This window comes from Pseudophryne corroboree, chromosome 4 (genome assembly GCF_028390025.1).
Source record: "Pseudophryne corroboree isolate aPseCor3 chromosome 4, aPseCor3.hap2, whole genome shotgun sequence".
NCBI classification, from domain to species: Eukaryota; Metazoa; Chordata; class Amphibia; order Anura; family Myobatrachidae; genus Pseudophryne; species Pseudophryne corroboree.
In genome coordinates, this window is record NC_086447.1 from 868,303,080 (window position 1) to 868,447,258 (window position 144,179).

General features: G+C 46.7%; 1 protein-coding gene across 1 annotated transcript; it reads left to right on the forward strand.

The window, feature by feature from the left end:
- The first annotated feature begins 40,633 nt into the window (after window positions 1–40,633).
- On the forward strand, window positions 40,634–111,344 carry PTK7 (protein tyrosine kinase 7 (inactive)). Its single transcript, XM_063918746.1, has 20 exons — window positions 40,634–40,790; window positions 46,338–46,631; window positions 47,832–47,934; window positions 48,013–48,203; window positions 50,001–50,151; window positions 56,262–56,392; window positions 57,199–57,465; window positions 58,154–58,287; window positions 58,402–58,537; window positions 58,621–58,740; window positions 58,996–59,145; window positions 79,217–79,367; window positions 79,821–79,951; window positions 98,199–98,393; window positions 98,479–98,619; window positions 98,885–99,117; window positions 100,313–100,387; window positions 101,041–101,192; window positions 109,203–109,381; window positions 110,021–111,344. The coding sequence occupies exons 1-20, from the start codon at window positions 40,751–40,753 to the stop codon at window positions 110,179–110,181; spliced, it is 3,135 nt and encodes a 1,044-aa protein (XP_063774816.1). The 5' UTR covers window positions 40,634–40,750; the 3' UTR covers window positions 110,182–111,344.
- The last annotated feature ends 32,835 nt before the right edge of the window (window positions 111,345–144,179 follow it).

The window sequence follows — 144,179 nt, forward strand, 5'->3', positions numbered from 1 at the left end:
GGTTGGGGTGGGAGTGCTGCCATGGGTTGGGGTGGGAGGGCTTCTGCTGCCACAAACACTGAGATCACACACTTTAAAAAAGATTAACAGATATGTTGAATAAGACAAATGCAAACCCAAAAAACTAAATAACATTATTTTTTTTTTAAAAACGGGGTGTCAACTTACTGCAGGAGCATAAGACATATTTTCTGGGTTCAATTCCGGAACAATTTGAAATTGATACAAAAAAGGAAAAACACAAATTAAAAGTGTGAAACCTACATATTTTTTAATAATAAAAAAAACTAAAAAAAATACAGACACATAATAAGAGCATCAAAGACATCACAAACACCTAAGTATAAATTTCGAAAAATAGGTTAGACATCTAAAAAATAATCCAAAACAAAGTTAGCCCTTTAGTAGCTAGTACAGGCAAGACCAGCACTACTTTGCAGAACAATCCTGGGAAAAATTAGATTATTTATTATAAAGATGGCTGACAAACATAAGCAAAACACTTTGAACAAACACAAACAGGCACCAACACAGGCCAAGGGGACTTACCTGCTCCAAAGAAAAAAACTGGAAATTAGTGTTAGAGGTCACACTAATCTAATAAATCAAAAAGGGTTTAATTCACCCAAAATAAGACACCTACAAGAGACCAAAAATGACAGTAAGAACAACATAGAGACCATTAACACAAACAGGCACCAACACAGGCCAAGGGGACTTACCTGCTCCAAAGAAAAAAACTGGAAATTAGTGTTAGAGGTCACACTAATCTAATAAATCAAAAAGGGTTTAATTCACCCAAAATAAGACACCTACAAGAGACCAAAAATGACAGTAAGAACAACATAGAGACCATTAACACAAACAGGCACCAACACAGGCCAAGGGGACTTACCTGCTCCAAAGAAAAAAACTGGAAATTAGTGTTAGAGGTCACACTAATCTAATAAATCAAAAAGGGTTTAATTCACCCAAAATAAGACACCTACAAGAGACCAAAAATGACAGTAAGAACAACATAGAGACCATTAACACAAACAGGCACCAACACAGGCCAAGGGGACTTACCTGCTCCAAAGAAAAAAACTGGAAATTAGTGTTAGAGGTCACACTAATCTAATAAATCAAAAAGGGTTTAATTCACCCAAAATAAGACACCTACAAGAGACCAAAAATGACAGTAAGAACAACATAGAGACCATTAACACAAACAGGCACCAACACAGGCCAAGGGGACTTACCTGCTCCAAAGAAAAAAACTGGAAATTAGTGTTAGAGGTCACACTAATCTAATAAATCAAAAAGGGTTTAATTCACCCAAAATAAGACACCTACAAGAGACCAAAAATGACAGTAAGAACAACATTTTAACATTAGTCCACAAAACAGCAACACTGAAGCACAGGTTTAGTGTTAAAAATGTACAAGCAAAATATATATTAACAAAATTAAAAATTTAATAATCCAAAATTACAACAAAAAAAAAGAGGAAAATTTAACAAGACGAATGCACGAATACTCACAAACGGAATTTCGCAAAAAGTATGCAATACTGTCTATATGCTAAACGCGAACAAACGGACAAATGTATGCTTGACAATTACTCACTCTGAAAAGTACAATAGCACCTTCACGCACGGCCCAACAAACTCCAAACTGCAACTACTACAAACTCCAAACTACCAACACTCACAGCGTGCAAACTATGCCCTTAAATAAGCAGTGCAATCATTAGCAAGATTAACATACTGTACACCTGTGTGAATGAACGCGCCGCACGTAGGTATAAATAGGCACACACCTGGGCGTACACACGTCATCTCCAACATGGCTTCTCGTGAGGAATTAGCAGCAGAGATGGACCGCATTGCACAGCAGCAGATGGCATTGGTGAAAAAACGCCTAGAGTGCCAGAAACGGATGTTGGAATACGCCTCTGCGGATTCTGAACAGGCAGGACCTAGTACTCTGCAAATGTCAGCTTCTGAGCCCCAACAATTGAGTGGGGATACCCTGCCACACACACATACTGGCCAAACTGAGGAGGAATCAGCATTAGCCACACAAACACAACAGACAGAAGCTGCTAGTGAGGAGGAAGATGGTGAGGAGCAACAGGAAGAAACCTCACAGGCTACCTCCAGACGTAAGAAAAGACAGCCAGCATTCACTAAGAGGGAGTTGCGTGTCTTGGTCACGCAGGCCATGTCCAAAGTACATAGAGACCCCAAAAACATGGGTGCTGCTACAAAAGATCGCATCTGGAGGGACATCACACATTCTGTGAATGAAGTTGGCTCTGTCGTCAGAACATCGCAGGAAGTTAGACGACGGTAAGTGCATCTTGCCAGTCCTTTTTCTGTGCTAAGTTGACTTAAAAATGTAGTGACATGTGATGTTATGTATAGCAAACAGAAGCAGAACATGTGTCCTAGATATTTACATACACAAATAATAAGACTCTACTTTGCCCCTCTTTCACAATACATATGTAGGTGGGCCGACTTCAAATCCCGCCTGAAGGCAAAGAGGTCTGCGGAGTGGAATGCCTCAAGGGCTACAGGGGGAGGACCATCTGTCGCTGTGGAGTTTACAGACTTGGAGGAGATGGCGATGGCCTGTGTCAGTTATGAGGAGGGCCAAGGGGTGTCTAATATGGACACGGACCTGCCTGAGATCCTGACGGGACATGACTTGCCAGGTAAGTTTACACATGTATTTGTCTGCAATTTAAACTGTATTTATAAAATAAAATCTAATTTTTTTATTGTACTCTTTTCCCACACATTCTTCTATTTGCTTGCCACAAAACACAGCACAGGGGGATGATCAGTTTGAGTCACAGGAGGGTTATGTGGCTGAGGCTGAGGTGGAGGGACCTAGTGGGTCTGCCAGTGTGGGGCCACAAATCCCACCTCTGCAGGTTCCTACTGGCCCCCCCACCCAACCCTCTGCTATCCCGGAGATCCTGCTTGAAATCGCTAGGTATGGTGAGAGCCTAAATGCGTTTCGAAACGGGGTCCTTCGGGAGGTAAGCCAGATAGCTGTCCGGCTCACTGAGCACCGAACCAGTGTTGAGCAAGGTGTTGCTCAACTCTGCCAAGGTCTGGCAGAGATCAGGCAGGGCCAAGAACAACTTGCCTCCTCATTCCAAAGCCTTGCAAATAACATCTTGCAAGGGCTCCAGGCCATCGCTGTCTCCCTTGCCCACAGTGGCAGAGAGCCACCCACATCGGCTCCCTCCCCTGCCCCTGCCCAGGAAGAACAGCCCACTGGGCAGGCCCAACGAAGGTCGCTCCGCAGACCAAGCCAAGAAGAACAGCCTCAGGCGGGGAGAAAAAAAAGAAAGTGATGTCTCTCCAGATGGGCAGCACCCATGTTTTTCATGTTGCCTCTATGTTATTTTGGAGTTGGCTTGTGTGGCCAGAATGGATAACTCCCTCTTAGTGAAATGTATTATTTATGTTTGGAGGTATTGTAGCCTGTGAGTTTTTTGGTATAAACACCAGAGCCATCTTCCTCTTACTAGTGTGCTATGTATTGTTGTGTTTGTGTGGTGGATCCTAATTCTTTCTCAGTTGTGGCAAAATTTTTGTGTGGCAGGGTGTGTAATATGTTTTATTTTTGATTACAAATTATAATTTAGTCAGAAGCTGAATTTTGCAGAGTACTAAGTTCTGCTATATCATTTGTGTCAGTGCCATATGCTTGCTGCTTGGTCCATCTCTGCCTGTGAGACTCACGTGTAGCCATGTTGTTTTCATGTTGTGAAATCTTACTACAGTAATAAAAAAAATTTAATTAAAAATTGTGCAGTTTATTCAAGGTAATGCATTAGGTAAATCTTAGTTCCTGAAAAATTAGGTCAGCATATAGACACTTGTGGACCAATCTGCAATTTCTCCCAAAAATTGCATCATCCAACAAATACAGGTATGCTTTGCACCACACTTTAATGTCCATATTAAGTAAACTGACACAACACTTTTTAGATTTATCTATTGGTCAACAGGACATCATTTAAAACATTGTCAAATATTATAAACAAATATTAATGTTACATTTCTGACAAAATGAAAGTGTATGCTGCATTATGTGGGTGTCGGTTTCTTTAGCAAAAATGTTGCAGCTTTAAATTTAAATGTTTAATTATTTCACTTGTTTGTATTTGTTATTCTTACAAACATTAAAACAATTTTTAAAAATGTTTACACACCAACTTTAACACAAAAAACAACCTTATTTGGCAGTGTGTGTGATTTTAATGTGAGTAGAATAAACATGTAATGTTGGTTCAGACAATTGCTGTTTGCTAACTTTCATCTGCGCAGTAATTAGCAAGTAATTGGCCATCAGATGAATGTGCTCTCCAATTAACAGCTAATTACTGCATACACACTTGGTAACAGTACTTCGCAAATGTAGAGTAACTGCAGACCTACTCGGCTGCTGCGTGAAGGTTGCTACGGTTTCCTATGTTAGATTTAACAGCGACAAGGTATAATTGCGAAAAACACGCCCATTGCGAGTTGCATACTCCCACACTGTACGCCCACTTTCACGCCCATGTCGGAGCATTGCGAAGTCTCGCCTCCGCCACGCCTCCGCCACTCCTCGTTTTCGTTTGCCAGTTACGTGATGGTTTAAATTTCGCATTTTTGCACTAATGTCGTACGCATGTACTCGCGCATGCGTATTTACGCTTTTGCGCATGCGCAGACACTTAGTTTTCGTACATTTGCGATGCGATGAATCTCTGCGATCAACTCGGAATGAGGGCCCTTGTGCGGATTTGATGTACAACAAATTTTTGTGATCCGTGTAAATGGTAAACACATGTTTAGCCCCTTCTAAGAGGTATCTCCACTCTTCCAAGGCGGATTTAATTGCCAAAAGTTCCTGGTCTCCAATAGTGTAATTTCGTTCGGCCGGAGAGAATTTACGAGAATGGAAGCCACACGGATGTAATTTCTTATCAGAGGAGTACTGAGAGAGAACGGCCCCAACCCCGACTGAAGATGCGTCAACCTCTAGGAAGAAAGGTTCATCGAAATTTGGTTGTTGGAGAACAGGAGCAGACATGAAAGCTAACTTCAAGTGGGAAAAGGCCTCAATGGCTTCAGGAGGCCACAAACTCGGATTAGAGCCCTTTCTCGTCAAGGCAGTAATGGGCGCAACAATGGTGGAGAAACCTCTAACGAATTTCCTGTAGTAATTCGCAAAGCCCAGGAATCTTAGTATTGCTTTTAAAGAGAGAGGCTGAGTCCAGTCACGAATGGCAGAGAGCTTTTCCGGATCCATGCGAAGCTCCGTCCCCGAGATGATATAACCGAGGAACGAAATTGATGTTACTTCAAAGGTACATTTGGAAAGCTTAGCATAGAGATGATTCTCTCGTAAACGGTGGAGCACTTCTTTGACTTGAGTCCTGTGTTCAACAAGATTTTTGGAAAAAATCAGTATGTCGTCCAAATATACCACAACACTCTGATATAACATGTCTCGGAAGATTTCGTTGACGAATCCCTGGAAAACAGCAGGAGCATTACTAAGACCGAACGGCATCACCAGGTATTCATAATGCCCATCCCGGGTATTGAAGGCAGTCTTCCATTCATCCCCTTCTCGGATGCGTATAAGATTATAAGCTCCCCTCAAGTCGAGTTTGGAGAAAACGCGGGCGCCACGAACCCTATCAAATAACTCTGTGATTAGTGGCAAGGGGTATTTATTCTTGATAGTGATATCGTTTAAGCCGCTGTAGTCGATACATGGTCTCAACCCCCCGTCCTTCTTCTTCACGAAAAAGAAGCCCGCTCCAGCAGGGGAGGAAGAGGGGCGAATAAATCCCTTGAGCAGATTGGACTTAATCTATTCCGACATAGCTTGAGTCTCTGGAAGAGACAGGGGATAGGTGGCGTCTTTCCTGGGACAAGGTCAATAGGGCAGTCCCAAGGCCTATGAGGTGGTAACAGATCAGCTGCTTGTTCCAAAAACACATCCTTGTACCCTTGATACGCCTCCGGAATATGCTCTTCATCCGTCTTAGAAGAGACACGGAGCGGACAAACGGGAGTGAAACATTTAGCGTGACAAAAGGAACACCAAGACAGAATTTGAGAAGACTTCCAGTCAATGTGGGGATTATGAATTTTCAGCCAAGGCATTCCAAGGACCAGATCGTGATGCATTTCTGGAATCACCAAGAGTTCCAGACTTTCTTGATGTAGAGCCCCGACCTGCAGCTTAACTGGCTCTGTGCGCCACATTATGAGACCCTTGGAAATTCTAGTACCGTTGATAGCCGTCAACGAAATAGGCCGTTCGATAGGCCGTAACTTTAAATCCATGCTTTGGACACAGGAGGAAGAAACGAAGTTCCCCGCAGCTCTGGAATCCAACAGGGCTTCACAAGACTTGGAGGCTGAATCGGTGACTAAAGTTACAGGAAGCAAACAGTCCAAAATTGGAGAAGATTTTGTCGTAACCCCCAGCTTTACTCCTCCGGAACAAGCTAGGCGTGCCCGTTTCCCGGACGGGATTTACAAAACTTGAGGAAATGATCTGCGGCTCCACAGTAAAGGCAAAGTTTACCCTCACAACGACGCTGTCGTTCTTCCGGAGACAGTCGGGATCGGTTAATTTGCATGGGCTCGTCCGAGCTAGGCATAGCCACCGGTCTAGGAGTAGGATTCCGGAACCTGGAACGATCTGAACGGCTACGTTCTCTTCCACGCTCCTGCATCCGAAGATCCACCTTGACGCAAAGGGAAATCAACTCTTCTAATGGATCCGGCAGATCCCTTGTGACAAACTCATCTTTCAGCCGGTCGGAGAGACCGCTCCAGAAGGCAGCTCTCAGAGCGTCATTATTCCAGCGCAATTCAGAGGCAATGGTCTGGAAATGAACCACGTACTGACCCACGGAACGGGAGCCCTGACGAACACGGAGCAAGTCGGAAGAAGCAGTGGTCATCCTGCCGGGCTCGTCGAAGATTCTTCGAAAGGACGTGATGAAGTTGGTGTAGTTGGAAACCACGGGATCAGATCGTTCCCACAACGGAGACACCCAATCCAACGCTGACCCTTCAAGCAGGGAAATGATATACGCTACCTTAGAGCGATCCGTAGGGAAGTTATGAGAGAGCAGCTCGAAGTGCACCTCGCACTGATTTAAAAAACCACGGCAATTCTTTGGGTTCCCATTATAGCGGGAAGGAGTAGGAAGCTGAAGACGTGACCTGGTACCGGCCGGAGGTTGGACATTACAGGAAACAGCAACTGGAGCAGTTACGGGAGCTGGAGCCGGAATTGCGAAGGCTAAGGATGCTTGGATTTGATCCAATCGGCCAGACAATTCCTGGAGATATTGCATCACCTGACCCTGTGTCGCCTCTTGAGACTGAACTCGGGAAGCCAAACTTTGGATGGCGCTTGACTCTGTGTTCCGATTCCCCGGGTCCATGTGGCCTGAGTATACTATCACTGACCTGGTTTGGAAGTGTTGTGGACTCGGGGTTTCTTCCGGTGACCGGGAACAGGAACCGCTACTGGGTCGCAGTAGAGATGGCCGGATGTAGGTCTTCCTCATACAGGATTAGGACGGTAGGCAGGAGGCACGGGTGAATGCTTGAAGGTCTCCTGAAAGACAAGAGTTGTAAAGGTGCTGATGAATTGGTGGAGAGTACCAAAAGCTTACTGTGAGCGATGTTGGGGTGCTGGGGGCACTGAGGTGCTGGAGGCACCGAAATGCTAGAGTTAATGAGGTGTTTGAAGGTGCTGAGGCGCTTAGAGACGTTGAGATGCTTGGAGGCACAGTGGTGCTGGAGGCACGAAGGTGCTGGAGGCACAGAGGTGCTGGAGGCACAGAGGTGCCGAGTGCTGAGGCACGGAGGTGCTGAGTGCTGAGGCACGGAGATGCTGAGGCACGGAGGTGCTGAGTGCGGAGGCACGGAGGTGCTGAGGCACGGAGGTGCTGAGGCACGGAGACACTGGAGGCACGGAGGTGCTGAGTGCTGGGGCACGGAGGTGCTGAGGCACGGAGATGCTGAGGCACAGAGGTGCTGGGAAGCACGGAGATGCTGAGGCACGGAGGTGCTGGGAAGCACGGAGATGCTGAGGCACGGAGGTGCTAGGAAGCACGGAGGTGCTGGGAAGCACGGAGATGCTGAGGCACGGAGGTGCTGGGAAGCACGGAGATGCTGAGGCACGGAGAAACGGGAGCTCTGGAGATCACCACCACAGTCGCAGCAACGATGATACTCAGGCGCCGGAGCATTGCCCGGCGTCTGAATTTGAACTTCCCGCCAGGGCCTGATTGGTGGAGGTACCGATGACGTCACCCGCACCTCCCGTGGACGTCGAGCGCACACGCTGGCCGGACGGAGCGCTGGACGCCGGGAACCGCCAGCGAGGACGGCCGCACGGAGACCCAGCGCGCCCGGAGGGGTAAGTATGGAGACCGCGGCGGCGCTGTGACACAGGCAATGTCACAGCAGTGGCTCATGTGAACCGCCAAGGCGGGACAAAAAGCAGCCACAAGGATCCTTTGCTGGGCGGAAAATCATGTAAGCGCTCTGTCAGCTGTCTTCATTCCGGGAGTGGACAACTGGGAAGCAGACTTCCTCAGCAGACACGATCTCCATCCAGGAGAGTGGGGACTTCATCAAGAAGTCTTTGCAGAAGTAACACGTCTTTGGGGAACTCCTCAAATAGACATGATGGCGTCACGCATCAACAAAAAACTTCAGAGGTACTGCGCCAGGTCTCGGGACCCTCAGGCAATAGCAGTGGACGCTCTGGTAACACCGTGGGTGTTCAAATCGGTCTACGTGTTTCCTCCTCTTCCTCTCATCACAAAAGTGTTGAGGATCGTAAGACGAAGAAGAGTACGAACGATACTCGTTGTCCCAGACTGGCCTCGAAGGGCCTGGTACTCGGATCTACAAGAGATGCTCACAGGAGATCCCTGGCCTCTTCCTCTGAGGGAAGACCTGTTACAGCAGGGGCCCTGTGTATTTCAAGACTTACCGCGGTTATGTTTGACGGCATGGCGGTTGAACGCCGAATCCTAGCAAAAAAGGGGATTCTGGAAGAGGTCATCCCTACGTTAATAAAGGCTAGGAAGGAGGTGACGATAAAACATTACCACCGTATCTGGCGAAAGTATGTGTCTTGGTGTGAGACCAAGAATGCACCTACGGAAGATTTTCATCTGGGTCGTCTTCTCCACTTCCTACAGACAGGAGTGGATATGGGCCTGAAATTAGGCTCTGTTAAGGTACAGATTTCGGCCCTCTCGATTTTCTTTCAGAAGGAATTGGCCTCTCTTCCAGAAGTCCAGACGTTTGTAAAGGGAGTGCTGCACATCCAGCCCCCTTTTGTGCCTCCAGTGGCACCATGGGACCTGAACGTGGTGTTGCAGTTCCTAAAATCATACTGGTTTGAACCGCTTAACAAGGTTGAGTTGAAATTTCTTACCTGGAAGGTGGTCATGTTGTTGGCCTTAGCATCAGCAAGGCGAGTGTCAGAATTGGCGGCTTTGTCACACAAGAGCCCCTACTTGATTTTTCATGTGGATCGAGCTGAATTGAGGACACGTCCGCAATTTTTGCCTAAGGTGGTTTCTTCGTTCCATATGAATCAACCTATTGTGGTGCCTGTGGCTACAAGTGACCTGGAGGATTCCAGATCCCTGGACGTAGTCAGGGCCTTAAAAATTTATGTAGCCAGGAAGGCTAGAATTAGGAAAACAGAGGCTCTGTTTATCCTGTATGCGGCCAATAAGATTGGCGCTCCTGCTTCGAAGCAGACTATTGCTCGCTGGATCTGTAATACGATTCAGCAGGCTCACTCTACGGCTGGATTGCCGGTACCAAATTCGGTTAAGGCCCATTCCACTAGGAAGGTGGGATCTTCTTGGGCGGCTGCCCGAGGCGTCTCGGCTTTACAACTTTGCCGAGCGGCGACTTGGTCGGGGTCAAACACTTTTGCTAAATTCTACAAGTTTGATACCCTGGCTGATGAGGACCTAGCGTTTGCTCAGTCGGTGCTGCAGAGTCATACGCACTCTCCCGCCCGATTGGATGCTTTGGTATAAACCCCATGGTCCTTACGGAGTCCCCAGCATCCTCTAGGACGTAAGAGAAAATAAGATTTTAAACCTACCGGTAAATCTTTTTCTCCTAGTCCGTAGAGGATGCTGGGCGCCGTCCCAGTGCGGAAACTCTGCAAGACTTGTATATAGTTGTTGCTTACATAAGGGTTATGTTACAGTTGACATTGGTCTTGGACCGTTACTGTAGTTTGGCCCTCATTCCGAGTTGTTCGCTCGCAAGCTGCTTTTAGCAGCTTTGCACACGCTAAGCCGCCGCCTACTGGGAGTGAATCTTAGCTTATCAAAATTGCGAACGAAAGATTAGCAAAATTGCGAATAGACACTTCTTAGCAGTTTCTGAGTAGCTCCACACTTACTCGGCAACTGCGATCAGTTCAGTCAGTTTCGTTCCTGGTTTGACGTCACAAACACACCCAGCGTTCGGCCAGACACTCCTCCGTTTCTCCAGCCACTCCCGCGTTTTTCCCAGAAACGGTATAGTTTTTTCGCACACACCCATAAAACGGCCAGTTTCCGCCCAGAAACACCCACTTCCTGTCAATCACATTACGATCACCAGAACGAAGAAAAAACCTCGTAATGCCGTGAGTAAAATACCTAACTGCATAGCAAATTTACTTGGCGCAGTCGCACTGCGGACATTGCGCATGTGCATTAGCGACTAATCGCTCCGTTGCGAGAAAAAAATAACGAGCGAACAACTCGGAATGACCCCCTTTGTTCATACTGTTAACTGGTTATGTATGTTCCAGGTTACATGGTATGATTGGTGTGGGCTGGTATGAATCTTGCCCTTGGATTGCTAAATCCTGCCTTGTATTGTCCATCTCCTCTGGGCACAGTTCTCTAACTGAGGTCTGGAGGAGGGGCATAGAGGGAGGAGCCAGTGCACACCCATAGTCAAAGTTCTTTTTAGGTGCCCTATCTCCTGCGGAGCCCGTCTATAGCCCCCCCCATGTGCCAGGTACACATACACCCACCTCAGTGCCACATATGCTCCCTCCCAATCCCCCCCCCCCCCCCCGCGGTCCCCCCCTGTTTTGTGAAGGAGGGACACGGAGGAGGGCACAGCGCGCACCTCTCCTGTGTCCCTCCTGCATCTCCGGCGGGTCTAATAAAGGAAGTGCCGTTCGTGAGCCAATCAGAGCTCACGAACGGCACTTCCTTTATTAGACCCGCCGGAGACGCAGGAGGGACACGGGAGAGGCGCGCGATGTGCCCTCCGTGTCCCTCCTTACAGCAGGGAGGGTTAGTGACAACAGATTGACATGCGGACGCTCGTCCGCATGTCAATCTGTTCTAAATCAGTGGCGGCGCCCCCACAGCCCCTCGCCCCCAAGCCACCGCGAGGACTGCGGGGGCAGTAGTTACGCCACTGGAAAGGAGTCTTAAGAAAAGCAAACTACAATGGTTATAGAGATGGTGGCCAATCCCGGGGTCGGGGGGATACTGGGATTTTGGCCTATACTTGACCGGGATTAATCCCAGGATTGGAGCTTCCATTCTCGGGATTCGGGAAAATGCTTTTTTTAATGCTGGTTCAGCATACGGCTCAGACGCTGTCCGGCATCCCCTGCTCCCGGCTGTGCGACTGCGCAGTGTGACATGGTGATAGAGGTCACACTACTCACCACCGTGCATGCCTCGCTGCCAACCCCTAGAATGCCCACACCCGCCTCCTGCCGCCCATACTCACAGCCTGCTGGACCCGCCGCCTGCTGCCCGGACCCGCTGTCAGCACCACCGCCTGCCGCCCGGACCAGCTGACAGCTGGATCTGAGGAGGGTAAGTATTTCTTTATTTTTTTTAACCCTAGCCAATCCCAGGAATCCCGGGATTGGCTGTTTTTTTAATCCAGAGTCCCGGGATTGAAAAAGCGGCCCAGGATTGGCCTAGTTATAGAGAACGAGGTTGGTAAATAATAAAAAAAAAGGCTTTGGGTACAATAAGTTTCATCTACATTTTTGAGATTTTGTCGCATGTGGCATGTCACTGGATTGCACTTTATCACCATTTTATTCTGCGGGGGTTACATACATTATCCCGACGGGTGGGAAGTCGGCTGTCAATAACCCGACAGCGACATCCCATCGGCAAGAATGCAGGCAGCGCTCGCCATGCTGGTGGCTCGCTGCACTCGCCACAGGATCTATTCCCACTCTATGGGTGTCATGGACACCCACGAATAGGAAAAGCCCTGGTGCGCCAGGATTCCAGCTGCCGGCATTGTCGGCTGTTGGTATTTCAGGGTCGGTATCCTGAACGCTAGGATCTCGACAGCCGGCATTTTAACTGCTTCCCATTCTGCGGTGCTGTACAATAAGGGAAATATCGACTCTACCATGAAAACAATACATGAATATATAGTGATACAGAAGTTGGGAGGACTCCACTCATTACATATTACACTATGGGGCGGATTCATTGGTGTACACAGTGCATGCGCAGCTGCGATTTCGGACACAGCAGACTTGCGTATATATCCTAATGACTGAAACGCCGGCTTGTGTATAGAGAGCCACCACATCCGCCACCTACATACAACAGCGGGAACATCGGGAACATCAGACACACATCGAACTTTGAGCAACCCTATCTTGTTCCAGAATGGCTGACTAGGGAACGCCCAGAATAAAGTCCTGACACCCTCGCCATCTCCCCCAAACGCTGACCACCTGTCACTTTGTGCATAAATTCCTCTGTGTACGCCATTGCTAATCCATCGCCACACATGCACATTTGCAAAACATCACTCCACTATGGCCCTCATTCCGAGTTGATCGCTCGCTAGCTATTTTTTGCAGAGCAGCGATCAGATAGTCGCCGCCTCTAGGGGAGTGTATTTTCGCTTTGCAAGTGTGCGATCGCATGTGCAGCCGAGCGGGCCGAATTTTTTTTTTTGCAGTTTCTGAGTAGGTCTGAACTTACTCAGCCCTTGCGATCACTTCAGCCTGTCCGGTCCCGGAATTGACGTCAGACACCCGCCCTGCAAACGCCTGCATTTTCCCTACCACTCCCACACCCATAAATGCCCTCTTCCTGTCAATCTCCTTGCAATTGGTTGTGCGAATGGATTCGTCGCTAGAAGCATTGCACAGCAACGATGCTGTTTGTACCAGTACGACGCGCGTGCGTATTGCGGTGCATACGCATGCGCAGTAGTAACCTGATCACTGCGAAAATGGCAGCAAGCGATCAACTTGGAATGAGGGCCTATGTCTTCAATAGACAATGCGTTCAGCTTTGAAGCAGGCCCTATATCACCAACATATTTTGCAGAGCTGTACAACAATAAGACAGAATATACCTTGATACATGCACAGGAACATACAGTGATAAAGAACGGGATCCTGCTTACTACAGATTACACTATATCACCAACATATTCTGCAGCGTTGTACAGTAAGGAGACAGATAAGTAAGATCCCCTCGCTCTAATCTCGGTCCAACTTGTGTCTTAGAACTCTGCGCCCCTCCCGCTTCCCCGAGCTCCCCTGACATCTCCGGCTGCACTTAAATCTTCCACTGAAACTACAGATCGATCCGTTTCCTGGAACATAAGCGTTCGCTCCCCTGTGGATCCGTAGGAGGTCTCATTGGTTTCCTCCAGATCAATGCTAAAACCTTTTATATCCAGATATTACTGTTTGTTGTTAACAGGGTTTGTCCTCAGTGATCTTTACAATAAAATATTTTTAATGGACGGATGTCAAGAGAATACTTTTATTATTAAATTGTACAGAACACAATTTACTGTCTAGCTACAGCGGCCTCACTATTCAGACCAGGGGCTGGATGTAATGACGCATTAATTCTGTGGTCGCGCGGGATGCCAGACGAACGTGGATGTTTTTTTTTAAAGGGGCAGTGATTGCCCCTTTAAAAATATGTCCGAGTTTGGCCAGCACAGGCGTCATTACATCTGGTCCCTGGTCTGACCTGCAGATCAGAATTCCTCATCTGGGTGATCCCTATTGGTGAGTGTCAGCTGCTTGTTACAGCAATGGTCATTAGTCAAGGTGGGATATATATGATGGGTGTGCTTCATTGGTCGACAGTAACTAGATCGACAGTCATTAGGTCAACCACTATTGGTCGACAGTGACTAGGTCGACACATGAAATAGGTCAACACAGTCAATAGGCCCACATGGATAATGTCAACATGGAAAAAGGTCACCATGAGTTAAAAAAAATAATTGGTGTCGTTTTCTTTGTAAAGTGACGGGGACCCCCAATTAGTGCACCGTGTCCCCTCGCATGGCTCGCTTCGCTCGCTATGCTTCGGGCAAAGTGCCTCGCTCCGCTACTGCTGCGCTCGGCACAGGTTACTGTTCCCAATCGTAGTCCACATGGATCGTAAAGTATGACATTTTATATTTTTTTATTTTATTTTGTGTGAAAAACTCATGTCAACCTTTTTATGTGTTGACCTTTGCCATGTTGCCATAGTGACCACATCGATCTAATGCATGTCGACCATTAGTGGTCGACCTATTGAGTGACGACCTAAGTGTTGTCGACCTAAATACTGGATATCCATATGATATCCCGACAGACGGCATCCCGTCTGCCAGAATCCCCTGCAGCGAGTCCCCTTGCGGGCTCATTGCGCTCGCCACGCATCGGGCCTGGTGGCTCACACAGGTTCTGTTCCCACTCGGTTGGTGGCGTGGACCCACCAACCGAGTGGGAATACAGAGCGTGTGTCATTATTTCACTGGATGTCGGGATTCTGACTTCTGCCTCCTGAACGCCGGGATCCCGACTGCTGGTGTAATGACTGCATCCCGTCAGGGTTTCTCTCTCTACACAGTCGTTGCAGTGGCAAATATGTGATGTTGTAGTCTATAGGCTAAAGAGCCTAACCCTAGCTGAGTGTGGCATCAGGGGTGAAGCTGCGCTTTTTCAGAGCTTGGTAAATTTGGCAATTTCACAGTCCCCATAGAAACCCATGGGAACAGCTTTTGCAAAGGAAAAGAAAGATAACGAAGAAGGTAATATCTCCTGCGCTGCCCTCTTATTAAATGCCAGAGATACTGAATGCAGAAAATCCATTTACTACATAAAACCGTGGATACATTTGTTTGTCCACATCCATGAAAAAATAAGCCAGATTCTTCTCTGAAATAACCTGAAAGTGACAAAAGTAATTGGTATCAAGCATTGTTTAGTCCATATTTAATATAAAACTGAATATTTGAAGTAATAAAACAAATGAAAATGGAATGGACAAAAATGATGGGACCCGTAGCCTAATATTTTGTTGCACAACCTTTAGAGTCAATCACTGCTATCAAGCGATTTCTGTGACTCGCAATACGATCTCTGTACCTGGTAACAGGTAGTTTGGTCCGCTCTTCCTTAGCAACCTGCTCCAGCTGTCTCAGGTGTGATGGGTGCCTTCTCTAGAATGCAAGTTTCAGCTCTGTCCATGGATGTTGGATAGGATTCAGATCAGAGCTCATAGCGGCCACTTCAGAGTAGTCCAATATTTTGTTCTTATCCAATCTCGGTTGCTGTTAGCTGTGTGTTTTGCATTATTATGCTGTTAGAATGTAAGCTCTCACGAGCAGGGTCCTCTTCCCTCATGTGCCTTTATATCTCTTAATTAACCTATCTTTTTTTCAATACTTCCTTTGATGGCACCAAATGCCTCGGTTTTCTGCCACCCTGATACTTATGTCAGTGCTGTTTACTGACGCAGCTATGTTTATATACCCTGTACTTTGTCCTATATTGTGTTGAATTGTAAGTCACTGTCTTCATGTTTGGCTTATTTGTTTAATCTGTAATTGGGCGCTGCGGATCCCATGTGGCGCCATATAAACAAAGGATAATAATAATAATAGATGACCCATTACCTGCAACTGAGACACAGCTTTCTGACACTGGGTGGTATGTTTCACTCCAAAATGCCTTGATCGCCTTGAGATTTCATCATGCTCTGCACAGATTTAAGGCCCCCCGTCCCAGACGCAGCAAAGCAGACCCATAACATAACCAAACCTCCTCCATGTTTCACAGGAAATATACTGTTATTTTCTTTGAAAGATTAAATTTTTTGTCTGTGAGATAGAGCTGATGTGACTTGCCAAAAAAACTCTAGCTGTGACTCATCCGTCCAAATGACATAGGGGGTAATTCCGAGTTGATCACTTGCTAGCTAGTTTTAGCAGCCGTGCAAACGCTATGCCGCCGTCCACTGGGGAGTGTATTTTAGCTTAGCAGAAGTGCGAACGCCTGTGCAGCCGAGCTCTACAAAAACAGTTTGTGCAGTTTCGGAGTAGCTCTGAACCTATTCAGCGCTTGCGATCACTTCAGCCTATTCGTGTCCGGATTTGACGTCATACACCCGCTCAGCAAACGCCCAGCCACGCCTGCGTTTTTTCAGACACGCCTGCGTTTTTGCAAACACTCCCTGAAAACGGTCAGTTGAGACCCAGAAACGCCCCCTTCCTGTCAATCTTCTTGCGGCCGTCAGTGCGAAGAAAAACTTTGCTAGAACCTGAGCACAACCACAAAGGGCTTTGTACCCGTACGTCGCGCGTGCGCATTGCGGGGCATACGCATGCGAATAAATTACGTTTTTCACCTGATCGCTGCAATGCGAAAATCGGCAGCGAGTGATAAACTCGGAATGACCCCCATTATCCCAGAAGCATTGTGTCAATATGCATTGTAGCAGATTCCAGTCAGGATTTTTATGGGTTTTTTTTTCCTTCAAAAGTGGAATCCTCCATGGACAGCATCAGATGGTGCAATCAAACACTGACATACCTTGACCTTGGAGTTTAGCTTGTATTTATTTGGCTCTTTTCCTACCATTCTTACTATAATTCTGTTTAATTTGGGGTCGATTTTCATCTTGCGGCTCCATCCGAAGAGGTTGGCTACAGTCCCATGGATTTTAAACTTCTTAATAATAGTCAACCACAATAATATCAAAGAGGCTTGAAGATGGTTTTATAGTTTTTACTTTTAATATGTTTGTCTATAATTTTCTTTGCTCCTGCTTTCTCAGGTATATGTTCAAGTCTGGTGCACACAATGATTCCAAACAGCAGAGTGACTTATTTTCTCCATTTAAATAGGCTGAATGACTGATTAGAAGACGTGTGATGCTAATTCAAGACAGCAATTAATTTGAAATATAACTATAATCCAATTATTTATTATCATTTCTAAGGGGCACCAACAAACTTTTCTTGAATATTCATTTTAGAATACCTTTGGAGAATAAGGGCAGAATTCAATTCCTGTCGGATCCTTTCCGACGGAAAGGATCCGACAAATCAGTATTCAACTGAGCGGCCAAATCCGACTGTCGGATTTGGCTGCTCCCGACAACAAGTACCTGGGGAGGCTGAGGAGGCTGACGTAAGGCGGGCGGGTCATCTAATCACCCGTCCCCGCTCCTGGTCACATGCTGCGCTGCTGCTACTGTTCCGACAATGTCAAACCGACTTTTAAAAAAGCCGGATTGACATTGTCAGAATCGGGGCCAAAACCTGTTGGATTTAGCCGCGGAACATGTGGATCCGCGGCTCATCCGACAATCCACGTGTTTTCCGACAAGTCGGGAATGCTCGACTTGTCGGAAAAAATGGCTCAGCATTGAATAGGTCGGAACCCCTTCCGACCTAAATCTGTCGGAAGCTGCCATCTTTCCGACAAGACGGCATGTTTCGACACATATTGAATGCAGCCCTAAGCAGTAATGTATTTCAGTTGTTTGCTTTATTCTATGACGTAGCAAAGGCATGCAGGTATACTAGACAACAGCTTTTCATTTCACCAGTTTTCAGGAGGAATAAAGCATTGTTTCAGGCAGCAGTAAAGGTAAGTACACACCTGGCTAATATCGGCATGATGTTGCTTCCGACTGAATCGGAACAACATATCTATATGCCCGATTGCGCATTCCTGAGGGTCGCATGTGATAAAGCTAATTATTTATCTTATAACATTCACTATATATTGGTAAGAGACTCAATACGCAATGGGCGTACGGGGTACCGTAAGGGTACGTACTTAGCGTAGCAGACGCTAGGCCGTGGTCGAGACGCACGAGCGGCACGTTTGCTCACGGCTTACGCTGGGTATTGAGCACGCTATAGGCGGTCCGAGTACCGTAATGCTACGCTACTAGCTTAGCGGACGCTGTGCCCACAAGAGGAACACGAGCGGCGCAGACGCTCACAGGATGACACACAGTAAACCTTATATGCAACACAATGAAGGGATATACTTATACTGTAATGATATAACGCTTCTTAACCTTGTTAATATAAAAGCTGCTTGAGCGATTGAGACGCTCCGAATACCCTTAGCAATGTAATGATAAACACACAATACCTTGTAAGGTTCCAAAACCTTTATCTTGATGATTTTAGTATGTAAAAGGGGAAAACAGTTACAGCTTATACACTACAGCACTAACATAAAACACCTAAACAGAATAACTGAAATTATACAATATACAACAGTTTCTTAATCCTAAACAATAACAGAGAGAGAGAGAGAGTATGGCAAATACAAACAGAGAATAAGTTGGTTACAGAGAAAAACTTACACACCCCCAGTGTGCTGCGCAGTCCTGGAACCAGCTCTCTAGTTAGTCAATGATGAAAACCGTTGTGGAGAGTAGACTGAGCTGGCCCTGGCTGGCTGTTCTTATATACACTACATACCGTACACTACAAAGGGCCCTACAATCTCATTGTTCATTGGACACAGGAATCTGTCTTCACATTATAACAAAAGGTCATAGGTTGATTCAAACAGGTGGGCTGTGACTATTTCATACTGCTCAGGTGGGAGGGAATATCAGGATTCCCGCCGCATGGATAATGAACTGCAAATACAGTAAATGTCCATAAACTTCTTATAAACATAACTATTCGCAGGAGCGATTAATCTCTTTCAAACCAATACCGGAATGTTACTAATAATATACTCTACCATTGCATACTAAACACCACTGCTCAAAACCTGTCTGACCCTTCGTATCATGTAAAGAGGGATCTCTCTGTCCATGAACCAGTTACACTAAACAAACTTACTGATTTTATTAAGGGGACCATAACCTATAAAATACACTATTTAGATTAACTATGTAACGATCGAGTCGCCTGCCAGACGCACACAAACTCTACCGTAAATGCGCATATCACGCGCCTGAGCGCACGACCGTGGAGGCGCCGTCACGCAACTGCGAATATGCGCACGCACGGGAGAGAATGTGCACGTGCAGCGGGCAAGCGCATGGGGTTAGTACAAGGCATCATAGGTCGCTATATTTTTCGACTTTGACAGTCCACCCTTTGGCAGTCACCAATAACTGCCACTTCCTAAACAAAACAGAAAAATATATGTCATCATGTAAATACCTTTTTAAGATTGGGTAAAGGGAGGAGAGGAGAAGGTGGGAAAAGTATGACCTAGTGAGACAGTAAAAGCATGTGTGTATGAGATCCGTGTTTGAGGGGTCATGTATCATCGTGCCGTACGTGTTCTAAATCAAGCTTCGAGGTATTGCGAAGTATACATTTGAATCCTTCTTATCCCGTATCAAGGGTCTGTGGATGGGCTGTCAAACTCTACCGAGCTCTTTTTGGCTTTTGGTTGCAACAAATGGGGGAGCACATTTAGTTGATGATACATGAAGGGGGGGAACATGTGAATGCTAATATGTGAGAATCACCTGTCGACTATGTGAGATACTACCTGGAGGTTGTAGGGATGAAGATAAGAACAATCGTTATAAATGCAGTCGTAAACTATGTGAGTTTAAATAAACAGTCGCCGATTGAGGTCTTGTCTGATGTCTTGTCTGATGTACATGTTGTCTGATGTCTCTCTGTGCTTTTGTTGTAAATAGCGAGCAAAAGCTGTTCCATTGTCCATAAAATTACAGTCTCTAAAGTATTGGGCTTTCGTAAAAAGTTAAAGTCACTAGGGATATTGGGGGTCTGTGACATAGTTCATCAATGGTCTGTATAAAAGAGGTTGTCAAATTCTTCTTCCAAGCGGATGTCTTTGCACCTTGGAGGAAAACAAAGGAGAAACGGATCGTGGAATCACATTTTCATCATAACATTGTCTCTATCGTTGGGTCATAAATCAAATTAGTTGTTGTTATTACAGTGTCCTCGCTCCTCAGACTCATCACTCTGGTACTACCTTTACACTTCGTTAAAGCCCGAACGCATCTAAATATCAGACCAACCAATATGGCGACTCCCAGAATACACAAGAGAAATTTCCCTACATCCATTATAATACCTTGGGCCCATTCTCCTAAACCAGAGAACCAATTTCGTGGGTTCAACCATGACACCCAACTGGTCAGCTCATTACCCACAGCAGCGAGTGTGAGATTGTGTTTCCTTCGAAACTCCCACTTTAATTGCAAAATGTCATCCATCTTTTGGTCTATGACCTCGGCCGGGTCCTCAGTGCTGTTTGTAATATACGTGCAGCACTTTACTCCATATTGAGTTGCTAGGGTAACACAATACCCGCCTGTCACTGCTGTGAGGTAATTGAGAATCATCCTATGCTCAACCAGCTCTGTTTTGTAGTCTTGTAACTCTTTCCCAGTGTACCTGAACGTGTCGTCATACATTTCGGTGATATTGTCTAACAAGTTCGCTAGCGCAGATATATATCTATAGTTTATCACTCCTCTGGCGGTACGAGTGATATCTAACGCGAGTAGGAATTGAATCCCGGTGGATTCATGGATCAGATCAGAGGCCGGATGCTCTGTCCTCTCTATCAGGTGCCTTTTAACGACGTGCTCGTAATGAGTGTGAGTATAAGGAGCTTGGGCACCGCGGTGAATGTCTTTCATTTTGGTATGGGATACAGTCATTACTTCAGGCAGTACTTTTCCAATGTAACACAATCCCTCTGAGTTTAGGGCAAGCCACTTATACGCCTTTCTCCCGCATATGAAATATGCATCATCGGGGAGAACATATGGGACAGAGTGTGACATTACCATGTTACAAATTTTCCATGTGAAATCTCCTAACCCTAACTCTCCCATCTGTCTAGTACACGTATCAGTTTGTACGATATGTGCACAGTATCCTGGTGATACTTCTCCAACTCGCATGGTCCTACTTCCTAGAGTGTACCTATACCGGAAGTATTTTCCACTGTTGGCTATCTGGCGTATAAGCTCTGTGTCTATGGGCATTCTATCGGCTCTATATGAAAATGTCATGGTTTGATTACTCCATGACACTTCCCAATTTCCCGGCTTTCGGGGATTGGAAATGTTAAAGCATACTAAGGACTTATCCACATGATACTGGTGGAGCTTCAAACTAGGAGGACTAGAGATATTAAACCTCTTGTCCACCGGCCTCCCACCACTTAACTCAAGTACCTCTCCTACAGTTAAAGGGAATGGTACTAGTCCTGATTTGCTATGACCTTGAGGTACTTGAGAGCATACCCAACAGTCTGTCTGGTTTAACACTTTACCCACTAAGGAGTGATAGTCACTCAATGGATGCCGGTCCATGTGGACATTAAAACTGGACTGACATTTCTTGATGCACCCATCCTCAACTATATTGTCACAATGCCTACAGATGCAGTTCTCTTCAGCTAACAATCCTTCACAATTCCTTCTATTGTCAATGCTACCAGACCGTTTTCTGATACTCGCCTTTACTTGGTGATTATGTTGCTCTTGGAAAACTACGCCTCCATCCTGGTCATCAGAACCCATTCCAGATCCTTTCTCGACCTCCATGGTACTCTCACCGAAACAGACTGCTCTGGTCAACATCATGGTCAACAGGAAAATCCGGATCACAGTCTCTTGGGGCAAGTCCATCTTATAGGAGGAAAAGGAGAAAAATAAGAAGGGGGAAGGAGAATAGGAGGGAGATGGGAACTGGAGAAAATAACAAAAGGGAAAAAGAAATCTGGCTCGACAAACGCCTCCGGTCTTATTATTCTCAGCGCTCAGGTGTCGTCTCAACCTTCCCGGAACAGACACTCTAGTGATACAACCTCTACCGTCTGTTCTTTATCACGGGACCTCTCTGGGTCAGCAACCTTTTTACAATGAGATGAATGGACCCAAGTCTCTCTCTCGGCAATCTTCAATGCTGTCGTGCTGGTCAATAAGACTTGATATGGTCCTTCCCATCTGTCAATAAGGCAACCTGAGCGTAGAAAATTCCGTATCATTACATAATCCCCAGGTTCAATGTCATGACAATTACTGTCTGGCAAATCAGGAATCACCAACTTTAGATTATCATTCTGATTCCTCAATTGCTTACTCATCTTAACCAAATACTTTACAGTTACTTCATTGTTACATTTCAAATCATCCTGGGGGTTAATCATAACATGGGGTTGTCGACCAAACAGAATTTCAAAAGGAGACAGATTAAGAGGGGACCTGGGAGTGGTTCTGATGCTGTATAATACGATTGGCAAAGCTTCGGGCCACAACAATCCTGTTTCAGCCATTACCTTGCTTAATTTGTTTTTAATAGTGCTGTTTACTCTTTCCACTTTCGCACTCGCCTGGGGGCGGTACGGAGTGTGCAGCTTACTATTAATTCCCATCAACTTACACATTGCTTGAAAAACTTCACCTGTAAAATGGGTACCCCTATCACTCTCAATGATTCTAGGGATACCGTACCTACACACAAATTCCTGCACAATTTTCTTTGCAGTAAACACAGCGGTATTTGTGGCCACGGGAAATGCTTCAACCCAATTTGAGAACACGTCAATACAAACCAATACATACTTTAAATTTCTACAAGGTGGCAATTGTATGAAATCAATTTGTATTACCTGGAAAGGGCCATCTGTAGGAGGGATATGGGATGGCTCTGTTGGTATTGCCTTTCCGATATTCTTCCTCAAGCAGGTGAGACATGTCATCGCTCTGTTACCCGCATGGGAAGAAAATCCTGGGGCGCACCAATAAGCTCTTACCAACTTACACATTCCTTCTTTGCCTAGATGAGTCAGCCCATGTGTCGCTTCCGCTAGACTTGGAAGGTATGCTCTGGGTGCCACTGGCTTACCCTGTCCATCTGTCCAGAGTCCTGAGGACTCCTGGCCATATCCTTTTGACCTCCAAACTGCCTTTTCTTGTGGTGAACACAAATTTTGCATTTCATATAATTTCTGTGTGTTTACAGTATTAAATACCATCAGTTGTGTGCTGTCTGTCTTTATGGGGGTACTGGCTGCTGATTTAGCAGCTTCGTCTGCTCGGCTGTTACCAAGTGATACCGGGTCTTGGCTATACGTGTGAGCTTTACACTTGATAACAGCCACTCTGTCGGGTTCCTGTATCGCTGTTAGAAGTCTTTTGATGTGGGCTGCATGTGCTACGGGTGTGCCAGCTGCCGTCATGAAATTTCTGAGGCGCCATAGGGCCCCGAAATCATGGACTACTCCGAAGGCGTACCTAGAATCTGTGTAGATATTGGCTGACTTGCCTTTAGCCAACTCGCATGCTCTGGTTAGGGCAACCAGTTCAGCAACTTGTGCTGAGTGTGGTGGGCCTAGGGGTTCCGCTTCTATGGTACCTTGGTCATCTACGACTGCGTATCCAGTACACAAGTCTCCCGAGTCCGTCTGTCTGTGACAACTGCCGTCAGTGTAGAAAGTAAAATCTACATCTTCCAGTGGGTTGTCACTGATGTCAGGCCTTGCCGTGAAATTTTGGGTCAAATATTCCATACAATCATGTGTGTCATTTTCCTTACTAAATCCTCCTTCACCATCACTCTCATCCTCCACCCTTTGTGCCTGTCCAGGCACACCTGGGAGATATGTTGCAGGATTTAGTGCGCTGCATCTCTTTATGGTGATGTTTACCGGGGCCATTAATGCCAATTCCCATCTTGTAAACCGCGCTGATGAGACATGTCTGGTTTGGGAAGAATTCAGTAAGGCTGACACTGCATGTGGTGTATGAATTGTGAGGTTGTGTCCTAGCACTACATCTTCGCTTTTACTTACTAGCAATGCTATTGCTGCAACACTTCGCAAGCATGTGGGGAGGGATTGCGCTACCGTGTCTAGCTGAGCGCTATAGTAGGCTACCGGCCTGCTGGCATCACCATGCTTCTGGGTTAAGACTCCTGCCGCGCACCCAGCACTCTCTGTTCCGTACAGCTCAAAGGGTTTTCCATAATCTGGCATGCCTAATGCTGGTGCCTGCGTTAGGCACTGTTTAAGTCTCTCAAATGCCATCTCAGACTCGTCTGTGTGCGAAATCCGATCAGGTTTGTTTGATGAGACCATCTCCTGCAAAGGCAGGGCCAGTATAGAAAACCCTGGGATCCAGTTACGGCAATACCCACACATTCCTAAAAACGTTCTAATCTGTTGCTGGGTTTGTGGCAGGGTCATGTCACGAATTGCTTGAATTCTATCAGCGGTGAGGTGTCTCAGTCCTTGTGTCAGACAGTGTCCCAAATATTTTACCTTGGTCTGGCATAATTGTAACTTGTCTTTGGAAACCTTGTGTCCGGTGTCTGAAAGATGAAACAGGAGTTGTTTCGTATCTCTCAGGGACGATTCAAGTGAATCTGAACACAGCAGTAGGTCATCTACGTACTGTATTAATATTGATCCACTCTCAGGTTGAAAAGACTGTAAACAATCATGCAAGGCCTGTGAGAAAATACTTGGACTGTCAATGAAACCTTGTGGTAATCGAGTCCAGGTGTACTGAACTCCTCTGTATGTAAATGCGAATAAGTATTGACTGTCAGGGTGCAGAGGTACCGAGAAGAAAGCGGAGCAGAGGTCAATCACAGTGAAAAATTTGGCAGTGGGAGGGATTTGCAAAAGAATGACAGCTGGATTTGGCACTACGGGGAATTGACTCTCAACTATTTTGTTGATCCCTCTTAGATCCTGCACTAATCTGTAACCCCTCCCCCCACTCTTTTTAACAGGGAAGATGGGACTATTGGCAGTGCTGGACGTCCTTACCAGAATGCCCTGTTGTAGCAAGCGCTCTATTACAGGGTAAACTCCTAACTCCACCTCTGGCTTCAGATGGTATTGTGGGATTTTTGGAGCTATCCTACCATCTTTTACTTGTACAACTACTGGGGCTACGTTTGCCATTAATCCAGTGTCTTGTCCATCCTTGGTCCAAAGTGATTCCGGTATCTGGGAAATCATTTCCTCTACTTTGGATGGACACCTATTTACAATAACAGTGTGTGACATTAATCTTGTTGGGGAGTCTAGCATATCCTGCACTTCCTGAGCGTGGTTTTCGGGTATGTCCAAGAACACACCTTCAGGAGTACAATATATGACACATCCCATTTTGCACAGTAAATCTCTCCCTAGGAGATTAGTCGGAGCCGATGCAGCCAGCAGAAAAGAATGCTTGGTGTGCAAAGGCCCTATCGTAATCTCTGCAGGTTTGCTTAAAGGATAGTGTTGTACTACTCCTGTTACTCCCATGGCTGGAATTGTTTTACCAGTGGTTCTCATGCCCACGGTCGAATTTATCACTGACTTGGCCGCCCCCGTATCTACAAGGAAATTTAGAGATTTACCAGCTACATCAATTGTGACCTCGGGTTCACTTCCAAGGCTCGCAATTAATTTCACTGGCTACAGGTGTGGCCCCACCCCTATTGTATGTGGTGACCTCCCTGCATTGCGCTGGCAGCTATTACCTGTGAAGGGGGTAAATGGGAACTATCAGAGACTTGCCAGTCTCTTCTTGGGGGATACCTTTTTGTTTCCCCTGCGTGTGGCTCATAACTCCGTCTCTGCGGTCCTTGATCCCAATTTCGTGTGTCATGTCGTTGTCTAGGGGTTTGGTATGAGTTTTGTATATTTTTCACTCTACAGTCTCGTGCAAAATGTCCCTCTTTGTGACAATTATAACAAACTACCACATTTGACTTACCCACAGGGGTCTGAGACTTATGCTGAGTTGGCCTTGTGGTAAGGGCCTGTATACTTACGGCCATCAGCTTATCACTCTGCGACTCCCTGTGTCTGGTGATGTTCCAATCATGATCAATAGCGTCCTCTCTCAAAGTAGCCACCGACAAACCTCGCCAACAGGGTTGGGTGGTCTGTACCCTCGTCCTCAATACTTCCTTTAAACCATCCATTAACACAGATACTGCTACTTCTCTATGATTCACATTTGTCTTAATGTCTTCTATCCCTGTATACTTAGCCATTTCCTGCAGTGCCCGATGAAAATAATCAGCAGCTATTTCTCCCTCTTTTTGCTTGATGGAGAAAATTTTGTTCCATTTAGCAACAGCTGGGAAATATACTCCCAGCTGCAAATTAATTCTTTTCACATTATCTTGATTGTACTCCTCAGTAAGGGGTACCTCTTCATCTAGTCTACAGTCAGCTATAAATCTCGCTGAGTCGACATTGGAGGGTAAACATGCCCTCAGCAATGTCCGCCAATCTTTGTTATTGGTCTCCACAGTATTTCCTAGCTCTCTAATGTACTTCTGGCTTGCAACTAGATCTTTCCTAGGATCAGGGAATTCAGACACCATTGATCTTAATTCCGTTCGGGAAAAGGGGCAGTGCATGGCGATGTTTCTGACAGGAGTGACTCCTGAAGTGTCAGTTTTCCCATTTGGTACTGCAATTACCCTAACGGGATTAAGTTCAATAACATCATTCTGAGTAGATTCTACAACATGTGGTGTAATGGTTTCTGCATAGTGTACAGTGCCGTACTTACCAGTTGATACGACCTCACCTGTCCCTCCACTAGGGGCCTTTGATACTGCTCTTACTGGTTGGGCCGTGCCCACTGTTGTTTCTGCTATGGTGGCTGCTAGAGAGAGTGCCGATATTGTTGTGGGCTCATCCTCTTGGTCACAATCCTGGGGAAAGTTTAAAACAGGGTACAGCTTGCACGAGTTAGTATTAGCATCAACAATCTTAGTTACATTATTCTTAACACCTATACAGTTACTAAGTGCATGTTTATCATACACCAGTGTGCCATTCTCTGTAACCACTTTCTCTCCTGTTATGTATGGTGGTGGTGGTGCGGTGGCTATCAGTTTCCTGATAGGGTTAGATCCAGCCGCTTGAGCCAATCCTCTTTGTATTTCACCCTCCTGTTGCCATAATTGTAAATAATCATAATGTTTGATCCGTCTCTTTGCAGATTTAATGAGACATATCCTTCTCCTTAGATTTTGTAACACTTCGGGGCTAAAACTGCCTACCCGTGGGAACTTTTCCCCGTCATGCACAGTCATTCTTTCCCATTCATCGCACAAAACCTCTGTGTGTGAACCGTATTTCTCACACATGATATACCTTGCCGACCCTATTGGCCGGTTTACTAAATCAACCTGAACCAGGGTTGATCGCCCCCTACCTGAACAACTGGCCCCCATCTTTGCAGGTGTTGCTTTCACTACCTCTGACCTTCAAATCAGGGTCTTCAGCGAACCCTTACAAAAACCAAGATGTCCGGGGTAGGCCGACGGTGAAAGTTCAACCGAGTGCTTTCACACACTTCTCGCCCACGTTGGCCAGTACTTCAATCACTGACTCAGAGCTGCTGTACCCAACCTAGGGCCCCTATGAACCTTTATTTACTGGGGCGTTGTGGGAGTAGGTTACCCATCCCCAGCAAGTATCGGTTGTTAGAGAATTCCTGAGTGACCAGCGAACCTCTGTCACGAACCGGTCTCTCACCTTTGCGGGTTCTGGGGTTCATCCGTTGCCAGTGCGGTTGCTCGCGGTGCTGTGCGCCCGTGTGGGGACACGGCGTGATCAATGGCACAGGTAATGCAGAGTCTGGGAACTGTGAGTGCGGGGACCAAATGGCCTAAGGCACTGCGGTGTGTCTGCTGTATAGGAGGTGGCCATGTTGGAGACCAAATAGCTAATACTGAGCACTTGTGAAAACACCTGTGGGCAGGTGTAAGCCAATCCCGTGCTTGTGCTGCCTTTAAGTAGGCTGGGATTATGTCACTCTGGGCCAGTGCTTTGTTGTATCAAAGCTGTGCTCTAGCTCTGAACTCTCTCCGTGCATTCCTGTGTGATTCCCGTGGTCCAGATATCGCCTCCGTTCCCAGAGGTCCGTTTTGCAGCCTTCACTGCCAAAGATCTACCGGCTCTCCATTGTGCTATCAGTCAATTGCACACCTATTGGAAATACTTGGATTCCCAGTGTCCTGCATGAGGTTACCCTGTCTGTCTGCCTATCATACAAAGTCTGGAGGATTCCAATTCCCTCAGCTGTTCGTTTGTTCAACTCTGCATTTAACCCATTCATCACCTTGCCATCTACTACAGTTTCACAGTGATCTCCGGAACCCGCAAGTAACCCAATTCAGTACTTTTTCTATGTTGTCATTACAAGGATAATTCTTCACAGTCTCTCAGTTAACTCTTAAAACTCCATTGCAAATGCTTACAGTTAATTCTCCATGTCTGCATTTACCAGTTAAACACAATCTGCAATTCAGCATCAAAGCCTGTTTATATTTGGACAATTCAACATTTATTCTTCAGCTTGTTTTTGCATATGTTTCCATGAACATTTCTTTTATTTATTTCTGAGTTTTCTCTTGCATATTATTTCTGTCATTCCTGCAATACTTCAGTATAATGATGATTAACAACTAGTCATTTAACTCCTTACCGAATTGTTACTTTAATAAATATATGAAACGGAACTTCCTTCGTCCTCCCTGTTTTCTTCATACCCCAGCACCTACACCTGAGGTTGGTTCCAGGTTAACGGATTCACAAAAACACCCGGACCTGACAGTAAGCACTGGCCACATGGATCCGTCAAGTGACCAATTCGCAGGAGGCGGTGCTACGTCAAATATCCTTTCCCGTCTGGAAAACCAGGAGTCTATACAGACACAAATAGTGCAGTTTATGCAAACTATGGCAGACCGTTTAGAGACTCTTCATACAGCAATTAAAACGTCTCAAGTCCAGATTCCAACTCCGGTTGTCCCAGTTACCACTACAGCTTCTCCTGTGATGCTGCCTACGTCCCGCTTGCAGTTACCCTCTCCGAGTAAGTTTGACGGAACTCCAAAACTTTGCAGGGGATTCCTGAATCAATGCGAGATCCAGTTCGAACTGATGTCCGCCAGTTTCCCATCAGCTCGTTCTAAAGTCGCATATATTATTGCCCTCCTCTCCGGTCAGGCTCTGGAGTGGGCATCACCATTATGGGAGAGAGGTGATCCTATCCTCTCTAATTACAAAGAGTTTGTATCTTCTTTCCGGAGAATCTTTGACGAACCCGGCAGGACCACCTCAGCATCTTTGGAGATTCTCCGTCTACGTCAAGGTTTACGTCCTGTCAATCAATATATTGTTCAGTTTCGCACGTTGTCTTCAGAGTTAAACTGGAATGAGGAGGCCCTGATCGCCGCGTTTTGGAATGGACTTTCTGAGAGAATCAAGGACGATTTAACTATCCGGGATGTGCCAACTAAACTGGATGAATTGATTTCTCTCTGTAACAAACTTGACCTACGCTACAGGGAGCGATGTTTAGAGAAATCCAGGGCAGAGCGATCCAGTCCACGTTATCATCCTAGGCCTCGACAAGATTCTTCATCACAGTCTCCGGTAACGACAGACGAACCTATGCAGATTGGGCGCTCTCGCCTCACAGAAGAGGAACGACTTCGTCGTCGACAGGGTAACCTCTGCATGTACTGTGGGTCCTCTGAACACTTAGTTAAATTCTGCAAACTCCGACCGGGAAACTCTCGCTCCTAGCTTATTCAAGAGAGGTTAAGCTAGGAGTTACTCTAGAATCACGTTCTGGGGAAGAGCCGACTTTGTCTATTCAATTAGAAGTTCCAAGTTCTACAGTGAAAGTTTCAGCTCTCCTAGATTCTGGGGCAGCCGAGAACTTCATCTCCTCAGCCTTTGTCATGCGGTCTAAAGTTCAAACCATGCCTCTGGAAGCAGCAGTTGCCGTTACAGCAGTGGATGGAAGTCGAATTCCAGATGGTATAATTACTCATCGAACCGTATGTCTCAAGATGAAAGTTGGTGTGCTCCATTCCGAATACCTCTCCTTCTACGTGATTCCCAAAGCCTCTCAAGATGTGATACTTGGTTTACCTTGGCTGCAGAAACATAACCCTCAACTTAATTGGCAAACCATGGAAGTCCTTTCATGGGGTAAATCTTGTACCAAGGACTGTTTAGCCTCAATTGTACCTCTCCGGTCAATCAGCCTTCTCGACCTACCTCCGGTGTATCAATCCTTTGCGGATGTTTTCAGTAAACAAGCAGCAGACTCTCTACCTCCTCATCGCGAATGGGACTGCCCAATTGTCCTGATTCCGGGTAAAACACCTCCTAGGGGACGAATTTATCCGCTATCCATCCCAGAGACGCAAGCTATGTCTGATTATATACAAGAAAATCTAACCAAAGGATTTATCAGACCATCTTCTTCACCTGCAGGAGCCGGATTCTTTTTCGTTAAGAAGAAGGACGGTGGGTTACGACCATGCATAGATTACCGTGGACTCAATGAGATCACTGTGAAAAACAAGTATCCATTACCCTTAATTCCAGAATTATTTGACCGGGTAAAAGGAGCTACTGTGTTTACAAAACTGGATCTCCGAGGGGCCTACAATTTAATCCGCATCCGAGAAGGGGACGAGTGGAAAACTGCTTTTAATACCCGGGATGGGCATTACGAATACCTTGTAATGCCTTTCGGTCTTTGTAATGCACCTGCAGTTTTTCAAAGCTATGTGAATGAACTTTTTCGTGATCTTCTCTACAAGTGTCTAGTAGTGTACCTGGATGATATCCTAATATTCTCTAGGGATATAAAGTCTCACCGTCACCAAGTTAAAGAGGTACTGACACGTCTGAGGAAAAATCAACTTTATTGTAAGTTAGAGAAGTGCACTTTTGAAGTATCTTCCATACCGTTCCTTGGTTACATCATTTCTGGATCAGAGCTATGTATGGATCCCGGTAAGGTACAAGCTATCCGAGATTGGTCCACTCCTACAACTCTCAAGGGGATTCAGCGATTTCTCGGCTTTGCTAATTTCTATAGGAGATTCATTAAGAATTATTCTACGTTAGCTGCTCCCATCACAGCCCTAACTCGTAAGGGAGCAAATCCTACGAACTGGTCTTCAGAAGCAATCAAAGCCTTCTCTGATTTAAAGCAAGCCTTTGTGTCAGCCCCCATTCTTCGACAGCCTGATCTGAATCGTCCCTTTCTACTAGAGGTGGATGCATCTACAGAAGCAGTAGGAGCTGTGTTGTCACAAGTCTTTGAAGATAAAAAGGTCCATCCCTGCGGATATTTCTCCCGTAAGTTCCTCCCGGCAGAACGTAATTATGCAATCGGTGAGCAAGAGTTACTTGCCATCAAGTTGGCATTTGAGGAGTGGAGATACCTTCTAGAAGGAGCTCAACATCGCATTACAGTTTATACTGATCATAAGAATCTTCTGTATCTGCAGTCAGCTCAGTGTTTGAATCCACGACAAGCTCGATGGGCGCTTTTCTTCTCACGATTTGATTTCAAACTCACCTATCGTCCAGGGTCTCAGAACAAAAAGGCAGATGCCCTTTCCCGGTCCTTTGCTTCTTCTCAATTAAATGATGCTACCACGAATCAAGCCATTGTGAATCCTAGGTCCTTTTTAATGACTCGAACCTCTCCAGTTCCTCCGCCTGGCAAGACCTTTGTCGCCACAAGTCTTCGAAAACGGCTGCTTACCTGGGCTCACTCCTCTTCCTTCATGGGTCATCCTGGGGTTCTAAAGACTCTCAAGTTTATTCAACAGTCTTATTGGTGGCCACGTCTCAAAGCCGATGTCCAAGAGTTTATAGCAGCATGTCCTAAATGTGCCCAACATAAGAGTCCAAGAAGTTCTCCACCAGGTTTGTTACATCCACTAACCATACCCAAACAACCATGGACTCATATCTCAATGGATTTCGTGACCGATCTACCTCCATCAAAAGGGCGAAATACCATTTGGGTGATAGTGGATCGATTTTCGAAAATGGCACATTTCATTCCATTAACTGGGTTACCATCAGCCCCTTTACTAGCCAGATTGTTCATCTCTGAAATCTTCAAGTTGCATGGCCTTCCTCGAGAAATTGTTTCTGATCGGGGAACACAGTTTGTGGCCAAGTTTTGGAGGTCGCTTTGTTCATCTTTAAATGTCAAGTTGAACTTTTCTTCTGCATATCATCCTCAGACAGATGGACAAACTGAGAGAGTCAACCAAGACCTTGAAACATTTCTCCGGCTATATATATCGTCCTCACAGGATGACTGGGTTGACTACCTTCCATTGGCAGAATTTGCTCATAATAATCTCTTCCATTCATCTTCAGAATCTACGCCCTTTTATATTAACTTCGGCTTTCATCCTCGTGTGCCAGAGTTTCATCCATTGCCAGCCCTAGAGGTCCCAGCGGCAGATCAAGAGCTTCAACGTCTATCTAGCATCTGGAGTTGTGTACGTAAGTCCTTGGTCAAAACTTCCGCTCGTTATAAATCTTTTGCAGATAGAAAACGTAAAGCTGTACCGAATTACAAAGTGGGAGACCAAGTTTGGATTTCTACGCGCAATCTCAAGTTCAAAGTTCCTTCTAAGAAATTTGCTCCCAGGTTTATTGGTCCATTTCCCATTGTAAAGGTACTCAACCCTGTGTCATACAAAGTCAAGCTGCCACCGTCTTTGAGAATTCCTAACGCCTTTCATACATCTTTACTGAAGCCTTTGATTCTCAATAAGTTCCGTACTACCCAGTCCAAATCTCCTAAAGTTCACTCTTTGCAGAATGAGGAATTTGAAGTTAAAGAGATTGTGGACTCACGTTCCCGATATGGACGTTTACAGTTTCTGGTCGACTGGAAGGGTTACGGCCCGGAGGAGAGATCCTGGGTTTTCTCTGAAGATGTTCATGCTCCAAGACTGGTACAGAAATACTTCTCCAAAAATCCTGACAAGGTTCAAAGGTGTTCGGAGACCACCCGTAGAAGAGGGGGTACTGTCACGAACCGGTCTCTCACCTTTGCGGGTTCTGGGGTTCATCCGTTGCCAGTGCGGTTGCTCGCGGTGCTGTGCGCCCGTGTGGGGACACGGCGTGATCAATGGCACAGGTAATGCAGAGTCTGGGAACTGTGAGTGCGGGGACCAAATGGCCTAAGGCACTGCGGTGTGTCTGCTGTATAGGAGGTGGCCATGTTGGAGACCAAATAGCTAATACTGAGCACTTGTGAAAACACCTGTGGGCAGGTGTAAGCCAATCCCGTGCTTGTGCTGCCTTTAAGTAGGCTGGGATTATGTCACTCTGGGCCAGTGCTTTGTTGTATCAAAGCTGTGCTCTAGCTCTGAACTCTCTCCGTGCATTCCTGTGTGATTCCCGTGGTCCAGATATCGCCTCCGTTCCCAGAGGTCCGTTTTGCAGCCTTCACTGCCAAAGATCTACCGGCTCTCCATTGTGCTATCAGTCAATTGCACACCTATTGGAAATACTTGGATTCCCAGTGTCCTGCATGAGGTTACCCTGTCTGTCTGCCTATCATACAAAGTCTGGAGGATTCCAATTCCCTCAGCTGTTCGTTTGTTCAACTCTGCATTTAACCCATTCATCACCTTGCCATCTACTACAGTTTCACAGTGATCTCCGGAACCCGCAAGTAACCCAATTCAGTACTTTTTCTATGTTGTCATTACAAGGATAATTCTTCACAGTCTCTCAGTTAACTCTTAAAACTCCATTGCAAATGCTTACAGTTAATTCTCCATGTCTGCATTTACCAGTTAAACACAATCTGCAGTTCAGCATCAAAGCCTGTTTATATTTGGACAATTCAACATTTATTCTTCAGCTTGTTTTTGCATATGTTTCCATGAACATTTCTTTTATTTATTTCTGAGTTTTCTCTTGCATATTATTTCTGTCATTCCTGCAATACTTCAGTATAATGATGATTAACAACTAGTCATTTAACTCCTTACCGAATTGTTACTTAAATAAATATATGAAACGGAACTTCCTTCGTCCTCCCTGTTTTCTTCATACCCCAGCACCTACACCTGAGGTTGGTTCCAGGTTAACGGATTCACAAAAACACCCGGACCTGACAACCTCCCTTAAAATAAAATTTTTTACACAAATCACGTTAGAATGTACAAATAGCGTTTATGACCCCTCTAGCGTACGCAAATGGTACTCGGTCAAGTTACAAACTAATGCACACAATTACATGCGGTACAATCGTACTGCACATAAGCAACTAATCTTATGTGCGGAACGACCAACGGAATCGAAAATTACGGCTGCGAATTCCTTCAGCCAGAGCTTGATGGCCTATATGGGTACCGCACCAACCCTCCTGTGGTTGTGCTTCTTGACTCTATCTATAGCGGACTTCCTAGTCTGCTGTACCTAGACCTCCTGGTCTGTCTCTCTGGACCTCCTGGTCCGTGACCTCCTGGTCTGCTATACTCTAATGCTCTTATTTCAATATTTAACAAGGGATGCCTCCCAAGCCACCACGCGCCGTCACTTTCACGGATGTACCTCACGAGAACTCGACTTCTAGGTTCCAACCAAAAATGAGAAACTTATATATATATATGCACACACTCTTTCACCTCATATACTCTTTACTTTCGTTTCTGTACAGAAATCCCTTTCATTCAGTATCGCAGTCTAGTCCCGAAAGGAGTTACAACTAGAGAAGGATTATTTACGCTAAAATTTAGGACACTGAGATTGATTTGCGCTATTATCGCGTTGCTTCCGTATCGCCTACTAAAACAATACTATCGTGTGATTTGTATTACGTGGGCATACCCATATGCTCCGTTGCGTAATATACGCTACGTGTGTAAGCCCTTGCGTCGCGTACTCTTGTCCCGCCCTTTGTTAGGGACACGTGTACACAGGCCAGACACGTCCACAGTAACACAAGTAACACGTTTCTATCAATGCAAATGATATTTAACTGTAATCATTTACTGAACACCACACAGAACTTCCTTGTATCTTAGGCAAAGCCGTGTGCGTGTTTTCCAAATTACTCCCTTACGTATTAATTTTACTTTTAACTACCAATAGCAACAAATCTTTCTCAGCACGTTATCAATGATAAATGGCAAACAGGAAGGTGAGATGTGAAAATTACACAAATGAAAAATGCAGGTGTGTGCGTGTGTTGCATACGCAATGCGTATCAAACAGAAATAAAACAGTTTTAAATGACAATAGCGTACTGTTCTTACCTTCCGGTTCCGGATTCCACCAGCACTCCTACAGCGTAGTGATGCAGACGCTTATCTAGTCAGCACTACCGTATCCCTCACCACCAACACGGATACGAAGGGATACTGCCTTCCCGCCCTTTGCTGACAGATAAAGTCTGCTTGTGTTCGCTAGAGCGGATATGTGGAGGACGGACGAGCCGCCAATTGATAAAGCTAATTATTTATCTTATAACATTCACTATATATTGGTAAGAGACTCAATACGCAATGGGCGTACGGGGTACCGTAAGGGTACACACTTAGCGTAGCAGACGCTAGGCCGTGGTCGAGACGCACAAGCGGCACGTTCGCTCACGGCTTACGCTGGGTATCGAGCACGCTATAGGCGGTCCGAGTACCGTAATGCTACGCTACTAGCGTAGCGGACGCTGTGCCCACAAGAGGAACACGAGCGGCGCAGACGCTCACAGGATGACACTCAGTAAACCTTGTATGCAACACAATGAAGGGATATACTTATACTGTAATGATATAACGCTTCTTAACCTTGTTAATATAAAAGCTGCTTGAGCGATTGAGACGCTCCGAATACCCTTAGCAATGTAATGATAAACACACAATACCTTGTAAGGTTCCAAAACCTTTATCTAGATGATTTTAGTATGTAAAAGGGGAAAACAGTTACAGCTTATACACTACAGCACTAACATAAAACACCTAAACAGAATAACTGAAATTATACAATATACAACAGTTTCTTAATCCTAAACAATAACACAGAGAGAGAGAGTATGGCAAATACAAACAGAGAATAAGTTGGTTACAGAGAAAAACTTACACACCCCCAGTGTGCTGCGCAGTCCTGGAACCAGCTCTCTAGTTAGTCAATGATGAAAACCGTTGTGGAGAGTAGACTGAGCTGGCCCTGGCTGGCTGTTCTTATATACACTACATACCGTACACTACAAAGGGCCCTACAATCTCATTGTTCATTGGACACAGGAATCTGTCTTCACATTGTAACAAAAGGTCATAGGTTGATTCAAACAGGTGAGCTGTGACTATTTCATACTGCTCAGGTGGGAGGGAATCTCAGGATTCCCGCCGCATGGATAATGAACTGCAAATACAGTAAATGTCCATAAACTTCTTATAAACATAACTATTCGCAGGAGCGATTAATCTCTTTCAAACCAATACCGGAATGTTACTAATAATATACTCTAAATAATATATATTAGGCGCTAAGTTTGTACTATCAAATTTAAATAGTAATTGCAGCTCACACAAGGAGGATCTGGAAGTCCTCCTGAACAAAGGGAACTGTCCCTATACACAAATTTAAAACGTATGAGCGCACAAATATTCAAAAGTGGTTAATTAGGCTGCTGATTTGGTAAATAAAATATATTTTTATTAAAAGAACAGCAAACTAAATAAACATTCATAGATATAAAAACATCATGCTGGAAATCGCAGAATAATTAGTATCATACTTATAATCACTGCATGAAATTCAATAGATACCCCCGCATTAGCCAATTGGACTTATAATTAATTTAAAGCATGCATGCTTAATTGGTTAGCTGGTTAGTTAGTTGGACCAGTAATCAGTCCCAGTATACAGTCCTGGTTGTTAGTAACTGTTAATCCCTCCAGGGATTTTGTTATATTGATGTTAATAATTAGTTTGGTTAGATAGACAGAAATGTCCCTGGGTATATATGTCAACACAGTCCTTTTAAGATAGTGAAACTTTCTTCTGGTGATATTTCTGTGCCAGTTTATTCCATATAATGTAATATTGAGAGATTTACATAACCACTTAGTAACCCGTCGTGGCACTCATAGGGGCACTGCTTACCCTCCACTCTGCGGCGGTATTGGTGTCCACGATTGGGTTGAGGCACTGTATAGCTGGAAAGTTTCCTATCTGGCTGAGGCGGTGACACGCTGCCTGCGTGTAGCTGGGAGCGCTTGGCCGCGTGTCGCGGCTTCCGGGTTGTGCAAAGCTTCCGGCTTACGATGCGCTCCAGCTGCGTTCCACTTGACGTCGTTAGGGTCACCTGACGCGTTTCTCCGCCTTTTGTGGGTGGCGGTTTCTTCAGAGGTTTTCAAAAACCTCTGAAGAAACCGCCACCCACAAAAGGCGGAGAAACGCGTCAGGTGACCCTAACGACGTCAAGTGGAACGCAGCTGGAGCGCATCGTAAGCCGGAAGCTTTGCACAACCCGGAAGCCGCGACACGCGGCCAAGCGCTCCCAGCTACACGCAGGCAGCGTGTCACCGCCTCAGCCAGATAGGAAACTTTCCAGCTATACAGTGCCTCAACCCAATCGTGGACACCAATACCGCCGCAGAGTGGAGGGTAAGCAGTGCCCCTATGAGTGCCACGACGGGTTACTAAGTGGTTATGTAAATCTCTCAATATTACATTATATGGAATAAACTGGCACAGAAATATCACCAGAAGAAAGTTTCACTATCTTAAAAGGACTGTGTTGACATATATACCCAGGGACATTTCTGTCTATCTAACCAAACTAATTATTAACATCAATATAACAAAATCCCTGGAGGGATTAACAGTTACTAACAACCAGGACTGTATACTGGGACTGATTACTGGTCCAACTAACTAACCAGCTAACCAATTAAGCATGCATGCTTTAAATTAATTATAAGTCCAATTGGCTAATGCGGGGGTATCTATTGAATTTCATGCAGTGATTATAAGTATGATACTAATTATTCTGCGATTTCCAGCATGATGTTTTTATATCTATGAATGTTTATTTAGTTTGCTGTTCTTTTAATAAAAATATATTTTATTTACCAAATCAGCAGCCTAATTAACCACTTTTGAATATTTGTGCGCTCATACGTTTTAAATTTTAATAATATACTCTACCGTTGCGTACTAAACACCACTGCTCAAAACCTGTCTGAACCTTTGTATCATGTAAAGAGGGATCTCTCTGTCCATGAACCAGTTACACTAAACAAACTTACTGATTTTATTAAGGGGACCATAACCTATAAAATACACTATTTAGATTAACTATGTAACGATCGAGTCGCCTGCCAGACGCACACAAACTCTACCGTAAATGCGCATATCACGCGCCTGAGCGCACGACCGTGGAGGCGCCGTTACGCAACTGCGAATATGCGCACGCACGGGAGAATGTGCACGTGCAGCGGGCAAGCGCATGGGGTTAGTACAAGGCATCATAGGTCGCTATATTTTTCGACTTTGACACATGCTATATCATCTGGGTGACCGGACTGCGCGGCCAACCAGAGATATCGTATGTGACCCAGTGCAGCGTAATGAAGGACAACAAACAGTGATTATTGCCGTCCTTCATTAAACCATTCTGATGTGTACCGTGGATATGATATATTGGCCGTCACATCTTCTGGGGGGATCAGTGTGAGATCCCGGCGCTCGAAATACCGACGCCGGGATCCCGATGTGGAAGAAACTGACAGGGGTGAGTAAGGGGTGTTCTCCCCTCTACCCGCAGCCTAACCCTAACCTCCTCCTTGGTGCCTAACCATAACCACCCCCCGAAGGTGCCTAAACCTAACCCCATGTCCCCGCTGCTTAAATCTAACTCCACGCCCCGCAGCCTAACCCTAACCCTCCATGGGGGGTGCCTAACCCTAACTCCCCTCCCTGCTGCCTAACTCCTACCCCCCCAGGATGCAGCCTAACCCTAAGCCTCACCCCCGCAGCCTAAACCTAACCTCTCTCCCCCACGCGGCTTACCTGTGGTGCGCCGCGGTCTGTTCTCGCTCGGGATCCCGGGTGTAGGTATTCCGGCGCCGGGATGGTGCACCCATTCTGGACGCCAGTGTCGGCATTCCGAATAGGGTTGGTATTCTGGCGTCGGTATTCTGACTGCCGGGATACCGACAGCTGGGATCCTGACTGTTTCCCCTTCTGGGTACACAACGTTCTGATTTCTGTAGCTGGCATCAAAGTATCAACAAATTTGTACACATCTGTATATCCCTTATGGGGAGATGTATAAAGCCTTGGAGAGAGATAAAATGGTAGAGGCGGCCAAAGCATTCTGTCATTTCATACGCTGTGCTAGTCTAGATGAGTGACAGAAGCTGACAAGAAGACTAATCTCCGTGCCGGAACAATACCGCTGTATACATGACTCTGCTGTTCACACGATATGTACGCAGTTCCAAAACTGTAAAACAAAATGTTTGTGCCTGGGGCAATAAGACAACTTGATGGCAGCCCCCCAAGCCCTCAATTAATAATGAAATGAAGCCAAAGTAATAATAACCTACTCTGTGGCTTGGTGTCCTATGCAGCTGGGCAGGTATGTGGAACATAGTGTCCTAATGGTGTCGGTAGAATGTATAAGAAGGAACCCGCCCGGGCAGAGGATTGCAGATGCTCGGAGACGGGTTTTGGGTTTGCCTGGTTGTTGCCCATGTCCTCTAACATATTCTCCCGTGTAACAGAGACGCTGAGACGCCTAGTGTATGATCTGGGAATGGGATCTGTACCGTTCTGTATGATGACTGGCAGAGTCAGTTTAAGAGGGGAGGGGGCCCATGTGCTGACTCTATGTGGGCCCCCTCCTCTCTGAGGCGCAGCAGACTCGGCGCATGCCCAGGTGTCCGAAAACATGGCGCCCGCAGTGTTCCTGGAGACTAATCTCGACTACGCATGTGGGGGTCTCTGAATACATGGCGCTCCCCCATGTTCCCGGAGACAAATTTGTTCTGCGCATGCACGAATCACAAGGAAAATGGCAGCCACTCCATTTTCTGAGTGATTTCTTCTGCAGAACGAGACTGCTGATAAATAAGTGATTAACCATGGCTGTCGTTGTGGCCCTCCTCAGACCCAGGGACCCATGTGCACCACACACTCGAATTATAAAAACACCTATGATGACTGGGGTGCTGAGTTAAACCTCAGTTTTACATGATGGAGCACAGCCCCATAATACCCCCATTTTTCCCACACTAAGCTCCTGAACAGTAATAACGACTGGTTGTGAGATATGATTGGCTGGATCAAATGCAGGGAGCTGACCCTACCCTGGTAATGACTGCAAGTGTGTGCAACACAGACGCGTCACGCTCCCTGCCAGTAGGATTGCGGGTCTCTCTGGCATCTGCCCACACTAGACATGGCCGCCGAGGGCGTACGACCATGACGCAATCAAGACGCGCTCCTGCCCGGGCTGAAGATGGCGGCCGTGCTGCAGGACACGCCCCGTTCTATCGAAGTGGATTGTGGGGAGAGCGGAGAGCGGAGTCCGGGCCCAGCAGCCGCCGGCATGTATTGAGGGCTGAGCGGAACGGAGACCATGAGCTGGAGCCTGATTGCCGCCCTGTCCCTGCTCAGCGGTCAGTTACACCGGGGGTGGCTGTACGGGTGCTGGGGTGGGGGCATATGGGTAGCGGTATCCCATTGGAGTGGAGGTTACTATGGGGGTACAGGGGTGGTTATAGTATGTGGGGTGGTATAGATTGGGGGATTGTGAGTGTGGGATTCCGGAAGGGGCGATGATATCGTGTGTGTGCTCATATGAGGGAAGGTGGTGGGGTATTAAAGTGTGTGTATATGTTTGTATGGATGTGTGTATGTATGTGGTAGAGGGAGTGAGATACTGAGGAGTGTGGTATTGGGGGTGGGGAGTGATAACTGGGGTGCATGGGGAGTTGTCTGTAATGTGTTGGGAGCACAGAGGGGTGATTGTGTTTGGGTACAAGGGGGAAGTGATAATGTGGTGGGGGGTGTTGCATGGGAAGTTTATATGTAGTTGTGATGGGTGGGGAGCGATAATGTGGTGATAGGGGTACAGGAGGTTAGACATAACATGGTTGGGGTACAGTGTGGGAGCGATGATGCGGTGGTGGGGTGATTACATCATGGGGTATAATGAGGGAGCGATAACAGTTTGATGGGGTACGGTGAGGGAGTAATAATTTCGGGGTGGGGGTGCTGTGAAGGAGCAATAATGTGATAGGGGTAAAGTGCGGTAGCAGTAACATGGTGGTGGGGGTACTGAGGTGGTAAAGCTGGGCTGTGTGTTGTGGGGATACTCTGGAGGGTGTATACAGTGGAGGTATATGGGAGGGTGGGACGGTACAGGGTTGAGTGCACATGTGTGGGTGTTATGTATGTGTTGTGTGTAAGTGTGGGCGGTAACATTACATGTGTGGAGGTGAGGTGGGTGGTCCTGTGTGTGCAGAGCTGTGGGGGGTGATAGTGCATTTGCTGAGGGTGGCACTGTGTGTGCGCGTGGGATTGATACGTGTGCAGAGGGATGCACTGCATGTATAGCTGTACAGGGGGTGATATTGTGTGTGGGTGGGGGGGGGGGGGGGGGATACCATGCAGTTACAGGGGTGTTTATATTGTGTATTTTTGTGTATGGGGGGAGTATTGTGGTTGGTGGTAAAGGGATATAATCCTGTGCTAATGTGTGATATTGAAACATGTATGTTGGGGAGACTGTGTACCATGTACTGTACTGTAATGTTATGTTGATGTATTGGGGGGATTGTGGGCCATGTAATGTTATGTTGATGTATTGGGGGGACTGTGGGCCATGTAAAGTAATTTCTGAGCTGCCGAGATTATGATAAAACATGTTGGACTGTAACATCTGTATCCTGTCGGTGTTGTATGGGGCATGGGGTTACTATTGTGCAGTGAATATGGGGATGAGGGCACATTGGTGTGGAGGATGAACATTTGAGTGTTTCTTTATGGTTGCAGAGATGGGGCAACAATATAGGGACTGGGGGTTCTCGGAGTAGCCATATTAGTCATGATACATACTGCGCTGATATATGGGACAGGGAATGTGGGGTACAGATGTGCTACCATACAACGAGTCTGGGCTTCCTTACATAGAAGCTGTATTGGTGGGCAGGTGATGTAGAGCAGTTGTTCGCAACCTCGGCCCTCAAGTACCCCCAACAGTTCATGTTTTCCAGGTCACTCAGCTGGTGCACAGGTGTATTCATTACTCACTGACACATTATAAAAGACCCACAGGTGGAGCAAATTATTTCACTTGCCATCCTGTGAGGGGACCTGGAAAACATGAACTGTTGGCGGTACTTGAGGACCGAGGTTGAGAACCACGGATGTAGAGTGTTTTGCAATGCGGGGTCTGGAAGCAGCAATAAGGATTTAGTGACCAGTTTGCCCCTGTATGTCGGGTGTACTGTCCTCTCTTGCTATGAGCTCTGCGTCTTTCTCACCCTCCGTCTGATGAGTTATCAAAAATCATACTTGAGATGAAAATAACATTGTACACAGAGCAGACGACCGGTTGGTAATCCCACTGCAGCCTCTGCCAACACACATCAGTAACGCTCAGTAAATGCAGAATGTAGAGAGTGTCGCCTTCTGCAAGTGAGTAGTATTGTCTACGTATAGTAGTATTCTATATATAAGAGAGACTTGGATTTTCAGGGTAAGCTGTCCTGGTGAAGGAAGAGAGGCGTACAGATGAAGGTTGTATCTAGGTTGGTCACATATCCCTGATCAGTCGCCGGCCGGTCAGAGCACCTCCCGCCATCAGTTTGCTAGTGCTGTATATACTCTGATAATCGTCTGGGAGATTTCACCTTCAAATCTCTTGCCCTAATGGACAAGTACTTCTTCTCTGGGCTATTTGCCACCACTAGTCTGCTTCCAGATTCTGGGGCAGCAGTCCTGCAATTTACCCCAACCAGAGCCCTTTCTCCCTGTGACCACCAGGGGACAGTGCAGCAACAGGAGTTATAGGGGTCTATTTACTAAGCCTTGAATGGAGGTAAAGTGGACGGAGATAAAGTACCAGCCAATCAGCTCCCAACTGTCATTTTTCAAACACAGCCTGTGACATGGCAGTTATGATCTGATTGGCTGGTACTTTATCTCCGTCCACTATATATCAATCTAAGGCTTAGGAGTCTGTTTACTATGGGGTGTATTCAATACCAGTCGGGTCCTTTCCAACGGAAACGATAGGCCAGTATTCAATTGGGCGGCCAAATCCGACTGTCGGATTTGGCCGCTCCCGACAACTGTCAGTACCTGGGGAGGCAGAGACGCCGCTCAAATCCTGTGCTGTGTACTCCGGCGGCCGGGGCTGCTGAGCGGCGGTGCTCTTCCGTGCAGCTGCTGCTGCCACGGCCGGGGCTGCTGAGCGGCGGTGTTCATCCGTGCAGCTGCTGCTGCCACTGCCGTGCTGCTGGGAGGCTGCCACTACTCACCCATTCCCGCTTCCCCATCTCATCTCCCCGGTTCTGACATTGTCAGAACAGGGGCCAAAACCTGTCGGATTTGCCGCGAAACACGTGAATCCACGTGTTTTCCGACAAGTCTGGAATAATCAGCCAGCATTGAATAGGTCTGAACCCCTTCCGACCTAAACCTGTCTGAAACTGACGTCTTTCCGACAAGATGGCAGCTTTCGCCACCTATTGAATACACCCCTTAGCCTTGGATGGAGATAAAGTACCAGGCAATCGGCTCCTAACTACCATGTCACAGGCTGGGTTTGAAAAATGACAGTTAGGAGCTGATTGGCTGGTACTTTATCTCCATACAAGGCTTATTAAAGAGTCCCCTAAGACCCCATAGTCCTGTTCAGCACTGAGTAGAAGGAACTCTGGATCTGCTGTCCCCTACACGGGTACCCCACATACTGTCCAACCCTCATTTTCCCTGACTCCTGGCCAGAGTAGAGTACGGGGACCCCAGGGTCAGCACTGGACCATGGGAATGACTTTCTTTTACTATTTGTAACTTGAATCATTGGCTTCCAGTGCTTTGCACATTCGGTGTGAGTTGAGGAATATAGCATCATTTAGTATAGCGTGAAGGAATTCCTGTGACAGGAAATCGGACACCACTTCTCTTGTTATTACGGTGTTATAATCTCCCTGTGCGGCTGCCAATGAGCTTGTTTAGTTTTATACTTGTAAAGCCTGATTGTGTCTCGCGTGCATTTGTTAGTTACGTTTTTACTAGCATTTATGGGTTGCATTAATGGAACCTTCATAAAGTGTCCTTAGTACTATGGTGACGGTGTGTCCTCCGGCTATGTCCTGTACTCCAGGTGCAGCTGTCTCCTGCATTGCCCACTCCGTGATTGTGGCGGAAGATAAATGTCCTGTGATTGTTTGAAACTGATTTTTTCTTCTTCTTTCTTTTACATGTGTGATTACTGGAGGGTTAACTAGCTAGAGACTGCTTTATACTGACTGTACTTACTGTAAGGCAGATTCTAGGTCTGTTCGTGAAACCAACCAAGCTGAAATGTCTCCCATATAAGAGATAAGAGTGGCTGCTGGATTATCTGCGTTCAGATGAGTCGCTGAGAACTGGGGAATTGTATTGCTGTAACTTTAGAACCGCCATGAGCTTGTGTCTTTGGCTGGCTGTGGCGCAGTGGGCCCTTGTCTCTGGGTGGCAGTGATTCCATCTTCCCTTTGTTGCTGGTTGGCTGTGGCAGGTGTGGTATGTTTGGTAGCTAAGACTTAGTTTGACAGTGTCTAGGTCAACCACTGTTGGTCGACAGGGACTAGGTTGACATGAAAAAATGTCGCCATGAGTTTTTTTTACTCTTTTTTTTTTTGGGGGGGGGGGCTCATTTTCTTCGTACAGTGACCGGGAACACCAATAAGTGCACCGTGTCCCCTCACATGGCTTGCTCACGGTGCTTCGGGCAAGGTGCCTCGCTCCATTACCGCTGCGCTCTGCACAGGTTACAATTCCCAATTGTAGTCCATGTGCATTGTAAAGTATGAAAAAGTTCTAAAAATTAAAAAAAAAAAATGTGAAAACTCATGTCGACTTAGAAACCATGTCGACCTAAAGACCGGTTCCCGGCTGTGGCATGGGGCTTTTCTCTTAAAATAATTGGTACTCCATGCTCCCTTCGACGGCACCAATTCCCTCTGATTTCTGCCGCCCCGATACTTATTTCAGCGTCGTCTGCTGACGCAGCCATGTTTATATACCCTGTACTTGTCCTATATTGTCTTAAACTGTAAGTCGCTGTTTTCTTGTTTATGCGCTCTGTAATTAGGCGCTGCGGATGCCTTCTGGCGCCGTGTGTCTCATGGTGGCCCCGTGTCTCTGAGTGACCGAGTCTCTGTATCGCTGTGGTCACATATCCCCCCCCCCCCCCCCCCCCCCGTGTCACTGGTTGGCCGTTCCTTACAGATCTTTTGTGGTGACCTGAATCTCTGGCAGAGAGAGGGTTAAGCTTTGCTGTGTATTGAAATAAGATACTTGTGGTTGCCCCCTCCCAATTGCATTCCTACCCTCTGCGCTGCCTGCACTCTCCCATAGCTGTGTGTACTTATACTTCTGTAATAAGTGAGCACTGTAAACTGGCCGCCATCCTGCTTTGTCTGGGAAGAGGGTTCATGTATCTGTGGGCTGGGCGATTACCACAATGCAGTGGAATTTGTGCGTTGCATTATTCTACCTGGTACATGAGAACACAAATGTAAAGAAATGGAACAAAGTTTGTTTTCTGCTGCAAATGGATGAGATGTCTGCACATTAGCACAGTCTGCTCTGTACAGGCCATGCATAATACGAAGGCTCAGTTTTTGTCTCGCCACACACCCGCGTCCAAGTTTTGCATTATAGCAGGGAGCAGATGTGCATTATGGGGCATAGGTTGTCCCGGTAATCTCTGCGGACAGATTTTATTCAGAAGCTAGGATGGACAGAGTAATATATCTGTACTCCATTAGACAAATATAGTGAAAATCCTATTGAGTTGTTTCCTTTTTTTGTGGTGTGATGACAGGGAGTCATCTTTGAGGGGATTGTAGGTTATGACGGAGTCTGTGTGTCGGGCACCCCATGCTACATAGAGTAAACTTTGAAACCAAGTTTTGGCGGTGATCTGATGACCACTTTTGTCTCCCCAGCTGTCGGCACAAGAGCCGCCATCGTGTTCACCAAACAGCCATCTTCCCAGGATGCATTGCATGGCCGCAGCGCCTTCCTGCGCTGTGAGGTGGAGGACCAAGCAGATGTGCAGTTTCGGTGGCTACACAACGGGATCCCGGTGAAGGACACGGAGCGGCGATACCATGAAGGCGGCAGTCTGACAATCACGTCCGTGGACAGGAGGCTGGATGGGGGAAACTTCCAGTGCGTGGCTCGGAATCCGAGTACTGGCGAAGAGGAGAAGAGTCTTAACGCCTCTTTCAATATTAAATGTGAGTACTGCCAGTGGACGGATGTGGTATCCCCCTTGTTTGGGCTCTTGAGACTCGCTCTTCGGTGTAGACTATCTTTCTGTGATACATGTTACGGCACACTTGGAAAGGGTTTATTTGGTGCCGCACTGAACTTATTGATATTGTCAAAAGGGCTTCTATTCTATGTGGCCCTTAGAAGACCAACGATATGTAGATAAGTGAGAGGTCCCTGAAAAGGGTATCAGTAGTATCTTTGTTTGGTGGTTCTCCCAGAGTCAGTAGTGCATATTGGTATGAAGGGAGAAGGAGAGAGAGACTGTGTTGGGCGCACACTTGATATCATGAAAACTATTTAAACTTAACTTTTAATTACGTCAAGTATAAAAGTTTATACACAGAGACAGAAAATTCAAAAGTTTTCACCGCCACATCCAGTGTAATGAGTTTTTGAGCTAATTTAAACAATTACGTTCTAAGAATTCGTTAGTCAAAACATGTACATTAGAATGCATCTGAGGTGAAAAATATTAAAACTGGAGTATCCGTGGATATCCAGAAAGAATATAGAAACAGAGCCACAAATAAAGTGATAGGAGCTGTAGTACTGTCCAATGTTTGGGCTTTCCTGGTATAGGTTAGTTAGCTCTGTGTGAGACTGAGAGCAAAATGTGATATGACCTAGGGTATTCCACTAAATAGACAGACAAAAAAAGCGATTACGATGTCATAAGTGGTGATTAAGGTCAAAGGTTGCTCCAACACTTCTGCTTTTTGTATTTTACGGGGAGTATGCTTACTGCACCGGATATTCCCTAGTGGTCTCCTTGATCAGGCTTCTCACTGCTTTGCTTCCAATTCATGGGGGGAGGGGGGGGGGGGGGTTCAATTGTTTGAAAAGTTAGTTGGGTGTTTGTTTTTTCTTGTCTGTTAGATAAGATAAAACAGACACCCAACCGACTTTTCAAACATTTGAATTCCCCCCTTAGAACGTAATTGTTTAAATTAGCTCAACAACACGTTACACTGGATGTGGAGGTGAAATCCTCTTAATTTTGTGTCTTTCTGTGTATAAACTTTTATAATTGACGTAATTAAAAGTTACGTTTTAATACATCTTAAGGTGCCTCTGTGGGTGAGAAGAGAGGCACAAGGGTAAATGACATGAAGGTGTGTGTGTGTGTCCCTTGTGAACCTGACTTTTTATTTTTATTTTTGCAGGGATAGAGAGCGGGGCAGTGTCCTTGCAGGATCCAGCCAGTGTCAGTGACATCCAGAACCTCTCACCAGTCACTCTGCGCTGTCACATAGATGGACATCCGCGGTAAGACTGAGATTCCTGAACACAGCTAATGCCCAGGGGCCACGTACTGTATATCGGACATCTTCTGCTTATTTACAGGCCCCTTTGTCAGTGGTTCAGAGACGCGGCAGCATTGACTGATAACGGACAGTCGTATTCTGTAAATAACAAAGAGCGAACACTAACTCTACACCGAGCGGGACCGGATGATAGCGGCGAGTATTACTGCTGTGCGCACAACGCTGCAGGAACAGTTTGCAGTAACCGGAACTTCACACTAAACATCATTGGTGAGATGCCTGTGGTTACAAATCTCCCCCAGTTTCCCCTCTGACTCTCCCCTTTGATCCCATTGTGTACATGAGATGTACAGCTGACGGCTCGGGTAATTCTGTCAGTTCAGGTGTGAAGGGTAAATGAATGTTCCCTGGAGTTGCAAGAACATTGTGCCCCCTAATCTGATAAGTGCCCCCTTTATTTGCAACTTTGGGTACTTGTACAGTAGACTGAAAACATTGAGTAAAGCAACTCCCCTTTCTGCAAAAGTGCACTGAGTTTGCTGTAATACCCATCTTGGCTCCTAGGTTCTGAACAGGTCTGGTCTTTATGGAACTGCAGTTAGGCTTCCAGATCCTAGGTCATAGCACATTATGGACCTCTTAATAACCCATGGATCTGATACCGGATTCCCCATCCTTTTGCTAAGCAGTTCTCAATGTCCTGGTCTAGAAGTATATGCTCAGTTGTGACAGGTTCCAGTTTGAATGGTCGACCATGCTATGGTCGAAAGTCATTAGGTCGACCACTTTTGGTGGACATTGTCATGGTCGACATGGACAAAAGGTCGACACGTGAAAATGGTTGATACATGAAAAGGTCGACATGAGTTTTTAACTTTTTTTTTTTGGGTGTCGTTTTCTGCGTAAAGTGACTGGGAACCCCAATTAGTGCACTGTGTCCCCTCGCATGGCGAGTGAACTTCAGGCAAGGTGCCTCGCTGCGCTAACACTGCGCTCGGCACAGGTTACCGTTCCCAATCGTAGTCCACGTGGTTTGTAAAGTATGGAAAAGTTCCACAGAAGAGGAAAAATGTGAAAAACTCATGTCTACCTTTCATGTGTCACACCATTTTCATGTGTCGACCATGTTAGTGTCGACCACTACTGGTTGACCTAATGACTGTCGACCATCCAAACTGATACCGTTGTAACAGATACCAGGACTGTAGTTAGTGACGCCCTCTGTTCACTCCTGGAATTGCGCGTTTATGGATATTGGGCTTCTTTTGGTTCTAGAATTACCTTTATCTTCTTCGATAGCATCTAAAACAACACACAGGCTGTGCAGCATAATGGTGTGTACACACAGGGCCAGATGTACTAAGCCTGAAAAGTGATAAATATCACAGTGATAAAGCACCAGCCAATCGGCTCCTAACTGTCATTTTTCAAACACGGCCTGTAACATGACAGTTAGGAGCCGATTGGCCGGTGCTTTATCACAGTGATATTTATCACTTTTCAGGCTTAGTACATCTCCCCCACAGTGAGATATTTTCTTACGATTTTGACTATATAGTCAAAATCGTAAGAAAAGTTGCGCAGTCTGCATCGCAAGAATAGATAGACTGTGCAGGCAAGTCAATTTTGACTGTCTCGTAGAAGAGATAGTCAAAATTGACACTTAGCCAAAATCGCACATAGTCCGTATCGCAAGCACATAATGAGTGTGCTTGTGATGCTGACTATGTGCCGACCTAGCCCCTGTCGCATAGTGAGAATCGGGCATAGCCTGAATCTCACCGTGTGTATGGGCCATAAGACGTATATGTGAAAGATTTCATACCATGCAGGGAGTTCAGTGCGAATGCTTGTGTCCTCTTACACTGTGAAGCAATAGGTAACATGTCTTCGCTTCTGCACTGGTTATTGTGTAATGTTTGCTATAGGGTATTGGTATTGCTGGAGGTTATTATCTGGCTGTCTGCAGGGTCCATCCTTTGAGCCATTGCAGGTGTCTTTACCAGTAAATCTGTGGCTGGAGGTTTCATTGTCTGCATTATGCTATATTCCATTTATTTCTTCCAGATGAGAGTTTTCCCCAAGCTGAAGTTATTCCGGAGGATCAGATTGTTAATAAGAGTGAAGACGCTTTATTTCACTGTAGATTCAGTGCCACCCCGCCCCCTGTTCTGGAGTGGTTCTTCAATGACAGCACCCCATTGACCAATAAGAATCGGTGAGTGGGATTAGAGAAAAGCTACAGACCAGCTGTGGTGTGGGGGGTGGAAAGATTTCAAAGTCAGTTACAGGTGGAATTTCTTAGGGCTATCTGTTCACTTATACAGGCTGAACCCACCCATTACAGTGCCTACCTTTTTCTTATACCCGGCTGGTGCCTCCCTCCCTTATTGGGGGTGATTCAATTGTTTTGTATGCCCCATCTCATATCTGAAATGACAGAAGATCGCAGGGCGCAATTCATTTTTTATGTATTTATTTACTTATCTCTAATCGCGCCTAGACAGGCCAGGTTTAGCCGCATAAAACTGCTAAACCCGGCTCAGCGCGCGCCTGAATGGAGCAACAATTGAATTGCTCCGTTGGGCACCACCTAGTTAAGGCTGCAGGGAGAAACACCTAAATCCCCCCGCCCCCCATTGTTCCTTCATACATCTGAACATTCCAGCAACACCCATAGTCTCAGTATTGCCTGCTAAGTGTTCGATCTGCCCCTTTCCCTGTGACATGGACAACATAAAGTTTTCTCTAACGTCCTAAGTGGATGCTGGGGACTCCGTCAGGACCATGGGGTTTAGCGGCTCCGCAGGAGACAGGGCACAATAATAAAAGCTTTAGGATCAGGTGGTGTGCACTGGCTCCTCCCCCTATGACCCTCCTCCAAGCCTCAGTTAGATCTTTGTGCCCGGCCGAGAAGGGTGCAATCTAGGTGGCTCTCCTGAGCTGCTTAGAATAAAAGTTTAAGTTAGGTTTTTTATTTTCAGTGAGTCCTGCTGGCAACAGGCTCACTGCTACGAGGGACTTAGGGGAGAGAAGTAAACTCACCTGCGTGCAGGATGGATTTGCTTCTTAGGCTACTGGACACCATTAGCTCCAGAGGGAGTCGGAACACAGGTCTCACCCTGGGGTTCGTCCCGGAGCCGTGCCGCCGACCCCCCTTGCAGATGCCGAAGTTGAAGAGGTCCAGAGGTCCAGAAACAGGCGGCAGAAGACTTTCAGTCTTCATAAGGTAGCGCACAGCACTGCAGCTGTGCGCCATTGTTGTCAGCACACTTCATACCAGCGGTCACTGAGGGTGCAGGGCGCTGGGGGGGGGCGCCCTGGGCAGCAATGTATTATACCTTTTTTATGGCTAAAATACATCACATATAGCCCTTGAGGCTATATGGATGTATTTAACCCCTGCCAGATCTCACAAACTCCGGGAGAAGAGCCCGCCGTTTTAGGGGGCGGGGCCTATTCTCCTCAGCACACGGCGCCATTTTCCTGCTCAGCTCTGCTGTGAGGAAGGCTCCCAGGCTCTCCCCTGCACTGCACTACAGAAACAGGGTTAAAACAGAGAGGGGGGGCACTTATTTGGCGATATGATTACATATGTGAAAATGCTATAAGGGAAAACACTTGTATAAGGGGTTGTCCCTGTATAATTATAGCGTTTTTGGCGTGTGCTGGCAAACTCTCCCTCTGTCTCCCCAAAGGGCTAGTGGGGTCCTGTCCTCTATCAGAGCATTCCCTGTGTGTGTGCTGTGTGTCGGTACGTGTGTGTCGACATGTAGGAGGACGATGTTGGTGAGGAGGCGGAGCAAATTGCCTGTATTGGTGATGTCACTCTCTAGGGAGTCGACACCGGAATGGATGGCTTATTTAGGAATTACGTGATAATGTCAACACGATGCAAGGTCGGTTGACGACATGAGACGGCCGGCAAACAAATTAGTACCTGTCCAGGCGTCTCAGACACCGTCAGGGGCTTGTAAAAATGCCCATTCATTTACCTCAGTTGGTCGACACAGACACGGACACTGACTTCAGTGTCGACGGTGAAGAAACAAACGTATTTTCCTTTAGGGCCACACGTTACATGTTAAGGGCAATGAAGGAGGTGTTACATATTTCTGATACTACAAGTACCACAAATAAGGGTATTATGTAGGGTGGGAATAATCTACTTGTAGTTTTTCCTGAATCAGATAAATTAAAGTGTGTGATGATACGTGGGTTTCCTCCGATAGAAAATTATTGGAGGTATACCTTTTCCCGCCAGAAGTGAGGGCGAGTTGGGAAACACACCTTAGGGTGGATAAGGCGCTCACACGCTTATAAAAACAAGTGGCGTTACCGTCTCCAGATACGGCCGCCCTCAAAGAGCCAGCTGATAGGAAGCTGAAAAATATCCTAAAAAGTATATACACACATACTGGTGTTATACTACGACCAGCAATCGCCTCAGCCTGGATGTGCAGCGCTGGGGGGGCTTGGTCGGATTTCCTGACTGAAAATATTGATACCCTTGACAGGAACAATATTTTATTGACTATAGAGCATTTTAAGGATGCATTTCTATATATGCGAGATGCGCAGAGGGATATTTGCATTCTGGCATCAAGAGTAGATGTGATGTCCATATCTGCCAGACGATGTTTATAGACACGACAGTGGTCAGGTGATGCAGATTCCAAACGGCACATGGAAGTATTGCCGTATAAAGGGGCGGTCCATCGGACCTGGTGGCCATGGCAACAGCTGGAAAATCCACTTTTGTTACCCCAAGTCACATCTCAGCAGAAAAGGACACAGTCTTTTCAGTCTCAGTCCTTTCGTACCCATAAAGGCAGGCGGGCAAAAGGCCAGTCATATCTGCCCAGGGTTAGAGGAAAGGGAAGAAGACTGCAGCAGGCAGCCCATTCCCAGGAACAGAAGTCCTCCACAGCTTCTGCCAAGTCCGCAGCATGACGCTGGGGCCATACAAGCGGACTCAGGTGCGGTGGGGGGTCATCTCAAGAGTTTCAGCACGCAGTGGGCTCACTCGCAAGTGGACTCCTGGATCCTACACGTAGTATCCCAGGTGTACATTGGAAATTCGAGACGTCTTCCCCTCACAAGTTCCTGAAGTCTGCTTTACCAACGTCTCCCTCCGACAGGGAGGCAGTATTGGAAAAAAATTCACAGGCTGTATTCCCAGCAGGTGATAATCAAAGTACCCCTCCTACAACAAGGGAAGGGGTATTATTCCACACTATATTGTGGTACTGAAGCCAAACGGCTCGGTGAGATCTAAAAGATTTGAACAATTACATACAAGGGTTCAAATCAAGATGGAGTCACTCAGAGCAGTGATAGCGAACCAGGACGATATGGTGTCACTGGATATCAGGGACGCTTACCTACATGTCCAAATTTTGCCCTTCTCACCAAGGGTATCTCAGGTTCGTGGTACAGAACTGTCACTATCAGTTCAGACGCTGCCGTTTGGATTGTCCACGGCACCCCGGGTCTTTACCATGGTAATGGCCGAAATGATGATTCTTCCTAAAAGAAATATGGACGCTTTCCTGATAAGGGCAAGGTCCAGAGAACAGTTGGCGGTCGGAGTAGCACTATCTCAAGTAGTTCTACGACAGCACGAGTGGATTCTAAATATTCCAAAATCGCAGCTTTTTCCGACGACACGTCTAATGTTCCTAGGAATGATTCTGGACACAGTCCAGAAAAGGATGTTTTCTCCCGGAGAAGAAGACCAGGGAGTTATCCGAGCTAGTCAGGAACCTCCTAAAACCAGGAAAAGTATCAGTGCATCATTGCACAAGGGTCCTGTGAAAAATGGTGGTTTCTTACAAAGCGATCCCATTCGGTAGATTTCACGCAAGAACCTTTCAGTGGAATCTGCTGGGAAAATGGTCCGGATCGCATCTTCAGATGCATCAGCGGACAACCCTGTCTCCAAGGACAAGGGTGTTTTCTTCTGCGGTGGCTGCAGAGTGCTCATCTATGAAAGGGCCGCAGATTCGACATTCAGGACTGGGTCCTGGTGACCACGGATGCCAGCCTGAGTGGCTGGGGAGCAGTCACACAAGGAAAAAATTTCCAGGGAGTGTGATCAAGTCTGGAGACTTCTCTCCACATAAATATACTGGAGTTAAGGGCAATTTACAAGGCTCTAAGCTTAGCAAGACCTCTGCTTCAAGGTCAGCCGGTATTGATCCAGTGGGACAACATCACGGCAGTCGCCCACGTAAACAGACAGGGCGGCACATGAAGCAGGAGGGAAATGGCAGAAACTGCAAGGATTCTTCGCTGGGCGAAAAATCATGTGATAACACTCTCAGCAGTGTTAATTCCGGGAATGGAAAACTGGGAAGCAAACTTCCTCAGCACGCATAACCTCCACCCGGGAGAGTGGGGACTTCAGAGGGAAGTCTTCCACATGATTGTAAACCGTTGGGAAAAACCAAAGGTGGACATGATGGCGTCCCGCCTGAACAAAAAACTAGACAAATATTGCGCCAGGTCAAGGGACCCTCAGGCAATAGCGGTGGACGCTCTGGTAACACTGTGGGTGTACCAGTCAGGGTATGTGTTCCCTCCTATGCATCTCATACCAAAAGTACTGAGAATCATAAGAAGGAGATGAGTAAGAACGATACTCGTGGTTCCGGATGGGTCAAGAAGGACTTGGTACCCGGAACTTCAAGAGATGCTCACGGAAGAACCGTGGCCTCTACCTTTAAGAAAGGACCTGCTCCAGCAGGGGCCTTGTCTGTTCCAAGACTTGCTGCGTTTGACGGCATGGCAGTTGAACGCCGGATCCTGAAAGGGCATTCCAGATGAAGTCATCCCTACCCTGGTCGAAGCCAGGAAGGATGTAACCGCAAAAACATTTTCACCGCATTTGGCGAAAATATGTTGCGTGGTGTGAGGCCAAGAAGGTCCCTACAGAGGAATTCCAACTGGGTCGTTTCCTACATTTCCTGAAAACAGGACTGTCTATGGGCCTAAAATTAGGGTCCATTAAGGTTCAAATTTCGACCCTGTCAAATTTCTTCCAGAAAGAACTGGCTTCAGTGCCTGAAGTTCAGACGTTTGTAAAAGGGGTACTGCATATACAGCCTCCTTTTGTGCCCCCAGTGGCACCTTGGGATCTCAATGTTGTTTTGAGTTTCCTAAAGTCACATTGGTGATCCACTCACCACTGTGGAATTAAAATATTTCACATGGAAGGTGAAGATTCTATTAGCCCTGGCTTCAGCCAGGCGTGTGTCAGAATGGGCGGCTTTATCATATAAAAGCCCTTACTTAATTTTTCATTCTGACAGGGCAGAATTGAGGACTCGTCTTCAATTTCTCCTTAAGGTGTTTTCTGTTTTTCACATGAACCAACCTATTGTGGTACCTGCGGCTACTAGGGACTTGGAGGACTCCAAGTTACTTGACGTTGTCAGGGCCCTGAAAATATATGTTTCCAGGACGACTGGAGTCAGAAAATCTGACTCGCTGTTTAGCCTGTATGCACCCAACAAGATGGGTGTTCCTGCTTCTAAGCAGACGATTGCTCGCTGGATTTGTAGTACAATTCAGCTTGCACATTCTGTGGCAGGCTTGCCACAGCCAAAATCAGTAAAAGCCCATTCCACAAGGAAGTGGGCTCATCTTGGGCGGCTGCCCGATGGGTCTCGGCTTTACAACTTTGCCGAGCTGCTACTTGGTCAGGGGCACACCCTGACTGAGGAGGACCTGGAGTTCTCTCATTCGGTGCTGCAGAGTCATCCGCACTCTCCCGCCCGTTTGGGAGCTTTGGTATAATCCCCATGGTCCTGACGGAGTCCCCAGCATCCACTTAGGACGTTAGAGAAAATAAGAATTTACTTACCGATAATTCTATTTCTCGTAGTCCGTAGTGGATGCTGGGCGCCCATCCCAAGTGCGGATTGTCTGCAATACTTGTACATAGTTATTGTTACAAAAATCGGGTTATTCTTGTTGTGAGCCATCTTTTCAGAGGCTCCTTCGTTGTTATCATACTGTTAACTGGGTTCAGATCACAGGTTGTACGGTGTGATTGGTGTGGCTGGTATGAGTCTTACCCGGGATTCAATATCCTTCCTTATTATGCACGCTCGTCCGGGCACAGTATCCTAACTGAGGCTTGGAGGAGGGTCATAGGGGGAGGAGCCAGTGCACACCACCTGATCCTAAAGCTTTTATTATTGTGCCCTGTCTCCTGCGGAGCCGCTAAACCCCATGGTCCTGACGGAGTCCCCAGCATCCACTACGGACTACGAGAAATAGAATTATCGGTAAGTAAATTCTTATTTTTTTCTCTTTTGGTAGCATCACAGTGTTCAGCAATGGCTCTCTACTGATCAGTTCTGTGAAACCGCGTAGTACTGGCACTTATAGCTGTGTGGGCACCGGACAGACAGGGAAGAAGGTGGTGCTCAAGGCCAAACTCAGCCTGGCTGGTAAGATCGCATTGATTTATTGTGCTAGTGTGATGTAATGTCCCCTGACCTGTATGATGGGATCGATTACCTACTATCCATGGACATAACTATGGTTGGGTGCAGTTGGGGCCCAGAGTATCAGAGGGGCCTGGACCCAGGTTATAAAATTGCATACCAGTCTTCCAGATTTACCTGCTAAGCAATTGGGTCTGATCCATTTCCCAACCTAAATTGTAAGATAATTTGAACTGGAGGGCACTGTAATGTATCATAATCTGATCTGCTCATTGTAATGTGGAGAGCAATATAATGTTACATAAGAACTGTGGCACAATATGAAATGGGAGGCACTATAGTGTGGCATAATATGAACTGGGGACACTATATGTATGTCATAATGTGAATTGGGTGATACCGTGTGGCATAATGTGGACTGGCAGCCCTACAGTGTGACATCATGTAGACTTGGCAACTACAATGGTTCATAAAATAAACTAGGGCACTACTATGGGGCATAATATTAACCAGGGCACTACCATGGGGCATAATATTAACCAGGGCACTACTATTGGGCGTAATATTAACCAGGGCACTACTAAGGTTCAGAGGTGTCTCTCAAGAAGCATTGGGACAGGGGCCCTTTCAGTATGTTGCTTTGGGGCCGACAAAGTTTTGGTTACACATCTGCTAATATCTGTCTCATTTAACAACATCCGTAGTGACTTAATGTAGCCTTATAACGCCACTTACCAGTTACTGCATGGTGTGCTGATGTCTCGTCTTGTTCTCCCTCGTATTCCCATTACTCCGTTATCTCCCTACAGATATAGAGGACATACACCCTCTAACTTCGCGGGTTCTAACTGCAGACACCATTCAGCGCATCTCATGTGAACAGCCACGGGGTCTGCCTCCACCTACTCTGTGGTGGACAAGGCATGGGCAACGTGTTCCCACACAGGACAGGGTTTACCAGGATGGTAATGAATTGGTTTTCAACCCTATAACAGAAAAGGACAGCGGCATTTACACCTGCCATGCTGCTAACATAGCCGGGGAGCGCAAGCAGGATGTGACAGTCACAGTGGCAAGTAAGAGCAACAACTCGCTACTAGTGTTTCTTTCTCGCCAACTCTCTGTACTCCCCCCTTTCCTTATCACACTCTCTCATGCCTGTCTGTTCCCTACTTCTTTCTCTGCTCCCACACCTTCTGGCCTTCACCTTTTACTCTGCCCCCTACCTCAAACCAACTCCTCGTTGCTTTCTGCCCCCACCTCCCCACTTTCAAAAGATGTGACCCCCCCCCCCCCCCCCCCACCCCAAGTAGTAGTTCCCTGGTGAGCATGCCCCTGTATTACAGAAATTATTTCCCCCATTCTGGCTTTATTAAACTCAGCTCACCATAATCTTTCAACTGATGTTTCTGTATTTCTTGTCTTGTCATCACAAGACCATATAAATGATTGATGTTGCATTGTGACCAGTCCAAAAAGTGGCCAAATATACTCGCCAGTGAAGGGGTTCTTTTCAGGACTTCGTCAAAGTCCACCTCCAAGCCTTATTCTGCTGTAGGGGACAAGAACTGGGACCCTGGGGGCCCAGCCATGCAATGATTGGCCATATGTGACTCCACAAGTAGAGTGCGGTCCTGCCGAGAGGACCACAAAAACTCCTTCCCCCTACTTGGACCTGGAGGATGAGAAGCATTGGATCCTTGTCAGCTACTCCCTGCCTTGCTGCAGCCATTTCTGAGTCTCCCTTCTTCTGACCTTTTGCAGCTGTTCCAGAATGGATTGAAAAGCCTCAGGACACTGGGATGGACGAAGGGAAGTCGGGGTTTCTCCACTGTCACAGCAAATCTTCTCTGGAGCCCAGTGTGACCTGGTATCGCAATGGCATCCCCATCTCCAAGGTTGGCAAACCTAGAACTGTCGCTGTCTTTATTCCTGTGTGACTTGTCTGTTGACCCTGCGTTTTCTGCCTGGCCTGTCTCTTCTGTGGTGATTAGATCTGCCCTCTCCCACAGGACTCGCGATTTCAGGTGTTCCAGAACGGGACTCTGAAGATAGTGACTGTAGAGGTGTATGACGGGACTGTGTACATGTGTGTGAGCAGCACCCCTGCCGGGAGCATAGAGGCTCAGGCCCGCGTCCATGTACAAGGTGAGAGCCGCTATATGGTGGGGAGGGGATGCGAACATTTCCTGTCACCTCTATTACTGATCTCTGGCTGAATTCTTTTACAGAGAACTTGAAGTTTACTCCACCCCCCCAGTCACAGCAGTGCATTGAGCTGGATAAAGAGGTTACTGTACATTGCTCTGCAACAGGCCGGGAAAAGCCCACAATACAGTGGGTGAAAGCAGGTCAGTTCCTCAATGATTCCGATGTGTCCCAGCATGCTCTGTGTGTCCATGTCATATATATATATATGCCACATGTCCCTGGTTAATCTTACACTTCATAGCTCCTGCCATGTACGATGTGGCCTCTTGTTCCTGTACTTCTCCAGCCATGCATGTAGTTGGCACTGAGTGCAGAGTGAGCGCTACTTGTTGCTGGTCACTGGGCCTGTGACTTTGTTGGAGACTATATCATGACACCTTGTTCTCCTCTGGCAGATGGAGGTAATTTACCTGCTCATGTGCATTCTGAAGCTGGGCTCTTGAACTTTCGCAGAGTGAGCCGAAGTGATGCTGGGAATTATACTTGTATTGCCTCCAACAGCCTGCAGGGGGAGATAAAAGCTTCTGTCAATCTCACAGTAGCAGGTGAGTCTGTAAGATTTGATGAAGGATCATACTAGGCCTTCCTAGTTTTTACTGTGTTGTGGACAATTGTTGCTAATCGGAGACTTCATTTAATTGAGATCTAAAAAAAAAAAGAAATAGCTTGAAATATATGAAGGTATTATGCAGACAGCCTATGTCCTCCCCCAGTGGAAATGGACAGACAGTACGGAAATAAGACCGTAGGAGCTTACATCTTGTAGAATTAAGCCCATGAGGGTGATGTGGGCCAGGGACCTAGGTTAACCATCGATGGTTACCCCAAATTTCCCATTTACGTGGGCAGAAAAGGAAAATATTCACTGTGAACGCGGGTATATAATATAAACTTATTAGCTTTTGTGCCATACAGGCGAATACACACGGCACCACATTAACTGCAGCACTAAATGGGACCCCCCCCACCCCGGATGTTTAAGGCAAAATAGGACGCACTTGTTTGTGCTGTTAAGCCAGACTACAGGGGTGCGTATGCATTCAAGATAGCAAATGTCTCTACATCACGATGTGGTCATTCCCTAGCCTGCTTTTTCTTTTTTTTATTATTATTTTTATTGGAGAAATGTCACACAAACCAGTACAGACAACAAAAGAAAGATATTGATGTTACAGAATAGTTCAAAATAAAGCTCCAGGTATCGCTTGGGATACAGAGAAAATAGTACATCAGCTATGAAAAAAACCTAAATAGAAAGAAAGATAAAAAGAGAAGAAAAAGAGGAGGAAGAAGAAAGAAGGGGGGTGGGTTACCAACATTAAAAGTTCTAGGAACTCGGTGTGAAAAATGCATAACGTGTGTGTATATATACAAACAAAATAACAATACAATCACATAAGAACATAGTGAATACGAGTCTGAAAAGATATGTGAGAGAGAAGTTTTAGAATAAGAGAACCATGGTTCCCAAATTTTGTCATATTTATCTGACCGATCATGTAAAGAGGAAGTAATTTTCTCCATCGCAGAAATATACCAAATTTTAGATAATACCATATTCAGAGGTGGAGAATTAAAGAGAATTCTTATAAAGTCTATACCAGATGGTATTTAGGAGCAGATGTATTAACCTGGATAAGGCATAAGGAAGTTATAAACCAGTGATATGTGCAAGGTGATAAAGGCACCAGCCAATCAGCTCCAATATGTAAATTAACAGTTAGGATCTGATTGGCTGGTGGCTTTATCACCTTGCACATATCACTAGTTTATCACTTCCTTATGCCTTCTCCAGGTTAATACATCTGCCCCTTAGTTCCTACGAAATTGGCAAAGATTTTCCCTGGGTCCTCTCCATTGTGCTGGAGAGATTGTGGTCAAATTGGAGACCATAAACACATTTGGTGGTCTTGCCCCAAAATCCGTCCTTTTTGGGAACAAATTGAAGCAAGCTATTTTTTTTTTTTATTTTTTTTCTTCTCAAGTGGTTATGGGTCCTTGGATGGCATTATTAGGGCTTCCATTATCCGATTTAAGTAATATTGCTAATAAGCTGCTTCTTCAAAATTTTATATGCTGCCAGACGTGCCATAGCTAAATGTTGGGGAAAAAAAACTATTTAAAGAGGAAATAGAAGACTGAGCAGCATTTTGTCTAATGATTTCCCATGAGTCCTCTTCAGGTGGGGGGCCTAAACCTTGTTCCCATTTACTCTCATGAGGGAGAATATCAACCGACTGTAGTGAGCTTAGTAAAGTATGGAGATAATACCTTGTCGTATAGGGCAATAGATACATAGTCTTTCGAAGGGGGTAAGTTGGCGAAAGATCATGGTCTTAGATAAAGAATTTAAAAAGGAGCGAAGTTGCAAATATTCCTAAAATATAGGACTAGGGATTCTATACTTGTCCCTGAGAACATCTAAAGAACGCCAGGCATTACCTTCGATAAAGTCAAAAACAAGTGTAGGTCGTGGATTCAAGTGAAACCATGAGTGTGTGGGCAGGGAGGAGCCAGGAGGGAAATCTGGATTATCCCATATAGAGGTGATGGGAGATGGGAATGTGGAAAGCTTATAGTGCCGAACACAGAAACACCACAAAGAACAAGTACATTTTGTAGTAGGAGCACAAGTTTGTACCTTCTGAGTAGGTTTAGTTGGCATTAAAAGGGATATCAAAGTGGATGTTTCGGCCAGCGAGAGTTCAATTTGTATCCAAGGTAAAAGAGGGGATTGAGAAAACTAAGTGAGAGCTTGGCTTAAGTGAGTTGCATGATAATATTTTTGTATATCCGGAAGGCTTCTACCTCCATCGACTGGGCTGCTAATCATAATAGAAGTCTTAATTCTAGGGGGTTTACGAGACCAAATAAATCTCAATATAAGTTTCTGCATTCGGCTTAAAGTCTCCGCAGGAATGCGCACCAGAATAGTTTGAATCAAATATAAAAGCCTGGGCAAGATATTCATTTTTACTGAAACAATACATCCAAGCCATGTTAGTATTTGCTTGTCCCAAGCCCGTAGATCGGATTCAATACAATTAAAGAGTCGGAAAGTTTTCAGAATATAGGGACCCCTAGGAATTTGTTAGAAAAATGCCCAAATATTTTATTTTCTTGGAGCGCCAGGAGAAACTAAAATTAGCAGCTAAGAGAGACCTAGTTTCCTCACTGAGATGCAGGGGCAGCGCTTCCGATTTAGCATAATTGATTCGGTAACCTGAAATAAAAGGAGTATGGGGACAGAGTTTGAAACAAATTCGGGATAGATGTATGAGGGGATGTTAGGGTTAATAAAACATCATCCGCAAACAATGATAGCTTGAACTCCGCATCACCAACTACTATACCCTTTATATTAGCGTTAGCCCTCACCATACACGCCAGAGGCTCGATTGTCATGGCGAATATTAATGGTGACAGGGGGCACCCCTGCCGGGTACCATTATCGATCTGGAATAGGCGAGAATCTTTACCATTTATTCGAACTCTTGCTGAAGGGTTAGAATATAGAGCTTGAATACCTTTTTAGTAGGCTTCCTCCCATGCCAAACCTACGCAGAGCAGCAAACCTAAAAGGCCATCAAATTTTATCAAAGGCCTTCTCCGCATCGAGCGAAAGAAAGATAGAAGGCAATTTAGCTTTATTAATCACATGAACCAGATTAATAGTTCTCCGAGTATTGTCTCTAGCTTGTCGGCCTGGGATGAAGCCCACCTGGTCAGCATGTATCAATTGAGGAAGAACTGAATTTAATCGCAGGGCTAAAATTTTGGCAAAAAGTTTAATATTGTTTAATAAGGAAATTGGGTGATAGCTGGAACACGAATTGGGATCCTTCCCAGCCTTATGGATCAGAACAATTCGAGCCTCTAGCATGCAGGGGGATAAAGGCCCTTCTTAAGAAAGCCATTAAAGAGTCTGCATAAGTGAGGCAATAAGATACCCTTGAATTTCTTAAAATACATAACAGATATACCGTCTGGCCCAGGGGCTTTTCCCGATTTCTGAAACTTGAGGGCATTCTCAAGCTCCTCGATTGTTATCTCCGAGCCCAAGTGGGAGACCACAGATTGGCTTAATTTAGGTAAATTGCACTTGTCTAGAAAAGATTCAATTCCGTCACAAAATTTCTTAGAAGATGAATCATTAGCATCCGCATTATACAATGATTCATAAAATTCTTCGAATTCTTTAAGAATTTTATCAGGATTATGGGTTAATGCCCCTTGTTTGGTACGAATCGATAAGATATTTTTAGAGGATATCTGAGCTCGTAATTTCCTGGCAAGGATTTTATCCGCTTTATCCCCTTTTTCATAATATATTTGATTAAGGCGTCTAAGGCATTTTTCAGTGCTATGAGATAATAACAGATTAAGTTCACCTCTAACTTTAAGTAACCGATCTAGATCAGTTTGGCTTAAAGACAACCTATGTACTTCTAAATTATGAAGCTGTTCTGTTAATTCTAAAATCTTTTGGGAGCGTTGTTTAGCAAGTCTAGCCGCAATCTGAATAAAATGACCCCTAAGGACCGCTTTATGCGCCTCCCATAAAGTAATATCGGATATGCCAGGGGTCTGATTTATACCAAAATAATCAGTGAGAATATGGGCAATCTGAGGTAATACATCACTATGTTGGAGAAGAGAGTCATTAAGGGACCAAGATGGGGGAGAAGAAATGCGAGATATACCAGAAATGAGTAAAGACCCAGGAGCATGGTCGGACCAAGTTATTGGGTGTATAAGAACCTTTCTTCTTCATCCACTAGTGGTATCACTGGAGTACTCTTGGGATATGGACAGGCGTTAGCAGGACATGCACTGAATATTTAAATTAGTATCTCTCCTCCCCTCCATACTCCCATAGTACCTCAGTGTTTTTTCGGTGTCTCCCAGGATAGACGCACACGTGGATTCCTCCACGATTTTGTTCTAATTTACTCAGCCGTCTGGATTTTCATCCGGGAGAATGGGCATTAAATCCAGAAGTGTTTCACATGTTGGTCCAGAGGTGGGGTTACCCACAGGTGGACCTGATTGGCATCTCGCCAAAATCATCAAACACCCCAGTATGTGTCCAGAACACGAGATCCAAAAGCAGTGGCAGTGGATGCTCTCACGATCGCGTGGTCTTACAGCCTCGTGTATCTGTTTCCACCGTTTCCGCTGATTCCTCTGTTGCTAAAGCAGATCAAACTGGAGTCCACCACAGTCATACTAGTGGCGCCTCATTGGCCACGGAGAACTTGGTTCTCGGATCTCCGCGGGCTACTCGCAGACTATCCTTGGCCGCTCCCGGTACGTCCGGACCTGTTACAACAGGGTCCGTTCCTTTACCCTGATTTAGCGGTGCTGCGTTTGACAGGGTGGCTGTTGCAACCGCCCTCTTGAGAAGAGAGGGTATTCCGGATCTGTTATACCAACCATGTTACGTGCTAGGAAGCCAGTTGCGGCAGCTCATTATCACAGGATTTGGCGTGCCTATATAGGTTGGTGGAGTTTTCGACATCGTCTCAAGTTATCCCGTCTTTTGCTATTTTTACAAACTGTGTTGGATGGAGGACTACGTTTATCTACACTACATGTGCAGGTCTCTGCCTTGTCAATTTACTTTCAAAGGCGTTTGGCTCTTTTGCCGACCGTACACACCTTCCTGCAAGGTGCCCTTAGAGTACAACCTCCATTTATACCACCTACAGCGCCATGGGACTTGAATCTGGTTTTAGATTTTTTACAGTCTTCGTATTTTGAACCCTTAACAAGTGGATGTTAAGTTTCACACTTGGAAAACAATTTTTCTCCTAGCCTTGGCTTCAGCAAGGCGTGTTTCAGAATTGGGTGCCTTGTCATGCAAACCACCGTATCTGATGTTTCATGATGATAGAGCGGAACTTCGGACGAATCCCGCTTTCCTACCAAAGGTAGTATCATCTTTTCACATCAATCAACCAATCTTCGTTCCTGTGTTTTCTATTTCGTCCTAGAGAATGTTGGGGACACCAAAAGAACCCTGGGGTATAGACTAGATCCGCAGGAGACATGGGAACTTTAAGACTTTCAAAGGGGCGTGACCTGGCTCCTCCCTCCATATCCCTCCCCAGACTCCGTTTAGAAAATGTGCCCTGCGAGACGGAGGCACTCGGGGGAGCTCTACTGAGTTTCTCTGAAAAGACTTATGTTAGGTTTTTTATTTTCAGGGATATCTGCTGGCTACAGACTCCCTGCTTCGTGGGATGGAGGGGAGAACAGTCTAGACCCACTTCTAATGAGTTTTAGGGCTCTGCTGCTGCTGACAGGATGCCTTCCGCACCTGAGGGGAGATGAACGCCGGGTGCTCTCGGATGCGCTCTCCCACAGCCTGCCGTCACCCCCTCTTCAAAGCCAGAAGTCAGAAGACAGGTAAGTATTAAGAAGAAAAGAAGACTTCTCTTCAGAATGATGGCATTTAGAGGTACCGCGCAGCACGGCACAGTGCACGCCAGGCTCCCATACAGTACACACCACTGGGTACAGGGCGCTTGGGGGGGCGGGGGGGCGGGCGCCCAGGGAAGCTTTTTTACCTCAGAAAACACTGGCAGAGAGGACATTAAGTGCCTGGGCACAGTCCAAAACCCCCGCCAATAAATATATATATATATAATATATGCAGGACGAAGCGCGCCATTATGGGGGCGGAGCTTCGTCCTCACTCTGCGCCATTTCCTCCTCCACACACAGCAGCGCTGGTCCTTCCTCACAAGCAGCAAGTACCAGGGGCATGAGAAAACGAGGGGGGGGGGTGCAGATTTAATAGATAAATATAGCGCTGCAGCTCTGGGACACTTGAGGGTGTTTTTCAGACCTGCATTTTGGCGTTGGGGTGTGAGCTGGCTTTTTCCCTTTGTTCCCTGACAGGCTTTGATTTGGGTGCTGTTTTCAGGGGACGACATGTCTGAGGCAGATTATTCCTCTCAGGGGGATAAATTTATTGGGGACACCAAATGGTTTGGGGTGACCCTGTCGGCACCGCCGACTGCTGATTGGTTGTCGACTTTGAATGCTTTAAATGCTAATGTTACTCTTTTAAACCAAAAGTTTGATCAGTCTGAATCTCAAATCCAGGTGTGGAAGAGATCAATGGAGGATGCTTTATTGCAGGCCCAGGGCCCTCCGGGGTCGCTCAAACGTGGTGTTGACCAATTAGTTGACACAGATACCGACACGGACTCTGAGGCCGATGTCGACTATGCTGATTCTAGATTAGATCCTAAATTAGCTAAGAGTATTCAGTATATGATTGTAGGTGTAAAAGACATATTACATATTGATGAGGACCCTATTACACCTGAAACAAGGGTCCTTATTTACAAGGAAAAGAGACGCTCAGTTGCTTTTCCTCCATGTTTTGAATTAAACAAACTCTTTGATGGCATTTGGAACAACCCTGATAAAAAATTTCTAATTCCTAATCGGATCAAGGTGGCATACCCCTTTCCCGCAGCCTTACTGATTTGGTATCGGCGGCCACCGCGGGTAAGTCAATTTATTTACCTTATGTTCCTGCGCAACAAAAGAAACCACACTATCAAATGCAGTCCTTTCGGCCCAACAAGTATATAAAGGGCCGAGGAAATTTCTTCCTTGCCACCAGAGGTAGAGGAAGGGGCAAGAGAACTCCCGCCTCCTCGAGTTCACAGGAGCAGAAGTCCTCCCCGGCTTCTGCCAAATCCACCGCATGACGCCGGGTCTCCCCTACAGGAGACCGCACCGGTGGGGGCACGTCTAAAGCTCTTCAGTCAGGTCTGGGTTCGCTCGGCCCTAGACCCTTGGGTGTTGCAAATCGTGACCCAAGGGTACAAACTAGAGTTTCAAGACGTTCCCCCTCGCCGTTTTTTCAAATCGACCTCACCAGCTTCGCTTCCAGACAGAGTTCTGGTCTGTGGCGCAATACAAAAATTGTGTCAAAATCAGGTCGTGGTCCCGGTTCCCCTGGCGCAGCTTTTATTCAAACCTGTTTGTAGTACCAAAGCCGGATGGCTCGGTAAGACCAATCCTCAACCTAAAATCTCTAAAAAAAAATTCCTGAAGAATTTCAAATTCAAGATGGAGTCTCTCAGAGCAGTGATCTCCAGTCTGGAGGAGGGGGAATTCATGGTATCATTGGACATAAAGGATGCATACCTTCATGTCCCCATCTATTCCCCTCATCAAAGGTACCTCAGGTTTGCACTCCAGGATACTTATTACCAGTTTCAGACGTTGCCGTTTGGCTTGTCCACGGCTCCGAGGATTTTCACAAAAGTCATGGTAGAGATGATGGTTCTCCTCCGCAAGCGTGGAGTTACAATTATCCCATGCTTGGACGATCTCCTGATAAAGGCGAGATCCAAAGACAAGTTGGTACAGGACATTGCACTGTCCCTATCGATTCTGCAACAGCACGGCTGGCTCTTAAACTTGCCGAAATCACAGTTAATCCCAACAACCCGGTTGGCGTTTTTAGGTATGATTCTGGACACAGTCCAGCAGAGAGTGTTCCTCCCTGTGGAGAAAGCTCTGAAATTCAGAATTTGGTAAAACTCATTCTGAAACCAACAACAGTCTCCATTCATCATTGCATTCGGTTGCTGGGGAAAATGGTGGCGGCATACGAGGCCCTCCAGTTTGGGAGGTTCCATGCCAGAGTGTTTCAGTGGGACCTGTTGGACAAGTGGTCCGGATCCCATCTTCATATGCACAGGAGAATAGTTCTATCTCCCAACACCAGAATTTCACTCCTGTGGTGGCTCCACAGCTCTCACCTCTTGGAGGGACGCAGGTTCGGGATCCAGGACTGGATCCTAGTGACCACGGATGCAAGTCTCCGAGGTTGGGGAGCAGTCACGCAAGGGGTGGCCTTTCAAGGAAGATGGTCAAGTCCAGAGACTCATCTTCACATAATTGTTCTGGAGCTAAGGGCCATTTACAACGGCCTTCTACAAGCGGAGCATCTGCTTGGAAGCTGGCCTGTCCTGATCCAATCGGACAATGTGACAGCAGTAGCATACATAAACCGCCAAGGCGGCACAAAGAGCAGGACAGCAATGGCGGAAGCCACAAAGATTCTCCACTGGGCAGAGACGCATACAAGCGCTCTGTCAGCAATATTCCTTCCGGGAGTGGACAACTGGGAAGCGGATTTCCTCAGCAGACACGATATACGTCCAGGAGAGTGGAGCCTCCATCAAGAGGTCTTCACACTGGTGACAAGTCTTTGGGGAGTTCCCTACATAGACATGATGGTGTCCCGCCTCAACAGAAAACTTCAGAAGTACTGTTCCAGGTCTAGGGACCCTCAGGCGGTGGCAGTGGATGCACTGACGTCACCGTGGGTGTTTCCGTCGGTGTACGTTTTCCCTCCGCTTCCTCTCATCCCAAAGGTTCTGAGAATTCTAAGGAAAACTCAGATTCCAGCGCTCTTTGTAGCTCCAGACTGGCCAAGGAGAATTTGGTGCCCGGATCTTCAGGCGTTACTGATCGAAGATCCCTGGCCTCTTCCTCTTCGCGAGGATCAGCTACGACTTACAGCGGCTACGTTTGACGGCATGGCGGTTGAACGCCAGATTTTAGCCCGAAAAGGTATTCCCGACGAAGTCATACCTACCCTGATCCTTGCTAGGAAGGGTGTGACGTCAAAGCACTATCACCGTATTTGGAGGAAATATATTTCCTGGTGCGAGTCCAAGAAAGCTCCTGTGGAGAAATTTGACCTTGGACAGTTTCTCCATTTTCTACAAAATGGAGTGGATGCGGGCCTTAAATTAGGCTCCATAAAGGTGCAGATTTCTGCCTTGTCAATTTTCTTTCAGAAACAATTGGCCTTACTTCCTGAGGTGCAGACCTTTGTAAAAGGGGTCCTGCACATCCAACCTCCCTTTGTGCCCCCCTGTGGCACCTTGGGATCTTAATGTGGTATTGTTATTCCTTCAATCACATTGGTTTGAACCTTTACGTAAAGTAGAATTGAAATTCCTCACTTGGAAGGTTGTCATTTTGTTGGCATTGGCATCCGCAAGGCGGGTATCTGAGTTAGCGGCCTTGTCTCAAAAGAGCCCTTATTTGATCTTCCATGAAGATAGAGCAGAGTTGAGAACTTGGCATCAATTTCTGCCAAAGGTGGTTTCCTCTTTTCATATTAACCAACCTATTGTGGTGCCAGTGGCTACTGGCGCTTTGGCTGAGGAAAAGTCTCTGGATGTGGTCAGAGCTTTGAAAATTTATGTCGCCAGAACGGCTCTCTGTTTGTCCTGTATGATCCCAATAAGATTGGGTGTCCTGCTTCCAAGCAGACCATTGCCCGCTAGATATGTCAAACTATTCAGCAGGCTCATTCCACGGCAGGTTTGCCGTTACTGAAATCGGTGAAGGCCCATTCCACTAGGAAGGTGGGCTCGTCCTGGGCGGCTGCCCGGGGTGTCTCGGCATTGCAACTTTGCAGAGCTGCTACTTGGTCGGGTCAAACACGTTTGCTAAGTTTTAAAAGTTTGATACCTTGGCCGATGAGGACCTTAAGTTTGGTCAATCGGTGCTGCAGAGTCATCCGCACTCTCCCGCCCGCTATAGAGCTTTGGTATAAACCCCATGGTTCTTTTGGTGTCCCCAACATCCTCTAGGACGTAATAGAAAATAGGATTTTAATACCTACCGGTAAATCCTTTTCTAAGAGTCCATAGAGGATGTTGGGCGCCCGTCCCAGTGCATACTGTATCCGCAGTTTAGTTCTGGTTACACACAGGTTGTGTTATGGTTTCTTCAGCTTGTTGGTGAATTTTGTTCATGTCCGTTGGCATGTGTTCAGTTGAATGCCATGTTATTCGCCATGTTTATGGCGTGAGCTGGTATACTGCTCACCTTGTTTGTTAATTCCTTTCCTCGAAATGTCTGTCTCTCCGGGCACAGTTCCAAACTGAGTCTGGGGAGGGATATGGAGGGAGGAGCCAGGTCACGCCCCTTTGAAAGTCTTAAAGTACCCATGTCTCCTGCAGATCCCGTCTATATCCCATGGTTCTTTTGGTGTCCCCAACATCCTCTACGGACTCATAGAAAAGGATTTACCGGTAGGTATTAAAATCCTATTATCAGAAGGTTCAGGAACTTAAGCTACTTTGGATGTGGTATGCGCACTACGCGTTTATGTAGCCCGAATGTCTACAGTTAGTAAAACGGATACATTGTTTGTTCTCTCTGATGCTGCCAAGATGGGTTGGCCAGCTTCCAAGCAGACCTTATCCAGATGAATTAAGCAGACTATACGTCCGGCTTATCTTCATGCCAGGCTACAGCCACCGGCATCCGTTTCGGCTCATTCCACACGTTCTGTGGGAACATCATGGGCAGCTGGTCGTGGGGCCTCTATGACGCAGCTTTACCAGGTGGCTACATGGTCATCAGTGCACACGTTTGTGCGCTTTTACAAGTTTGATACGTTTGCGGCATCAGCATCTAGCTTTGGCCGTCTAGTGTTACAGGTGCCAAACAGCTCTCCCGCCCAAGGGGGAAACTTTGGTACGTCCCAAGAGTACTCCAGTGACCCCTAGTGGATGAAGAAGAAAATAGGATTTTGGTACTTACCAGACAAATCCTTTTCTTTGAATCCACAGGGGGCACTGGACGCCCACCCAGAGCAGTTTTTGCCTTTATTGTGGTAAGTTCAGTGGATTTTATGGTAACACATATTCACTGACTTGTACAAATGTTCAGGTTATATCGATTGTGTCAACTGTTTAGTTGTCCGTTACGTTATGTGTCAACTTCATTGTTGTCCGTTATGTTATAATGTTATATGTAATTCTCCATTGTTAATCTTCTCTATCGCTCCTATTCGGCTCAGTAAAAAAACACTGAGGTACTATGGGAGTATGGAGGGGAGGAGAGTTACTAATTTAAATATTTAGTGCTTGTCTTGCTAACGCCCGTCCATATCCCAAGAGTACTCCAGTGCCCCCTGTGGATTCAAAGAAAAGGATTTATCTGGTAATTACCAAAATCCTATTTTTGGATTTTAGAGGATAAGGGGTATATGCAATTGTGGTCGAATTCCCGAAATTGTCGAATTTCGGGTCATTTTCGACAAAAAAAAAAAATTCCCCTATGCAATCCAGTGCTTTCCGACCAAAAAACGGACTTTCAAAATTCGACTTTTTGAAATTCGAATTTTTGCAAATTCGACTTTTCTGCAATGATACAAGTGCTGCAATTCGACCAAAGCATATTCAATTCAAGTTTTGAAATTCGACAGCAGTGCTTTTAGACAGCAAATTCGTCATTTTCAATCCGCCACACTTTGGAGGGTGAAAACAAATAAAAAAAATTTAAACATGTTTTTTTTGGTGTTTTTTTTTTGGGAATAGCAGATCTATTTATATTAGAAGGGATTAGGTACTTTTTTTTTTTTTTTTTGGGAGGCACAAATATTATTTATATATTTTTTAAAATATTATTATTTTTTTTTTTTTTATTTATGCTGGAAGGGTAAAATCATAAAAAAAAATGGCGTGGGGTCCCCCCTCCAAAGCATAACCAGCCTCGGGCTCATTGAGCTGGTCCTGGTTCTAAAAATGCGGGGGAAAAATTGACAGGGGATCCCCCGTATTTTTAAAACCAGCACCGGGCTCTGCGCCTGGTGCTGGTGCCAAAAATACGGGGGACAAAAAGAGTAGGGGTCCCCCGTATTTTTAACACCAGCATCGGGCTCCACTAGCTGGACAGATAATGCCACAGCCGGGGGTCACTTTTATGCCGTGCCCTGCGGCCGTGGCATTAAATATCCAACTAGTCACCCCTGGCCGGGGTACCCTGGGGGAGTGGGGACCCCTTCAATCAAGGGGTCCCCCCCCCCAGCCACCCAAGGGCCAGGGGTGAAGCCCGAGGCTGTCCCCCCCCATCCAATGGGCTGCGGATGGGGGGGCTGATAGCCTTTGTGATAATAAAAAGATATTGTTTTTTCCAATAGTACTACAAGTCCCAGCAAGCCTCCCCCGCAAGCTGGTACTTGGAGAACCACAAGTACCAGCATGCGGGAGAAAAACGGGCCCGCTGGTACCTGTAGTACTACTGGGAAAAAAATACCCAAATAAAAACAGGACACACACACCGTCGACAGTAAAACTTTATTTCATACGTCGACACACACATACTTACCTATGTTCACACGCCGACATCGGTCCTCTTCTCCATGTAGAATCCACGGATACCTGTAAAGAAAAGTTCAAAATACTCACCTCAACCATGGTCCAGAGATAAATCCACGGACTTGGCAAAATAAGAAAACGCAAATACCCGCACCAAAAACGGACTGAAAGGGGTCCCATGCTGACACATGGGACACCTTTCCACGAATGAGACCTGTCAGTGACAGCTGTCACTGACAGGTCTCTAAGCCAATCAGGAAGCGCAACTTCGTTGCGCTCACCTGATTGGCTGAGCGCTGTCTGCACTGTGACAGCGCATCGCACAGCTCCCTCCATTATATTCAATGGTGGGAACTTAGCGGCTAGCGGTGAGGTCACCCGCCGGTCAGCGGCTGACCGGCGGGTGACCCCACCGCTACCCGCAAAGTTCCCACCATTGAAAGTAATGGAGCGGCTTTGCGATGCGCTGTCACAGTACAGACAGCGGACAGCCAATCAGGTGAGCGCCACGGAAGTAGCGCTTCCTGATTGGCTGAAGGGACGTCAGTGACAGGAGTCACGTGATGTCCCGGCATTCGGGAGAAAGGGGTCTTATGTGAAAACATTGGACCCCTTTCTAGTCCGGTATGGATCGGTGTTCGGTTTGTTTTTTTGCCAAGAACGTGGATTTACCTCTGGACGTGGATGTACCTCTGGACGCTGGAAGGTGAGTATAATTTTTTCACAGGTACCCTCGGATCGTCGGCGACCGTGGCAGTCGGCGTGTCAACATAGGTAAGTATGTGTGTGTCGGCAGTATGTAATAAAGTTGTACAAGTCACGGTGTCTGTGTCCTGTTTTTATTTGGGTATTTTTTTTCCAGTAGTACTACAGGTACCAGCGGGCCCGTTTTTCTCCCGCATGCTGGTACTTGTGGTTCTCCAAGTACCAGCTTGCGGGGGAGGCTTGCTGGGACTTGTAGTACTAATGGAAAAAACAATATCTTTTTATTATCACAAAGGCTATCAGCCCCCCCATCCGCAGCCCATTGGATGGGGGGGGACAGCCTCGGGCTTCACCCCTGGCCCTTGGGTGGCTGGGGGGGGGGGGACCCCTTGATTGAAGGGGTCCCCACTCCCCCAGGGTACCCCGGCCAGGGGTGACTAGTTGGATATTTGATGCCACGGCCGCAGGGCACGGCATAAAAGTGACCCCCGGCTGTGGCATTATCTGTCCAGCTAGTGGAGCCCGATGCTGGTGTTAAAAATACGGGGGACCCCTACTCTTTTTGTCCCCCGTATTTTTGGCACCAGCATCAGGCGCAGAGCCCGGTGCTGGTTTTAAAAATACGGGGGATCCCTGGCCAATTTTTCCCCTGCATTTTTAGAACCAGGACCAGCTCAAAGAGCCCGAGGCTGGTTATGCTTTGGAGGGGGGACCCCACGCCATTTTTTTTTCGGGTTTTTCACGTTTTTTCCCGTTTTTTAAAATCGCGGCAAAATCCGCCAAATCGGCCGATTTTCGCCCGCGATTCTGGCGAATCCGTTTTTCATTGAATATGGTGAATCCCGGCAGGCACCTGCCGGGATTCACCTGGCGAATTTGGTCGAATTAAAAAACGGCGATAATTGCCGCGAATTCGACCGCAATTGCATATACCCCTAAGTCTCTACTAACCATAATCATGTAAATTCTCGTATAAAGGTTGTGTAAAGGGGAGAAAAAAGTATAATCTTTAGCTAAGGGATCGAGAACTCTCCAGGAATCGAACAACAAATGGTTTTTGAGTAAAGACAATAGAGCTTTAGAGTTTCGATTGCTAGCTTGAGACTGAGAAGAAGGTAGGGAATGATAGCGGTCTAATCTATGGTGAAGAATTGAATTAAAATCTCCTGCCATCAAGATATTGCCTTTCCTGTACTGGGCAGTTTTAGAATCCAAAGAGGCTTGATTAACATTTGGGGCATATACATTAATCAAAGTAACGGGAATACTATTAAGTTTGGCCACTATGATAAGGAATCTACCCCTTTTATCTTTAACAAGTTTATCCGACTCCCAGTGCAAATGAGCTGGGATCAGTATAGCAACACCACGTTTTTTATGATGATGGTCACATGCATGTGTAACTACCGGGTAACGTTTAGAACGTAATTCGGGATGTGAAGTGCCTCTGAAATGCGTCTCCTGTAGGAATACTAGGTCTCCCCCAGCTTGTTTCAGAAAGAGGAATAATTTGTTTTTGTTTTTGAGGGCTATTTAGACCCTTCACATTGTAGGTTATGACTTTAATCGACATATTAGTATATACAAGAGCAAGCTTAAGTCACCTCTAAAATCACATGTGGGACCCCTCCACCGAGGCTAAAGGAAGAAAAAGGTAGTAAGAAGGAGGAAAGCAAAAGGCAGTGGGAAAAAGAAAGAAAGAAGAAAGATAACACAATAAAAGAAAAAGTAATCTAAGCCAAAGACCCAATGCACTAACAGCACGGGTCCATGTGTTCGAGCACCCATATGGGGCAATTGAGGAGGAAGGAGCCTCCTCATGCTCAAAACCGACCATAACGGTCGAATGGAGGGCGTGGCGGTGAAGACCGTCACACAGTAAGGAGAATACGTAGGGTACATGAATAATATAAGTGTAAACTCAACTATAGAAGCTCAGCTCAGGTAGACATAGAACCTCTAAAATACAATCAACCATATGAAACCGTTATAAGCAATAACCCTAAAAGTTATCTGTAATAAGCTCAGCGAGGGCTACGTCTGCAGGAGATTTTAGCTGGTACTGTCGTCCAAAGACGGCGAGGTGCTCTCTGCGGCAGCGGAGATCCGGGGGGACGTTGGGTTCTTGACGCAGCTAGTGAGGGTGAAGGTGCACCTGTCACCGGGGGAGAGAGGTTGAGGTCCAAGAGAAGCTGGTGAGCCTCTTCCCTAGATCTTGCCAACCGCCTCTTCCCGTCATGTTGTACTATCAGGGCGAAGGGGTAACCCCATCTATAGCAGATTTGGGTATAGTCTTTCAGGTAGAAACGTCTTTTGAGAGTAATAGGAGATAAGTCTTGAAATACCAGCAGATTATACGTTTCAAATAGGCAAGAGTCCTTGTCGCGAGACGCAGCCAGAACTTTTTCTTTGGTCTTGAAATAATGGCACCTTAAAACAACATCTCTTGGTGGGGACGTAGGTGGAGGTTTTTGTCTCAAGAAGCGATGGGCCCTTTCCAGAAGAAAATGATCAGACGAAGTGTCAGATAGAAGATCTTGAAAAAAGCGAATTATGAAATCTTCCAATTGGGGGGGGTTCTACCGACTCAGGGATATTTTTAATACGTAAGTTATTACGTCTTGCACGATTATCTGTAGCCTCCTGCTGATCTTGGAGGAGATAGATGTCCTCCTGCATGACATAAACAGAACATTCCATCTCTTACTGGAAATGGATCACTTCATCCATTTTCTGTTCAACGACATTAGTGCATGCACCAAGATCAGAAATTTCTTACTTGAGACCCGATATAGCTTTGTGAATCTCTGAATGACAAGCTTGTTTCAGCGATTTCATCTCATGTAGAATAGAAGAAATACAGTCCTTCATAGAAAAATCTAAAACGCGCGTTTCTTCCTCAGATTTGGAGGCAGGAGCAGATTGAGAAGTAGGTATTTGTTTAGAAGAGCCAGGCGTCATTTTAGATCTAAACGTTGAAAGATCCGCAGGGGGAGCAGATTTTTTTTTATTTGGGCATGGTGTATAAAAGTCCCGGAAATACAGCACAAAGAATTACCGGAGTTGAGCGAAGACAGTCGGGGTCAAAATTCCATTAAGTTGCGAATAGAAACAAAAAGCGTGAAACCCCCAAGCTTGGACCCAGTAAGGTTAACTGATCATTCTTTAATATGACAGCATCAAATGAAACTGGAGCAAGTCTTAGGTGTAACAAGACTGAACGACCAGGAGATGGAGCACCAAGGCAGGATAATATAATAATGCAGGAGTGAAACAAATGGTGGTACCATATGATTAACTCAGAGCAGGAGAAGAGTATATCCAAATATAGCAGGTAGACACACAGCCACAGAATAGAGGAGATATATCTGTAAACAGGGTTGCGGTTCTGGTGTTAGGAAGGTGTCACTTTATCTTCACTGCAGCTAGACACCCTATGGCAGCTCACGAATTGCACAGCCAGGTATAAAAGAAATAGTGGTGGGGACACTACCCATTACCAGAGGGGCTAGCACAAACCTCAAGGCCCAGCAGGCACACACAGGGGTAAGTCGGGACAGGGCACCAGAGAAGCCCCGTGAGTTTCCCTGAGCTGCAGCCCTGGTGCACAGACTCACCACCACTGGTCCAGAACAGCTTGGAGGGAGCAGACAGGACGTAACCAGGAGGCATAGACGCGTTCAGCCAGCCACATGCAGCACGGGCCTGCCGCGATCCACTTCCAGTCCGGGCTCTGGCAGTAATCGAGATCCCAGCCTCCTCCCAGATGCAGGCCACAGCTCGTCGGATCCGTCGCGTAGGCCGGCCAGCGGCAGCAATACACCTCCCTCGAGCCTCCAGCCTAGACACTGCCCCCAACGGCAGCAGCGGAGAGCCCCGTGGCAGCAGCCGCAACCTCAGCCTGCGATGGCATGGTAGGCCACGACCGGATCCCGGGAGACGGGGCGTTTGTGGGGCCGGCAAGATGATCGGGGCGGGGGAGGGGACCAGCCGGACCCTGTGTGGTGAGACTGGGCCACGGGGAGAGTGATGGAGGCACTGAAACCACTGTCAAGTAGCGGAGCTGCAGGCATATGCAACCACTCCAGTCTGTAGGTAGGCCACGCCCGTATTTCAAGCTATTTCTACTATTTTATGATTCTAATACTTCCATGAATATGGACACGATTGATAAAATTGCCCTTTAGAAAACATCAATATCTATTATACAAGGAAGTTATATATTGGCGTGTAATTGTTTCTATCGGACTTATTTTGTGTTTATGATATATACATATTTCTAGTAATTAAATGACAAACCTGTAGGTGCATTATTTGGGTTGGGGTTGAAATGCTGGCTTTTGTGGTGCCGGTGTTCAGAATCCCAACATGAGAAGCCTTTCCCCAGTGGCCCCCTAAACCTAACCCTCCCTGGTGGTGCTTAAAACTAGTTCAGATGTTCAAGCTAGCACTCTTTTTACATAGGTCTGTTCTGCCCCTATATAAATATATATTTTTTTACATATAGACTGGCAGGGGTTGTTACACTGTCCAACATTGCATTCACTGCTGGGGTTGCGGTTGGTGGCTGATAAGGTGGCTCTCTACCCTGGTGCCTCCAAGTCTGGACTGGGATATTAAATATTAATGCATCAGTGGCTAGCTCTAGTCACAGGAAGCTATGCATCATCTAAAATTAGGTGTGAACATGATACACAGTAAGCTGGGGTTCCCAAATCTGTATGTTTCCTCAATGGGAAGGTTTCTCTGTTTGTACTAATAACTACACAGGGATCCGTGATGTGAATTTGCAGTGCTGATGGTCCAGTGACTTCTAGCCCATGTGTAAGCTGAATGCATAAGTAACATGGGGTATCTGGTCTTCAAAGCTACACTCAGTGTTGCGGTGCAGAGTAAATTGGGCGTACAGTACTCGAAGGCAGTGGCAGCATAAGCGCCAACTCGTCCGCATCAGCGTGTACTTGTACCTGCCCTATACTATGTGACATGCTTCCTAATAGGCATATGGTCTACACCGTATTTGTTCTCATAGCCAAAGCTCAGCAGATGTGCAGCCTTTCACTCGCATGTTCCACATTTCCGGTCATTTGTGTAGATTAATTCAGAACGCGTCTGATGCATTAATAAAAAGGTATTTTTGTTTCCCCCAGCACCCTGAATGATGATAGTAACCAGATTTAAATCCCACACATTATTAGAATTCAGAGATCTCTGTTACATATATTTGCGCAAATGTATGAATAAGCCCCAAAGCCGCGTCAAGGCCTCTCTGTATATTTGGGGACCCTAGCGCTATATCTAGGTGTAGGGTGTGGCACCCCAAAAATCATCATAAGCCAGAAAGCCCAGGGCAGCATACCAGTGAAAAAACTATAGTGTTAATAAATCAGTGTTAGGAAGCCAAAGCTATAAAGAAAGTGATACATCTCATTTTTGTAATTAAAATTGAGAAATAGTGTTAAAGAAATTGATAAGTGTTAATGGAATGTAAAGGTATGCCACACTAAAGCCATCCAGCTCAGCCAGTCCAGAGGCACCACACCCCACACCTCCATTACCCCAATCTGGGTCTATGGTTAACCAGGAAGAAGCCACATGATAATGGCTCTTTACTTAATAGCTAAGCTAAGAGCTACCTACCTTGGAGTAACCCCATAATGCTCCATATGGCATGTCAGGGTCTGCACCTCCTCCTAATGCAGGAACCTCTCTGCCTCTCACAACAGACATATATAGTGGTAGATGCTTAATGATATCATTCAGGTGCTTGCAAGAGAGGGGTATTTCTAAGTAAGAAAAAAAGCATTTTGTTTCCCCCAGCACCCTGAATGACATCAGTAACCAAATGTAAATCCTACACAATATTAGAATTCAGGGATCTTGGTTACATATATTTGCGCAAATGTATGAATGAGCCCCCAAACCGCATCAAGGCCTCTCTGTATATTGGGGGTCCCTAGCGCTAGATCTGGGTGCAGGTCTCTTCTTTTTTTTTTTTTTTTTCTACACTTCAAAACTAAGGGGCTGATTCAGAGGTGGACGCTAATGCACAGCTGCTGCTTCTTTGTATGCAGCTGCTGTGCAATATTATGCAAAGCTGCAGGAGGCATCTTGCATAAAAAAGATGCCCGGCGCAGGTTTCCCTTATCTGCTGCTGCGTCTCGGGAAACAGCATTGGATCAACTGTATCTGAGTAACCCTGAGTTTATTCAGGCTGTCCAGTGAAATCGCGCTGCTAGAGCTGGTGAACCTGCGTCCAAGGGTATAGCCACTGGCTTCAGCATGCCTAAAAAAACAAAAAAACAGGGCTGACATGTCCCAGTTTTCTGGAACGCTGCCGCTCTCAAATGTCAGTCATGCTGGGCTTTATGGGAAACTGCGAGCAACATTGCAGGACCTGACCTGCTCGTATACAGAGCCACTTTGCATATTAAATAACAGATTTACGTTAATATCAAATGCGCCCACCCTAAGTGTTCGGTCCTCCTGTTCCTGGTGGGTGAGACTGCAAGTCCTGCTGTTACGGAAACGCACATTCTTTCTCGCATTGATGAGTTGCAGCACAGCAGTGACCCCACCTTTTCCTTTCACATAGTGTGGCGTATGGGCAGAAATGAAGTAGGGCCTATTGCACATAGAAAGATCTATGTAAAGATAAAGAGGACATGTTTTAATAATGACATTTTATATAATAAGTGACGTCCCCTAAAGTGACACACTTCTTTTTTTTTTTTTTTTTCTTGTGATCAAGTCTCTATCAGCTTCAAGATTATCCCGGAGAACACAACGGTTTACCATGGGAACCCTGCGATCCTGCACTGCCAGGCTACCGGTGATCCCGTCCCGCGTATTCAGTGGAGAGGACCGGAGGGCATGTTGGATGGCACCAAGTCATATCCTAGGTAAGCTTCGTATTCAGGTGTAACATGTGCAGAGAGAGTTAGATTTGGGAGGGTTATATTGTTTCTGTGCAGGGTAAAGACTGGCTGCTTTATTTTTACATTGCAATTTAGATTTCAGTTTGAACACACCCCACTCAAATCTACCTCTCTTTGCACATGTTACATCTACCCCACCTGCAGTGCACATGGTTTTGCCCATTAGCTAACAAATTTGCTGCTGCGATCAGATCTGAATTAGCCCCTGTACCTGTATACTGTGTTTGAAGTAGACCCTGCTGATAGTATGTGGAGAGGCTGCTGGTGCTACAGCTATTGTTGGAAAAGAAATGTGCCCCTTTTTGCAGTTGGACAGGTGCGGTTTGTTATTTGTCTTTGTTGGCACCGCTATCATGGTTAATGCTTTGAGAACTTCATTAATCCATGGAAACAGCTCATATTCTGTTTTGTATTTAGGATTCAGATCATGCCGAATAGCTCCCTGGTTATCTACCATGTGTCCAGCAAGGATTCTGGGAAATACACCTGTATTGCTGGGAACGTGTGTAACAACATTGTGCACCGCGACACCTTCCTCTACGTTGTAGGTGAGATGAGGAGCCGGGTAACTGGCCCAGAAATTGTCACGCTTCATTGTCTTTGTACTGTGTGTTACTCTTCCGTTTTCCTACAAGTAGTCGGTGACGCATATTACTATATATAAAGGTGTAATCTGTAGCAAGCAGGAGAGGTTGTGACGGAGTCCACTGGCTACACACCTTTTATCTTGCGCGATGGTTTCAGAGCTGCCCCCGATTGGAGCAGAATAAGACACTTGTGTATTAAAGGTAAATATCAGCCATAGAAAAACCCAAAGGCTAAATATAGTATCAAGGGTACTATAATGGAAACTACTGAGGAGGAAAGGGATTTAGGAGTCACTATTTCAAGTGACTTGAAGGCAGGAAAGCAATGCAACAAAGCAATGTGAAAGGCAAGTCAGATGCTTGGTTGCATAGGGAGAGGAATCAGTAGCAGGAAAAGAGAAGTAATAATGCCACTGTATAGGTCATTGGTGCGGACTCATCTGGAATACTGTGTCCAGTTCTGGAGACCATATCTCCAGAAGGATATAAATACATTAGAGAGTGTACAAAGAAGGGCAACTAAAATGGTGCATGGCCTACATCACAAAACGTACCCGGAAAGGCTAATAGATCTTAACATGTATAGTTTGGAGGAGAGAAGGGAAAGGGGGGACATGATAGAAACTTTCAAATATACCAAGGGTCTTAACAAAGTTCAGGAGGGAAACATTCTTCAAAGGAAGAGAAGTATTAGAACTCAAGGACATACACTGAGACTGGAGGGGGGGAGGTTCAGGGGAAATTTAAGGAAAACTTACTTCACAAAAAGGGTAGTGGACAAGTGGAATAGCCTCCCAGCAGAGGTGGTAGAGGCTAAGACAGTAGAGCAATTTAAACATGCTTGGGATAGGCATATGAATATCCTTACAAAGAATTAAGATTCAAAAAGGGTTGAGATTGCCTAAAGGATAAAAAAAAAAAAGGGGCAGACTAGATGGGCCAAGTGGTTCTTATCTGCCGTCACATTCTATGTTTCTATGGGGTATATGCAATTGCGGTCGAATTCGCGGCAATTATCGCCGTTTTTTAATTCGACCAAATTCGCCAGGTGAATCCCGGCAGGTGCCTGCCGGGATTCACCATATTCAATGAAAAACGGATTCGCCAGAATCGCGGGCGAAAATCGGCCGATTTGGCGGATTTTGCCGCGATTTTAAAAAACGGGAAAAAAACGTGAAAAACCCGAAAAAAAAATGGCGTGGGGTCCCCCCTCCAAAGCATAACCAGCCTCGGGCTCTTTGAGCTGGTCCTGGTTCTAAAAATGCAGGGGAAAAATTGGCCAGGGATCCCCCGTATTTTTAAAACCAGCACCGGGCTCTGCGCCTGATGCTGGTGCCAAAAATACGGGGGACAAAAAGAGTAGGGGTCCCCCGTATTTTTAACACCAGCATCGGGCTCCACTAGCTGGACAGATAATGCCACAGCCGGGGGTCACTTTTATGCCGTGCCCTGCGGCCGTGGCATCAAATATCCAACTAGTCACCCCTGGCCGGGGTACCCTGGGGGAGTGGGGACCCCTTCAATCAAGGGGTCCCCCCCCCCCAGCCACCCAAGGGCCAGGGGTGAAGCCCGAGGCTGTCCCCCCCCCATCCAATGGGCTGCGGATGGGGGGGCTGATAGCCTTTGTGATAATAAAAAGATATTGTTTTTTCCATTAGTACTACAAGTCCCAGCAAGCCTCCCCCGCAAGCTGGTACTTGGAGAACTACAAGTACCAGCATGCGGGAGAAAACCGGGCCCGCTGGTACCTGTAGTACTACTGGAAAAAAAATACCCAAATAAAAACAGGACACAGACACCGTGACTTGTACAACTTTATTACATACTGCCGACACACACATACTTACCTATGTTGACACGCCGACTGCCACGGTCGCCGACGATCCGAGGGTACCTGTGAAAAAATTATACTCACCTTCCAGCGTCCAGAGGTACATCCACGTCCAGAGGTAAATCCACGTTCTTGGCAAAAAAACAAACCGAACACCGATCCATACCGGACTAGAAAGGGGTCCAATGTTTTCACATCAGACCCCTTTCTCCCGAATGCCGGGACATCACGTGACTCCTGTCACTGACGTCCCTTCAGCCAATCAGGAAGCGCTACTTCCGTGGCGCTCACCTGATTGGCTGTCCGCTGTCTGTACTGTGACAGCGCATCGCAAAGCTGCTCCATTACTTTCAATGGTGGGAACTTTGCGGGTAGCGGTGGGGTCACCCGCCGGTCAGCCGCTGACCGGCGGGTGACCTCACCGCTAGCCGCTAAGTTCCCACCATTGAATATAATGGAGGGAGCTGTGCGATGCGCTGTCACAGTGCAGACAGCGCTCAGCCAATCAGGTGAGCGCAACGAAGTTGCGCTTCCTGATTGGCTTAGAGACCTGTCAGTGACAGCTGTCACTGACAGGTCTCATTCGTGGAAAGGTGTCCCATGTGTCAGCATGGGACCCCTTTCAGTCCGTTTTTGGTGCGGGTATTTGCGTTTTCTTATTTTGCCAAGTCCGTGGATTTATCTCTGGACCATGGTTGAGGTGAGTATTTTGAACTTTTCTTTACAGGTATCCGTGGATTCTACATGGAGAAGAGGACCGATGTCGGCGTGTGAACATAGGTAAGTATGTGTGTGTCGACGTATGAAATAAAGTTTTACTGTCGACGGTGTGTGTGTCCTGTTTTTATTTGGGTATTTTTTTCCCAGTAGTACTACAGGTACCAGCGGGCCCGTTTTTCTCCCGCATGCTGGTACTTGTGGTTCTCCAAGTACCAGCTTGCGGGGGAGGCTTGCTGGGACTTGTAGTACTATTGGAAAAAACAATATCTTTTTATTATCACAAAGGCTATCAGCCCCCCCATCCGCAGCCCATTGGATGGGGGGGGACAGCCTCGGGCTTCACCCCTGGCCCTTGGGTGGCTGGGGGGGGGGGACCCCTTGATTGAAGGGGTCCCCACTCCCCCAGGGTACCCCGGCCAGGGGTGACTAGTTGGATATTTGATGCCACGGCCGCAGGGCACGGCATAAAAGTGACCCCCGGCTGTGGCATTATCTGTCCAGCTAGTGGAGCCCGATGCTGGTGTTAAAAATACGGGGGACCCCTACTCTTTTTGTCCCCCGTATTTTTGGCACCAGCACCAGGCGCAGAGCCCGGTGCTGGTTTTAAAAATACGGGGGATCCCCTGTCAATTTTTTCCCCGCATTTTTAGAACCAGGACCAGCTCAATGAGCCCGAGGCTGGTTATGCTTTGGAGGGGGGACCCCACGCCATTTTTTTTTATGATTTTACCCTTCCAGCATAAAAAAAAAAATAAAAATAAAAAAAATATTTTAAAAAATATATAAATAATATTTGTGCCTCCCAAAAAAAAAAAAAAAAAAAAGTACCTAATCCCTTCTAATATAAATAGATCTGCTATTCCCAAAAAAAAAACACCAAAAAAAACATGTTTAAAATTTTTTTATTTGTTTTCACCCTCCAAAGTGTGGCGGATTGAAAATGACGAATTTGCTGTCTAAAAGCACTGCTGTCGAATTTCAAAACTTGAATTGAATATGCTTTGGTCGAATTGCAGCACTTGTATCATTGCAGAAAAGTCGAATTTGCAAAAATTCGAATTTCAAAAAGTCGAATTTTGAAAGTCCGTTTTTTGGTCGGAAAGCACTGGATTGCATAGGGGAATTTTTTTTTTTGGTCGAAAATGACCCGAAATTCGACAATTTCGGGAATTCGACCACAATTGCATATACCCCTTTGACTCCAGTTGAAGAGAGCGCTGATTGTGGTTGTATACCACTGGGGAAAGGAATCTACTAAGCAGGAAGGAAACTGCTCTCTGACCAGGTCAGCTGTAGTATCTGGCTTCAGTATGCAGTCACAGATTAGCCTGTGTGAGCAGAGATGTCAACCTATGGAATGCTCTGTTATAATGTGTACATTGTATATAGATACATAATGGGCATAAATTCTGGGTGAAACTGCCCATAAGCATTTTTTTTTTTTTTAAATAGAGTAATTTTTTATTCAACAGCATAATAAAGATACAGACATTTCAGTGAACACTGGGAAGCACGTGTGGTATTACACAATATTCTGAATCACATTTGTCTCCAAGGGTATACATATACGAATAACCTTCCCCGTATTGCTTTTCCCGTGCAGTTTTCCCACCATATACATATTTCTCTATCGTCCTAAGTGGATGCTGGGGTTCCTGAAAGGACCATGGGGAATAGCGGCTCCGCAGGAGACAGGGCACAAAAAAGTAAAGCTTTACTAGGTCAGGTGGTGTGCACTGGCTCCTCCCCCCATGACCCTCCTCCAGACTCCAGTTAGATTTTGTGCCCGAACGAGAAGGGTGCAATCTAGGTGGCTCTCCTAAAGAGCTGCTTAGAGAAAGTTTAGTTTAGGTTTTTTTCTTTACAGTGAGTCCTGCTGGCAACAGGATCACTGCAACGTGGGACTTAGGGGGAAAGTAGTAAACTCACCTGCATGCAGAGTGGATTTGCTGCTTGGCTACTGGACACCATTAGCTCCAGAGGGATCGAACACAGGCCCAGCCGTGGAGTCCGGTCCCGGAGCCGCGCCGCCGACCCCCTTGCAGATGCTGAAGCGTGAAGAGGTCCGGAAACCGGCGGCTGAAGACTCCTCAGTCTTCATAAGGTAGCGCACAGCACTGCAGCTGTGCGCCATTTTCCTCTCAGCACACTTCACTGGGCAGTCACTGAGGGTGCAGAGCGCTGGGGGGGGGCGCTCTGAGAGGCAAATATAAACCTTATACAAGGCTAAAAATACCTCACATATAGCCCATAGGGGCTATATGGAGATATTTAACCCCTGCCTGACTGGAAAAATAGCGGGAGAAGAACCCGCCGAAAAAGGGGCGGGGCCTATCTCCTCAGCACACGGCGCCATTTTCTGTCACAGCTCCGCTGGTCAGAACGGCTCCCAGGTCTCTCCCCTGCACTGCACTACAGAAACAGGGTAAAACAGAGAGGGGGGGCACATTAATGGCTATATATATATATATTAAAGCAGCTATAAGGGAGCACTTAATATAAGGATATCCCTTGTATATATAGCGCTTTGTGGTGTGTGCTGGCAGACTCTCCCTCTGTCTCCCCAAAAGGGCTAGTGGGTCCTGTCTTCATTAGAGCATTCCCTGTGAGTTTGCGGTGTGTGTCGGTACGTGGTGTCGACATGTATGAGGACGATATTGGTGTGGAGGCGGAGCAATTGCCAAATATGCAGATGTCACCCCCCAGGGGGTCGACACCAGAATGGATGCCTTTATTTGTGGAATTACGTGATGGTTTATCTTCCCTTAAACAGTCAGTTGAGGACATGAGGCGGCCGGACAATCAATTAATGCCTGTCCAGGCGCCTCAAACACCGTCAGGGGCTGTAAAACGCCCTTTGCCTCAGTCGGTCGACACAGACCCAGACACGGGCACTGATTCCAGTGACGACGGTAGAAATTCAAACGTATTTTCCAGTAGGGCCACACGTTATATGATTTTGGCAATGAAGGAGACGTTACATTTAGCTGATACTACAGATACCGTAAAACAGGGTATTATGTATGGTGTGAAAAAACTACAAACAGTTTTTCCTGAATCAGAAGAATTAAATGACGTGTGTGATGAAGCGTGGGTTGCTCCTGATAAAAAGTTGATAATTTCAAAAAAGTTATTGGCATTATACCCTTTCCCGCCAGAGGTTAGGGCGCGCTGGGAAACACCCCCTAAGGTGGACAAGGCGCTCACACGCTTATCCAAACAAGTGGCGTTACCCTCTCCTGAGACGGCCGCACTTAAGGATCCATCAGATAGAAAGATGGAAGTTATTCAAAAGAATATATACACACATGCAGGTGTTATACTACGACCAGCTATAGCAACTGCCTGGATGTGCAGTGCTGGAGTAGTTTGGTCAGAATCCCTGATTGAAAATATTGATACCCTAGATAGGGACAATGTTTTACTGTCGTTAGAACAAATAAAGGATGCATTTATCTATATGCGTGATGCACAGAGGGATATTTGCACACTGGCATCTCGGGTGAGTGCTATGTCCATTTCAGCCAGAAGAGCCTTATGGACACGACAGTGGACAGGCGATGCGGATTCAAAACGTCACATGGAGGTTTTGCCGTATAAAGGGGAGGAGTTATTTGGAGTTGGTCTATCAGACTTGGTGGCCACGGCTACTGCCGGGAAATCCACTTTTTTACCTCAAGTCACTCCCCAACAGAGAAAGGCACCGACCTTTCAACCGCAGCCTTTTCGCTCCTACAAAAATAAGAGAGCAAAGGGCTTGTCGTACCTGCCACGAGGCAGAGGAAGAGGGAAGAGACACCAACAGGCAGCTCCTTCCCAGGAACAGAAGCCCTCCCCGGCTCCTGCAAAAACCTCAGCATGACGCTGGGGCCTCTCAAGCGGACTCGGGGACAGTGGGGGGCCGTCTCAAAAATTACAGCGCGCAGTGGGCTCACTCGCAGGTAGACCCCTGGATCCTGCAGATAATATCTCAGGGGTACAGGTTGGAATTAGAGACGGATCCTCCTCATCGTTTCCTGAAGTCTGCCTTACCAACCGTCTCTTCCGAAAGGGAGAGGGTGTTGGAAGCCATTCACAAGCTGTACGCTCAGCAGGTGATAGTCAAAGTACCCCTATTACAACAAGGAAAGGGGTATTATTCCACTCTACCGAAGCCGGATGGCTCGGTAAGGCCTATTCTAAATCTGAAGTCCTTGAACATCTACATAAAAAAGTTCAAGTTCAAGATGGAGTCACTCAGAGCAGTGATAGCGAACCTGGAAGAAGGGGACTTTATGGTATCCTTGGACATCAAGGATGCGTATCTACACGTTCCGATTTACCCCGCACACCAGGGGTACCTCAGGTTCATTGTTCAAAACTGTCACTATCAGTTTCAGACGCTGCCGTTCGGATTGTCCACGGCGCCTCGGGTCTTTACCAAGGTAATGGCCGAGATGATGATTCTTCTTCGAAGAAAAGGCGTATTAGTTATCCCATACTTGGACGATCTCCTAATAAGGGCAAGGTCCAGAGAACAGCTGGAGACAGCTTTAGCACTATCTCAAGAGGTGCTAAAACAACACGGGTGGATTCTGAATATTCCAAAATCCCATTTAATCCCGACAACTCGTCTGCTGTTCCTAGGAATGATTCTGGACACGGTTCAGAAAAAGGTTTTCCTTCCAGAGGAAAAAGCCAAGGAGTTATCCGATCTGGTCAGGAACCTCCTAAAACCAGGAAAAGTGTCAGTACATCAATGCACAAGAGTCCTGGGAAAAATGGTGGCTTCTTACGAAGCAATTCCATTCGGCAGATTCCATGCAAGAATATTCCAAAGGGATCTGTTGGACAAATGGTCAGGGTCACATCTGCAGATGCACCTGCGAATAACCCTGTCACCAAAGACAAGGGTGTCACTTCTGTGGTGGTTGCAGAAGGCTCACCTATTAGAAGGCCGCAGATTCGGCATTCAGGATTGGATCCTGGTAACCACGGACGCCAGCCTGAGAGGCTGGGGAGCAGTCACACAAGGAAGAAACTTCCAGGGAGTATGGACGAGTCTGGAAAAGTCTCTTCACATAAACATTCTGGAACTAAGAGCAATCTACAATGCTCTAAGCCAGGCGGAACTTCTCCTGCAAGGAAAGCCGGTGTTGATTCAGTCGGACAACATCACGGCGGTCGCCCATGTAAACAGGCAGGGCGGCACAAGAAGCAGGAGTGCAATGGCAGAAGCTGCCAAGATTCTTCGCTGGGCGGAGAATCACGTAATAGCACTGTCAGCAGTGTTCATCCCGGGCGTGGACAACTGGGAAGCAGACTTCCTCAGCAGACACGATCTTCATCCGGGAGAGTGGGGTCTACATCCAGAAGTCTTCAACATGTTAATAGACCGTTGGGAAAGACCAATTGTAGACATGATGGCGTCTCGCCTCAACAAGAAACTGGACAAATATTGCGCCAGGTCAAGAGATCCACAGGCAATAGCTGTGGACGCACTGGTAACTCCTTGGGTGTACCAGTCAGTGTATGTGTTTCCTCCTCTGCCGCTCATACCAAAGGTATTGAAGATCATACGGCAAAGAAGAGTAAGAACAATACTAGTGGTTCCGGATTGGCCGAGAAGGACTTGGTATCCGGAACTTCAAGAGATGCTCACGGACGAACCGTGGCCTCTACCTCTGAGAAGGGACCTGCTACAGCAGGGTCCCTGTCTTTTTCAAGACTTACCGCGGCTGCGTTTGACGGCATGGCGGTTGAACGCCAGATCCTAAAAGGGAAAGGCATTCCAGAAGAAGTCATTCCTACCTTGATTAAGGCACGGAAGGAAGTCACCGTGAAACATTATCACCGCATTTGGCGAAAATATGTAGCGTGGTGCGAGGATCGGAGGGTTCCGACGGAGGAATTCCAACTGGGTCGTTTCCTACATTTCCTGCAATCAGGATTATCTATGGGTCTCAAATTGGGATCCATTAAGGTTCAAATTTCGGCCCTGTCAATATTCTTCCAAAAAGAATTGGCCTCTGTCCCTGAGGTCCAGACTTTTGTCAAGGGAGTACTGCATATACAGCCTCCTGTGGTGCCTCCGGTGGCACCGTGGGATCTAAATGTAGTTTTAGATTTCCTCAAATCCCATTGGTTTGAACCATTGAAAAAGGTGGATTTGAAATATCTCACATTGAAAGTGACTATGTTACTAGCCCTGGCCTCTGCCAGGAGAGTATCTGAATTGGCGGCTTTATCTTATAAAAGTCCTTATCTAATCTTCCATTCGGATAGGGCAGAACTGCGGACTCGTCCGCATTTTCTCCCTAAAGTGGTATCAGCATTTCATCTGAACCAACCTATTGTGGTGCCTGCGGCCACTAGCGACTTGGAGGACTCCAAGTTGTTGGACGTTGTCAGAGCCTTAAAAATATACATTGCAAGGACGGCTGGAGTCAGAAAATCTGACTCGCTGTTTATATTGTATGCACCCAACAAGTTGGGCGCACCTGCTTCTAAGCAGTCGATTGCTCGTTGGATTTGTAACACAATTCAACTTGCACATTCTGTGGCAGGCCTGCCACAGCCTAAAACTGTAAAAGCCCACTCCACAAGGAAGGTGGGCTCATCTTGGGCGGCTGCCCGAGGGGTCTCGGCATTACAACTCTGCCGAGCAGCTACGTGGTCGGGGGAGAACACGTTTGTAAAATTTTACAAATTTGATACCCTGGCAAAGGAGGACCTGGAGTTCTCTCATTCGGTGCTGCAGAGTCATCCGCACTCTCCCGCCCGTTTGGGAGCTTTGGTATAATCCCCATGGTCCTTTCAGGAACCCCAGCATCCACTTAGGACGATAGAGAAAATAAGAATTTACTTACCGATAATTCTATTTCTCGGAGTCCGTAGTGGATGCTGGGCGCCCATCCCAAGTGCGGATTATCTGCAATACTTGTACATAGTTATTGTTAACTAATTCGGGTTATTGTTAAGGAGCCATCTTTAAGAGGCCCTTTCTGTTGTCATACTGTTAACTGGGTTTAGATCACAAGTTGTACGGTGTGATTGGTGTGGCTGGTATGAGTCTTACCCGGGATTCAAAATGCCTCCCTTATTGTGTATGCTCGTCCGGGCACAGTACCTAACTGGAGTCTGGAGGAGGGTCATGGGGGGAGGAGCCAGTGCACACCACCTGACCTAGTAAAGCTTTACTTTTTTGTGCCCTGTCTCCTGCGGAGCCGCTATTCCCCATGGTCCTTTCAGGAACCCCAGCATCCACTACGGACTCCGAGAAATAGAATTATCGGTAAGTAAATTCTTATTATATAAAAGATGCTATAAGGGAGAAACACTTATATAAGGTTGTCCCTATATAATTATAGCGTTTTTGGTGTGTGCTGGCAGACTCTCCCTCTGTCTCCCCAAAGGGCTAGTGGGTCCTGTCCTCTGTCAGAGCATTCCCGGTGTGTGTGCTGTGTGTCGGTACGTGTGTGTCGACATGTATGAGGACGATGTTGGTGAGGAGGCGGAGAAATTGCCTGTAATGGTGATGTCACTCTCTAGGGAGTCGACACCGGAATGGATGGCTTATTTAGAGAATTACGTGAGAATGTCAACACGCTGCAAGGTCGGTTGACGACATGAGACGGCCGACAATCTATTAGGACCGGTCCAGGCGTCTCAGAAACACCGTCAGGGGTTTTAAAAACGCCCATTTACCTCAGTCGGTCGACACAGACACAGACACGGACACTGAATACAGTGTCGACGGTGAATAAACAAACGTATTTCTCATTAGGGCCACACGTTAAGGGCAATGAAGGAGGTGTTACGTGTTTCTGATACTACAAGTACCACAAGAAAGGGTATTATGTGGGAGTGAAAAAACTACCTGTAGTTTTTCCTGAATCAGATAAAATAAAATGAAGTGTGTGATGATGCGTAGGGTTACCCCGATAGCAAATATTGGCGTTATACCCTTTCCCGCCAGAAATTAGGGTACGTTGGGAAACACCCCTTAGGGTGATAAGGCGCTCACACGCTTATCAAGTGGCGTTACCGTCTCCAGATACGGCCGCCCTCAAGGAGCCAGCTGATAGGAAGCTGGAAAAATATCCTAAAAAGTATATACACACATACGGTGGTTATACTGCGACCAGCGATCGCCATCAGCCTGGAGATGCAGTGCTGGGTTGGCTTGGTCGGATTCCCTGACTGAAAATATTTTATTCATGTAGAGCATTTAATAGGATGCATTCTATATATATGTATGTGAGATGCACAGAGGGATATTTGCTCTCTGGCATCAAGATAAGTGCGTTGTCCATATCTCCCAGAAGATGTCAGGGACACGACAGTGGTCAGGTGATACAGATCCCATACGGCAGATGGAAGTATTGCTGTATAAAGGGAAGGAGTTATTTGGGGGTCGGTCCATCGGACCTGGGGACCACAGCAACAGCTGGGAAATCCAACCTGTTTTACCCCAAGTTACATCTCAGCTAAAAAAGACACCGTCTTTTCAGCCTCAATCTTTCCTTTCCCATGAGGGCATGCAGGCAAAAGGCCAGTCATATCTGCCCAGACATAGAGGTAAGGGAAGTAGACTGCAGCAGGCAGCCCTTTCCCAGGAAAAGAAGCCCTCCACCGCGTCTGCCAAGTCCTCAGCATGACGCTGGGGCCGTGCAAGCGGACTCAAGGTGGGGGGGTAGTCTCAAGAGTCTCAGGGCGCAGTGGGATCACTCGCAAGTTGACCCCTAGATCGTACGAGTATTATCCCAGGGGTAAAGATTGGAGAGTCGAGACATCTTCTCCTCGCAGGTTCCTGAAGTCTGCTTTACCAACGGCTCCCTCCGACAGGGAGGCAGCATTGGAAACAATTCACAAGCTGTATATCCAGCAGGTGATAATCAAAGTACCCCTCCTACGACAAGGAAAAGGGTATTATTTTTCCACACTATATTGTGGTACTGAAGCCAGACGGCTTGGTGACACATAGTCTAAATCTAAAATGTTTTGAACACTTACATAAAAGGTTCAAATCGAGATAAAGTCACTCAGAGCAGTGATAGCGAACCGGAAAAAAGGGGACTATATGGTGTCCCTGGACATCAAGGATTACCTCCATGTCCAAATTTTGTCCTTCTCATCAAGGGTACCTCTGGTTCGTGGTACAGAACTGTCAATATCAGTTTCAGACGATGCCGTTTGAATTATCCACGGCACCCCGGGCCTTTTTACCAAGGTAATGGCCGAAAAGATGTTTCTTCAAAGAAAAAAGGCATCTAAATTATCCCTTACTTGCACGACCTAAAAAGGGCAAGTTCCAGAGAACAGTTGGAGGTCGGAAGAGCACTATCTAAAGTAGTTCTTCGACGGCACGACTGGATTCTAAATATTCCAAGAATCGCAGCTGTTTTCCGACGATACGTCTGCTGTTCCTAGGGATGATTCTGGACACGGTTCAGAAAAAGGTTTTTCTTCCCGAGGAAAAAGCCAAGGAGTTATCCGACCTGTCAGGAACCTCCTAAAACCAGGAAAGGTGTCTGTACATCAATGCACAAGAGTCCTGGGAAAAATGGTGGCTTTTTACGAAGCAATTCCATTCGGCAGATTCCATGCAAGAATTTTCCAAAGGGATCTGTTGGACAAATGGTCAGGGTCGCATCCTCAGATGCACCTGCGAATAACCCTGTCGCCAAGGACAAGGGTATATCTTCTGTGGTGGTTGCAAAAGGCTCATCTATTGGAGGGCCGCAGATTCGGCATACAGGATTTGATCCTGGTGACCACGGACGCCAGCCTGAGAGGTTGGGGAGCAGTCACACAAGGAAGAAACTTCCAGGGGGTATGGACGAACCTGGAAAAGTCTCTTCACATAAACATTCTGGTACTAAGAGCAATCTAAAATGCTCTAAGCCAGGCGGAACCACTCCTGCAAGGAAAACCGGTGTTGATTCAGTCGGACAACATCACGGCGGTCGCCCATGTAAACAGACAGGGCGGCACAAGAAGCAGGAGTGCAATGGCAGAAGCTGCCAACATTCTTCGCTGGGCGGAGAATCACGTAATAGCACTGTCAGCAGTGTTCTTCCCGGGCGTGGACAACTGGGAAGCAGACTTCCTCAGCAGACACGATATTCACCCGGGAGAGGGGGGTCTTCATCCAGAAGTCTTCCACATGCTAATAAACTGTTGGGAAAGACCAATGGTAGACATGATGGCGTCTCGCCTCAACAAGAAACTGGACAAGTATTGCGCCAGGTCAAGAGATCCACAGGCAATAGCTGTGGACGCACTGGTAACACCTTGGGTGTACAAATCAGTATATGTGTTTCCTCCTCTGCCTCTCATACCAAAGGTATTGAAGATTATACGGTGAGGAGGAGTAAGAACAATACTAGTGGCTCCGGATTGGCCAAGAAGGACTTGGTACCCGGAACTTCAAGAGTTGGTCACGGACGACCCGTGCCCTCTACTTCTGAGAAGGGACCTGCTACAACAGGGTCCCTGTCTCTTTCAAGACTTACCGCGGCTGCGTTTGACGGCATGGCGGTTGAACGCCAGATCCTAAAAGGGAAAGGCATTCCAGAAGAAGTCATTCCTACCTTGATTAAGGCAAGGAAGGAAGTCACCGCGAAACATTATCACCGCATTTGGCGAAAATATGTCGCGTGGTGCGAGGATCGGAGTGTTCCGACGGAGGAATTTCAACTGGGTCGTTTCCTACATTTCCTACAATCAGGATTGTCTATGGGTCTCAAATTGAGATCTATTAAGGTTCAAATTTCGGCCCTGTCAATATTCTTCCAAAAAGAATTGGCCTCAGTTCCTGAGGTACAGACTTTTGTTAAAGGAGTACTGCATATACAGCCTCCTGTGGTGCCTCCGGTGGCACCGTGGGATCTAAATGTAGTTTTAGATTTCCTCAAATCCCATTGGTTTGAACCATTGAAAAAGGTGGATTTTAAATATCTCACATGGAAAGTGACTATGTTACTGGCCCTGGCTTCCGCCAGGAGAGTATCTGAATTGACGGCTTTATCTTATAAAAGCCCTTATCTAATCTTCCATTCGGATAGGGCAGAACTGAGGACTCGTCCGCATTTTCTCCCTAAGGTGGTATCAGCGTTTCACCTGAACCAACCTATTGTGGTGCCTGCGGCCACTGGCGACTTGGAGGACTCCAAGTTGTTGGACGTTGTCAGAGCCTTAAAAATATACATTTCAAGGACGGCTGAAGTCAGAAAATCTGACTCGCTGTTGATACTATATGCACCCAACAAGTTGGGTGCCCCTGCTTCTAAGCAGACGATTGCTCGTTGGATTTGTAACACAATTCAACTTGCTCATTCTGTGGCAGGCCTGCCACAGCCTAAATCTGTTAAGGCCCATTCCACAAGGAAGGTGGGCTCATCTTGGGCGGCTGCCCGAGGGGTCTCGGCATTACAATTCTGCCGAGCAGCTACGTGGTCGGGGGAAAACACGTTTGTAAAATTCTACAAATTTGATACCCTGGCAAAAGAGGACTTGGAATTCTCTCATTCGGTGCTGCAGAGTCATCCGCACTCTCCCGCCCGTTTGGGAGCTTTGGTATAATCCCCATGGTCCTTTCAGGAACCCCAGCATCCACTTAGGACGATAGAGAAAATAAGAATTTACTTACCGATAATTCTATTTCTCGGAGTCCGTAGTGGATGCTGGGCGCCCATCCCAAGTGCGGATTATCTGCAATACTGTACATAGTTATTGTTAACAAATTCGGGTTATATTGTTAAGGAGCCATCTTTAAGAGGCTCTTTCTGTTATCATACTGTTAACTGGGTTTAGATCACAAGTTGTACGGTGTGATTGGTGTGGCTGGTATGAGTCTTACCCGGGATTCAAATTGCCTCCCTTATTGTGTACGCTCGTCCGGGCACAGTACCTAACTGGAGTCTGGAGGAGGGTCATAGGGGGAGGAGCCAGTGCACACCACCTGATCTGGTAAAAGCTTTACTTTTTTGTGCCCTGTCTCCTGCGGAGCCGCTATTCCCCATGGTCCTTTCAGGAACCCCAGCATCCACTACGGACTCCGAGAAATAGAATTATCGGTAAGTAAATTCTTATTTTTTTTCTGAGGTCTGTAAGCAGATCGTAATTCACATACTTAACGTTTTAGATATTTTCTCCCCTAACCTTTATTGTAATTACCCCGTCTAGTAGGCCTTATATAGCCCACAACCCCTCTACACCCAAACAAAACCCCTTAAAATGAACTCAAGCCTAGTCAAGCCAAGGTGTGTATGGCGTGGGGTGGCAGCTAGATAGTTAAACAACTACGTTAAAAGAGAGATGAAGGTTCGGCCCAGCGCCCCAAGGCCCTCATAGCGCAACGCAGCGAAGGCCTGTGCTCTCTAAATCTGAAGGGCAAGGGAGGAGTATGTGGAATTGATCCAGGGAGACCATATCTTCTCGTATTTGGTAAGGGCATTATATTTCATATATACATAGCGTTCTTTTAATAGGGTATCGTTTACCAATCCTTTGAAAGCAGGTATCGTGGGAGGACGCGGGGCCATCCATGTCCGCGCAATACACACCTTTGCAAGAGCGCACATACTGCGGGCATACATGTTTTCCCAACTGGACCCATAGTCAGGATCGCCCACCCCCAGAATACAAAATCTCGGAGTCAGCAAACCCCTCGGTATCCCCGTATGTTCCAGAATCGACCCGACCCCAGCCCAGAACACCTGCAGCAACAGGCATTCCCATGCGAGGTGCCAGAATGTGCCTCCGGCAGCCCCGCACTTGGGACAAACATCAACGCTATCAGACCTGAATCTGGCCAGCCTGCTCGGTGTCATGTATGATCTAGGCAGAATGAAAAGCTGTATCTGCTGAAACCGCAGCGATTTGGTGACCTGGCCCGGGTTACCCAGAGCGCCCTCCCAGTCTTCCCCGTCTATGGGACCCAACTCACACTCCCAGCTCTCCCGAAGTTTCGAGAGCGGGTCTACATGTACTGTTTGAAGAAGGTACGAGTAGGTGAAGGAGATCACCTTGACTCGACCCAGTGAGTGTAGAAATGTTTTTATGGGGAAGGGGGTGAGCGCTGGGGGAGAATCTCCGAACTGTGCCCGCAAGGCGTGCCTGAGCTGTAAGAATCTGTAAAAGTGAGAGTTCGGGAGTCCAAACTCCTCCTTTAATTGCTGAAATGATTTCAATGAATCATCGCTATATAACTGGGATAGTGAAACTATCGAATATGAGGCCCACACCTTCTTGCCCTCTAGAGACCCCAGTTCACTAAGCAGTGTGGAGTGCCATAGGGGGGTATCCGGGTCCATACCCTCGTACCCAAGCAGGCCCTTCAATGCCAGCCAAATCTTCATAGCCTGAAAAACAATAGGAGGTGAGAATCTAGAAGGGTTTCCCCCCACCAGGACCTGTGCCGGGGAAAGATCCGGGTAATTGCACCTAAGGAACGCCCAGCCTAGTCCCGCCCCCTCCCCTCCTCGGAGCCACATACCAATATGTGATAACTGAGCAGCATAGTAGTACAATTGGAAGTGGGGCAAGGCCAAGCCGTCTTCCCTTTTTTGTCTGGTAAGGGTGGATAATTTTATTCTAGGTCTTTTATTGGCCCATATCAAGGACGTCATGACACTATTTAATTTCCTGAAGAAGGCTGGAAAGATGTATACAGGGGACTGCAAGAGGACATACAATAGTTTAGGCAAAACTACCATTTTAATGAGGCCGACCCTGCCCGTCATTGTCAATGGAAGCTTACACCAAGCTCTCGATTTGCGCACTACTGTCGGTACAAGAGGGTCAAGGTTTAAGGGCACAAATTCTGATGGGTCGTTAGTAACTAAGATCCCGAGGTACTTAAACTGGTCTGTCCAACACAGCGGTAGGGATATTTTCGGAACCTGGGGGATAGGGCCTATAATGGGCATAATAAATGATTTGGACCAATTTATGCGGAGACCCGAATACCCACCAAAGGTCTCGATGACCCGCAACACAGTGGGCATATCCACCGCATAGTCTCGGAGGAATAACAGCAGGTCATCCGCATAAAGGGCTATTTTGTCAGTGCAGGAACCCGTATCTATACCCCCAATGTCCGGGTGCGACCTAATCAAACAAGCCAGGGGTTCTATGGCTATGGCAAACAGGGCAGGAGAGAGGGGGCATCCCTGTCTGGTGCCCCGTGTCAAAGGGAAGGAGGAGGAAATGTAGCCGTTCACCAGGACCCTGGCGCGTGGATTCTGGTATAACAGTTTGATGCACTGTATAAAGTTTGGGCCGAAGCCCATGTTCCCCATGACTCCCCACAGGTAGGGCCACTCAACGCTGTCAAATGCCTTGGCCGCGTCCAATGAGACCACAGCTGCGTCCGAGGGGAAGTCATGAGGAGCCTGCAAAATAGTGTACAGCCTGCGCAAATTGATGGATGTGGATTTCCCAGGCATGAAGCCGGTTTGATCCGGGTGAATTATAGATTCTATTACTAGGTTGAGCCGGACCGCAAGAATTATCGCCAGGATCTTGGCATCGGTGGGAATAAGGGAGATTGGCCTGTAGGACTCCAATAGATTGGGGTCCTTACCAGGTTTTGGAAGCATTATAAGAATCGCCTCGGACATTGAGGGGGGAAGGCAGCTTGCGGCAAACACATCAACATACGTGTCAAGCAGCTGGGGACCAAAAAACCCAATGTATTGTTTATATAGTTCCGTGGGAATACCGTCACTACCCGGGGATTTTCCACCGCCGATATCACCTCCTCCAGGGTCAGAGGCGCGTCCAAGGCGTCCCTAGCCTCAGGGGAGAGTTTAGAAAGTGGTATTTTTGTCAGGTACAGGTCTAAGTCCTCCGTGGAGCATGTCAGTCGACTATCATATACCTCCCTAAAGTAACGGAGGAACATTTGTGCGATGTCAGGGGTGTTGCCCATAAGCATTTTAAGTGTATGTCCTCTGTTCTTTCTTCTGGGGCTTTGTTGCAACGAGGTGTAGAGGTGGACAAGCTACGTACATGCTTGTACCTGCATTCCTGAATGCACACTGCACCCCAATCCCCTCAGTGTGATTAAGGGATTTGACTACACATCACGGATTTCCTAATCTGACTTACTACTTGTAGCGTGTAATGTAGAGCTCGTAGGCGGGTTATAGCTTCTCTCTATAGGATTGTCTTACCTCCCAGTAATGACATAACGGACCACTACCCCAAGGACATCACAGCCACCAAGAAGAATGTGGAAAATATATATGTATGTGTCTGTTATAAGTTTCACTTTACAGAAGTAGCTCTACAGGAGAGAGGTCATTGTTTGGTATAAAATATGGGTGCACTACATAGTGTCTGAATCTGTATACGAAGTGATGTGATGCTGCGGCCTTGTTTTTTTTTTTTTTCACTCCAAATTCCGTTGTGCTTCATTTTCAACTTACATATTTAAAGCAATTCTCTAGTACACGGTGAGTGGTGTTTTGTTGTGTCTGTGTGAAGATTATGCTACGCCACCTCTTTGAGCATTTCACCCGCGCCCAGCGTCTTGCACTGTATGGGATATAGTTGCTAAGTGTATGCGAACACATCTGTTTGTATGAAACTTCTGCATTACAATAAATCGACCTGGTATTAGGGTGGAAACAACGTTTAACGTTTTGGTTTTTTTACTGCTTATTCTAGAAAAGCCTAATGAGAGATCAGAATCTGAGACCAGCACCCCATACAAAATGATCCAGACTATTGGCCTGTCGGTGGGAGCAGCGGTGGCTTATATCATCATCGTTCTGGGACTCATGTTCTACTGCAAAAAACGAAGGAAAGCAAAAAGAATGTGCAAGAATGAGGGTGAAGAGCCAGAGATGGAGTGTCTGAATGGTGGGTGAGGTTTTGGGGTGTACGACGGCAGGCCTGGCCCGAGAGCAGAGACATATAGGTGATTTTGATGTTTTACTCACTCCAGGCGTCGCTACACTTCAGAATGGGCAGACTACAGCGGAGATCCAAGAGGAGGTACCACTGACCACACTGGGAAACAAGAGGCTGAGTTCTGGTGACAAGATCAACTTTCCCCGCTCTGGCTTGCACCCAATCACTACGCTGGGTATAGAATTACTATGGCTACATCAAATCACAGTATCCGTATTACATTCCCTTTACTGCATTAGTGTAGCAGAGTCGGAGCCCCACTGTATAGGAATATTATCCTATCCTCTCTCTCCAATGAATTTTTCAGTATTTTATAAACTTTTATCCCCTTTACGTCCACTTTTGATTAGCAGAGCATGAGAAATTCCCACCTGCCCCAGATCCTTTTTGTACCAATCACTAATGACTTTAACACTTAATATTGTCTTCATTTTCTGTAGGCCGTGGTGAGTTCGGTGAGGTGTTCCTAGCCAAGGCTCAGGGGATTGACTCTGGGGCAAAAGATGCCGTGGTTCTTGTGAAGACTTTGCAGACCCGCGATGAGCAGTTACAGATGGACTTCAGGAGGGAACTAGACATGTTTTCCAAACTCAACCACAATAACGTTGTGCGTTTGCTTGGCCAGTGTCGTGAAGCTGAGCCTCACTACATGATACTGGAATACGTGGACCTTGTAAGTGGGCACAGAGTAGTTGTTCCAGCACCACTTAATATATATTACTTGCTCAACTAGAGCTTGCTGACAGAGGTCATTACCACACCACTTATTCAGTGTATCTGATTGCGCCAGCTCGGACTCTTCATGAAGTGAGTGTGCAAGGGTTAATCAAAACCAAATAACTTGGCCTGGCTATAGTGATTTAAATCCCCTCTATAATGTACCACACTCCGCCTTATATAGCCCCCCCCCCCTCCTGCAGGCTATCTCAATGCCATGATGCCGGCATCGTTATGGGCACCAGCGGTGTCCTGACCGCCAGTCATGCATACCCAACCCGTTACCTGGTGGTTTTAAAGTGACTGTCCCTAATCTCCTCTGACATGACACGAGAGGTTTGTAAGCTGGTTACCCCCGTGAAACAACTCTACAACTCCCAATACTTAACACTTCACGTCGACTTCCCTGGAGTGTATTGTCTTTACACAACTTGGCCATAATCTTTAAACCCATATTGGATATCACTAATCTAACTGTAGGTCTGGCGGAGATGCTTCATCGCTGTGAAGGCTTGCTCCTACCTCAGTCTACATGAAGTATGTTATGCTGCTGAGTGCTGGGATGCAAGAGATATATGTGAACCCCTTACGTTAGGAATAAGTTCAGAAATAGGTGCAAAGTAATGTTCCATTTTATAACGCATAGCATTTAGCAAATATATCTGCCCTTGTGGTCAGCTGCATAAGACTGGACAAACGTTACATCAAAGGATATATGTAATTCGTCAGGAAACCAGTTTTTTCTTTCCTGGTTCCCCCTGTGGACAAACTGTTCACACCTTAATCCTTGAGGTCTTTTGTAGTAAATGATCCTTTGAAATGTGTCAGTAGTAGAGGACATTGAAAGCAAATCACCTCATGAACATTTAAAACCCATGGTCTAGGATGCCCATAGGTAATTTATTAATACATTGACAACAGGTACAATATGACTGAGTTTAATATGACTGCTGATGGGGCATGTGCTGTTTTAGAAGTCCTCAATGAATAAGTGAATTCTTTTTGTATTCATTTTCTGTCCAGTTGGCGTTCTGTGTTGTCGCACGTGTTTTAACACAGTCCTTGCCTGGTCCTCCTTAAGTGTTGCATGATTCCCCGCCGTCCCTGTTTGCTTACATTAATAACTTGTGTTTATATGCTTGTCACTTCAGGGAGATCTGAAGCAGTTCTTGCGCATCTCGAAGAGCAAAGATGAGAAATTGAAGGCTCTCAGCACCAAACAGAAGGTGAGATCAGTGGATTCCTGGGTGGCTTAAACCAGAGCATGTGTATTCTACTATAATAAAAATGTTCCTGGATAGTGTAACTTGGACAGAAAGTAAATGATACTTTCCCGAGATGTTTCCCCCAGTTTCACATGAACAATGTCTGCCATAGTGGCGGGGTGGAAAGACACATGATTAACTCTACTGTTGCATTGGCTGAACTGATGGACTTACAGTGAGGAGCAGTTTTGCGTTTGATAAACCGCCAGGGTACAGTCCCACTAGGAATCTACTGCAGTCATGCTGGGTTTCTGTAGCAGATTTAGGAGTGTCGGTAGCAATGTGGGGAGAAATTAGGGAGCAGCTTCTGATAGTATAGGCTCCAGGAAAGACACTCAACAGTATACTTCAGTGATAGCTGTGTATGGACAGAGAGTGGCACCTTTATTCCATCTATAGTGCGCTGTGGTCCATCCTATGGCCACACAGAGCCTATGATGGCTGGACGAGGTGAGACCATTGCTCGTGTCTCAGGCCCCTATGGGGAAAAGTGTCCACACTAAAACTTCCTGAGAAGATTGCTTACGTGTAGCCTCATGTGGCTGATTATTGACGTAAACTGCAGTTACTCCCCCTGTGCTCTGTACATTATATGCCACTTCTCTCCCCTGCAGGTGTCGCTGTGCTCACAGGTAGCTCAGGGAATGGAACATTTGTCCAACAGTCGCTTTGTACACAAGGACTTGGCTGCTCGGAACTGTCTTGTTAGTGCCCAGCGTGTAGTGAAAGTGTCCGCCTTGGGGCTTAACAAGGATGTGTACAACAGGTGGGTTTCACAGTACTTTGACACGTATGTGGTAACTTACTATGAACTGGGGAAACAAGTGTTTATATAACATGAAGTGAATGTTTTTTGTTTTTCTCTTTCATCCACTAGGGGACACTGGAGTCCTATACAGTAGGGGTGTGAAGCTTGCAACCGGAGGTGTGGCACAATCTAAAATTAGCATGGTCTGCACAGCCGGCTCCTCCCCCTTCACATCCCTCCTCCCTCAGTTTGGAAAATTGTGCTGGAGGTACAGCACGTGGAGCACTGAGCTCCTGACTAAAATTCATACAAGTGTGCTGCGTCCACCTAATAAAAGGAAGACAAAGCCGCTTTATATTGGAGAGACAAAGATCCCTTTTGAAGGGACCGGCATCTCTCCACAGGGGATCCTCCAACATCTAATAGTGAGTACTGGTCGATGTTGAGGTAGAAGACGTAGCTTAGGCTAGGTTCTTTCATTACTTTTTATTTATTTATTTTCTCATCTCTCCTCATTTAAATGCTTTATTAAACTCCCCTCATAATTGAAGCGGTAAAGACATCTTAGAAAGCTGTCCACAGCCGGCGCGCGGGAGCTAATTGCGGCGCGAGGCTCGGCGTGTGTTCCCTGTGTGCAGGGAGGGACGGCAGGGCGGCGCGCTGTAGAGAGCAATAAGAGCTGTCCCGACGTGCACCAGCCAGCGGGATGGGGAGAAGCGCCGAGCGGCTGAACAGTTATCAGCAGCGTGCGGCGGTACCAGTAGTCCTCTTTTCTGTACAGAGTACACTAATGCCTTTAAGTTAAGGGGTAGAGAGAGAGCCATAAGCCGCGTTCAGCAGCACTTTTCTTATACAGTACATGGGCATTTTAAGAATTGGCGGCAATTCTTAATATTATTTAAGGCGCCAGTTTGAGGGTAAGGATGGGTCCTCCCCCCTCTGTGAAAAACGTGGGGGAAGGTCTTATTACTGGAAGAGCTCCCCCTGCTGCTCTGACTTACACTTTCTTAACTCATACACTTTGTTGGACCCACTTCAGTCAGGCTTCCGTTCCCAACATTCCACAGAGACGGCACTGACTAAAGTGGTTAATGATTTGGTCACTACGAAGTCTAAAGGCCACTACTCACTACTTATTCTTCTAGATCTATCTGCTGCATTTGACACTGTAGACCACTCTCTTCTCATACAGACACTACAATCCCTAGGTCTTAAAGACACAGCCCTTTCTTGGTTCCTATCGTACCTATCTAATCGCTCCTTCAGTGTTCGCTTCTCTGAATCTACCTCCTCTTCGCTACCTCTTTCAGTTGGAGTACCGCAAGGCTCAGTCTTGGGTCCTCTGCTTTTCTCTATCTATACCTCATCTCTTGGTAAACTAATCAGCTCTTTTGGTTTTCAGTATCATCTGTACGCAGATGATACTCAAATCTACCTATCCTCCCCTGACTTGTCCCTATCTGTACTGGGCCGTGTCACTGAATGCCTTTCTGCCATCTCATCCTGGATGACATCTCGCCACCTCAAACTTAATATTTCAAAGACAGAGTTAATTATATTTCCACCGGCCAATAGTAGGTACCAACCTGATATCTCTATCACTGTTGAAAACTCTACTATCTACCCTACCCCACAAGCTCGCTGCCTAGGTGTCATCCTTGACTCTGATCTGTCCTTTGTTCCCCACATTCAATCTGTCTCAAGATCATGTTACATGCATCTAAAAAACATATCCAAAATACGACCATACCTTACACAAGACACTGCTAAAACTCTAATCCACGCTCTCATTATCTCCCGCATTGATTATTGCAATAGTCTCCTAACTGGTCTTCCCAAAACGAGACTCTCACCACTACAATCCATTCTGAATGCAGCGGCGAGGCTCCTCTTCCTCGCTAGACGTTCATCGTCTGCAGATCCACTCTGTCAGTCCCTCCATTGGTTACCTGTACTCTACCGCATTCAATATAAAATACTTTTACTCACACACAAGGCCATTAACCAAACTACACCAATGTACATCACTTCGCTTATCACAAAATATCTCCCAACCCGACCTCTGCGCTCTTCACAAGATCTGCGTCTCTCATCCACACTCATTACTCGCTCCCACTCACGACTGCAGGACTTTCATCGGGCTGCACCCACCCTGTGAAATGCCCTACCACGCACAATAAGACTCTCCTCTAGTCTCCAAACCTTCAATCGTTCCCTCAAAACTCACCTCTTTAGGCAAGCGTATCAAATTCCTGAACCGCCCACATAACTTTCATAAACCTTCCTATCAAATTACATCCACTCTGTACAGTCCACACATATCCTCACATGTCTTCTCATTCTATGCAATAGATAGCACCTTTCCTTGTGTACATATGCCTATTTCCCTATAGATTGTAAGCTTGCGAGCAGGGCCTTCCTACCTCTATGACTGTTATCACCCAGTTTGTTATTGTTATTTCAAATTGTAAAGCGCAACGGAATTTGCTGCGCTATATAAGAAACTGTTAATAAATAAATAAAAATAATAAATGTGTATATATCCTCCTAACAGCTCCCTCTGCTGGTGTAGAATATATTACGTTATGTGAGGATCTCCAGAAAAGTAATTATAATTTACTCATTGTATTTTCAAGGGAAATCTGTTTCAAAGATCCTGAAGAAAATACACGGAAGCAAGCGGATACTAACTCTAACATCGTAGCTGATTTACAGTTGGGGTGTGAGGGTTGCGAGTCGGCTGGTGTTTTAATTATTTTATTTATTTGTTCTAATTGTAAATTTATTTTGGCCTACTCCTTTTATATAAGGAAGGGTCGGGTAATTCTAGCCCCGATCCACTACCTTCGCTTTCGTCATCTCTCAGTCTTTCTCTTCCTAGTTTAAAGGGTGAAAGCGCTGCGTAGTACCCTGGTAAGGTGTTTACACAGCATGTCTAAAGCAACCAAGACCTCCAAGACCTGTTATATTTGTACGAAATGTAACAAGAAGAGCACGCGGGTTGGCAGCTCCGGGGTGTGCGACTCCTGCTTAGACAAGGACACTCCACCTGGGAGCAGTGTTCTGGCTAGGTCATGGGAAGACAACCTGGCAAATAGAATCTCCAAGGAGATGGCGGAATCACGCAAGCAGCAATCAGAATGGGCTGTGGGATTCTCAAAGATGATGGAGGAATTTCTCATCAGGTTAACACCGCCCGCACATGCAGAAACGAATGTGTGCAAGGCGGTTAAAAGACCTCTTCCTATTATACCAGAATTAGTGGAGGAGGGTCTTCTCCTTGATACAGAGGAAGGTGAGTTAATTGAATGTAACCTAGACGCCGATTTTCCAGAAGAGGACACGGCAATCTCGGGTCTTGAGTCTTTAATTGAAGCGGTAAAGGAGATCCTAAACTTTAACGTAGAAGAGGTTAAGGAGCCAGAAGAATTCGAATTGTTCGAATCCCAAAAACCGCGTTCAGCAGTGTTTCCCATTCCTAAATCCCTCCAATCTCGGATGGAGGAGGCTTGGAAACAACCTGACAAACGCTTTCAATTTCCGAAAAGATTTCAAATAGCTTATCCCTTACCTAAGGGTGTAATGGATAAGTGGGAGACTCCACCAGTAGTGGATGCTTCCCTAGAAAGGTTGTCGGAGAAGACAATCTTACCAATACCTAATGTAACGACTTGAAAGGATGCATCAGATCGTAAGGTTGACACAGCGTTAAAGTACATTTTTGTAGCGGCAGGTGCAGCAGAGAGACCTGCGATCGTCTGTGCTTTGGTCAACAAGGCCATGGGAGCATGGTCTGGATGTATTGTACAGGCTATTGAGGAAGAAAATAGCTTAGAAGAGATTACCCAACTGGCGGAACACATTCGAGAATCTGCTTCATACTTGTGTCAAGCCTCAAAGGATATCGGCAGAATAGCATCGCGCATCGGCCATATCGGCTAGACGGATTTTATGGCTCAGAGAATGGCAAGGAGACTCTGACACCAAGAAGGCGGTAGAATCTATCCCCTTTGGGGGTGAGATGCTTTTCGGTTCAGAGTTGGACAAGTGGATTTCGCAGGCTACAGCAGGGAAATCCACTTTTCTGCCTACTCCTTATACGAGAGGCGCTCCACAGGTTAGGAGAGGTTATTCGGGACCGGCGTTTAATTCATTTAGATCGCAGTCCTTTCGAGCCCGTGGAAGAGGTTTCGGTACACAAGTACGTGGGGGCAGAGGTAGAGGCCGCTCACAGGCAGCATCCAGAAAGCAGGATAAACCTGCTGACAAAACCGTGGCATGACGGCCTCCCAGCTCACCCGGGGTCCCCCTTGGTGGGCGACCGTCTGGAGGGTTTTCAGGACATCTGGGCCAAAACCTCACCAGAACTTTGGGTGAACAACTTAATCTCTCAGGGATACAAACTGGAATTTCAACAGAGGCCTCACAGTCCGTTTTTTACAACAGGATTGTCTCAGTGCCCTCAGAAAGCACTACGGGCAGCAATTCAAAAATTGCTACTTTCAGAAGTCATTATTCCGGTTCCCGCCTCTGAGAGGAACGGGGCTCTATTCCAATCTTTTTGTCGTGCCAAAGCCAGACAAATACTCAATTTAAAAGTTTTAAACCAGTTTCTAAGGGTCTACAAATTCAAGATGGAATCAATCCAATCGGTCATTGCAGGCTTAGAACAGGGCGAGTTCATGGTATCCATGGATATAAAGGATGCATATCTGCATATTCCAATCTGGACTCCTCCCCAGGCTTACTTAAGGTTCGCACTGGTGGCAGATCACTACCAATTCAGGGCCTTGCCGTTCTGTCTAGCATCGGCCCCAAGAATCTTCATCAAGATCATGGCAATCATGGTGGCAGGATTGAGACTGTTGGGGGTCACGGTTATACCTTATCTAGGCGATCTACTGATCAAGGCATCATCTCAGAAACAACTGATCAAGGATGTTCAGACATCTCATCAATTTCTTATTCAACATGGGTGGATTGTCAATTTCCAGAAATCCAACCTTTACGCCAACTCAACGGATTCAATTCCTCTGTCTCATCTTGGACATGGTACAATTGAGAGTGTTCCTACCAGACAACAAGGTCCAGGACCTATAGAGATTAGTGGCTCAGGTACTGAGGACACAAATGGTTTCTCTGCACCTCTGTGTGCAACTTCTCGGAAAGATGGTGGCGTCGTTCGAAGCTCTCCAATACGGCAGACTTCATTCCCGACCATTCCAGATAACCCTCATTGCTCAGGGAGCAGGTTCGCACTGGCTTCTATATCGAAGAATCCGACTTCCACCGCGCATACGAACCTCCTTACTTTGGTGGTCATTGCACAGGAATCTGGTAGCAGGCAAGAGATTCGGCATTTGGGATTGGAGGATCCTGACGACTGACGCCAGTCTCAGAGGTTGGGGTGCCGTCTTAGAGAAACAACAGTTTCAGGGCAGATGGAAGTTACTGGAGAGCAGACTACCCATAAACATCCTCAAACTGAGAGCAGTTTACAATGCACTTCTCTTAGCAGAAGACCTAGTCATGGGTCAACACGTAAGGATACAGTCGGACAATGTCATGACGACGCTTACATAAACCGTCAAGGAGTAATAAAGAGCAGGATGGCGTTAAAGGAAGCCACAAAGATCTTGTGGGCAGAAAGGTGAAACATCATCCTCTCGGCAGTGTTCATTCCAGGTGTGGAGTACTGGGAAGCAGATTATCTCAGTCGCCAGGACATGCATCCGGGGGAGTGGTGGCTACATCCACGGATATTCAACATGGTGGTGAGGAGATGGGGTCTGCCTCAGGTGGACCTAATGGCGTCTCGACAAAACCATCAGCTGCCCAGATGTGTCCAGGACACGAGATCCAGCAGCAGAAGGAGTGGACGCATTAACACTTCCTTGGTGTTACAGGAGGGTTTACATTTTTCTACCATTCCCACTCATACCCAGGGTTCTGAAAAGGATGAAACGAAAACGAGTGTGGACTATTCGAATTGCACCAGATTGGCCCCGCAGGAGTTGGTACTCAGACCTGCGGGGGTTACTAGCGGAAGATCCTTGGCGGTTACCTCAGAGAGAGGACCTGCTGTCTCAGGGACCATTCCTACACCCAGACCTGAACAGGCTGCGTTTGACGGCATGGCTATTGAAACCCAGATCTTAAGGAATCGAGGGATACCAAGGACGGCCATTCCTACGATGATTGCCGCTAGGAAGCCGGTCACAGCCATGCACTACTACAGGATTTGGCGGAGGTACATGAATTGGTGTCAAGAACGGGGGTGGGATTCGACGAACTTCCACTTATCCAGACTTCTGCTCTTCGTTCAGGCCGGGCTAGATGTAGGACTGCGGCTGGGCTCTCTGAAGGTTCAGATTTCGGCTCTCTCCATCCTATTTCAACGGCGGTTAGCATCCTTGCCAGAGGTTCAAACCTTTTTACAGGGGGTTCTGCGGATTCAACCCCCTTTTCGTCCTCCCACTGCGCCATGGGACTTAAATTTGGTGTTTGAATTTTTGAGATCACCAACTTTTGAGCCGTTAGCAAGAGCAGACCTGACATATCTCTCTTGGAAGGTCACATTATTGCTTGCCTTGGCTTCGGCCAGGCGGGTTTCTGAGTTGGGAGCCTTGTCGTGTAAGAGTCCCTTTTTAATTTTTCATGAGGATAGGGCAGAACTCCGTTCAAGAGCAGATTTCCTTCCTAAGTTTGTTTCGGGGTTTCATGTAAACCAGCCAATTGTGGGTCCCATCTTTCCAGGATCTCGCAGATGGGGACGTGTCCTTGGATGTGGTCTGAGCTTTACGGGTATATGTACAAGTTACGTGGTCCTTCAGAAAGTTGGACCATTTGTTTGTTATTTATGATGGGCCTAAGAAGGGTTGGCCAACATCTAAACAGTTTTTGTCTAGATGGATTAGACTTGCCATTCGGCAAGCTTATATTTCCTGTGGCAAACGGGTTCCGGTTCAGACGGGTGCTCATACCACCCGCTCAGTGGGTGCCTCATGGGCGGCTGCCAGAGGTGCTTCCACTACTCAACTTTGCAGAGCGGCGACGTGGTCCTCAGCCCACACGTCCGCAAAATTTTACAAGTTTGATACCTTTGCGTCCGCAGACTCTAAGTTCGGACGTTTAGTTTTGCAGGCCACTGACAGCATTCCCTCCCTGGGGGATAACTTTGGGACGTCCCCTACTGTATAGGACTCCAGTGTCCCCTAGTGGATGAAAGAGAAAAGAGGATTTTGGTATTTACCGATAAATCCATTTCTCTGAATTCTCTAGGTAACACTGGACGCCCGCCTCGGTGCTGTCAACCTGCTATGTTCAAGTTCTTGTTCGTACAAACAGCGTTAGTTTTTCGGTTAAGAGTTTCTTGGATGCTGTTTGATATGTTGTACGGTTCGGTTCCTCGCCATGTGCTATAGTATCATATCCTATTCTCAAACTGAGGGAGGAGGGATGTGAAAGGGGAGGAGCCGGCTGTGTAGACAATGCTAATTTTAGATTGTGCCACACCTCCGGTTGCAAGCTTCACACCCCTACTGTATAGGACTCCAGTGTCACCTAGAGGATTCAGAGAAATGGATTTATCGGTAAGTACCAAAATCCGCTTTTTTTTTTTTCTTTTTCTTAAGGGTCCATTGGGTTCCACAGGGAATACCTTGGGGTTTAGGTGGTGGAAAAGGCTGGGCAACAAACAGTTAAGCTTTTACAGCTCCCAGAATGTACTGGTCATTCCCCCCCCCCCATGCCTTGCCAACAACCTAGAACTCCCAATTATAATGGAGTTTTTGTTTGTTATGAAATGATCACAAACATGGGGATGTTACTATTCCTGGAGGAGTGTAGTAGAGCCCACAGCCTGCCCTGACCAATCTGGGAGATGGTTATAATTCTAGCAGGGAACCAGACCTTTCTTGTTGTGTGCACCCCCTCCCACCCAAATAAGTAATATGTTTAAAGTCTTGATAGACTCCATCCTATGATTGAGGAGTACTCTTGACACTTCTCAGGACATTTGTATTACAGTGAATACTACCACCTCCGCCAAGCTTGGGTGCCTCTACGCTGGATGCCTCCTGAAGCTGTGCAAGATGATGACTTCTCCACCAAATCTGATGTCTGGTCCTTTGGGGTGTTAATGTGGGAGGTCTTTACTCTGGGGGAGCTTCCGTATACAGCCATGCCTGATGATGAAGTGCTGAACGGTATGTGACCCAATTTTCTCTGCTATGCCTTCTGGTTTCTACTCTGTACATGGGGCTTTCTGTCTTTACCATTCTTCAAGGGGAAAATAGACTACATGACTCCTAACTTTTTTTTATTTTTTAATCTGTCACCATGCGTGGGGAGAGCCTATATTCTGCCTTGAATCACCTTTCATTGGCTGGGGCTTCCTTTTGTCTTTGTCGCCCTGCAGGGGATGGGAGTACCTTCTGTCTGTCACCTTGCTGAGGAGTAGAGCTCACTTGAGTCTTTAAAGCTTGTTACGCGCTAAACGATGTGTGTACCCGGCCGATGTAACTATAAATCAGCCTTCCCAGACACTCAGAACGATATGCATCTCGAATGGCCGCATTCCCCTCCATCCCGGTGTTTGCTGGGTCGTCCCGTTGGGTATGCTGCATGCCAGATGGGATGACCCAGCAAATAACCCACAGGAGTGCATGGTAGTGGGTACACACTAGAATATGTGCCCGATATGTCGTTCAGATCCGCTGAATCGGACGACATACAGCCTAGTGTGTATCCAGCTTAACCTTTGTGTGATTGTAAATGGTTGAATTACTGTTAGTGCTGTAACTCTTATTCTTGCCTACATCAATCATGTCCGTATTCTGTTGCAGGTTTACAGAGTGGCTCTCTGAAACTTTCTGCCCCCGAGAACTGTTCCTCCCGCTTCTACAAACTGATGCAACGCTGCTGGGCTTCCAGCCCCAAAGATCGCCCGTCATTCAGTGACATTGTCAACAGGCTTGGCGATGCCCCCACGGACAGCAAAATGTGAGGTTGGGGCAGCCTCCAATGTGCACCCTCAGGAACAAGCACAAGTAATGAACAGACATTGTATAGCTGCAATATAGGTACAATGCCCCCAACTGGTGCTGCAGTGGGCAACTACGGACCTCTGAGGGGGGAGATTGTTCCTTCCACGTGTTTCAGTCAAAGCACAAATGCATCCCCACCCCCAACAGGGTACTATTTGTTACATATATGTACATACAGCAATCTGATCTTTAACACTAATGATGCATGTATGTACATACAGCACTCTCGTCATTAACACTAATGTTACATGTATGTTCATACGCAGTCTGGTCATTAACACTAATGTTACGTGTCTACTAGAAACAGATATTTATTCACTTTTTTTTTAATGTTTAACGTCATGAGTCGATCGGAACAGAAACTGCCTCCGGGTTCCCACTCCTTCACTAGGATCCACAACTCCTGTTCCGGGCCGCACTGCTGGTGTTTGATGGATGTCTGGTGGCAGCTTAGGTTTTAATTCTGCAATACAGCCCCAAAGCCTAGTAATCTCAGCACATTTACTGCAATGGGGACTAATAATCACAATTCCTGTGAGGGTTTGTAAAGTAGGAAAGTACTGTGGATCTAGAACCTCTAAAATAGGGGCCAAATTCATTTACCAGAACGGCTGCACCACCCACGGGAGTAAAACTATATAATAATTCCAGAATAACTGCACCTCTTACTATAGAGTTCTAATATGTAAACTTCAATTTTATATACATTGAAAATGGTCTAGTATACCTTACGAAAACCAAACCGAGGTCGTTTCACACCCCCAGGCCAGTTTTTGTTCTCTCCGAACTCATAACTTGTTGTGTTTTGTATTCTGTATTGTAAAGCACAGAGTCTTCCGTGTAATCTGCACCCCTCACACTTAAGTGCCTGTGTAATGAAGGATTTCTCTGGCAATATAATTCAGCCTTAATATGTTCAAATGCAGGACTGTCTTTATTTTGTATTATCCAGTGAGGTTTTTGTTTTTTTTACAGATTTTAATTTGTATTTGGTTACAAATTGTAGATTTTTTTTGTTTTTGTATTTTTTGGGCTGTTTTTATTGCTCAAACTGCTGTTTTTTTATTTGGTGGTTTTCTTAAATAGGTTGCACCCAATAAAATGATGGCCTTTTTGTACATTACTGTTCTGTCCTGTATGTGGAGTATTTCTAGATTTAACCTGTGAACGTACTTAGAAATGTGTTCATTTGTAGAGAATTTTTAATCCTTTTTGATTTTGCAGAATTCCAGAATTTGAAATGGTCCGTTATTACTGTTAATTTTGTTTCCTTGAAATACTCCATGATGGGTCATCCACAAATGAGTTAACACCTTAGTTAGCGGAGTAGAGACAGGAAAAAGAAAGGGATTTATTGGTAAATACCAAAAATAGGATTTTGGTACTTACCAGATAAATCCTTTTCTTTGAATCCATAGGGGGCACTGGAGTACTCTTGGAATATGGACGGTGCTTTAGCAGGGATAGACACATTTAAATATTTAAATTAGTAACTCGACTCCCTCCTCTATACTCCCATAGTACCTCAGTGGTTTTTTACAGAGCCGAATAGGAGCAATAGAGAATTACATATAACATTATAACATAACGGACACTAATGAAGTTGACACATAACGTAACGGTCAACTAAACAGTTGACACGACAATAGATGACAATCACCTTAACATTTGAAGTCGGTGAGAATGTGTTACCATAAGATCTACTGAACTTACCACAAACTAGGTAAAACTGCTCTGGGTGGGCGTCCAGTGCCCCCTACGGATTCAAAGAAAAGGATTTATCTGGTAAGTACCAAAATCCTATTTTCTTTTTCATCCACTAGGGGTCACTGAAGTACTCTTGGGACGTACCAAAGTTTCCCCCTTGGGCGGGAGAGCTGTTTGGCACCTGTAACACTAGATGGCCAAAGCTAGATGCGGATGCCGCAAACGTATTAAACTTGCAAAGTGCACAAACCTGTGCACTGATGACCATGTAGCTGCACGGCAATGTTGCGTCGTAGATGCTCCACGACCTGCTGCCCATGAAGTTCCCACAGAACGTGTGGAATGAGCTGAAACTGATGCAGACGGTTGTAGCCTAGCATGAAGGTAAGCCTGACGTACGGTCAGATTAATCCATCTGGATACGGTCTGCTTGGAAGCTGGCCAACCCATTTTGACTGCATCATAGAGAACAACCAATGTATCCGTTTTATGTACAGTAGACGTTCGGGCTACATAAATGCGTAGTGCGCGTACCACATCCAAAAGGAGCTGAAGTTCCTGAACCTACTGATAACCAAGGAACTACGATTGGTTGATTGATGTGAAAAGATGACACAACCTTTGGTAGGAAAGCGGGATTCGTCCGAAGTTCCGCTCTATCATCATGAAACACCAAATACGGTGGCTTGCATGACAAGGCACCCAATTCTGAAACACGCCTTGCTGAAGCTAAGGCTAGCAGAAAAACTGTTTTCCAAGTGGGAATCTTAACATCCACTTGTTGTAAGGGTTCAAAATATGAAGACTGTAAAAAATCTAAAACCAGATTCAAGTCCCATGGCGCTGTAGGTGGTATAAATGGAGGTTGTACTCTGAGGACACCGTGCAGGAAGGTGTGTACAGTCCGCAAAAGAGCCAAACGCCTTTGAAAGTAAATTGACAAAGCAGAGACCTGCACCTTTAGTGTAGATAAACGTAGTCCTCTATCTAACCCTGTCTGTAAAAATAGCAAAAGACGGGATAACTTGAAAGATGATATCGGAAACTTCCGAGCTTCACACCAACCTATATAGGCACGCCAAATTCTGTGATAATGAGCTGCCGTAACTGGCTTCCTAGCACATAACATGGTTGGTATAACAGATTCTGGAATACCCTCTCGTCTTAAGAGGGCGGTTTCAACCGCCACCCCGTCAAGCGCAGCCGCGCTAAATCAGGGTAAAGGAACGGACCCTGTTGTAGCAGGTCCGAACGTAGCGGGAGCGGCCAAGGATAGTCTGCGAGTAGACCGCAGAGATCCGATAACCATGCTCTCCGAGGCCAGTGAGACGCCACTAGTATGACTGTCGTTGACTCTCTAGATCCGCTTTAGCAATTGAGGAAGCAGCGGAAACGGTGGAAAGAGATACACGAGGCTGTACGGCCACACGATCGTGAGAGCATCCACTGCCTTGGGATCTCGTGTTCTGGACACATACTGGGGTGTTTGATTTTGGCGAGATGCCATTAGATCCACCTGTGGATAACCCAACCACTGGACTAACATCTGGAACACTTCTGGATTCAATGCCCATTCTCCTGGATGAAAATCCTGATGGCTGAGATAATCTGCCTCCCAGTTGTCCACTCCTGGAATCAACACTGCCGACAATATCACCTGGTGATGCTCGGCCAACTGAGGATGCGAGCCACTTCCCGCATGGCCATGCGACTTCGAGTTCCTTCTTATTTGTTGATTTATGCGACTGCCGTCGCGTTGTCTGACTGAACCTGTACAGTCTGAGACTGGAGCATGTGCACTGCTTGTCGCAGTGCGTTGTAAATTTCCCTGAGTTCCAGGACATTTATTGACGGTAATCTTTCTCGGTCTGACCAGAGACCCTGAAGCTGACAATTTTGGATCACTGCTCCCCAACCTCCTGAGACTCGCGTCTGTCGTCAGAATTATCCAATTCCAGACTCTGAACCTTTTTCAATGGTGAGATTGTGTACTTGGAGCCACCAGAGTAGTGATACTCTGACCCTTGGAGACAACCGCACCCTCTGTTGAATTTGTAGATGCGAGCCTGACAACTGTGCGAGAACATCCAGTTGAAAAGGACGCGAGTGAAAACTTCCGAACTGGAGTGCTTCGAAAAACGCCACCATCTCTCCTAACAGTTGAATGCACCAATGCACCGACACTGTCCGTGGTTTGAGCACTAACTGTACCCGATGACGAATACTTTGTGCTTTCTGTTCTGGCAGGTAAATTTCTTTTTCCACTAGGGGTCACTGGAGTACTCTTGGGATATGGACGGCCTCCATAGGAACAGGGCACTGAATATTTAAATTTAGAACACTCCACCCCTCCATATCCCAGAGTACCTCAGTGTTTTTTCTGTGCTCGATGTAGCAACAGGTTCTGTGGCTTAGTCCACAATTATTTTGAATATTTTTATTTTTTACGTTTATATTTTTTCTTTTTCATACACTTCCCTTTCCCCCTTCCAAAAGGCAGGGTCAGGGATAGGGCAAGCTGCTACTAGCAGCTGTGGCGTGTCGGTCCTCACTAAATGAGCACCCTCACAGCTAGACAGACATCCTGCAGACAGGCTGGCCGGCGCTTACAGAGAAGCCCCGTCGGAGCCTCACCACAGGAGTCCAGGTATGTTGGTCGGGGCGGTCAGCTCACGCTGCCGCCCCGCTGTGTGGGGACAATGTTTTCTTTAATAGATAGCCGCTGGCGCAGCTTGGATTTCTATACAGCCCGCCGCCGCTGCTCCGGCCGCCGCCGCTGCTCAGAGCTTTTCAGGATGCGCTTCCCGCTGTCTGTTTCCAGCGCGTCCCGCTACCCGGCTCCCGCTGGCGGCTCCACACTAATGCTGCCCGCCCTGCAGACTGCCTCCATTGGGGGGGGGGGGGGGGGGGGGGCATTACAGGCTGCAAGCAGAGGGTACAATCAGCGGCACGAGGGGGGATAAACAGCAGCAGCAGTATGCTAGGCTGCAGGCATGATTTACATAGGCTGTTCATACAGGGTTATATATCAGTTGAAAGGCTTGTAACCTGTACTGTGACTATATTTTTAAGCATGGCAGCCATTTTAACCATGCTTCCTGTGTCTTCCTGCTGTGATTCCAGAACGTTCCAGTACTACATCTCTACTCCACCGGAGGCGCAGGGGTGTTAGTGGGAATTTGGGATCACATTTCATAGTACTGGCCACGTGTACTGCACTTGGCCAGATATATATATATATATATATATATATATATATATATATATATATATGAGACACCTTAGTACTATTTTACTGAGTCGTGCAAGTGTCTGTTTTTTGTGTATTGTATTGTCTGTCTCCATAATGAGTAAGGCACCAGCAAAAATTAAAAAGCATCACTGCAAAGTCTGTAGCAGTGTGTTACCGGATGGGTCTACCACATGTACAGTATGTTTTGTAGATTCAGTTAAGAATACAATTTCTGCTCCGGTTTTAAAACCAGTTTCCTCCCCGGACCCTCCTTGGGAAATGCTAGCCAATGTACTGGCTGGGTTGCAATCAGAATTGACCGCCGCTCGACAAGAGCGGGAAGCGGCAAGATCTGAGTCTAGGGTGAGACCGCCAGAACTACCGGAGGCGTCTCAGCCTTGCGAAAGTTCCAAATCCATTTTGGGTAGACGGGATAAATTTCATGTCTTATGATTTACCAGTTTCTGCTATGTTGCATTCTGACGATTCCATGCCAGACCTCACGGCACAAGATGAGGGTGAGGAGGGCGAAGTGGAGTCAGATAGTGAGGATTTTAACAGCTCAGGCATTGATAATCTCATCAGAGCGGTGCGTCAGTCTCTGAAGTTTACAGAAACTGAGGAGCCTCTGACAAATGATCAGGTCGTATTTACTAAACGACAGAGAACTCCAATGTGTTTTCCTGTTTCGGAGTCTCTTAATAAGATGTTAGTAGAAACACGACAGACTCCAGATAAACGGTTTTCTATACCTCGCAGATTTAAGACTAGTTACCCGTTTCCAGACTCTGTGACATGTACATGGGAGAATCCACCAATAGTTGATTCGTCAGTGTCGAAACTTACAAAGAAATTAACCATACCAGTGCCAGCTGCTACTACGCTTAAAGACCCTTCAGATCGCAAAATAGAAACTATGCTAAATCCATGTATGTAGGAGCAGGAGTGCTGCGGAGACCTGGCTTGGTTGGCATCTGGGTCACTAAGGCGCTCATAGTATGGATAACAGAACTCAAGTCTGCCCTACATGACGAACACCTTATACTTCTTGCTGATCAAATGTGTGAGGCTGCGGAGTATCTATGTACAGCTTCTACTGACGTCTGTCAGCTCACTTCTCGCCTTTCATCGTCGCTAGTTATGGCACGACGAGCACTCTGGCTGCGTTCTTGGCAAGCGGAGGCAGAGGTCAAAAGAGGTATAGAGGCGTTACCTTACGGTGGCGAGAAGTTGTTTGGTCCGGAATTGGACAAATGGATTTCTGAGGCCACGGGAGGAACGTCGGTTTTCTTACCATTGCCTCCACCGGTACCAAGACGGAGGTACTCTGGACCTGCGTTCAAATCCTTTAGACCTCAGTCCTTTCGCGGACGTGGCAGAGGAACAGCCACGCCTGGTAGACGGGGTCGTGGACGTGGTTTCCAACAAACCAACACAAGTCGTCAGGACGCTAAGGTCACCGACAAGCCAGTGGCATGACGGGTTACCAGCCCATCTCGGTTCTCCGATTGTGGGAGCACACCTTCAGACGTTCCATTTGGCGTGGTTCCAGACATCCGCGGATGGGTGGATCCGCAATTTAGTGTTAAGAGGTTACAAAATAGAGTTCGACTGTCTCCCGCCACTGCGGTTTTTCAAGACAGGACTGCCTCTGTCGGACGACAAGAGGGCGGTTCTGCAAATTGCCATTCAGTCCCTACTGGATTCAGCAGTTTTGATTCCGGTCCCTGTACACCATGGGTCTTCAACCTGCGGCCCTCCAGCTGCTGTGGAACTACACATCCCTGCATGCCCTGCCTCAGTTTTAGCATACCTTACTAGCAAATCTGTGGCAGGGAATGCTGGGATGTGTAGTTTCACAGCAGCTGGAGGGCCACAGGATGAAGACCCATGCTGTACACCAACAGGGTCAGTGTTATTATTCCATTCTGTTTGTGGTACCGAAGCCGGATGGCTCAGTCAGGCCAATATTGAACTTAAAGGGTCTCAATCGGTACGTAACTTACTGCAGATTCAAGATGGAATCTCTGCGCTCAGTGATTGCAGGTTTAGAGCCAAAGGAATTCATGATTGCGCTAGATCTCAAGGATGCGTACTTACACATTCCGATTTGGCAGCCTCATCAGAGGTTATAGCGGTTTGCAATACGCCAAAACCATTACCAGTTTCAGGCTCTACCGTTTGGTGAATACCCGAGGCGCTGATGAAAGGCCAAAGTGATGTCTGTGATGATAGCTCATCTCAGATCCCTGGGAGTGACAATAGTTCCATATTTAGACGATCTGCTCATCAAAGCCCCGTCTCAACAGATGCTTCTCCAACATGCGCTGCTAACGTACAATGTACTGGTTCACCACGGTTGGATTGTCAACTTCAAGAAATCACATCTCATTCCGTCTCAACGTCTTCAATTCCTCTGTATGATTCTCTATACGGTAAATCAAAGAATTTACCTACCACAACAGAAAGTACAGATTATTCGCCATCTGGTACAATTAGTGCTCAAGCCACGCACAGTCTCTGTACATTTGTGCATTCGCCTCTTAGGAACAATGGTGGCGGCTTTCGAAGCGCTTCAGTTCGGAAGATTTCACTCACGTCCATTTCAACTGGATGTGCTCGCACAGTGGCCGGGCTCGCATCTGCAGATTCACCACAGGGTGAGGTTGTTGCCAAGGGCAAGGGTGTGTCTACTCTGGTGGCTCAAGGTACACAATTTAACTGCAGGGAAACTGTTCGGCGGCTGGAATTGGATAATTCTAACGACGGACGCGAGTCTCAGAGGTTGGGGAGCTGTAGTTCAAAATTGTCAGCTCCAGGGTCTCTGGGCGGATCACGAAAGATTGCTGTCTATAAATGTCCTGGAACTCCGCGCAATTTACAATGCACTACGACAAGCAGTACACATGCTTCGCTCTCAGACGGTCCAAGTGCAGTCAGACAACGCAACGGCAGTCGCATACATCAACAAACAAGGAGGAACGAGAAGCCACATGGCAATGCGGGAAGTAGCTCGAATCCTCAATTGGGCAGAATACCACCAGGTGATATTGTCGGCAGTGTTCATTCCGGGAGTGGACAACTGGGAGGCGGATTATCTCAGCCGTCGGGATTTTCATCCAGGAGAATGGGCATTAAATCCAGAAGTGTTTCACATGTTGGTTCAGCGGTGGGGTTACCCTCAAGTGGACCTAATGGCGTCTCGCCACAATCACCAAACGCTCCAGTATGTGTCCAGAACGAGAGATCCAAAGGCAGTGGCGGTGGATGCTCTCACAATCGCTTTGCCGTACAGCCTAGTGTATCTGTTTCCACCGTTTCCGCTGCTCCCTCTGGAGCTAAAACGGATCAAAAGAGAGTCTGTCACAGTCATACTAGTGGCACCTCATTGGCCTCGGAGAGCTTGGTTCTCGGATCTCCACGGACTACTTGCAGACGATCCTTGGCCGCTCCCACTACGTCCGGACTTGTTACAACAGGGTCTGTTCCTTTACCCCGATTTAGCGCTGCTGCGTTTGACGGGGTGGCTGTTGAGACCGCCCTCTTAAGAAGAGAGGGCATTCCAGAATCGGTTATACCAACCATGTTACGAGCTAGGAAGCCAGTTACGGCAGCTCATTATTACAGAATTTGGCGTGCCTATATGGGTTGGTGTGAAACTCGGAAGTTTCCGACATCATCTTTCAAGTTATCCCGTCTTTTGTTATTTCTACAAACGGGGTTAGATGGAGGACTGCGTTTATCTACACTAAAGGTGCAGGTATCTGCTTTGTCAATTTACTTTCAAAGAAGATTGGCTCTATTGCTGTCTATACACACTTTTCTGCAAGGTGTCCTCAGAGTACAGCCTCCATTCATTCCACCTACAGCGCCATGGGACTTGAATCTGGTTTTAGATTTCTTACAGTCTTCATATTTTGAACCCTTACAGCAAGTGGATATAAAGTTTCTCACTTGGAAAACAATTTTTCTTCTAGCCTTAGCTTCGGCAAGGCGTGTTTCAGATTTGGGTGCCTTGTCATGGAAGCCACCGTATTTGGTGTTTCATGATGACAGAGCGGAACTTCGGACGAATCCCGCTTTCTTACCAAAGGTAGTGTCATCTTTTCACATCAATCAACCTATAGTAGTTCCTGTGTTAACAGCACATTCTGGAACTCTGGATGTGGTACACGCTTTACGCGTTTATGTATCCCGAACGTCTACAGTTCGTAAGACGGATACCTTGTTTGTTCTCTATGATGCTGCCAAGATTGGTTGGCCAGCGTCTAAGCAGACCTTATCCAGATGGATAAAACTGACCATACGTCAGGCTTACCTTCATGCTAGGTTAAAGCCGCCTACATCAGTAACAGCTCATTCCACACGTTCTGTGGGAACTTCATGGGCAGCTGGTCGTGGAGCTTCTACGACGCAGCTTTGCCGTGCGGCTACATGGTCTTCAGTGCACACGTTTGTGCGCTTTTACAAGTTTGATAAGTTTGCGGCATCAGCATCTAGCTTTGGCCGCCTAGTGTTACAGGTGCCAAACAGCTCTCCCGCTCACGGGGGAAGCTTTGGTACGTCCCAAGAGTACTCCAGTGACCCCTAGTGGATGAAAAAGAAAATAGGATTTTGGTACTTACCAGGTAAATCCTTTTCTTTGAATCCATAGGGGGCACTGGACGCCCACCCAGAGCAGTTTTACTTGGTTTGTGGTAAGTTCAGGGGATCTTATGGTAACACAATCTCACCGACTGGTTCAAATTATGAAGTGCTGGTTATGGTGTCAACTGTTTAGTTGTCAGTAACGTTTTGTGTCAACTTCATTGTTGTCCGTTATGTTCTATGTAATACTCCATTGTCAACCTCTCTATAGCTCCTGTTCGGCTCAGTAAAAAACACTGAGGTACTCTGGGATATGGAGGGGTGGAGTGTTCTAAATTTAAATATTCAGTGCCCTATTCCTATGGAGGCCGTCCATATCCCAAGAGTACTCCAGTGCCCCCTATGGATTCAAAGAAAAGGATTTACCTGGTAAGTACCAAAATCCTATTTTTGATCCACCGTATCCAGAATCATTCCTAGGAATTAAAGTCTGTGAGATGGAATCAGGCTTGATTTCTTGAAGTTGACAATCCAACTTTGCTGAACTAGTACATTGTACGTCAGTAAGGCATGTTGAAGGAGTATCTGTTGAGACGGAGCTTTGATGAGAAAATCGTCTAAGTACGGAACTATTATCACTCTCGGTAATCTGAGATGAACTGTCATCACAGACATCACGTTTGTGAATATCTGAGGTGCTGACGAGAGGTTAAATGGCAGTGCCTGAAATTGATAATGGTTGTGTTGTACTGCAAACCTTAAGTACTTGATGTGTAAGTACACTTCTTTAAGATTCAGCGAAATTATGAATTCCTGTTGCTCTAAACCTGCAATCACTGACCGCAGGTATTCCATCTTGAATGTGTAGTCGGTGACGTACTAATTGAGCCCCTCTTTTGGTTCAATATCGGTCTGACAGAGCCATCCGGCTTTGGTACTACAGAAAGACAGGAATAACCCTGACCCTGTTGGTGAACTGGAACCAGAATCAAACTGCTGAATTTACGAGAGACTGAATTGTGGTCTGCAGAACTGCCTTTTTGTTTCCTGACAGAGGCAGACCGGTCTTGAAAAATCGCATTGGTTAAAGACAATCGAACTGTATGTGTAACCTTTGACCACCAAATTGCGGAACCACCCATCTGTTGTCTGAATCCACGCCAAGTGAAATGTCTGAAGGCATGCTCCCACAACTGAAGATCTGAGATGGGCTGGAAGCCCGTCATGCCACATCGGTGGTCTTAGCATCCTGACGACGGTTAGTGGCTTGTTGAAAACCACGTTCTTTATCACACCTAGTTGTGGCACGACGGCTGGGCCCACAAGAAGCACATGATATGCTTCTAGCTGATCACCTCCGTGAATGGATTGTCTGCTAGTAGCCCAAGAATGAATATGTCCCAATGAAGGACCAGATAACATAACTCCAGTATAAGGCAATGCTTGAATTCCTTGTTTGGACTTGGCCTCGGATTAGAGCTGCCATACTCAAAACTCTGCCGAATTCCCAAAGGTGATTGGAAAGACCGTAATGTAGGTCTTTATGGACTATGCCAGTGGTTCCCAAACTGTGTGCCGTGGCTCCCTGGGGTGTCTCAGGACACTTGCAGGGGAGCCCTGGGTTGGTGGTCCAGGACCAATTCAAATTATTCATGGTTAATATAATAGGTAAAACTAGTGCTAGTAGCTGTCAGTCATAAAATATGGGGACAAACAGAAGCAAATCTTGTCCCTCACCACACAATTGAGCCTAAGGATGACATATAAACACAATCTACTCCATTTAATATTTCTTTCTAAATTTCTCAATAAGAACTTTTTGGCCAAGGGGTGCCGTGAAAAAAATTCTGATACTTTAGGGTGCCGTGATTCAAAAAAGTTTGGAAACCACTGCACTATGCAATTACCGCCGTGGTAATTCAAGTGCAACTAAAGCAGGTGTAAGCAACATCCTGCTGCTGTATAAATGCATTTTAACTTTAGCTGGGCTCGAACACGGGTATGACCGTTTACTAATACGAGGGATTAGCCCTGTAGGCCACAGGGACCTCAGTATTTTGACCAGTTGTTCAGCTTACGCTGCTACACTTTAAGCGTTGTTGCAGCTGGGACTGGAATACAGTATGTATGTAATTGACTGCAAAGGATTTGCAACAAAGTATTAAAAAGTGAAAGTTTGATTTAGTATTGTTTCATTTGTCCCATCACCTTTGGTCCCTTAAAAAGTGGGAGGCACATATAGAAACAGTTGTAATTCCTACACCGTTCACCTGATTTGGATGTAAATACCCTCAAATTAAAGCGGAAAGCCTGCAGTTAAAGCACATCTTGTTTGTTTCATTTCAAATCCATTGTGGTGGTGCATAGAGTCCAAAATATGAGAATTGTGTTGATGTCCCAATATTTATGGACCTGACTGTACATAGATCTTTACATAAAATGTATATACATATCAGATATATATGGGGGTGCCCTTTTCTATAACTCAGCCCCCTCGTGAGGGAGCGAATGGCGCCATGGGCCAGTCTTCATCAATTTATTACTGTTGTAAATGATCTAGTCCAGATCTGGGTAGGAGGAACCCAGGTCCTAAGCCTACAGCACCTGGTATTCCCAGGCGGTCTCTTTAGAAACAGAAAACTAGGTCTCCCATCCAAACCTGGACCAGACCTCACTTGCTTAGCTTCACATATGAGCCCTATTGAGTGTACTGTTACCAGTCTTATAATAGTACTACGGAGCTTAGCTCCGCCCCCATCCACATGGCGTCTAAATTTGAACATGTCCTAAGGCGCGCAGCGCTGGTTTTACATGAGATGTCTATATTAGTATGTGTTCACGGAGCTTAGCTCCGCCCTCCACGGGTGGTCTTCAGGTTGCCGGCAGCTGGCCTCCCGCTGACCATCATACCGGCGCCGGCATACCGACATCTTTTCTCCCTCTTGGGGGTCCATGACCCCCCTGGAGGGAGAATAGAGTGCCACCGTGCCCACAGCGTGGCGAGTGCAGCGAGCCCGCAAGGGGCTCATTTGCGCTGGCCCAGCTTTCGGTATGCCGGCGGTCGGGATTCCAGCGCCAGTATGCTGGTCGTCGGCAAACCATACCACACCCCCCTCCACAAGCATGGCGCCTAAATTCAAAGATGCTCTATGCACAGCGCCAATGTAGGGACGGCACAGCAGCCGCATGTACCGCCACATCCAGAGAGGTTACTCTCAAACAGCCGCTCTCTGCACCCTTTGTGCTGTCGGAGCGAACTCTAAAGCAGAAAACGGCCAACAGCCATGCGAGCCGCCCCTTGTGCCGCAGCACCCATGGAGTCCTGCGCTGGAACCAGCCGCTCCCTGCACCGGAGGTGGAGCCCCTGGGACACCGCACGGGAGCGAGTAACATTTGCGGTGTGAGACGCTGATTTGTTTTTTAACCGTAGCGTGGGAGTGAATGGTGCCTCGCGCCTGCGTGTACCCGCTATCCGCACATATGAACAAATCTCTGCCCCTGCTTGTTTGGCTTCAGCATCCCGGAGGCCCCCCTGCTGCTTATGGCAGCACCGCATGCACCCGAACACTATTAGAGAGCAATGTGCAGGGGCTGAGCTCAGTATGGCTCGTCACTGTAAGACTGTAAACCTCCAGTAGCGATGACTATAAGGATCAGTCAGAAGCTGTGCTCTAACTTGTGCATACTGGACCCTAGCATTAGCTTGCTGAGCTATGGCCACAATGTTGTAAAGGGCATATTACAGGGGATAACAGGTTTATAATAGCTGTTAATGGAGAGTACATCTCTGAGCCTCTGTAATGACTGAGGAGGATAAACAGAGCACTGTTTCGTTTTATAGCTGCCATTTGACCCGGGGATCTGGGCTATACATTACCAAGCTGTAGTCTTCAGCCATGCTGCCGGGGCTTCATGTCAGCAGTTAATTGCTGGATGCAAGACACCCAGGGACTGATGTCCCTGCAGCGGGAACTCAGGCTCCAAACCCCACAGGGTGGGACTGAGCTACCCCGGCAGCTCCCACGTAGCAGGCTGGCAGGGGCAAACTGCCAGACTGTTGTAGTTTCTTGAAGAAATTTTAAATAAAATAAAATTCAAAGAAATCTTCGGAGCTCCAGAGGAAGAGGAAGTGACCGCCTCTCCCAGGTACATTTCTAAAACTGGTCTGGGGAAGGGGTGTAGAGGGATAGGAGCCAGTCACACACATTGAAAAATTTTAAGTTCCAGCTCTCCTGATCACCCCATCTATACCCCATGGTACAGAACTCCAGCGTCCCCTATGGATGATAGAGAAAGCCCCTTGTGGGCACGCTGCGGGCACAGTGGTTCGCCACAGTTTATATTCTTCGTGGACACCAACAGAGGGAGAATAGCCTGTGTCGCTGTTATTCCGGCTGTGGCATTTCACCCCCTCTCAGGATTCCGACGTCGGTATTGTGACCGCTGGTATCCGGACTGGTGGTATTTTAACCGCTTCCCGTGACGACTCATACTTTCCTGGAAGTCAGTGTGATTCCTCCTACATCCACCGAAGGCATAAAGTTTAACTACTTCTACATCCCCATAAGGTATATAGTGACTCCTCATACACATCTGGAAAGTATATAGGCGGTCATTCCGACCCGTTCGCACGCTGCTTATTTTTGCAGGCGTCGAATGGGTCCGGAATGCGCATGCGCAGCAGCCACAATGCGCAGGCGTGTTGCTGCCCGGCGACGGGGGAACGCCGGGCAGCGACTGAATTAAATAAGAAAACGATCGCTTACGCGGTCGCACCGTGATTGACAGGAGGAAGGCGTTTTGGGGCGTCAACTGACCGTTTTCGGGGAGTGAAGATCCGAATGCAGGCGTGTCGAGGTGTTTGGTGGGCGGATGTCTGACGTCAATTCCGGGACCTGAGACACTGAAGTCATCACAGTGGGTAAGTAAGTCCAGACCTACTTAGAAACTGCACAAAATGTTTTTGCATAGCTCGTCTGCACAAGTGATCGCAGCCTTGCTATGCAAAAATACACTCCCCCATAGGTGGTGTCTAGTTGATCGCACGGGCTGCAAAAAGTTGCAGCGTACGATCAACTCGGAATGACCCCCATAGTGTGATGACTTCTTCCTTTTCCTGTCTTCAAGACACTTCCCAAGCTGTCCTACAATTAGCAGACAAAATGGATGGGTATATCTGGCTGCAATAGAGTATTTAAAACTCCTCTGTAATAATTGTACTTTCTCTGGCAGGGTCCACAGGTTATCCACAAGATAACATTGGGATATGATGGAGCGATAGCGGATTGACACCAATGATCACAAGCTTTCAGGCCTCCCAGAATGCACCGGGCTCGTCCATATAATCCCGCCCACTGACTCAGTCAAATCAGTTTTTTGTTTGGTGCGGCAGGAGTCGGACCATGGTCACAGGGCTGCTGTGTTTGGCAGTTTATTTCATTTATTTTTATAGTCTTACTATGTTTTGAGTGATCTTTCCTAACAGCATCTTACACGCATATTGGAAAGAGTCGCTCCAACAACTCTCCGCCGGGTCGCAACAACGCTTACCCACGGTACAAGTGCGGTCTCAACGGGCGTCTGTGTCGGATGTTACTAGCAGGTCCAGCAGACGTTACCAGGCTGTGGCCGGAGCACGGGGAGAAGGTAAGGCATCGGTTCCGCTTAGAAGGGGAATACAGACACAGCCGCACTGATTTGGGAGGAGACTACCAAACAGTAGCTGGCGTGCCGCCGCCACCACGGGTGCTCTAGCGCTAGGCTTTAGGGATCATAAGGCGCCAGGAATAGTTGAGGCTGCGATCCCTAGTGTTGATGTCAGCGGTGGGGAGTCAGACGCTCTCCTGGTCGCCCCTCCCCCCAGTTTATGACCAGTTACCGTGCATCTCCCGCCATGAACTGATTGCTTCACTTTCGTCTCAGACGCTACCACGAGGGACTCGGTCGCAGCATGGCGCTGCGTCTGTATACACTAAGGTTTGACCGCTAAGAGACTGGGTCGCAGACAGAGCGTCTGCATGCACTAACGTTCATTGAGCGTCTGTGTCCATTAAAAATACCGGAGTGGCAGTGTAAACTAGTAGTGTCTGGATCCACTCAGTGGGTTGCTAACGTATTGATCGATCCTGGAAGTGGGGTGAGTCTCCCTGTATCCCACTCTACAGAGTAAGGGTTATACAGCACTAAATTTCTATCTACCTTTGTAGTATGAATAGTTAACTTTAGTGCCTATTGCATATGAGTTTTATGTACAATACTGTGGTTTTCTTCGCAATGCGTCTGAATACTTTTAAGATCTGTATAAGACAGAATTCAGTAAGATGTACTCCTACATACTTTGAGATGTGTTCATAGTTGATAATCTGCTCTTCTAGGCTGTTTCAGCCGGATGCTGCACCCTGCCCTTTTTCAATGAACCCTGCAGGATCAGAAATCACCCCCTTGTATACTGAATGCAACAGTCAGAGTGCATGTTACAATGCAGTGGTCTACTCCTTGCCCATCTCTGAAATTAGAACACAATTTCTGTCCTCTGCGAATGGGATAGCAGAGGAGGAAATGATGGGGGTCATTCTGAGTTGTTCGCTAGCTGTTTTCGGGCGCAGCGTTCAGTCAAAAAAGAGGCACTTCTGCGCATGCGGCGCAATGCACACACGCAAAGTACTTTCACAACAGCCGATGTAGTTTTACACAGGCTCTAGCGAGACTTTTCAGTCGCAATGGCAGCCGCAGAATGATTGACATGAAGGGGGCGTTTCTGGGTGTCAACTGACCGTTTGTAGGGAGTGTTCGAAAAAACGCAGGCGTGCCTGGGAGAACGCAGGTCGTGTTTGTGACGTCAAATCAGGAACTGAACAGTTTGCAGTGATGGCAAGATAGGAGTAGGTTTGGAGCTACTTTCAAACTGCACAATTTTTTTTGGTAGCCGCTCTGCGATCCTTTTGTTCGCACTTCTGCTAAGCTAAGATACACTCCCAGAGGGCGGCGGCTTAGCGTTTGCACTGCTGCTAAAAGCAGCTAGCGAGCGAACAACTCGGAATGAGGTCCCATATCACTGCTGTGGCTGCTTGTATAACACAGCATTCTGATAAAGAGGTAAAGAACAGGGTAAGCAGTGAGCATGTACTGCTTACACTATTTCCCTAGTAGAAGAACAGACTTATTTTGTACCTATACATTTTAACCCTCTGCTTAACTTTTCATAAGGATTAGAACTACTTCAGTACTGGAAAAAACCTTCATTATCTACTTATTATTTATATGCTACAGCCGTTCTTTCATGAAGACTGGACATATACAGTGTTTTTCTCAGTACAGATGTTGGGTGTTACATGGGTCTCCTATATGTATGCATCGGTATATGATACACTAAGGGGAAAAATAAGAATTTACTCACCGGTAATTCTATTTCTCGTAGTCCGTAGTGGATGCTGGGAACTCCGTAAGGACCATGGGGAATAGACGGCTCCGCAGGAGACTGGGCACATCTAAAGAAAGAATTAGGACTATCTGGTGTGCACTGGCTCCTCCCCCTATGACCCTCCTCCAAGCCTCAGTTAGGACACTGTGCCCGGAAGAGCTGACACAATAAGGAAGGATTTTGAATCCCGGGTAAGACTCATACCAGCCACACCAATCACACCGTATAACTCGTTATAGGAAACCCCGGTTAACAGTATGATGATAAAAGGAGCCTCTGAACAGATGGCTCGCAATAATAACCCGTTTTGTATAACAATAACTATTTTCAAGTATTGCAGACAATCCGCACTTGGGATGGGCAACCAGCATCCACTACGGACTACGAGAAATAGAATTACCGGTGAGTAAATTCTTATTTTCTCTGACGTCCTAGTGGATGCTGGGAACTCCGTAAGGACCATGGGGATTATACCAAAGCTCCCAAACGGGCGGGAGAGTGCGGACGACTCTGCAACACCGAATGAGAGAACTCCAGGTCCTCCTCAGCCAGGGTATCAAATTTGTAGAATTTTGCAAACGTGTTTGCCCCTGACCAAGTAGCAGCTCGGCAAAGTTGTAAAGCCGAGACCCCTCGGGCAGCCGCCCAAGATGAGCCCACCTTCCTTGTGGAATGGCCTTTTACAGATTTCGGCTGCGGTAGTCCTACCGCAGTATGCGCCAGCTGAATAGTGCTACAAATCCAGCGCGCAATAGTCTGCTTAGAAGCAGGAGCACCCAGTTTGTTGGGTGCATACAGGATAAACAGCGAGTCAGTTTTCCTGACTCCAGCCGTCCTGGAAACATAAATTTTCAGGGCCCTGACTACGTCCAGTAACTTGGAATCCTCCAAGTTCCCAGTAGCCGCAGGCACCACAATAGGCTGGTTCAAGTGAAAAGCTGATACCACCTTCGGGATAAATTGCGGACGAGTCCTCAATTCTGCCCTATCCATATGGAAAATCAGATAAGGGCTTTTATAGGACAAAGCCGCCAATTCTGACACACGCCTGGCTGAAGCCAGGGCCAACAGCATGACCACTTTCCACGTGAGATATTTCAAATCCACAGTCTTAAGTGGTTCAAACCAATGTGATTTCAGGAACTCCAAAACCACATTGAGATCCCAAGGTGCCACTGGGGGCACAAAAGGAGGCTGAATATGCAGAACTCCCTTGACAAAAGTCTGAACTTCAGGCAGGGAAGCCAGTTCTTTCTGGAAGAAAATCGACAGGGCCGAAATCTGGACCTTAATGGACCCCAATTTGAGGCCCAACGTCACCCCTGTTTGCAGGAAATGCAGGAATCGACCCAGTTGAAATTCCTCCGTTGGGGCCTTCCTGGCCTCACACCACGCAACATATTTTCGCCAAATGCGGTGATAATGGTTTGCGGTGACATCCTTCCTGGCTTTGATCAGGGTAGGAATGACTTCCTCCGGAATACCCTTTTCCTTCAGGATCCGGTGTTCAACCGCCATGCCGTCAAAAGCAGCCGCGGTAAGTCTTGGAACAGACAGGGCCCCTGATGCAGCAGGTCCTGTCTGAGCGGCAGAGGCCAAGGGTCCTCTGAAAGCATCTCTTGAAGTTCCGGGTACCAAGCTCTTCTTGGCCAATCCGGAACCACGAGTATAGTTTTCACTCCTCGCCTTCGTATTATTCTCAGTACCTTGGGAATGAGAGGCAGAGGAGGAAACACATAAACCGACTGGTACACCCACAGTGTTACTAGAGCGTCCACAGCGATCGCCTGAGGGTCCCTTGACCTGGCGCAATATCTTTTTAGCTTTTTGTTGAGGCGGGACGCCATCATGTCCACCTGTGGTCTTTCCCACCGGTTTACCAGCATTTGGAAGACTTCTGGATGAAGTCCCCATTCTCCCGGGTGGAGGTCGTGCCTGCTGAGGAAGTCTGCTTCCCAGTTGTCCACTCCCGGAATGAACACTGCTGTCAGTGCTAACACATGATTTTCCGCCCATCGGAGAATCCTTGTGGCTTCTGCCATTGCCCTCCTGCTTCTTGTGCCGCCCTGTCTGTTTACATGGGCGACCGCCGTGATGATGTCTGATTGGATCAGTACCGACTGGTTCTGAAGCAGGGGCCTTGCTTGGCTTAGGGCATTGTAGATGGCCCTTAGCTCCAGAATATTTATGTGAAGCGAAATCTCCTGATCTGACCACAGTCCTTGGAAATTTCTTCCCTGTGTGACTGCCCCCCAGCCCCGAAGGCTGGCATCCGTGGTCACCAGGACCCAGTCCTGTATTCCGAATCTGCGGCCCTCTAGTAGATGAGCCCTCTGCAGCCACCACAGCAGCGACACCCTGGTCCTTGCCGACAGGGTTATCCGCTGTTGCATCTGGAGATGAGACCCGGACCATTTGTCCAACAGGTCCCACTGGAAAGTCCTTGCGTGGAACCTTCCGAATGGAATTGCTTCGTACGAAGCCATTTTTCCCAGGACTCGTGTGCATTGATGTACCGACACCTGTCCTGGTTTTAGGAGGTCTCTGACTAGAGATGACAACTCCTCGGCTTTTTCCACTGGAAGAAACACTTTTTTCTGGTCTGTGTCCAGAATCATTCCCAGGAACAGAAGACGTGTCGTCGGGACCAGCTGTGACTTTGGAATATTGAGAATCCAGCCGTGCTGTTGTAGCACTTCCCGAGAAAGTGCTACCCCCACTACCAACTGTTCTTTGGACTTCGCCTTTATCAGGAGATCGTCCAAGTACGGGATAATTAAAACTCCCTTCTTGCGAAGGAGTATCATCATTTCGGCCATTACCTTGGTAAAGACCCTCGGTGCCGTGGATAACCCAAACGGCAGCGTCTGGAACTGATAGTGACAAGAGTCCTGTACCACAAATCTGAGGTACTCCTGGTGAGGGGGGTAAATGGGGACATGTAGGTACGCATCCTTGATGTCCAGGGAGACCATGTAATCCCCCTCTTCCAGGCTCGCAATAACCGCCCTGAGCGATTCCATCTTGAACTTGAACCTTTTGATATAAGTGTTCAAGGCTTTTAAATTTAAGATGGGTCTCACCGAACCGTCCGGTTTCGGTACCACAAATAATGTGGAATAGTAACCCTTTCCTTGCTGAAGGAGGGGTACCTTGACAATCACTTGCTGTGAATAGAGTTTTTGGATAGCCACCAACACTGCCTCCCTGGCAGAGGGAGTTGCTGGTAAGGCAGATTTTAGAAAACGGGGGGGGGGAACGTCTCGAATTCCAGCCTGTACCCCTGAGATACTACTTGAAGGATCCAGGGATCCACCTGTGAGAGAGCCCACTGTGTGCTGAAATTTCTGAGACGGGCTCCCACCGTACCCGGGTCCGCCTGTGAAGCCCCAGCGTCATGCTGTGGACTTACCGGACGCGGGGGAGGACTTTTGCTCTTGGGAACTGGCTGTATGCTGCAGCTTTTTCCCTCTACCTTTGCCTCTCGGCAGAAAGGACGCGCCTCGAGCCCTCTTGTGTTTTTGGGGCCGAAAGGACTGTACTTGATAATACGGTGCTTTCTTTTGCTGTGGGGTAGCTTGTTGCAAAAATGTCGATTTCCCAGCCGTAGCTGTGGAAACGAGGTCTGAAAGACCATCCCCAAACAGTTCCACCCCCTTATAAGGCAAAACTTCCATGTGCCTTTTTGAATCGGCATCACCTGACCACTGCCGAGTCCATAACCCCCTTCTGGCGGCAATGGACATTGCACTTATTTTTGATGCCAGCCAGCAAATATCCCTCTGTGCATCACGCATGTATAAGACAGCGTCTTTTATATGCTCTACTGTCAGCAAAATATTGTCCCTATCTAGGGTATCAATATTATCCAACAGGGAATCTGACCACGCAGCAGCAGCACTGCACATCCATGCTGATGCAATCGCTGGTCGCAATATAATGCCCGTGTGTGTATATATAGCTTTTAGGGTAGCTTCCTGCTTTCTATCGGCAGGATCCTTTAGGGCGGCCGTATCCGGAGACGGTAGTGCCACCTGTTTTGATAAACGTGTAAGCGCTTTATCTACCCTAGGGGATGTTTCCCAACGTGACCTATCCTCTGGTGGGAAAGGGTACGCTGCCAATAACCGTTTAGAAATTATCAATTTCTTATCGGGGGAAGTCCAGGCTTCCGCACACACCTCATTTAATTCCTCAGATGCAGGAAAAACTACTGGGAGTTTTTTCTCACCGAACAGAATACCCTTTTTTGTGGTACCTGGGGTACTATCAGAAATGTGTAATACATTTTTCATTGCCTCAATCATGTAACGGGTGGACCTATTGGAGGGTACATTAGTCTCATCGTCGTCGACACGAGTCGGTATCCGTGTCGACATCTGTGTCTGCCATCTGAGGTAGCGGGCGTTTTAAACCCTCTGATGACATTTGAGACGCTGGAACAGTCACAAGCTGAGTAGCCGGCTGTCCTATGTCGTCAAACCTTTTATGTAAGGAGCTGACACTGTCACGTAATTCCTTCCATAAGTCCATCCACACAGGTGTCGACCCCTCAGGGGGTGACAACACATTTACAGGCATTTGCTCTGCCTCCACATCATTTTCCTCATCATACATGTCAACACAGCGGTACCGACACACAGCACACACACAGGGAATGCTCTGACAGAGGACAGGACCCCACAAAGCCCTTTGGGGAGACAGAGGGAGAGTATGCCAGCACACACCAGAGCGCTATACACCACAGGGATATCACCTATAAAGTGTGTTTTCCCCTTATAGCTGCATATATATTTTACTGCGCCTAAATTTGTGCCCCCCCTCTCTTTTTTACCCTTTCTGTAGTGCAGGACTGCAGGGGAGAGCCAGGGAGCGATCCTTCCAGCGGAGCTGTGAGGGAAAATGGCGCCAGTGTGCTGAGGGAGATGGCCCCGCCCCTTTTTCGGCGGGCTTTCTCCCGCTATTTTAATATTTCTGGCAGGGGTTAATATACACCTATATAGCCTCTGGGGCTATATATGGTGTCAGTTTGCAGCCAAGGTGTTATTTATTGCTGCTCAGGGCGCCCCCCCCCCCAGTGCCCTGCACCCATCAGTGACCGCAGTGTGTGGTGTGCATGAGGAGCAATGGCGCACAGCTGCAGTGCTGTGCGCTACCTTGGAGAAGACAGAAGTCTTCAGCCGCCGATTTTCCGGACCTTCTTGCTTCTGGCTCTGTAAGGGGGACGGCGGCGCGGCTCCGGGAACGGACGACGAGGTCGGGTCCTGTGTGCGATCCCTCTGGAGCTAATGGTGTCCAGTAGCCTAAGAAGCCCAAGCTACCACCACTTAGGTAGGTTTGCTTCTTCTCCCCTTAGTCCCTCGGTGCAGTGAGCCTGTTGCCAGCAGGTCTCACTGTAAAATAAAAAAAACTAAATTATACTTTCTTTCTAGGAGCTCAGGAGAGCCCCTAGTGTGCATCCAGCTCAGCCGGGCACAGAAATCTAACTGAGGCTTGGAGGAGGGTCATAGGGGGAGGAGCCAGTGCACACCAGATAGTCCTAATTCTTTCTTTAGATGTGCCCAGTCTCCTGCGGAGCCGTCTATTCCCCATGGTCCTTACGGAGTTCCCAGCATCCACTAGGACGTCAGAGAAATATATGTATAACAACTATAGACATATGCGCTCTGCTTTGTGCGCAAAGTGTCACACCAAAAATGTGCCCTTCAAAATTAAAATGTGCCCTCCTCAGTGATCAGCACCCTGCCCTAAAAAAATTGTAAAGTGAAAACTATATATATATATATATATATATAAATATATATATATATATATAGACAATCAATAAAAAACTGCGGCACTCGGAGACTTAAAGCAAAAAATGGTGTATTAAATATGACACATGAACTCCAACGTTTCGGGGCCGGCACGCCCCTTCGTCAAGGATATACAGCAATTGCATTGTGTATGTATATATATGTATATATATATATATATATATATAATAAGAATTTACTTACCGATAATTCTATTTCTCGTAGTCCGTAGTGGATGCTGGGGACTCCGTCAGGACCATGGGGATTAGCGGCTCCGCAGGAGACAGGGCACAAAAATAAAGCTTTAGGATTAGGTGGTGTGTACTGGCTCCTCCCCCTATGACCCTCCTCCAAGCCTCAGTTAGGATACTGTGCCCAGACGAGCGTACACAATAAGGAAGGATATTGAACCCCGGGTAAGACTCATACCAGCCACACCAATCACACCGTATAACTTGTGATCTGAACCCAGTTAACAGTATGACAAACGTAGGAGCCTCTGAACAGACGGCTCACAACAAATAACAACCCGATTTTTTTGTAACAATAACTATGTACAAGTATTGCAGACAATCCGCACTTGGGATGGGCGCCCAGCATCCACTACGGACTACGAGAAATAGAATTATCGGTAAGTAAATTCTTATTTTCTCTAACGTCCTAAGTGGATGCTGGGGACTCAGTCAGGACCATGGGGATTATACCAAAGCTCCCAAACGGGCGGGAGAGTGCGGATGACTCTGCAGCACCAAATGAGAGAACTCAAGGTCCTCCTCAGCCAGGGTATCAAATTTGTAGAATTTTGCAAACGTATTTGCCCCTGACCAAGTAGCAGCTCGGCAGAGTTGTAATGCCGAGACTCCCCGGGCAGCCGCCCAGGATGAGCCCACTTTCCTTGTGGAATGGGCCTTGACAGATTTAGGTTGTGGCAAGCCTGCCACAGAATGTGCAAGTTGAATTGTGCTACAAATCCAACGAGCAATCGTCTGCTTAGAAGCAGGAGCACCCATCTTGTTGGGTGCATACAATATAAGCAGTGAGTCAGACTTTCTGACTCCCGCCGTTCTTGAAATATATATTTTCAATGCCCGGACCACGTCCAACAACTTGGAATCCTCCAACTCGTTAGTAGCCGCAGGCACCACAATAGGCTGGTTCAGGTGAAACGCTGACACCACCTTAGGCAGAAAATGAGGACGCGTCCGCAGTTCTGCCCTGTCCGTATGGAAAATCAGCTATGGGCTCTTATATGATAAAGCTGCCAATTCTGATACTCTCCTGGCTGAAGCCAGGGCCAGTAGCATGGTTACTTTCCATGTAAGATACTTCAGCTCCACCGATTTGAGCGGCTCAAACCAATGGGATTTGAGAAAATCCAAGACTACATTAAGATCCCACGGTGCCACTGGGGGCACAACCGGGGGCTGTATATGTAGTACTCCTTTTACAAAAGTCTGGACTTCAGGAACTGAAGCCAATTCTTTCTGGAAGAAAATCGACAGGGCCGAAATTTGAACCTTAATGGACCCCAATTTGAGGCCCATAGACAATCCTGTTTGCAGGAAATGTAGGAATCGACCCAGTTGAAATTCCTCCGTGGGGGCCTTCCTGGCCTCACACCACGCAACATATTTTCTCCAAATGCGGTGATAATGTTGTGCAGTCACCTCCTTCCTGGCTTTTACCAGTGTAGGAATGACCTCTTCCGGAATGCCTTTTTCCTTTAGAATTCGGCGTTCAACCGCCATGCCGTCAAACGCAGCCGCGGTAAGTCTTGGAATAGACACGGTCCCTGCTGAAGCAGGTCCCGTCTTAGAGGTAGAGGCCACGGATCCTCCGTGAGCATCTCTTGAAGTTCCGGGTACCAAGTTCTTCTTGGCCAATCCGGAGCCACTAGTATCGTTCTTACTCCCTTTTGCCGTATAATTCTCAGTACTTTTGGTATGAGAGGCAGAGGAGGGAACACATACACTGACTGGAACACCCACGGTGTTACCAGAGCGTCCACAGCTATTGCCTGAGGATCTCTTGACCTGGCGCAATACCTGTCCAGTTTTTTGTTGAGGCGGGACGCCATCATATCCACCATTGTTTTTTTCCAACGGTTCACAATCATGTGGAAGACTTCTGGATGAAGTCCCTACTCTCCCGGGTGTAGATCGTGTCTGCTGAGGAAGTCTGCTTCCCAGTTGTCCACTCCCGGAATGAATACTGCTGACAGTGCTATCACATGATCTTCCGCCCAGCGAAGAATCCTTGCAGCTTCTGCCATTGCTGTCCTGCTTCTTGTGCCGCCCTGTCTGTTTACGTGGGCGACTGCCGTGATGTTGTCCGACTGGATCAACACCGGCTGACCCTGAAGCAGGGGTTTTGCCAGACTTAGAGCATTGTAAATCGCTCTTAGCTCCAGTATATTTATGTGAAGAGACATCTCCAGGCTTGACCATACTCCCTGGAAGTTTCTTCCTTGTGTGACCGCTCCCCAGCCTCTCAGACTGGCATCCGTGGTCACCAGGACCCAGTCCTGTATGCCGAATCTGCGGCCCTCTAACAGATGAGCACTCTGCAACCACCACAGAAGAGACACCCTTGTCCGTGGCGATAAGGTTATCCGCTGATGCATCTGCAGATGCGATCCGGACCATTTGTCCAGCAGATCCCACTGAAAAGTTCGTGCGTGGAATCTGCCGAATGGAATCGCTTCGTAAGAAGCCACCATCTTTCCCAGGACTCTTGTGCATTGATGCACAGACACTGTCCCTGGTTTTAGGAGGTTCCTGACAAGTTCGGATAACTCCCTGGCTTTCTCCTCCGGAAGAAACACCTTTTTCTGAACCGTGTCCAGAATCATTCCCAGGAACAGCAGACGTGTCGTCGGGGTCAACTGAGATTTTGGAAAATTCAGAATCCACCCGTGTTGTTGCAGCACTAGTTGGGTTAGTGCTACTCCGTCTTCCAGCTGTTCTCTGGACCTTGCCCTTATCAGGAGATCGTCCAAGTAAGGGATAATTAATACGCCTCTTCTTCGTAGAAGGATCATAATTTCGGCCATTACCTTGGTAAAGACCCGAGGTGCCGTGGACAATCCAAACGGCAGCGTCTGAAACTGATAATGACAGTTTTGCACCACGAACCTGAGGTACCCTTGATATGAAGGGCAAATTGTGACATGCAGGTAAGCATCCTTTATGTCCAGGGACACCATAAAGTTCCCTTCTTCCAGATTCGCTATCACTGCTCTGAGTGACTCCATCTTGAACTTGAATTTTTGTTCGTACAGGTTCAAAGATTTCAGATTTAGAATAGGTCTTACCGAGCCGTCCGGCTTCGGTACCACAAATAGCGTGGAGTAATACCCCTTTCCCTGTTGTAGGAGGGGTACCTTGACTATCACCTGCTGAGAAAACAGCTTGTGAATGGCTTCCAATACCGTCGCCCTGTCTGAGGGAGACGTTGGCAAAGCAGACTTTAGGAACCGGCGAGGGGGAGACTTCTCGAATTCCAACCTGTAACCCTGAGATACTACCTGCAGAATCCAGGGGTCCACCTGTGAGCAAGCCCACTGTGCGCTGAAATTCTTGAGTCGACCCCCCACCGCTCCTGAGTCCGCTTGTAAGGCCCCAGCGTCATGCTGAGGGCTTTGCAGAACCTTGGGAGGGCTTCTGTTCCTGGGCAGGGGCTGCTTGCTGCCCTCTCTTACCCCTTCCTCTGCCCCGAGGCAGATATGACTGTCCTTTTGTCCGCTTGTTCTTATAGGACCGAAAGGACTGCGGCTGAAAAGACGGTGTCTTTTTCTGTTGGGAGGGGGTCTGAGGTAAAAAAGTGGATTTTCCGGCAGTTGCCGTGGCCACCAGATCCGATAGACCGACGCCAAATAATTCCTCCCCTTTATACGGCAATACTTCCATATGTCGTTTGGAATCCGCATCACCTGACCACTGTCGCGTCCATAAACTCCTTCTGGCAGATATGGACATCGCATTTACTCTCGATGCCAGAGTGCAAATATCTCTCTGCGCATCTCGCATATAAAGGAAAGCATCCTTTAATTGCTCTATAGTCAATAAAATACTGTCCCTATCCAGGGTATCAATATTTTCAGTCAGGGAATCCAACCAGACGACCCCAGCACTGCACATCCAGGCTGAGGCGATGGCTGGTCGCAGTATAACACCAGTATGTGTGTATATACTTTTTAGGGTAGTTTCCAGTCTCCTATCCGCTGGATCCTTGAGGGCGGCCGTATCAGGAGACGGTAACGCCACTTGTTTTGATAAGCGTGTGAGCGCCTTATCCACCCTAGGGGGTGTTTCCCAGCGCGCCCTAACCTCTGGCGGGAAAGGGTATAATGCTAATAACTTTTTTGAAATTAGCATTTTTCTATCTGGGTTAACCCACGCTTCATCACATACATCATTTAATTCCTCTGATTCAGGAAAAACTACAGGTAGTTTTTTCACCCCTCACATAATACCCCTTTTTGTGGTACTTGCAGTATCAGAGATATGCAAAGCCTCCTTCATTGCCGTGATCATATAACGTGTGGCCCTACTTGAAAATACGTTTGTTTCATCACCGTCGACACTAGATTCAGTGTCTGTGTCTGGGTCTGTGTCGACCGACTGAGGTAAAGGGCGTTTTACAGCCCCTGACGGTGTCTGAGACGCCTGGGCAGGTACTAACTGGTTTGCCGGCCGTCTCATGTCGTCAACTGATTTTTGTAATGTGCTGACATTATCACGTAATTCCATAAACAAAGCCATCCATTCCGGTGTCGACTCCCTGGGGGGTGACATCACCATTATCGGCAATTGCTCTGCCTCCACGCCAACATCGTCCTCATACATGTCGACACACACGTACCGACACACAGCAGACACACAGGGAATGCTCTTATCGAAGACAGGACCCCACTAGCCCTTTGGGGAGACAGAGGGAGAGTTTGCCAGCACACACCCAAGCGCTATAATATATATGGGAACAACCTTTATAAGTGTTGTTCCTTATAGCAGCTTAAATATATCCAATATATCGCCAAAAAATGCCCCCCCTCTCTGTTTTACCCTGTTTCTGTAGTGCAGTGCAGGGGAGAGTCCTGGGAGCCTTCCTCACAGCGGAGCTGAGCAGGAAAATGGCGCTGTGTGCTGAGGAGAATAAGCCCCGCCCCCTATTTCGGCGGGCTTTCCTCCCGTAGATTTAGATGACTGGCATGGGTTAAATACATACATATAGCCTTAATGGCTATATGTGATGTATTCTTTTGCCATAAGGTATTAAAATATTGCTGCCCAGGGCGCCCCCAGCAGCGCTCTGCACCCTCCGTGACCGCTTGGTGTGAAGTGTGTGACAACAATGGCGCACAGCTGCAGTGCTGTGCGCTACCTTCATGAAGACTGAAGAGCCTTCTGCCGCCTGTTTCCGGACCTTCAATCTTCAGCATCTGTAAGGGGGGTCGGCGGCGTGGCTCCGGGACGAACCCCAGGGTGAGACCTGTGTTCCGACTCCCTCTGGAGCTAATGGTGTCCAGTAGCCTAAGAATCCAATCCATCCTGCACGCAGGTGAGTTGAAATTCTCTCCCCTAAGTCCCTCGATGCAGTGAGCCTGTTGCCAGCAGGACTCACTGAAAATAAAAAACCTAAAAAACTTTTCTAAGCAGCTCTTTAAGAGAGCCACCTAGATTGCACCCTGCTCGGACGGGCACAAAAACCTAACTGAGGCTTGGAGGAGGGTCATAGGGGGAGGAGCCAGTACACACCACCTAATCCTAAAGCTTTATTTTTGTGCCCTGTCTCCTGCGGAGCCGCTAATCCCCATGGTCCTGACGGAGTCCCCAGCATCCACTTAGGACGTTAGAGAAATATATATATATATATATATATATATATATGTGACTGCTAGTGTGATGCTGACTTAATAATAAATGATTGTCGGTTGATACGTCTGATCCTTAATGCAGGTGCATGGGAAGGGTCACACATCACTTTAGAGAACATTGATTACAGTCACAAAATTGCGTAGTACACTGTGAAAGTGCTGAGTATTTATCATATCTAAGGGCAGCAAAACACTTACCGTATATCAGGCATTCCCAACCACGGTCCTCAAGGCACACTAACAGCGCAGGTTTTAGTGATCTCCAGGCTTCAGCATAGGTCACTTAATTAGTAGCTCAGTTATTTTGATTTAACCATCTGTGCTGCAGCCTGGAGATCACTAAAACCTGTACTGTTGGTGTGCCTTGAGGACCGTGGTTGGGAATGCCTGCCGTATATACTCGAGTATAAGCCGACCTTTTCAGCACTTTTTTTTGTGCTGAAAAAGCCACCTCGGCTTATACTCGAGTCAGCTTTAGTGCCAGATATGCCCCACAGTGCCAGGTGTGCCAGATATGCCCCACAGTGCTAGATACTTACCCTCCGTCGCTCCCGCGCTGTCTTCTGAAGGAGGGACACAGAGCGCAGCGCCCGGCTCTCCTGTGTCCCTCCTGCATCTCCAGCGGCAGCGGCGTCTGAGTGGTAAAGGAAGTGCACGAACCGGCATATCCTTTATGCTTAGCTGATTAACCTACTGATCATTTTTTTTTTTAAATACCAGCAGTGTCCAACAAGTTGTCAGAAAAGTTAGAAGACTGAATATGGTGTTTTAGATTGCATGTATTGTAAATGTGATTTAGTACAGTCAGACAAGTTCAGTAGAAACAAAAATAGGCTGAGAAAGGTTTGTGTCCAGACAAAACTTATAGCCAGTGATACACAGATACTTCTCGTTCAAGGACATATCCCTCTTCACTGCAGGTGGATTCGGCCACACCCAGAGGGCTTAATTACCCCAATGGGAGGGAAAGGGAGTAAGATGAAGCGCTTAGCAGAACGTGAGGGAAGGAGAGGAATTAAGCGTATTAACGCTATCCTTAAAAGAGCTAATTTTCCAAAGGATGGAATCTTAGATACAGAGGCTTGGAAAAGGTTCCAGGCCACAGATAGTCACTGGTTACAAAAGAAAGGTTATTTGGACACTGTAAATATATGGCTTATTGTTTCACAAGAACTGGAAGATGAGGAAAGAATTAGACAGGAAGATTGTAGGTCTAATATAATACCACCACCCAATGTTACAATAACATGTTATGCTATTTATAATGATGGGAATGTGGAAGGGGGGTCAGCCCCTTCAGCAGTATCAATGCATGCAGAATCAAGGACACATGATAAAGCAGGAGTTTTAACTCCTTCAGCAACATATGCAGAACAAATGACACCTGAAAAACGTTATGAAAATACTTTAAGTTATAAAAACAATCCAGAAGGTACACTGGTTCTTAGGGATGTTATCCACTACCCTGAAAGAAAGTGTCTTTATTGTGGGAGATGTGTTCCGGAGGGAAGTGAAAAATGTTTCTTTTGTGGTAACTGGGTAGAGCCAAATTCAGGACCATGTGAATCACAAAATGTTAAACCAAAAACTCCAGGGATATTTAGGAGGTTGTGGAACTTTGCTAGTAGTCCTAACAGAGATCCAAGAGGAATATCTCGTAAAAATTACAATGTAATGCCTGTTAGAGTTAGTAGTCATGCTAATCCCAGACATACAACTGACAGGTTACCTGGGGCTGAAGGTTATATTGCAGAATATGTGGAGCAGGAACAATACATACCCTGGCTCCCTTCAGAGGTTATGCGTACTGTAAATGACTTACCAGATATCAGAAAAAGTCCAGCTGAATTTGAAAAAAAGATTAAACAAGTGTATCTTGTGTATAGACCGTGTTGGGTTGATTTAGAACAGATTCTTAGAGCTTCCATAGGAATAGGTGAATATAATATGCTTCTTGCCATAGCTCCTCAGGAGGCAGATAGTGATAGAGGAGAAATTAAGGCAGCTCCCTTTGAAGCCAACCGCTATACTATGGCCTCAGGCTCACAACTGTTGTATAGAGTACAAGTCAGATGTAAGCAAATCAGAGACACTGCACCAGCTGAACCTGATCTGGTACAAAAAAAACCTAGCATAAGGGAATACTCTAACGACGCCAGACTGTTTAAGACCAGGTTCCTTAATGGACTTAGACCTGAATACAGGCAGCAGTTGTATGCAGTCCGACCAGAAGCAAATTTGATGAACATTACCTCACTAGTAGAAGTCCTAGAAGGGATTCAAGATAACGAGAAAGAAAGGAGAGATAAGAGAACTTCCAAAGCACCAGCTGTTACTATACATGTAGTGCAGGCTGCCCAGTCTAACACCAAGACAAATAAGGTCCAAAATCAAGGTAAAGGTGTAAATAACTCCAGGCCCTACACCACAAGAAATGTGCAGGGTGAAGACATGACTGGTAAATGTTTTTGGTGCAAGGTTTCAGGTCATCAGAAGAAGAAAAGCAGAAAATACCAGACATGGCTGAAATATAAGGACTCTGTCCCAACCTTCACGGTACAACAGGAATGACTGAATCCTGCTACGGGGTCCACCTACTCAAGTGACACCTACACTGACCCCATAAAAGGTACTGTTATGCTTACTCTACCTACAGGAAACACCCTAGAATGCCTTTTGGACACTGGAGCAGCAGTCACTGTACTTAAGAAAACTGACGTCCCAGAAGAACTCTTAACCAGCCACTATGTCGATGGGACAGGACTGGGAGGACAGCCCCTCCCTCTTCAAAGAGTGAATTTGTTGGGAGCGGATATCCTTAACATCATGCAAGCTACTATTCAGTATACCCCACAAGGAATCAAGTATACCAGCAATATTCCAGCTATTATGAAGCCTAGCATTGAAGCAGCAATTGAAGTTTATCTACATGCAAGTTTTGTATGACAGCACAAAGAAAGAGGCTCCAATCTACACCACAGAGCAAGTTGAAGAAGCAGTTTGGAAACTCAAGGCTGCCATAGCATCTCCACCAGCACTGGGTCTGCCAGACTACACCAAGCCATTTACTCTTTATTGCCATGAGGAAAGAGGTCATGCACTTGGAGTCATTACACAGATGCATGGAAGCAAGCAACGCCCAGTAGCTTACCTTTCAAGCAAACTGGACAACATTATCCAAGGAGCACCCACCTGCATCAGAGCAGTTGCAGCAACAGCAGTCCTCAAACAGAAATGCATAGACATTGTGCTTAATCATGAACTGATCATTCAGGTACCACATGCGGTGACTGAAATACTACAGCAAGCCAGAACCAAGCACTTATCAGCTGCAAGACTCACCAAGTATGAAGTAGCTCTACTAAGTGCCACAAATGTCACCATCAAAAGATGCACCACCCTCAACCCAGCAACTCTACTACCAGCCCTATTGCAGGAAGAAGGAGCAGAGTATGAATCTCTAGATTCAAAAGGAGGGAGAAGAGAGACATATAATATCTCTAGCAATGGTACCCAGAATAACCAGGATGATGAGGACCACATGAACTATGGGAATGCAGAAAGTGATGAAAATATTCACATTAAAAAAAAAAAAATTTTCCCATGACTGCATGGCTCTGATGGAACAAGAAACTCAACCAATACCTCATGTCACAGACACAACACTTCCTGATGCACAGCACAATCTCTATGTGGATGGTTCAAGATACTATGAGGATGGGATTCCTTATACAGGATACGCAGTAACCACTAAACATGAAGTTGTGGACTCAGGATCCCTACCATCCCAGCACAGGATTGTGGGCCAGATATGGAAAAGCAGAGGCTTCAAGAAGGCAAGTGGCGAAGACATACAACGTGCTTCCCTGATCAGACACCAGTTGAGAGCTCTGCAAGGGCCACAGAAAATGTTGCAGTAATGAAGATCCAGGCACATGAAGAAATGACACTCCTGAAACAAGAGGCAACAATCTGGCAAGATGCTGAAGCAAAGAGGGCAGCAAAATGCCCCCAGCAGATAAGGCAAGCCTATACAGTAACCATTCCAGTGCCAGACCAAATGCCTGATTATGCTACGCTGATTGAACTTCAAAACAAAGCAGAAGAGAGTGAGAAAGAAGCCTGTGGAAAGAGAAAGCAACGAAACAACCAGTAAAGGTAGCCATCTACACCACACATACAGAAGTAACAGAAAGAAGCAAAGCCTCAAATGCCTGATCTACAGGATTTGAAGAAATTTCAGGAACAAGCAGGTCCTAAAGAAAAAGCAGCATGGCAGAGAAAAGGAGCCAGACAAGAAGAAGACACTGACTTATGAAAATTAGAAGAAAATGTATACTTACCCAGAAGCTTATACCCCCGTATGTGTTAAGTCAGCCATGGACTCACACACCTGGGAAATGATCAGATGGGAAACTTAGTCACAGAAAAGATGGATAGCTCCAGAATTTTATCCAGATGCAACCAAGTTTGTACAAGCCTGCTGGATATGTGGAAATGTCCAATCCAGGACAGAAGGTCAAGACAACCCTTGGAGCAATCACCAAAAGTTATTTTCCAGACTGCAAATTGACTATAACTAACTGCCAAAGATGTATTGATAGTCACAGACATTTTTCAGTTATTGGCCAATGGCAAAAGCTACAGCAAGATCAATAGATAGAAAATTAAGTTCAGAAGATATTTGCAGATAAGGAGTACCAGAAGTTACAGTATCAGATTAGTGAGTGTTTCTGACCACGCCCACTTCTGTGTCAATTAAGGAAAGAGAAACTTGGGTTCCACTGCAATTTTGCTCAAGTTAAGTTTGAACGATGAAATATGCAAACATGCAAAGGAGATTGTTGAAATAGTGATGTTTTTTAGCAAATTGCATATATCTGAATTTAAGATGCTATCTTTGTTTCCCTTCCTTTCAGCTTGAAAGAAATCTGTAAAGTGTAAACTCAAAGAAGAAACTACAGAAGAGCTTGGCAAGAAGGAGCCGTGAGCAGTCTACCTTAATGGATATGATGTGAACGGTTCTTTACCTTCCGTGGGATAGAGTGACAAGCACCGTCCTATGGGAACATAGCCTTTAGCACCATTATAGCTAGACTGTTTGCTTAGTCTCTTGTAGGTAGAGTTTATGTGATGCCTTGTAGCTCAACTGTAATGTCATATTGTAATACCAGATGAACCAGTAATGTTTGATTATTATAAATAGGAGGGAAACTGATAGAGATAAAGCTTAGCTACCATTCTTAATTATAATAATGCAATTCATTTTAATATTACAAAGAGATTTGATTAAACTAGCTTGAACATATGGAAAATATAAAAGCGTGTTTCTATATAACATT

Bases quoted from the DNA above. Each gene is read 5' to 3' on its own strand.
- PTK7 (XM_063918746.1), top strand. From the start codon at position 40,751: ATGAGCTGGAGCCTGATTGCCGCCCTGTCCCTGCTCAGCG. The intron at 56,393-57,198 runs GTAAGATCGCAT...ATCTCCCTACAG, and splicing joins GGCCAAACTCAGCCTGGCTG to ATATAGAGGACATACACCCT. The intron at 58,741-58,995 runs GTCAGTTCCTCA...CTCCTCTGGCAG, and splicing joins AATACAGTGGGTGAAAGCAG to ATGGAGGTAATTTACCTGCT.